This window comes from Motacilla alba, chromosome 11, assembly GCF_015832195.1.
Source record: "Motacilla alba alba isolate MOTALB_02 chromosome 11, Motacilla_alba_V1.0_pri, whole genome shotgun sequence".
NCBI lineage: Eukaryota > Metazoa > Chordata > Aves > Passeriformes > Motacillidae > Motacilla > Motacilla alba.
Genome location: NC_052026.1, coordinates 5,455,382 through 5,599,560, shown reverse-complemented (window position 1 = coordinate 5,599,560; position 144,179 = coordinate 5,455,382). Strand labels below are relative to the sequence as shown.

General features: G+C 38.2%; 1 protein-coding gene and 1 long non-coding RNA gene across 5 annotated transcripts in view; both read right to left on the bottom strand.

The window, feature by feature from the left end:
• LOC119705668 overlaps positions 1 to 26,602 on the bottom strand; it is a 137,234-nt gene extending 110,632 nt beyond the window's left edge. For 3 of the 4 annotated variants that reach the window (XR_005258287.1, XR_005258289.1, XR_005258291.1), the window contains exons 1-7: positions 26,452 to 26,602; positions 14,191 to 14,251; positions 12,358 to 12,446; positions 9,707 to 9,774; positions 5,024 to 5,086; positions 3,454 to 3,664; positions 2,998 to 3,077 (exon numbers count right to left, since the gene is read on the bottom strand). The gene's annotated coding sequence lies outside the window, so the exon portion shown is untranslated. The remainder of the gene's footprint in view (positions 1 to 2,997; positions 3,078 to 3,453; positions 3,665 to 5,023; positions 5,087 to 9,706; positions 9,775 to 12,357; positions 12,447 to 14,190; positions 14,252 to 26,451) is intronic. The other variant, XR_005258288.1, reaches the window with a different exon arrangement.
• An 18,478-nt stretch (positions 26,603 to 45,080) lies between these two features.
• On the bottom strand, positions 45,081 to 143,702 carry LOC119705669. Its single transcript, XR_005258293.1, has 5 exons — positions 143,548 to 143,702; positions 69,850 to 69,961; positions 66,431 to 66,604; positions 50,333 to 50,376; positions 45,081 to 45,198 (listed from the first exon to the last, which is right to left on the bottom strand). It is a non-coding gene; the product is annotated as an uncharacterized LOC119705669 (long non-coding RNA).
• Between the last annotated feature and the right edge of the window lie 477 nt (positions 143,703 to 144,179).

The following is a 144,179-nucleotide window of genomic DNA, read 5'->3' as shown; positions in this document are numbered from 1 at the left end:
GGAAACTCTATCCCCACTGAAAGAAAAGCCAAAACTCCCAGAGACTTCAGGAGGATCTGAATTTCACTGAAGTTCTTTCTATCAAGTGGTTGTGGCTAATTTAGAATTCAATCAATGGTTATGAATACTGCAAATAATTCTATAAAATTTACATTGCAGGAAATTTGTCAAAACTGAGTATATTTGGATTTCTGCTCCCTAATTGCCTAAATCAGTTACATCTCCAGAATTCCTCAGAGGCTGCTATGGACTTGACTAAGCAAAAATTGTTGTCATGTATATTTTTTGCCTTTTATTTTGCATTCCATACACACCTTCACTTGAGTCTTTACAATGCAAATAAATCCAATAAATATACTGACTACATCACTGTTAATCCTGGGTCTCTGGGAGCCCTGTTAACTTGTCCCTGTGCTGAACGCTGGCCAGTTCTCCATTCTCTGTTATCTTTCCAAGGGTCCACATGCATTTCATTAAGCTGGTTTTTTTTGTTCCCTCACTGCCCTTTTCTCAGCAAAATACAAGTATTTCTAGTAGCCTGAGAGGTATCATTTATGATGATTTCCTCATTCTTACTATATTTGCCCTCTTATAAGTATTTTTACACTGTTATTATTGTTGCTAGTGTTTTAAATCCAGATATCTTTTCTCCCCATTCCTGGTGAACCAAAATTCACAAGCTGATGAAGATTTTCTGTTCCAGAATGGAACAGAGAACAAAAGCTAAATTGACAGCTAGAAAAGTGGAAGTTGCAGTCCTCACTGCATCTCTACCATTTACAATGCTGCTCTATGGCTCAGGTATTTAAGCTAATTTGAAAATACCATGCATTTGCAGAAGCCTCTGCTATCTGCTGCTATCCAGTTTCAGAACCATCAGTTTCAGAATTTAGCAATGAAGGAGTAGAATACAATCTCTGTTCCAAACCCTTAAAAACAATTGCAAATTTGGGTTGGACCATGGTGAAGGTTTACACTGAGACAGCCCCATTGGTGTGGGCCTCCTTCAGGGCAGTAATTGGTTTTGGATGGTTCTGCACAGAATCACATCAAAGGTACCAACTTGGTAGCAAATAATCTGGGATTTTCCCATGCACTGCAGTACACTAGACAGGAAATCTGCATGTTGGTGTGCGCCTAAATAAACAGAGAGCTGTGAGCCCTTAGGGGAACTAGCTCAGATATTCAGTATGGATCTTCCTCAGTCCTATCATCCTATGGGGGCTCCTCATTTCTTGAGTCTTCAATTTAATAAATCCACTAAAATTAACAAATCAGCAATTAATAAGGAATTAATATGGTTCAGGCATGTTTAAAGTTAAATAAGCACTTAAGTGTTTTACTAAAGAGGAGTTTGACAACATGTACTACTTTATCTCCTCTAGGTCATGCTCTTGGCTTCAAATTGCTGAGGTGGCACTGGTACCCAAACTCAAACTCTGACCAGCCACAAATTCAGGATGAAACAGGTCTTTGGTGTTTAAAATATCCTTTGCTGTGACAGTAACTCAGCAAGACAGCTGGGTCCCTGGCAGTGAAAAGATCCTATCTAGTGAGGCAACAATAATATGGATATCGTGAAACATGATGCAAATTTTTTCTAAAAAACAAAAAACCAAATCAAATTAATAATAATAATAATAAATCCCTAATCAAGGGGAGGAAAAAAAACCACACACAGAGATAAATTTTTTTCTTCATGCACCTAATATACTGTGGCTGTGGTATCATAATTTTTTCTATAAAACACAAAATACAGATGCGGTGCTATTTCTTTCACTTCCTTTTCCAGAGAAGAAAGAAACGTGGATTTGAGAGCAGAGGGAAGTTGTGTCACTGTAAGAGGGAGAATGCAGAAACAGCTGTTGCCTTCTCTGCAGGGTGGTGAAGTTCTCCCACACCTCTGCTATCCCAGTGACATCTCCTTGCTTGAAGCCATGCATTCAGGAATGCACACAATACCTAGAAGCATGTATGTTCTATGATTTCAATGACAACAGGTTTGATCTTGTTTAAAATTTTTAATTGAAGCAAAAATGTTTTCATTTGGCATATGCTGGCAGCAAATAAAATGATCCTGACGAATGGCATAAAACTATTAATTATGCTTTGTTCTCTCTATTCTTACTACATTGCTTGTGTGGTTAAAAATTAACTCTATGATCTTATCTAAAACAATACACGTGTCATTTCAGACATTCCTAAAAAGGATGCTTAGTAATAATAAATAGGAGTGCTTGTCAAGAGAAATTTGCTAACAAAGTGAATTCAAGCATCTTAAAGTGATAAAAGAAAGCAACTACAAATTATGGCAGGATAATATTTTGTTTTATTTTTTTAAAGATTCTCCTGTTTTTATTCATTGATGAATTTTAGATATGCAGATAAAGACAATAAATGTTTCATGATTATTATGAGCATGCCAGAATCCCCAGGCAACCCTAAATATTTCAATGTCTGGGAGTAGTGTCAGATTCAATCATACCATCTCCATTGTAAATACTAATAATATTGATAAGAAACACTTAGATGATTTTAAAGTAAAACTGTCAAAGTTACTCTTAACAGTTAAGAACACATCTGCTTTTATTTTGAGGCTGAAAGAGCACTGGAACAGCTGCTCAGGGAGTTTGGGGAGTCCCCCTCTCTGGAGACATCCCAAACCCACCTGGACATGGTCCTGTGTCACCTACTCCAGGTCACTCTGCCTTGGCAGGGGGATGGACTCAATGATCTTCAGAGATCCCTTCCAGCCACAACCATCCTCTGATTCTCATCCGCAGGTGCAACAGAAACAAACAGGACTTGGAAAGTCAAATTTGAAGCACATCTGCATTTTCCATGCAGATGCATCTTTACAAAAAAAACCAGGCACTTAGGTAAGTGTACAATCACCCACTATAAGCGATGCAAATGCAAACTTCTATGGTTTCAAGTAAAAAATTCCTCTTCACGGCCTCAAAAAGCTGTTTTTAATATCTGGCCTTTTGAACTCACCTCTCTGCAGCAATGCCAATGAGGTTCTCCATGAGTGCACATATTTTCCAGGGGACAATGTATCTTATTAATCCCATGATCTAAAGAGATAATACATTTGTCAAAAAATATGTGTGCTTTATCAGGATTAATTTGCTCTAACTTAACATCTACTATCTTTTCCCAAGCCAAATGAAATAACCTGTACAAACCCACAAAAGTACTGCTTTCTTTATTATGGGGGCTTCTTGTGCGTTTGTGTTGTTTTCTGGCAGTTTAAGAAATTTATGTAGGTTTCATTTTCATCAAGTATCATTTTTCTGCCCCATGATTTTTATAATTTTCTTCTTATTTAGAAACAAATCTACATTCAAAAAATTCAGAACTGCTTTGTATTCCCCAAAAGCCACACGGGAGGAGCCAGAACAGAAGAATCCAAGCCCAATCCCCAAAAAACCAAAATGACACCCTACTTACAGCTGGTGACGAGGCCTGGAACTGGGAGGTGGCTGTGGCCAGTGGCTGCCTCAGAGGGGGCTCCCAACATCCAACATGCTCCAAGTCCGTGGCTGCTGCATGACCCAGGTCCCCTGCACGGTGCAGAACATCTGTCCCCCTGCACAAAGATTTGCCACAGCAGCCACGAGCAGCAAAGCTCTCCCAGGCACTATCTGGGCTGACACCGCATCTACAGGAAAATGTAAAATCTGCTCAGGCACTGCCAGGAAAGCTGTCATTGAATTGAGCAGTGGGGGTGTTTGGGAGAAACATTATGGGCAGAAAATTCATGATGCTTTTGTCAGGGAAGATACCATGTGGAAAGGCTTGGCTAGAAATGAATTGCCCTTTGGAAATTACAACCATTTATACGTTGCATGTGATCCTAAAATTCTTAACAACGTCCCTTTTAACTATTACAATTTTCAGCCTACATTTGCCTGCTGATTGCTTGCTACACTCTTTTAATACAGGCAAAAAAACTGCCTACCGAGAATTCACCACGAGCCTGCGCAGGGACAACAAAAAGGAAACAAAGCTTTGCACCCAGAGGGCAATCAATTCACTTTTCTAAGATTTTTGCACCAGCATAAAGCTCATTTCCCAAATTTCTGATGTGATGTGGCAAGTGGGCAAAAACCTTGGCAAAAGGGAGCAGGCAAACACTCCGTGAGACAGCCTGGCAATACTAGAAACATCTTTCCCAGGCCTCAGTGCACACAGGAGCATTTACAGGACAGTGCCTTTCATGTGAAGAAAATATAGATGCCTTCAGAAATCGCAGGGAAAGCCTGGAGTTTTCACTTTTTTCTTTTTAAACAGCACAACTACTTTCATCACCTTTTTGTAAATCCTTAATGGTGTGTTATCATACTGTTTATGTGGGAAGACAGTGTTGTGGCAAAACTTGTTACTGATCGTGGTTTAAATTGTCTGAGGAATTCTCCCTGAGACTTATGAAAGAACAATCTTTTGTGCGTAATATCCTTTTATTTTCCCACTTCATTTATTTTGGTGACTGAAATGTGTGTTTACATCTAACTACATAATGTTTTAGCACCTTTGAACTATTTCTAACAATCTTTTTCATCCATATATAGACATAGGAATGCTGAGAATGTTTTTTAGATATATATATATATATATATATAATTTTAGACAACAACCATCAGCCTAGTAAGTTAAATGTCTTGTATGCCCTAGAAAGTCAGATTTGAATGAGAAACTGTATTGAAGAACCTCTGATCTACCCAATGATTCCTTGAAGTATAAACATGTCATTTTACATATCCAAACTGAAGTACACACCAGCAAATATGAGTAGAAAGCTTGGGGAATGTGATGGTTTACCTCAGAAACTCCTAATTTTAAAAAACTAAACAAAAAAAAACCCCAAAAAGCCAGCCACAAAGAAAGAACAAGCTGTTTAAATTTAAAAAACAGATATTTTTACTGTGTTTTTTCTTTAGCATTCTTGATCCTAGTGAAATTATGTCACCCTTCAAAGATTCAAGAGCAGTTTTTGCTTTAGTTCTGAAGTCATACTTACAGCTGTGTTGGTATTCAGGCATAGGTCTGAAGAACTGGCTGAAAAACCACCTTCTGCTTCTCTCTGGTTTGAAAACACAACTGCATTATCTCATCTGGATATGGTGATGAGTTTGATCTACACTAACTACTACAAAGACATTGTGCACGTTGATAAAGAAATGTGATAATCCTCTAGCAAAAATTAATTTATTAATGAAATGGATAATTAAATCTGCTGAAAAACACGTTTGCAGGAAGTTAAGCAAAGGTGTTTTGAATAAGAATGGGGCTTTTTCTTAAATCTATAAGTACAATAGACTTGCTAAAGTAAATAACCCTGTGAGTTACTTACCTCATAATGTATTTAGTTATAATATTAAATGGATAAAGTACTTGATCATCTCCCAGGATAATAAAGCTGGTGGTATGGAGGAAAGCCTCCATGGGATTAAGAGAGAGTTAAAACATTTCAAATATGCAATTAAAGGCATTCTAGCATGCCTGTGATCTCTGCTCTGGTTTCTTATTTACAGAGAAGGAAAACTGGCTCAGACCTCCTAGACTAAGACAAGGAAGTATGCAAAATCGAGCAGTCTCTGTGCCAGCTCTTGCTAATCCTTTTCAGTATGGTTTGCTGCTAATTTGTCATGGCACATATTTGCCTTATGTCTAATTAGCATCAAATTGCAAACTGCTATTTGCTAACAATTTGTTGCATCAATCTGCTTGAAAATCTATAGTTTAGAACTGGATTGCAGCTTATTCTGTCTATCAAAATTCTATTTCATACACATCACAGTAAACTATTTGCCTCTAAAAAAACATTGCAGTGCTCTTCCCTACAAAGAAATGCACATTTTGAAAGAATGCCTCTGCAAAGTGGTAGTTTTTGTTCCTTTGTTTCGCCCTCCATTTATATTTTGCTATAACATGTTTATAACTGGAGTTAAATAAAGAACAGCTTGCTCTTTGTTTAGAGTTAAATCTAGCTACAACTGCCTCACCCCTAAAATAGAACAGATATGTACAAAATTATTATCTATACTTTGGAGAATATAGGCAAGACCTTTACAACAAGAATTTGTGCTAGAATTGGCTCTCAAAACGCAGGAAAAATTTCAGCCCAGGAATTTGCCAGGTTTAGGAACTGGCTAATCTCTTCTGTTTGACATCCACAGGTATTAAAATAAACAAATAGCTAAAAATCTTTGTCACAAACAAATAGTGTTGCAGAGATGTTCTTCAATGGAATCATAAGTGATGTGGGAGATGTTTATGCATAAGATTTCCTCCCCCGCTATGCCTCATTAGAAACAGATGGAATACTGCTGCCACATGCATTGCAGGGGATGGATGGAAATGTGTCAGAGCAGGGCCTGGCTGTGCAATTCACTCCAGAGTGGTACAAAATGTTCTAAGCAGTCTCCTCCACTGTATTCCAGGGATGGCACAGGGTCGTCAAACCAGCACAGCCACATGCTGCTTCTCTGGAAGCAGGACTTCAGCCCACGAAAGAGGAGGTTGCATATCTAGATGTGGTACAGATGGAAATGATGAGGGTTTTTTGTTTTTTTTTTCCTTCCAAGCCACAAAGAATTTGACATTCAAAAGTATTACACCTGGAGAAAGCATGATTCATAGGGCTGAGAGAGATGGTGGGAGTAAACAAGAAAACAAGATGAGAAATCCAAATAGGCAGCATCCACATAAATACTCTGGGTCTCAAACTGCAGTTGCTTCTGCATTTTCCTTTGTCATTTTGATCCAAAATTCCATACTGGGCACCAGACATGTTTTCTTCAAGTTTGAACAAAATCAGTATAATGTTTGCCTTTCTGTGAGTTGGTGTTTGCTATAGCAAACAAGTGTAGCCAAATTTTCTGCCCACTTCTATGTAAAGTTTGCATACTTTCTCCTTGTGAGAGAATGAGCCAAGCTCAGTATAAATGTTGTCAAACAAAACGAAAGCTTTCAGAGCTGAGTGAGAAGACAAGTCTGTCTTTGCTGTGTCTATACCCAATAAAAACTCCTCAAAAGGTTACAGGAAATTGAATGCAACCTTCACAGGCAGATTGGACAGACATTTAAGAAGTGCTAACTATTAAGATGAACCCAGCTCCCCACAGCTTCAGCGAATGTAGAGTTAGAAGCAGGTTCAGAATTTTAGAGTGCTGAAATAAGAACAGCCATAAACACTGACAGAGCAGCTTGAGCTGAACACTGACTGAGGTGACCTCCTGGGGTCCCTCTCCACTGAATTATCCTAAGAATTACCACCTTAATTGATCAATTTTTTACTAATTCAGGGGGTTTTTTTCTGCATTCTTCATTTCTCTCTAATTAAAGTCCAATGCAGATGGATACTGCTGGTCACTGCTGCCTGCAAAAGCACATTAAAGGGCTGGAGGAGAAAACTGCTACAAGTAGTTGAAACAGTTAAGAGAACTCCCTGTTTCCATTTAGTGCACGGGACACCCCCCTTATTTATACCACAAGCAATAATAACAAATTAATTACACTTAAGGGGAAGCTTTGCCTTTGCTTTAAAAGCTGGAAATGCATGAAGGGGCTCACATTTCCTGAAACCAGAAAAAAATCACCACAGAAACATAACAGTGATCAGGCCAATGTGAGAAGACACCACTCTAAGAAATGAACATAATCCATGTCACAAATGTGGACTTTCCCACTATGGAAAAGTGCTCCTGCTTTTTATGGATTGTACCAAAGTAGTGCCCATATGAGCTGGACATGAATGGCAAAGTGAGAATACTCACTGAAGGAACACAGCTTTTCCTGAATTTGTTTTATGATTATGAACATGTCATACTCATTTCCAAATGAGTTAATTTCACAAATTTTATAGAACTTCTCTTCAATTGTATCCCTGACAGACAATATTTAGAGACTGCATTAATTTCTCTCTGTTTCAAAGTTATATAAATATAGCAAGGGCCAATTTTGTGCATAGAAGTGGGGATGCAATCTGGGCAGCTAAGCACCTCTTAATCTTCCAATCTGGAGAAATGAATTCAGGCTCTTTCATCTTGGCTGAAGGGAAACCAGTCTGTGTGCCCTGAATTCTCTCCAGATTTTCTGGAATCAGCAGTATGCCCCATCAGTACAAAGAGCTCTGTATCATTCTGCAAATTGGTACAGCTTAGTGGGAAGTTTAGGAATAGTTTTTCACAGCTTCCTAAACTGAGAGTGATTTGAGGTCAGCAGAGCTCACATATTCTACGAACACACTGGAAAAAAAGGATTCATTCATTGTTTTCTGTATAATAGTGCTGGGTTTCTTGAAAAACTGAAGACCTGTTTTTGTATTTATACATGAGTTGTTCATAGTTTCTGTAAAATAAAAACCAATATTTTCCTATGTTGGAAGAGTAAGGATCAGACACCTTACAACCCTATAAAAACAAAGTGAAATGTGGCTAAATCCCATTTTCTGCTCTGATTAATTAAAAAGAAATAGAATAAATGTATTGGAAAAAGAAATTCATTTAGAAGTGTGCAGCCTTGACATAATTAGATCCACCACATCTAGGTCAGCTGAGGATGCAGGATTCACACACCAATTATTTATTCAAAACTTTAGAACAGTGCATGTCAAGTGACAGCTCCTAGCTGTGATTCCTCCAAGAACTAGTAGAGCCACCATGCTACATACACACCTTAGAGAGCTCTGGAAAACACATCCCCATCTCGTTTGAAAAACTCCAAAGGCACTGGATACAACGCAGGGAATGCCATAATCCCACTTATTAGTGGCAGGTCTCTGGTTGAAATCAGTCCTGGGATTTCATGGCCTGTGGCACCAGAGAAGAGAACTATCCATGAAGAGATTGAAAAAGTTAGGTCTGAATTCTCAAGGGAAGGAAGGAGTGGCACTCTGTGTGTAAAATCAAAAGCTCCTTTCTGCTAGTGGGGGTCTTAACGACAACCTCCAGGGACTGCACAAATGAAAGGCGCCTTCACCAGCCTCCCAAAACACCACCCCTGCCATAAACTGCTTGAGGGTGGTGTTTTGGGAGGCACCTAACCAACTGATAAGAGGTTTTAAACCCCCTAGAATTTAGAATGACATGAAAATGGAGCCCAAAGGTGAGGGACTGACATATTGTTAAGTGTATTCATATCAGTACTCTTGGAAATGTCTGGCACATACCATATGCATATTTCATCTTATGCTTTTGTATAATGCTTGTAAAATATGTTGTGCAGCACATGAAAGGGCTAATCCAAGTGCAGGGTAAAAGTCACTGCTGCCAGATAGCAGACTTCCTCCCTTGGCACAAACAAGCACTGAAGAGTTGTGTTTAGGCTCCCAAATTCAAACCATACTGATGCCTCAATGATAGACATTTTCTACACTTCCTATTTCCTTCTTGAAGTAAACACAATTGCACATCTAGCTGAGTAGCTTGAAAAACTATAGGAAATGCTAAGAAAATATTCAAAGTCAGAACTAAGATTTGGGAGCTAATAATGGAAATAAATTTGCTTAGATAAAGAAATCAAACCTACAGTTCTTGACACTGTACAATGCTCAAAATGTCCCTGTAAATACATTTTAATCCTGATCCAATGACATACTATATTCAGTACACAAGGGGACCTATGTGCTTCTTTGCTAGTCTTCTAGAATGCTTAACAACAATAAACTTAAACATAAAACATGTTGCTCTTGGTTACATACCATAAATTGCCATATATCCCCTTCTCTCTTCTCATTCAGATTCTAATGAATGCTGCTCCACAGGTCAACTATAACACAAGACAAAAAGTACTTTTCTCCTTGTCAAAAAGCACTCTGTAAAAAAATATCATTGTCCTCCAGATTTAGGATACATGGCTAGTAAGGAAAAAACCAGCAGAGTTTGGCAAATGAACTCTCGAGTGGGAATTTTCTCCTGTGACCACCAGAGAAGAGAAATGAAATTTTCAGGCACAGCCCTTTCAAACTCCACAATACAGCATGTGTGGGGTTCGGATACAATAAAAGGAGGAACCTGAGAGGAAAGTTGTTTTTGCAACCTCAATAATGAGAGCGAGCCTTGAAATGCTGGCAGTGGAGGAAGCATTTTCATTAGGTGTGCTTCACTTTCTTCCTCGGTGCAGCAATCCACTTACAGAAGCTGTGTGTTGTTACATGACACATTTCCACTTTCTTACAGAAGTGCCTGTGATTTTTTGAATGCTGTTTGTTGTTACTGCCTTTCTTCTCCGACACAATGCACCAATTTTTAACCTTTTCAGTAACCTAGTGACACCTCTGGGATATTACAGTATTCCTGTCAAAATGTCTGGTCTACAACAATAAACTTTACATTGATGTCTTGCTTTTTGGGAATAATTACACTGTTCCTTAAATGTTACCCTATTTACTATTTGTGCAAAAAGATGACAATAAAATCAATGCAACACAATTCCCAAATGTGCATCAAAGTCTTTTGCAATGTTAATGGATTAGTGCGTCTGTAGAGGTGTAAGATCATTTTGTCCTGATGCCTGGACTTGCACGTTATATGCACTTCCTCAAAGATAAACTTATTAATCCTTATCTGCTGAGCTCATCCCTTCAGAAAGTTAGTTTAATCTCCCTGCATTTGTCAGGATTCCTTTTTTCTTTCTCTTTCTCCTTTTTTTTTTTTTTTTTTTCCCATTTTTTTTTTCCCTCTCCCTTCCTTTTGAGCCAAGCCCGGGAATGCTGCCCATCGATCAATAGGTGTATGATGAAGGAACTCCGTCCTGCTCCCTCTGACCAGCGGCGATGTTTTTCCAATGATTCCGCAGGAGTCAAAAACTCAACAAAGCGAATCGCGGATGCTGTAAAGGGAGCATGCTGCTCATGTCTGTGACCACTGTATGCAAAGCTTGGCATTAGTCACCGCCAGGCCGCCTCTGACAGCCCTGAAGTGAGGGAGATTAATGTGAGGCAGGGGCACTTTATTATTGTCATTCTGTTCTTTCACACTCTGCCTCTGACTTTCAATTTTGCTCCAGAATTAATTGTCTGCTCCCTACAGTATGACTGATGTAGAAGGATACAAGTAACATAGGCACCTGGTTCTGGCCTTGACAATCTGACTCGTTGTTGCAGGATGTATTGTGTACAGTCAAATTCAGGGACAGACGGGCATCTTTCAAAGAAATCAGCCAATGTTTCTTTTGACTTCAATCAGATTTGACTGTAGATTATCCTTCTCTAAGAACAATTTTTTTCTTGTAGAGATGCTAACAAAATGCCAGTGCCATTATTAAGTACCACTACATGATACTATTGCTCTGCTTTATGCAGCCTCATATGAGGCCTTTCTCTCCAAGCTTCACTTTTTATGTTGCAAGGCAGTAAATTAGTCATGTAGCAGTGTTTAATCCCTACCCTCTCAGAGTTAAGCATTGTTGTGAGAACATTATATATGGTATCTTAGACAATAAAAATACAAGGCTGTGCAAGTCAGTATCATTTACTATTTATTGGGCTAAGAGTTCCAAAGCAAATTACACACAAAGTAAGACAAATAGTTAAAGATCTTGTATCTAATAGAATATCTGACTGTATATCAGACTTAAAATGAACTGCTGTACTAAGAGATCAAAGAACATCTTTACTAGAGCACAGAGGATGAAAAAAAAAAACACTTTTCGGATGGAAAAAAATCATACAGAATCAGTCTTTGCACATGCACCCCTATCTATCAGTCTGCTTTTTCTCAGTTTAACACCTGATGGTGACAAATGTAAAGGCACTTCTACACTGCAGTGGAACAAGTTTCACCTTTAAACAATAAGCATTTGCTGGTAGTCACAGACATTGCCACCGACATACAGGCAATAATATCAACATTCCCTGCTCTTGTAAGTATGGTGAACTGTGGTATACTTGCTCAAGGCTTAGTTTTTGGGCCAAATATTCTAAAGTGTCTGTTAATACCTTCAGCTGGATTTTATCACTTTTGATCAGACTTAGATCAAGTAAACTTTTCAGAGCTATACAGCTGAGAAATTATCAGATGTATATAACATGTATAGAAATAAGCAATATTAAATATTACACTATTTAATGTTTTCCCCTTCCTACATAGGTGGGATTCCTCAGGAGGATCTCAGGAATTTCTTCCCAAATATCCTCTCTGAATAGAACATGCAATAAATTATTTTGACTTTAATTTATCTGCTCCTTCAATGTGACCATGATATTATGTTAAAGGGTACAGAAATATATAATATGCTGAATTGTCTTTATCCTGGATACCAGAAGGAAAATTACCACGATTCAGTGAGGACGATCCCACCTCATTACATTGATAATTTACCACAATGGTTAAAACACAAAAAAATATCTACCTGCATTTATGAAGGAAGAAGCTTTTCCCACTTGCTCCAGTTTTCCCAGACCTCTGGGCAAAGTAAATTTCAGGATGCATTTCAACTTCCTTGAAAGACACAAAAAGCAATGAGAAACTCTTCCTCTTTAAAAAGGTGTGCCCGTAAATGTTGTAATATCCTTCAAACCTGACATTAAGTATTCAAATGTTACTTAAGCAAAGTGTGAGCAATTAAATTAATCAATCTTCCCAGCCATGTACTGAACAGATGTTCAATAAATCCTCTCTGCTTACAGTGAGGGAGGAAGAAAGTCCACTTTTAGCTGTCCTTCAGTGATGACATCCCTCAGCCCGTCCTTTCTCTGGGCCTCATGGGCCACTGCCAGGCAGTTCTGCTGTGTTGTTTCTTTATTATAAATAACAACAGACCACCTGGACTACCTGCAGTACCTGGAAGCTGAGGTTTAATGATCCTTCAGGCTACATCCTCAGCTCTCTCCTGATCCCAGATAATGGGACTGATGGGAATGGCAGAGGAGTGACGGATGGCAGTGACGAATGACTCCAGACAAACATGTGCTGACAACTAGTGAATATGGGGCAGCCTTGCAGAAAGGTCAAGATAAAAGTATTGGCTTGACTTTCAAAGTTTCTTTGTGAAAAAACACTTGGAATCCTCAGATTTCTCACCACCAGATAACTTTGCCTGGCAGATGTGTACAGCAAGCTACCAGAGTGCCACAAATCTGGCAAACAGCACTGCAGGTGGGAACAACTACAACCTTTTAGTGAAGGGAAAAAAACAAAAAAGTAAAACAAAAAAACCAACTAGAACAAAGCTAGAACAGCTAAATTCCAGAGACATGCAACAACCTGGATATTTGCAATTTGCAGTGTTAATGTTGCTAGCAGCTGCAGACATTGCCTCTTGTTTTTTAAGGTATCTGTTTTGACCAGGTTCCCACTCCAGCCACAATCCTGCTCTCTCACTGCCCCTCTGGCACCAGGAAAGGCCACTCAGCCACCCCATCTTTCTGCTCAATTAAGCAGTGATGTCTTTTCTTAGCAGGACTTGCAAAGTTTGCCTGGCAGTCCTGTGATGTGAAATTTGATTGCTACGAGATGCTCACATTGTCATCTCTATTTTAGAACCTCAGATTTCAAAAATTAAGGGACAAGTTTTACATACCACTCTCCAAACCTTAAACGACAAATCCCATTGGTTCTAAGATGCATATGATGCATCCCATAATCTCAACTTGTTACACATTAATATCAACTCTGATCAAATGAGTCGACTGACATTCAAATCTAATGGTTAGAACCTCTGCACCACAGATATACAACTTCAACCTTTTGAATGCTGCCATTCCATATATGGACTTTACCCACATTTTAATGAGGCTTTAAAATCCCTGAGATTAAGATAGTATTTTATATAGAACTGCCTGCTTTTTTATGATATCCTGACATGTTGTACAACATTTGTGACTATATTGATCCTTATAAATTCAGCATCTATATATATTCCTGAAAAGCATCCCCTGCTCAGTCGGCAGCACAAACAGCAGGGCAGGACACACAGAGGGGGCAGTTCTTGAGCCTTTTGCTCACCAGTAAATGTACAGGTAAGGAATATTTTAGTAGCACAAAAAATTTTAGTTGCATAATACAGCCATACTTTAAAAAAACATTGAAATACCATCCTCACAATGCACAATAAAGAAAAGCCAGGGCTCTTTCTCAATTTTACCCTATTTCATTCTCCTTCAGATAAACCTGATTCAAATCCTGAGGGGGTAAACTGTACTCTTCTCCCACCTGGGACAGTTATACATCTTCATGCCCTCACCTTTGCCTGTCTGCAGAGACAAGCCTTCTTGTGTTTCCCCATGCAGTTTCACACTTTTAATCTGAAACAAATGATTGCAGAAAAAAAAAAAAAGAGCATTATCACCTTGGCGAGGCATCAGGAGTATACAGGAAAAAAAAAAAAAAAGACAGGGTCTATGGGCAAATTCATCTTCCATTGCTACAATCAATCTCTCACCTAAAGAAATACACAATAACTAGGCAGGAAAGGGCCAAGATTTATGGCCTAGAAACATCTCCACTGACCAGCATACACCAAGCCTTCCTGGCTCCCTCCTTGCCAGAATGGCTCTTTCTAACAGTTACAATGATATACTGTCTCTCCCTACTGTTTTACAAGTACATTAGCTTTATTTAATGAGATCTCTGAGTAATTTAACAGATGTATATAGGACATAAGACTAGAAAAACTCTTGCTACTTGAACACTTTTGCCAAGGTATTCTAGGGCTAGCTAATCTCCACTACCATGTTATATTCCATGAAATACTGTTATTGGAATTTTGGGAAGGTTTTTAAAAATCATTTTAATAGTAATGTTATATTATAATCTAATAGAATAGTGCCATATTCAACACTTGCTTGTACCAGGCCCATTAAAATAAGGTTAAAAGTGGTTACTTTATTTCTTCGAAATTATTTATATATTAAAAGGCAGGGATGAATTTATCTGTTAAATCTCGCAACCTGTTCTTTCCTGTAACTTCTACTTCATGTCCCAAGGGAAAAAAACAGATTCTTCCCTTTTAAAAACATATATTCACATTTAAAGTTCACAATGACTGGATCACTCAGTAAGAAAGCGTTTCAAAGTACTGTATTCTGAGGGTTTTTTAATATATTAAGTATAACCAGTCATTAAACACAATAGCTCTACTTTCCATTATTTTACTATTTCTGTTTCTGAGCAACAGACAATGTTTTGGATGCTGCTGTTATCCAGCAAAGTAGTTTTAAATAATAGTGATATACAATAAAATATGAAAGAAGCCTCAATAATAACTTTTTAAGTAACTCTAATAAGATACTAATTAAAAATACAGAAGGTGGCAATAAGGAATTACCTGTTTAAAGTAACATTCAAATAATTTTTGAGTAAAAGAAAGATGGGCATAAACTTTGTGCATTTGTCTGTGCATCTTTTGCAGCAGTGAATCTACAAAATACCATACAATGTGTGGCTGTTTTCTCATACATTATACTTTAAAAATTGATTAAAAAAAAAATATTGTCCCACATTCAGTAATGACTTCAATGAACTACATTTAAAAAAATTCAACAACTTCAATTCTACCCAGTGGTGAGACCAGAACTAATTGAGTTTTGTGGCATTTTTCTGTAAATAATATATAGTCTCATTAAAGAAGGTTTATTTTAGTTTGAAAACATATTTCTTTTTAAAATTCTTTTAAGCTGAAGGGGCAAAAATAGGGGAAAAAAGGATGAGAGTAATATTTACTATTCTGGCAAAGTGTTCAACATCCCTCTGGCTTACAGGATATTGTGTTAACCTTGAATTAGAGCATAAAATACAGGTTGAACACATTTATATATAATTATTCATAGAAGTCTATGGAATTTACAGCAAACATGCTGCAACATGTCTAATATTTAGAGAAAATCCCCATAGGTATCTGACTAAAGTAAATATTCTGAATGTACCACACCTTGGCCAGAGGCAAGGATTCCATGTTTAGAAAGCAGGAAACACCAAGTTGTGAGCAGAAAAAACATGGATATTTCTTTAAATATCAGAAAACGCTGACAAATCTCAGGGTGCAAAATTATGGACAGTCACCATGTAAAATTATGCTTGAAATCAAGAAAAAATAAAATGACTCCTGGAGTAGAAAAGGATGGGGGAGAGAGAGGGAGAACATGAGCTGACACAGAGCAAATTCATGGCATGAAATTTCATTTCTTGAGAGCTATACATCAAGGTGCATTTGTTTAATGAGGTTGGCACCAGAAAGATGTATAGAACATGTCAGACACCCAGTACCAGGGCGTTCTGGGAAAAAGATAACATCTGAGCATCTGACCACTCACTTCGTCTTCGAGCCAGACTTCTCTATCTGCTGGTTCTTCAGGGGATTATAAATGAGAGGGCAGGAGGAACAAGGAGCAAAATAATGAAAAACAACACGAAAAAAGAAAAATTATAACATTGTTGAGCAAAGTAAAGCCAAATTTATTGACCTCACAACTACATAATCAAGAGAAAGTTATCACTGTGGAAACTTTTACTAAAGCAGAATGATCTTAAATAACAAGGGAGTGCTATGAAATTTACAGCACTTTTAAGATATGCAAATTGAATGCAAGGTATAGACATAAGGGTAATTAATTGTAAATCTAAGAATAATGTTTCTTTGTCAGGGCTGTCTCCATGTTGTGGAATACATTCTAATGTGCCTTAACTCTGAATATTTCTTAAAGGCTGGTCTAATTATGAGATGTTCAGAATTTCAAAATAGTAGTTATTCTTATCGTTTAATATAGCTGCTGTAAAGTTTCATAACAAAATTTACTGATTACATGAAAATATTTTATTTTAATTTTCAAGGATAAAGCACTTGTTTAAAAGTCTAGGCAATGAGTCTTTACCTTGGAAAAAATAATATGATGGAAACAGCTTTTGCCTAAAGCAGTGTTTTGTGGTGCTTTTTGTTTGGGTTTTTTTTTAAGGAGGAGAAAGGAAAGCAGCAAAGAATCAAAGTCTAAATGTAAATATCTTTATCTACTGCATTTTTTAAGTTATAGTGCTGGTTTTCTAAGGACTTCATAGAATAATATAGACTCCTGTAATTCCATTATTTACTTATTTTTTTCATTTAATTGAAGTCATTCATGTGACAAAATCTCAGGTCAACCTTTCCATTGCAACAGGACCATAAAAATGCACTTTCTCATTTTAAAGCCTGGCAAGGTTGGAAAGGAAATTTTCCAAGTTTGAAAGGAAATTTATATAAACATCTAGAACACATAAAACATTTTACGGCAATAACTCAAGCCCCTGTCAGCTTCAGTAGCAGGCCTATATATGCAGCTGTGCCTCCTGACAGAAAACCCAATAGTTGAGCTGCTTTCAGCATTTAATTTGGACAAATTAAAATTAAGCTTCTTTAGGGGGCAGCATAGTAAACAGTTTTGAACAATAATGTCGTAATTGCCAGGATGCCTTGGGTTTTTAGGGAAAAGACACTTATTAATCCTTGTGTCTTAGCAGAACTTGCTATAGACCCAAGGAAGACTCTTAAAACAGTAATTCTTAGACATGGAAGAGTCTTAAAGAGTGTTGGAGAGTAGGGCATGAGCAGCCAAAGCTCCCTGTGAGCCAGATGAGTGACCACCAAACACCAAAAGAAGCAGGTAAACCACCTTGGTTAAACCAATCCACAGGGTCTGGGGAAATTATTCCAGCTGGTAACTCTTAAGTTCCAACAAAAATTCTAATCACAGATATTATCTCTTCAGCAGTTGGAAGTAGATTTAGGAAGTGATTTAGATACACATGTAGTAGCACTGCAACAAAAATGTCCTTATTTTCACCAGTCACACTCCTACCTGTGCAGCATCATCTATAAGTCCCACTTTAAGGATTTGCCTTTCATACTCCAAAGGGAAAAGAGCAAAACACTTCAAAGCTCCCTATTTTAGAAAAGGGGCAAGTGGAGTAGCTGGCCATGGGCGAGTGGCCACCTGTGAGGATTACAGTCCTTTGGGAAAACCATCATCTGGCATGGACTGGTTTTGTGGGAGCAGAGGGGGAGAAAAAGGGGGAAGAGAGTCCCAGTTCCTCATGCAGTTGGCATTTAACAGCAAAAAAAAACAAATCAAAAGATAAAAATTGTAGCCAGCAGAATAAGTGTGTGTTATCTGCGTGAGATGAAATGCATTTCAGAATCACAGCAGACAAAGTGTTTGGGAGATAGGGAACAAAGAGAGAGGCTAATCATCAGTGTGGAATACAAAAGTAAATGCTAACACAACTTTGGAAAATGTGCATATCATCACTTTGTGTCAGCTCTAACTAAACAATTAAAATATTCTGTTAATATTTTTTACCTAAGCATAACATACCATAACTTTAGCTCCCCTTCAGTGACAGTTTGTGCTTGGAAGTTCTGTTAAAGTTTAAACAGAGAACTCAGGAAATTTTGAAATCATTGCCAGCTATAGGGGCAGATTTCATAACATGAGTTAAATGCATCATATGCTTACATGAGAGGGTCTCTCCTATATAACACTTGCAGAAATTATAAATTCTCCATATGCCAGCAGAGTTAATAGCTTCCTTAAAGGAACTTACAAAAAATTATGCTTGCACAGAAGTTTCCAAAACTTTCTATAAGGAAACAGAAAATCAAGGCACTTATGAATGCTGGGTTGTGACTGGAGCAAACTGAAATTTTCATCCTTCATTTCATGACAGCTTTCCTACACAAGGCTTAAACTTTGAGGTACCTGAAGAAAGTGTCAGTGGGAATTCTTACTGACACCTGCTTCTCTAACTTCTTGAGAAGGCAGAAAACTTAGTCTGAAGTAAAGAAGGCAATGAGAGAACAGTTTGGATAGAAGATGTGCCAAGGTCATGCAAAAATTTCAAAAGGCCGCTTAAGGAGGAATCCTAGCAGACAAACTCCATGGTTTTGATGGAGATAAATGATATGAAGACAGATTTTTCCTTTTCTGCACAGTGCAATGGAAATGGTATTAAAGCACTGATAAAAGATCTGATCTGGAAGCTCTTGTTTTCTCCAGCTACTTTTCTATGATGTGACAAATAAAGGCTATTCTCCTTTTGGAAATATTTTTGTACATTATAGTTTAAATTGGATTTCAAGTAGAGATTACAATTTCTTTCAATGAATTAGTGAAAGACTGTATATCTTAGGTGTGTTGCAGAGGTTAACCACAGCTATGTTTGACCCATGTAAATTTTTCTCATTAGTCTATGATATCTACCAGCAATTTTACATGCTGTTTTTGCAGGTTCAGTGAGCTTTTCAAATTGTTTTAATTTTGCCAAAATGTCTGATAATCAAACTTGTGACTGACTGCCCAGAAAACGTAAAATGGCAGAAAAGCCAAATTCCGCCTACACAGTAACCCTGACTGAAGGGTTAGAGCCAGCAAGTTATGCTAAGCCAGTTATTTCTGAAGCCATTAATCACAAAAAAAACCCATTTATTTTCTGTTTCTTGTCACTCCAAACCTGCTCCTCCAAGTCAATTACTGCCAAACTAAACTGTTGTGAAAACAAACTGTGGCTAGCACTGAACTGTGGCACAACTTCTACTCTTGAATCTCTTCTACCAATCTCTTCTACCCTTCAGTCATCCAGCAGCTTTCTTGTAGCTTAGCAATTGAACAGGGTGAGCATCCTCCTCACCTGGAAATAACAACAGGAGCATCTGTGAGCTAGACACCAATTACACAGTGCATTGGGTTTTTCCCCTTTCCATTGAAATTATTTGTATTTTGATTGAATTAATCAGCAGTGAGGTGAACCTCCAGCATTTGGAAGGACAGACAGCAGACTAATGAAAGAGAGCTCAGCAGGACCCATTCACAAAATCCACTCCCATATGATGAAGCACCAGGAGCTAAACCAGTTCCCTCCCTTTTCAGGGGGATTCACTGACCAGTGAATATGCACAAAGCATGGGGTGGGACAGCCAAACAGGCAAATGCAGCATGAGGCCTCACACCTTCCCTGTTAAACAGACTTAGTTCTAATTACTGGAAGATGGATGGCCTTACAAAATACTCTTTATTCTTAAGGTCGTTAAGAAAAGTGGAATTCTTCAGCTTGTCCTTAAACTCAGTGGAAACTGCTCAGTTCACCTCTTTCACTTGGTGTGTTTAATTACTTGCACAGCTTGAATTAATACTAGGTCTATGTCTGAATGCCTCCGCTTGTCTTACTTGCTGCCAATCACTTCATAATACCCAGAATTTGAGGTTTTCTTGCTGCAGGAGTCATCAGGGAGCAAAATCAGATGAAAACACTTAGGTGAGATGACTGATATTTCCAAAGAACCCTTACCTCAGTTTCCCTTTTTCCTAGCATAAGAAGTCATTCCTAGACCATTAGACAACAAGGAGAAATATCAGGCAAAATGATACACTGACTCTTCACTTGACAGCGGCTTGTTGGATCCTTGGTGATTCAAACCAAATTTAGAGAAGCCACATTTACACTGCCTGTCTCCCCAATGCCTGTAACTTCACATGCAGAATGGCTCCTAAATCAGAGCAACATGGACTGCAAAAGGTCACTGAGAAGAGACAATCCAAATGCACCAAGAACCAAACAAACAAAAAAGAACTGGCACACACCAATTTACGATTTACCAATTTAAAGAAGCAATACATTATTGTGCAATATTTTCAAGTGTGCAGTTTGAGATTCCGAATGTGATCCAATATAAACCAGAGTTTTGGTAAACAAGCTCTCTCATCTTTGTTTGTTTGTTTTAATAAGTTTTTCATGTTACATTTGAGATGCCAAGCAAGAGAGGGTGAAATGCTGCTCTCCACAAACCAGCAATACACAGGCACAAGGTTCCTCTGCAAGAGAATCGAACCCCACATAAACAAAAAGTAGAAATCAAAAAATAGAATGAAGCTAAATAAAAATAATAAAACAAAAGCTGCAGATTACATCCATTCCTTCCTTATATCCTTTAGAGGCAGAAAAAAGTCAGTGCATTTGCACAGGATGTAAGTCAGGGCACAAATTGGCCCTTCAGCTCTGAGATTCCTCCAAGCTTTCCCAACAGCTTGCTGAGTGTAATTTGGGCTGGGTTATTTAAAGCTACACAGGATAATACAGTACAAAGACTGGTGTGAACAATAACTCTTGCACAATTTATCACGCAAGGAAGAGCTACTAATCTTTTTAGAAAACAAGGTATTCAAAATTATTTAATGCTAATATTTATGCATCAGAAAGCATTCTAAGCACAAAACAGCCCTCCTCCCCCCTCCCCATCCCCAACGTGCATTTGCGAACATCTTCAGCTACAATACACCATATTTTCAGAGAGTCTTGAAATTATCGTACTGTATGTTGGCATTTATGAAACTCTGTTATTAATGCCACTCTCATACAAAGATAAGCTGTGTTTACAATACTAATACCTTCCACAAATAATTAGGTATGTATAGCTACACATATAGTCTTCTATACCAGTGATGGCTCAAAACTGTAAATTTAAAGTATATTATTGTAATAAACAGTAATAATAGCAGTGATTATAAAAATCAGTTTGGCATGCTTCTGCCTAGCAGAATTCTGTACCACACTGTCAGTTAAAAACAGAAAACCAAGACAAGAAATAACATCCTCTGAGCAGCTCTTATTTTCTTAGCTCTTCTTTACTGGTTTTTTTCCTATTATATACTATTATTTAAAAAAAAAAACCCTAGAATTATATCAAACTAAGGTAATGATGAAATTAGTCTAAAGTAGCAACTCTTCCTAACCAAGCAGATGAGTATCAATCCATCACTGCACTTACATGACTGGTGCTCCATTCTTTCAAAATTATAAGTTTATAAAAGTACTGCTGTCTTTGAATAATTTTCAAAGTATCTCATAAAACAAGGTATTCTTTACATGTCAACTCAACAGCCTAAAAGTAAAAATCATAAATTTTCATATATCAGGGTTTTTTTTAAGTATTGAACATAGTTTTTTTAAAAAATCATCATTTTATTTCTTCCTAGAACTGGATGCTTCCTCTGCCTCAGTTAGCATACATATAATAAATGATAAAAATCCCTTTCCTTTTTGTCTTGCATGCAATACAGGTTCCATATCCAACTCAATATAGTATTTACTAGGCCAGTGACCTCCCTATTTTAACTTTTTTGCAGCACTTCTGCTGCAAGACACTATAGCTTGTGGTTTTTTGGCAATACTATGGCACAACAGAGAATTAAGCACCTTTTTGTGATCTTCAGCTACAACACTGCAGAAGGATAAGAATGTTACATTTAATCAAGCAAAGTGATTTTTGCAAATGTTTCCAAATTTCATTTAAATCAAAACATCAAACCCCCACAATCTCCCAGGTCACACATAGTAGGGGGAAAGAGGGCGCCTGATTATCATTTACCTGGATCAAGGGGTGTAGGAAATTGCCCAATTATTTGCTAGATTTAGCAAGAAGGAAAAGAACTTGATTTCCCTATCACCGAGAACATTCAAACACTTTAAAAGTGCATTCAAAACTGATATAAATTAGATGAAGAACCTTAGCCATCAGAGCACTCTCCACTGTCAGCCTCTCCGGATTGCTTAAGACTGAGATCCATGAGGCTGAAGCCAGAGGCAGAGCTTTCCAGGGTGCTACTGCCCACACATTCCCTTTTTAACAAGTTTATGTTGAAGATAGTTTTCCTGAAGCAAGAGACTCCATTTGGTAAAAAGAAATAGCACTATTATCAACCAAGAGGCAAAAGCAAAAGAACAGTTATCTGAAATTCCTCCAACTCTCTTTTCACAATCCCTTTTAAGTTGTCTCAGACTTCATTCCTTATCTCTGCAAGCTGAACCTCAGTCTGAGTTTCTGCTTATTGGTCTGAGCTTCTCCAAGGAACCTCTGATGGTTCTCTAATGAAGCCATAAGATGAATATCTTCTGAGGAGCTGCATTTTCTGCTGTTTTCTCATAAAATATTATTCTTCCCCCCCCTTTCTCATCATCTTTTAGTTCGAAACCAATGCTAAACAGAACAGCTATAACAGCAACCTCATCTCACTCCTGTGGCTATGGAAATTCCTTCTGTTGGCTTCTTCTACAACTGTACCTGTTTACTATTACTTTAATCAAGACTTTTGGTGGCCCTAAGTTTCCAAAATGTGCCATTTCTGTGAGATGACTTGCTAAACCTATTTTCAAGGCAGCTGTTAGTAGATTCAGCTACACTGTAGCGGCACCAATTTCTGTCTTATAAAAAATACCACATAAAAGTATCTTTTGTGCCTTCCTTATACATTCTGCTAGTATTTATTCATCTTGTTTTCTGAAAGAGATCTAAATTCTTTTTACTTTCTCCTACTCATTCAGTCCTGGATGTTTTTTTAAGTCTTGTTCGGAACAAGTTGTATATTACTCAATATTCACTGTGCATTTGACAGATCCTGTGCTTTCACCTTTTTCTTTGCCATTTTTTTACTGATGTTTTTACTATGTCTCAGAATTCCAGCATGTATTTTCTCCTTGAGTTTTAGTAGAAATTTCCCAAAAATCTGTCTTGTGTTGTACCCCAAAATGCAGAGCACTTCCCCACGTTGTCTCCACCCCTTGTTCTCTGCTGGCTGTCCTCTGCCATTTGAGGGGCTTGGCTGTCACCACTGGCACACCCGGCTCAGTGTCCCCGCATCTCTCTTGTTTGGGACACAACCCTTGTGCCAGGTTTCTCTTTACACATCCCTCTCCTGCTTTTACATTGCTTGCTTCTCCCGTTGACTTTTTTGCCTCTGGTTACTCTCTTTTTGTGTCTTTGGTTATCCTGTTTTATTAAGCTCTTCGGCTGATGACTCTCTTGTTATTCTCCTTCAGTCTCCTATTTAACAGTCACATTTAAATTATTATTCAGCTCAGTGTAAGGTGACTACCAAGACACCCAAAAGTAGGTTCAGGCACTATCAATTGTCCAGATTCAGGCTTCCACTCAGAGCTGGTTAATGAGGAAAAACCCCAGGATCCTGCACCCAGAGATTTGGGGAAAAACAAGGACTTCAGGGTCCATCAGATCAAGTCTCTTCATTCTTTCCTAATCTGGCCATTAAAATAAGATCTAAAAGCTATGAATTAACCATAAATTAGACACAGTTTATTTTCCACTTGGGATAATTTCTTACGTGTGTTCTGAAAAACCTGGTCTGTCTTTTAAATCTACACCAGCCTGGCTGACTGTGAAAGGGAGCCAGTGATCTGCATGACAACACACTTGATCTTCTTCCAATAGTCAAAGTCATCCTGAGCTTTCTCAGCAGCAATATCAAATTCCCTTTTGTGAGTGTGTGTGTGTGATGGTTTTTGTTGGAATAGGTTCTTCATTATTAGAAGACAGTTGCTAAAGAATATGTTTAGCAAATTTCTTCTCATTTTCTTCATCAAATTAGTCAGTTGTTCCAGTCGAGGAATTCCAACTCAGTCTTGCTTTTCACATTTTAAAAATCTCTCTTCATCCATAAAACATTTCTTCTTTAAAGATATTGACATTTTCTAACCTAGCATCTCAAAAGAGTTTAGAAAATCCAGGTTGAGAGCAGCATATTGGAGTCTAGACACTAGATTACAAATTGCTATTTGATCAAAATATAAGCCAGATAATTTACATGTTTCTTATTTAAATATAAAAGCTTTTATATATTTAGAATAAAAAATGCCTTCTAAGTGAATGAACAAACCAGAAAAGCATAACTAACACTGTGAGTGAGGTTACTTCAATGGCTACAAGGTGGGGGGGGCTGATTTCTTTAGGGGGAAAGAAAAAAAAAGGATTATAGTGTGAAAATGCAATCTAAAAAGGTGCTACTTTATGTACTACACAAATCTGCACTGCAAGAGATATGAATGCAAAGGCTGTCAAAAAAGCCTAAAACTTATAAACACCTCAAGATCATAAAGCTTTCAGCTTTAAGATTTTAATAGGAAAAGCCAATACTCTCAGACCTCTCTACTCAGACCAAAGTTTCAAATGGAATCAGAAGATGTTGAACTTCATTACATTTGGTTAAAAGTGACAAAAGTGGCTGTAAAGGCTCAAAGCCCAGATTACAGGAGTCCCTTTCGTCTCTGCCGAGAAACAAGACAGATGTTCCTGCCAAGAGCTTGATGTCAGCCCGACAGGAGAGCATTCCAGGGGTCTCTGCCTCTCCCTCCCCCCCTGCAATGGCCAGGAAGCCGTGGCAGGATGACCGAGAAAAGAGTGTGGGTTAGCACCAGCCTTTACAGCAACACCAGGTACCAATAAAAAATGCTCCCATTTTTCTGTGCAGGATCGAGCTAACTGGCTCCTTTTGGGCCAGCTTCAGCAAAATAAGGAGCCTTTGTTTGAACATCCAAAGTATCAAGGTCAGGACAACAGCAAAGTACAACATCAAGCAACACATTTGAGGGGATGGCTCTGGAGCAGCTGGTTAGCTTCCATGATGAATGGGAATTACAGCAGTTTTCAAGAGACCAACAGAAGGCTGGCAGGGTCCTAATCAGCTATAACATCAGTAGTAAAGATCTAAGGAGACTAGAGCATTTCCAAAACTAGAAACTTCTCTGGGCTTTAGTTTCAATAATTATAGCTGTGACAGCTGGACGGTGTGGGTACATGACTGGAATGGGTTGGAGTTTTTGACATATGGTGCTATTGGAATCCTGTCTGTCAGGAAAGGAGCATAAAATTACCCCCCAACAACGGGGGCTGCAGTGCATGTCAGCTTGTCTCAAAGTAAAGGAGCAAAGATGGCATTTTTGCAGGTTAACATTCAGCAAATGACAAAATGTCATTCAAGTAATGTTACAGCAGAACATCAGTGCAAAGCGCTGCAGGGTCACAGGGGCAATTTAAGTTAACTGGAGGAAGCACATTGGCATGCCTGGTTTTCCTTCTGCTAACTAAATTTCTAGCTGCTCTTATCCTCCTGGAATAACCATTTGGTGCTGATGCTGCGGGAAGTGGCCTCACGTGGCTTGAAAGAGACTCCAGGTGTGCTGAACAATAATTTCAGATAGTTACTTCTTCCTACTCGTGCCTCTGATAAGGCCTTTTTCCATCCTTTTTCCATCCTGCGTGTTCGAGCCCGTTAGAAACTCACGCACACCCAGAGAGAGGGCAAGCTCCATCCTCACCACAAATTGATAGTTCCATCAAAAAGCGCCATGTAGTGGCCAGTAATTAATTTTTCTTTACATTCTACTTATTAAAAATGAATGTAAAAAAGTCTGAAGCAAATGATGTTCCATATAATGAAGTGACACAGACATGTTTGTCAGCCAGACCATCACTCTGCACAAGGCCTATTTCTGCTAGGAAGGATAGTTGAACTATAGGTTGTCAAGACAGAATTTTATCTCACTTTTCCTCAAGCTCTAAACTGTGCATGCTGAAATTAAACCCTTTCATTACCACTCCCCATTCCCTGTCATTCCTCTTTCTCTTGCCAAATTTGCCATTAAGGGCAGGTTTTTTTCCTAGCATGCTCACAGAAATATATTTGCTTACCTTTCAATTGCCAGGTCAGAACGAGAAACTATTTCTTTCTTCCCCTTCTTGGGATTCTTTTGTGGCACAAAACCACCTCAAAGCTGGAAGCAATCCATTCCAAAATGCAGGTATTTGAGTGGGTGTGTCCAAAGGCATGAACAAGGAACTTCGGCTGATATGGAAAGGACAAACACACACAAGGTGACAGTGGGAATGTGTCACCAAGCAGAGATGTTGCTCAAAATGCTGGGATGGATCACAGAAATCAAACTAAAACTGGTGAGGGATATGAGGAAGGAAAAGAAAGGTTCTCTTAAGTACAAGATCAACATAAGGAAGGTTAAAAATGTGTGGGCCCACAGATGAGAGGGCAGAGGAGATTCAGTGACAAAGAGGAAGTGAAGGTACTGAGATTTTTTCATTCTATTTTGTATGGAAAGTCAGGACACAGGTTTCCATGTCCCTGGAACAAAGGCTGTAACATGGGAAAATTTCATTAAATTGTTTGCTTAATTAACTAGAGGGTGGTCAAATGCTCACCCAAGGACCCAGTGAGGCTCCATCTTTGAAACAAAGCAAAACTGAGCAGGACATGGTCCTGGGCAGCCTCTGGCTGCTGGCCCTGCTTTAGGCTGACCTCCACACCTACATTCTGATAGGATTCTGTGCTGAAAAACACCAACTTTATAAAACACTATGGTAACACTTTTAATTAGTGCTAAAATATCTGCTTTGAGTCAGTAAAAATTCACAATTAAACCTGACGTGTAGGGCTTTTCTGGATGCATGTATATCGTGAAGGGCTTCCACAACATGAGAAATTTTAATATACAACATTGACTCTAGTTACTCATGCTTATTTGTCTACCTTGCATGCCACAATATGAAATTTTGGCAATTAATGATGACTCAGAGGAAAAAGATGCTATTTAAAGGATAAAAAGAAAAACAAATATATTTTGATCCCAAAGTATCTTCTCAGATATATTTTCACAAAAACATGGGCTCATTTCAAGAAGCATTTTTACAGGCAAGCTCTATCTTAAATTCTAACATTTATTTAGTTTGAAGTACTATGGACCTCTTTTCTCACCATCCCTGGTATTCTGGGATGTCCCCTCCTGGTCCTTTTTCATGTCTCAGAGAGCTTTCCTCATGTTCATTACGTTTAAGAGGGAGAGAAAGGATGAACCTCGTTATATGGTAACATGAAGGTCATTCCACACACACAAAAAAAAAAAAAAAAGCAGAGAAAGAGGAATAGGAAAGAGAATGAGACCCAGAACTGTAAAATTAATAAGCAGGATAAGACAGAAATATAAGGGTCTACTTTTTGCACATTCTCTTGAGTGCTGAAAAACAATGAAGTTGGGTTTCCTGTGCATTTAGAGCTCTGTCTCAAGCAGGGTTCTCAAATGTGTTAAAAAATACCATATGGGGCTTAGTGTTTTTGATTAGAAATGCATTAATGTGGGACAACTAGCTTTTCCAGAAGAAAAAAATTTCTAACAGGAGAGGGCTGCTATTATTTATATGAGCTGAGATCATCCCATTTTACTGATTCATTTAGACTTATGCCAACTAGAGCTGAAAACAAGCATTTCTTCTTAAAGAAATTATGAAATTACTGTAGACTTTCATCTAATATCACCCAAGTTTTCTTTTACAGGGACTCACAGCACAAACAGTCACTGGAAATATGTACCACATTGGATATGTTACAATACAGAAAAGAGGAGAGAAGCCTATTTGATCAAAATATTTGGAACCATAACCTGAAGTCAGGTTTGACAGAACTAACTTCTGTTTTTTTCTACTTCAGATACTTACATTAATTATTTTGTAACAGAAAGTGGATCACTCAGAAAGTAGCAAGACTCTAAACACTCATGTCCCTTTGGCTTCTTTCTCACCAGTGTAAAACATGTCTGTCCAAGGAGCTATTTTTCAAAAATGCACACACAACTGCATGCTCAAATAGAGTGTACATTTATTTATTTCTATTTGTAAATATTTGAACTGTGCTTTTTACTACCAGATTTGGCATACAGTGTTTGCAGCTTAAAAATCTCCCCTTAGGCCTGTAAGTCTATCCTGGATGAGGGAAAAAAAAAAAAAAAGGAAATCAAAGAACAAGTGCCCTCAAGCCACATCATGCAATGATTAAATATGAAATACATATAACACCAATAAAAGAAAAGCACAAAAAGTGGATTAACAAGATACTCAACTCCATCCAGTTTAACTGAAAGATGGTGAATCAGGATAGTGGCTAAGAGTCACTGCTACAAGTCACCAAAGAGTTATAATAATGGCCAAGACAAAAAGGTTATATTCTCAGAGCAGCTTGCTCTAAAAGAGAGCATGCTATCATAGTTTGATGAAGAAATGTGAAATATAAAGTGTCAAACAGAAGAAAATGCAATCAGTTCACTGATCCTACACTGAAGAATTAAAGAAGGCAATAGCCTTGAGGAATGAAGGCACCTCTGATCTTTCGCACAGCATGGGCTGCCTGTGTTCCCCTTGTCAAACAGTAAATAATCAAAATCAATGGGAGGTATAAGAAGGCTGAAAAACTCAAAGGAAAAATAATTTCCCAGATATATCAACAATAAAAGTCATTCCCGTGTTATATAATTCTAATTATTAGCAAAATAGAAAAGGCAGAGACCCGCAGTAAATTTTTTATTCTGTATTTCACTGATATCTGTGAGGGTTTGTGGTGTTATGGGGTTTTATTTTCAGCTCAGTGTACTCTCCTGACCAATCATTTGGGCAGAACTCACCTACAGCCCCGTGGGGAAACAAGTCCAACAACCCCCAGGAGAGCTCAGCTTGGGCAAAGGTACTGGGGGCACCAGCATCAATCCTAATACTTTGTGACCAACCACAGCCAGGTTAACTTGAAGGCCAAAACTCTGTCACACATCAAAAGGATGGATCAATTCTTGTGTATAAACCCGATGCAACAGGAGAATTTGCTAGTGTGAAAAGGGAAGCCCCTTTCAGTTCTCTGGATCCCCTTCCTCTCCTCACCTTCTGCCATCCAAATTTACAAGTTCAGGAAGAAGAGGCACAAGCTGTGACTACCACAGTGATGCCAAAGTCCCAGGCTTCTGGGTAAGACAGACACACAGGACATAGCAGAGAGCACCAGGAACACAGGCAGACATCTCAGTCCAAGTTAAAGGGACTACTTCTCCACCTTTACCTCCTCTCCACTATTACCTCCCTCCATATGGATTTGGGGTAGGAAAAACTGAAGCAAATTAATTCCTTGAATGAATTATGTCCTTAATATTCATTGTGACTGAGTAGCTGCTAATCATCAGCCTTCTTCTGCAATGGTACAGTGTCTCTGTGTGCCATTTTGGTGGGCTGGCTCAGACCACCACACACTGACATGAAAGTGAGGAGTAACTCTGGGCTCTCTGTTCCCTGAAGTCAGCAAAAGCTTAGAGTATTGCTGAGAGGGTAACAGCTGCCAGTCTCTCAAGGGAAAGGCTTTGCTCATGTTGCTCTTGAAATGAATGATGAATAACATTAGAAACAGACTCGCTGATACAGGCTGACATTATTTTCTAGAGCAAGGACTGCATCAGGCACAGGACATGGCACTGGAAACACCATGGCTTGAGGCTGCATTGTGAGCCCCTCGCCGTGTCAGGCAGCTTTACACAGTAATGGAATGACGGGAGAAAGTGGCTAATCCAAGAGGTGAAAAAAGGTCTCTTTCAAGACAGTTGTGTGGATCCTCAACTCAAAGATCACTTTCTCCTCTCCAGGACTTACTGGAGCAGGAGCCACTTGACTTGGACACACCTTTGCTGTGAGTACACCATTCACTGATGATCCTGGGATTCCTCCACTTGCCTCTAACTGCATCTGGGCATCCTGGTAACTGAATCACTTAGAAGGCAGAGCTCCTTAGTAAATCTGTTAAGATAACTGGGCCTAATCCAGATCACCTAAATTAGGAAGCCACTTCTGCAGGGTCTACCCAGAGCACATGGCTCCTGAAATGGCATCTAGGAGGAGTCTGAATACTCCTGGATATTCTCTAAGTGGGTGAATACAGCATTGGTGCTGGGGTCACACTGCCAGCTGGGACAATATAATGTCCTCGTGTTTGATACCATCTACATTTCTGACACATCAGCTGAGCCCCTGGGTGATTTCAAAGAGGCTAATTATAACTACTTCTTCCTCTTACTAATGGTGCCACAAAAGAGTAATGACCACACTTATTCAGCAGATCTGGCCTCTGGGGAACAGGACATTGAGTGACTCGGCAGCTTCCTGCAGTCCCATGCATGCCCAGAACCTCCAACAAGGCAGAATGAGATCTCTGCCCAGTGCACTGTGAGCCACTTCATGGGCCTCCAGTGCTTCCAGGGACAGGCAGACACAATAATCTGCCTTCCCAGAACATGGCAGCCCAGTCTAGATTATATCCACCTGCCCCCTGGGATTCACAGCATTTGTTGCAAAAAGGTGTTTTAGGTTCACGCAGGAATAAAAACAAACAAGCAAACAAATAAACCTCTGATGTTTCAAGCCACTAATAAAAGCCTGTAGACAATCTTTTCAAAAGACCAGCATCAATATGCAGTTTGTAATTGTCTTGTCACACACTGTATACTGACTTTCATGACTTTTCCCACAGTATTTCAGAGGTTGTTATAAATGCCAACACAGAAGGGAAGTGGGTGTTTCACCTCTGACTAATGGCAGCATTTACTAGCCTGAAGATCTCTTCTTATATCCATCTAATAAACTGGTTTGTCAGTAGATAATACAAAATTCCATCTGACACACTTGAAAACTAAGTGCCAGACTCAGAGTATATTTCCATTTCAGTACACAAGACTTAATCCATGGAGCTCCTATTAGCTTCAGTAACAGCATCCATGCTGTTCCCCTCACATATCAAAGGGTTGCAAGCCCCCAGGTGAACACAGCCAAGGCTTGGACAAGCCCCCAGGTAGAATAACTTTTAAGATAATCTTAGGATTTTTCTGCCTGATTTTTCTTGCAGACACAATAGGCCTGGAAACTACCGAAGGCCTGTTGGACATATCAGAGGTGGGTGGAATTTGATTTTGCTCATCCTTTAAAAATGCCTCTGAGGTTTGTAAATATTCAGTGTGGGGCTAAGGTTTTGAGAAAGCAGTTATACAGCAAATTTGAATGATTAATGATCCAAGACATTTTAACACATTATTTCTCTATTTTCAACATAAATAGTGTGTAAAGGGTGTTTAAAACCTTAATGAATCGAACTATATGAGTAAATAATGTTAATCATTTTAATTGCCCAGTAGTCTGAAATTAGATTTAACAGTCTGATAATGTATTACTTTAAAGGAATACAACCCTGCTCTATAAAAAATCCCTTCCAAGCCAATTCTAATAATTTCTATTTATCTTTTATGACATTAACTGTTCTACCAGTCTGCCGACAGACAGCCTTACGCTCACATTTAGTTTAAATGCAGCGCAGTATAGTTTTTCATTATCATTAACGTGCTCCTGGTGGGCAGAGTGCAATGCAGTGGCACTGGTCACACTTCATTGCTTTATCTCATATGACAAAGAGAGATGATGTGCTTCAGCCCAGGCCAGAAGATGAAAGGGAAAGGTGGCCATGGCAAACTCCCCCTGCTGCCGAGGAGCCGCGGCCGGGCTGCGTTGTGTGACTTGCTAACAGCACGAAGGGGCAGACAAATAGATTTTCCTCTATATTTATAACCAGCATCATTCTTCCTTTCAGGCCTTTCAGTGCAGGTAGCTGTTTTATATGAAATGAACAATCTTTATAGACGTACCAGAGCCATAACAAGGCTGATTTTCAGCGAGGCTGAGGTATATAACTCTTACAGAATTGTCAGGCTTCTTGCTCAACAAATCAAGCCTAACTTATGATGTTTGCAGTGTAATTTTTATTCCTGTTTGACTAGCCAACTACCCAGTGGTAATAGGATGTTAGAAAAGGGCAGTAGCAATGTTTGTACATGCCATGATTGATAGGCAAACTCTGCATTTTTCATTTATATCTCCTGATTCCAAATCAGTTAAGTTTAGGAAAAATGAAACAAAATGGCAAGAAAAATGCTTGCAGATTGCAGCCCAGCACTCTCGTAGATCTGAGTTCAGCCCACATCTGCTAGGATTGTCTGGAAACATTAAGATATCTAAATGAAAATCAATACTATATGTGCCAGCATTTACTACCAAGAACAAGTATCAAGAGACCTCAGCTAATCGGGCTTTCAAGCTTGTACTTGAGCCATAGTCTGAACCCCAGGGGTGTCCTAATTGGCCCAGACTAATCATAGAAGAGTTAAATTTATAACCAGCAAAGACATCTTGTTTTTCTTTCAAGTCATCATTTTGAAAGGGAAAGCCTCACCTGTGTGGTAGCGACGTGTGGTGAGAGCCACCGGTCATGCAAGAACTGCTGCTCACCTGTCAGAGGTAAGGGAAAGACTAATTTACTGTCCTCCATAAAACCAGTCAGGCACATTTAAGCTTTTGGTGGGTATATAGTGCTATCAAACCTTTCACATGAACTGCATATTTTCTCAACTTAAAAGCTCTGCACTTAACACTCCTGCACTGGGAGATAGAAGGTTTATATTTCAGAGGTAAAAGACCCTCCATGCACTGTGATCTCCTAACTTAATTTTTTCGAGCCAGCTAAATAAATATATTTCCAAATCAAACACTGTTGGTGGAACTTTTTCTTTTCCTTCTGCAGTGAATGCAGATGTGCACCAAAGCCAACACACAGCAGTTCAGTTCATAAGGTACAAAGACAAACATGTCAATTCTTTTTCTATACTAAAAAAAAAAAATCTTGATTGTAAAAGTGTGCACAATATCTTTTGGAAGACTGTTAAATTGTACTGGTAAAAATTATACTGCATCAGGGGATTGGGTTCCTAATATTTGTATTCGGGATGCCAAATGAGAGCAGATTTTATCCTATTTTCAACAAATTAAACACAAATATGTAAAATGTTTATAAAACTCAGTCCTCTATTTTGGGCTTATTTTGAGCAACTTAATAATTCTGCATAGATTTCTTTAAACAGAACAAAATAAAATGATGAATTAAGCCTGGAAATGCAAAAGCTAATGTTTTTCAGCTTTCTTCAAAAGCCTATGTAAACATCCCTGGAGATTCAGATCCACCAGAAGTTTAATAACATTATTTAGATTCTTTGTGTCCCAGACGTTAGATGTATTTTTAATGTCTACCTCTTAAAACAAAACAAAAAGTTGTCAGATATCGCATTCCTCCTCACCACGGTTAGCGGTTTCCGAGACAGCGCATTCATGGAGACACCCTGGCACAATGTGATCAATGAAAGCTTGTTTCTCTCGTGGCATGATGTGTCCCTTGGATTCTCATCTCCCACTAGTGCCTGCTGTGAAATTTTGTCAGTTCTTTTACCTCTAAGGAGCTCTCCTGTCCCCCATGTTGTAAGCTACTGCGTTATCTTCCCGAATCAGTCTTCCTGTCTCTGCTGCTTCACCTCCCACTTCTTGTGGGACAAGAAGGCTATCTTCATCTTCCCCTTCAGTCCTGTGCCTGATAACTCACTGCTCTCACTCTGTGCAGCACAGAACAAGGTAATGAACAAAATAAAGCAGATAGGGAATCTCAGCCCAACCCACACACAGAAAAGGCCAGCACAAGTCTCTCCTAAACAATTCTATTATCTCACTCTCTATTTCTAGCCTGGATGCTACATTTGCCAGGAAGGTACCAAAAAGCATTCCTAACACAAAATTAGGTTCAAATATACCACTTGCCTTTGATGTACTTCCCTCCTCAAAAATAATTTAACTATTAAACGAAAATACTTAGCACGTCTTTGAGTCTTCAGAATACTTTTGATACAAACTGTTGATTTTTCTTTACCCAAAACAAGACTTCAGTCTCCTCATGTTTCAACCACTCAAAAAAAAAAAAGCAACGACTCTCATTCCAACAGAATTTTCCTCTTATACAAACCCACAGCTCTTACAACTCCACTTTCTGGCTCTGACTGATGTTGTTTAATAAATCCTTTTGGAGTGGTTTAGGACACTATCATTTCCAATTCTCCCCTCTGCTTTTCTACCACCAGTTGTCACATATGTGACAAAACAAAAATTTGTTCTGCAGCTGCTCCGCTTCATTACCAAGGAGGATTTTTATTTTTAAATTTAATGTGTTTGATTGTGAACTAAGAATAATTCAAGTACAGTACACCATTTAGGAGCACCATCCACGCTGGCAGTGGCCAATGCTCCCAGTGAGATGTCAAAGGGAGAGGATGCAGGAAGAGCCTGGACCTTTGTCTGCAGAAGGTGAGCCCGGGCAAGGACCCTGCAGCAGGTGGTGAGAAGGCTGCACAACATCAGACAGGCTGAGGAGGAATTAGAGAGCTCTATCCAAGCTCAGCCAGTGGATGCCCAGCCCACAGCCAAAACCTCCTCCACCAGCCCACGCAGAAGGCGAGGGGGCCAATAATGCAGGAGAATGGAAGCTTCGAACAGCAAGGACCTGCAGAAGGAAGAGACTTCCCCCAGAACCAGAGGTGCCTTTGCAGAACTGCTTCACTGTCCTGCAGACTGAAGACCACCAGTCACATCAGGAACAGTACTGGAGAAGAGTAAGGCAGTCCTTTTATTTTATTTTTTATTTTAATTTGGATGGCTTTTGGTTTTGCCATCCATTGAATGCCGCTGCAAACTCCTGTACTATCAGTAATCTTATTCCAGGTATGAAGAAAGATATTTCAATACCAGGAACTCATTACCAAAAAGATCCTACTTACAGCTATCTTCAGCTAAAATCCTAGTCCAAACAAAACCAACACTGAATAATCAAACTGGTTTCAATGGAATCAGGATTTTATTCCATTTTTTTCTGGTATTACTCTGGATTGACTCCTCACATAAAAGGTAGGTGTAAAGAAAAAACCTTGTACACATTTAAGCTAAACTGAGCAGAAACTCTACACTATTGCCAGTGGGGTTCTGTTTCATCCATAGACAGACACAAAGAAAGGAAAATTTAGATATCTGGATGAAAAAAAAGAAGACAAATACTTCTAGATACTTACAAAATTACAATAAGGCAAAAATTCAATTAATAACTCTGCTGTTGAAGGGTGTTCCCCCCCCCCCCTCTCCAGTTTTGCAGCTTTGTTGAGCTGACTGTTAAAGCTGTCGAGAACAGTTTGATGCATGAGGAACAGACATGATTGCCCCAAGGCAAGGAGGACCACTCCCTTTGCAGCAGCCTCTGTAGCTCCAGAGAGGGCAAATCTCCCCCAGCAGATGGAGGGCTTGGTTGTAAAAGAGGAGCCCTGTTCCAATCCTGCAGGGAGGAAAGTCTTCTGCATGCAGTAGAGAAAGGCAGCAAGTGCTCTGCAGAGCTGAGAGCAGGGCCCAAGTCACCTCAAACTCTCATTGAAAAGATGATTGATTCTGCTCTATTTTGCTTCTTCCAGCAAAACATTGCAGGATGTTTTCTCTGCTGCTTGCCTCCAAGTTTGCTGCATTTGTTTGCCAAGTCCTGGGGTTGTCAAACAAACATGAACTCCCCCTGACGGTGCACACCTATTTTCCTTGTGTTGCAAATCCTCCTTTTCACTAGCAGTGCACAGTACAAACACACGTATAATTCTACTCATTTTCATGTGATACTGAATGAAATGACTTAAAGCTTATGCCAAATTAACAATCTTTTCTTGGCAATTTCACACCAGGATTCTATGCCAACTTCTGTTTAACAAGCAATGTTATTAACAGAGAAAATAAGGGTTTTTTTTGTTTCTGCTTTGATTTGCCTACTTGAATCTTCTGGTGTAGTGAATTTTCCTGCGCACGTGCATGTCTAAAAAACATAACAAGGGCAAACAGCTCTATTATTTCTATAAAAATTGCTACTGCACAGCAGTTCTAGAAAGTCTAGAGTTTGGGGGTTATTCTAAATAAATTAAAATCAGTATTCAAAGCACAGTTTCAAGGCACAAAGGCACAAGCTTCAGAGTCTCCTCTAGACTTCACTATCACACACTCCAAGAGCTGGGCTTTCTGTGAGGATCTCGCCTCTTAGTGCTGCTCAGGAAGTAGGGATGAATCAGAAATGAGATTTAACCAGCCAACAGATTACTCCCCTGGCACGGGGAACACAGTGCTGCTAACGTGCCAGCTCTCCTACTGCCACCCACCATCTCAGCATATGGGGTGTGTCAGGAGCAAAAAGGCAGCAGAACAGCTCCGTGCTGGATTTCTTCCCCCCTGCCCCCTCCAGCTCAGCCAAGCCGTCGGCGCTACTGGCAGCTTTAGAACTGCCTAACCAGCAGTGCAGAGAATACAAGGTCAGGCAGGAACACAGGAAGGGAATGACTCTGCCTCTTCTCCCTGGGCTCAGCATCAGTGCCTGATCCCAAAGATCCTCGTGAGCTCAAGAGAATGCTTTATCCCGTATGCAACCAAAAACAAAATTTTAAAAAATGTTTACGCTGCTCATGGAGGAATGTACACTTACATCTCGAGTGATCTGACACCTTCTGCTTGCCCATTTCTTTTTTCAGCTTTACTTCCAGGGCTGTTAAACTGAGTGAAACTTTTTTTACACATTCATCTCTTTTGTCACTGTTTTTACTAAAGCAGAATACTTAAATATTCTGTGTGCATTTAGGGTTTCCCTGAGTTGTACAGATGGGCTGCTCCTCTGAAATTAAATGATATGGGCATTAACACTTGTCATTTCTCTCGGTGTGTATCTAAGATGTCTTCTAGAGTCCCTCTCTACTTTTTGTACAATGCACCAAGTCTGACCATAGAGCACATTTTGTGGAGGCTCCGCAGCTGAGCTCAGTCACCTAAAGCTGCTTCACATCATCGACCAGACTCTTTCAACAGCCCGGATTTCAACTTGCATTTAGAGCAGGTAGAGTTCATGTCACCTCTCACCAAAGGCACTTCTACTGCTCCTTTGCTAGTAATCAGTGTCTTTTGGGCATAGAAAAGATTCTTTAAGGTCTACTAATATATTCAGTAATGAAGGCATAGTAAATCTGAAAGATTGCCAAACTTCATTAAACACATCCAAAAAGATAAAACAAGTATAAAATAGGAGGTATATTTTGCTATTGTTAGCTGAAATCTGCATTATTTTCAGCTTATATTGTCCTGAAAAGAAGGGTTATCTACTCAGGCAAAGTAAAAAGGGGGCTCCCAAAAAGTTCTCAATAAAAGGTTTAGTCTCGCTGAATTTCTGAAGACAAGACATTTGTCTTTCACAACTCCTGGAGGCTGAGATGCATTATTAAAGAACAGATACTAAAGAATCTGGCTGATTCTGCAAAAAGGACATGATATGACATAAAAAGGATTTCATCAATTTAATATCATCATTAGGTTCCAGAGTTAACAATTCCTTAATTAATTTTAAACGAGGTAAGACTATATCTTTTACCTTGATGACCTAAGAGTAATCTGAACCTGAAACATTTCCATACCATTTCCATACAGGCAAAAAAAAAAAAAAAACCCTTGATACTTTTAAAGCAAACTATGATTTTGCAGAAGTTGGTGGTATATAAAAACGTTAGTTCCTTAACTGCAGCCACGAGAGCTGATTTCTGGGGCAAATTAGTACTTGTACTTTTTCTTTCCTTTAAGGTTTTTAGTAAGGAGTGCAAATAGTGCTCTTTGTAATACTCTAGAAAATTAACAGTGGCTATCAGAATCTTGTCATATGTGACAGTAAACTAAAAATAACTGAGTGTCAAGCAGTGACTTCAGACTGACAAGTTTACTAAGATAACACAAATTTCCTACATGCTCATGTAACACTTGCACAAAAATACTACAACTATTTTAATAAAGTTAATGTTACTCTGGATATTAGCTGCCATGTGTTCTTAGTCTATTTCACAGAATTTGCCTGTGTCTAAATATTATTTTGAGATTTTGTCTCTACTTCTCATAATTTTTTATAAATTCTTTTTTCCTCCCTTTTTCTTTACCTTAAAAATCAGTTCTTTGTCATTGGCTAAGAAAGGCTCCACACCAAAGATGCATTTTTTTTCAAAGCAATCCTTAGGCAGTTGAACTTTGCAAGTATTTCTGAAAATCAAATTCTTTCTTCTCCAGGCAATGCTTATATGATGTTACATCAATTTAATTTGCACAGTCTAATCATACTGATTTAGCTACCTATATATCAAAGTGAAGTGCAGCCACACCACTCTGCAGAGCCAGCAGAAGGAACTTCTGCTGTCCACCACTGCACACAGTCCTGGGTTGGAAATACCCACTCAGGAACAGCCCATGGTGCAGCATTCCCCTCCCCAGCCCTGGCCTCTGCTCGAGCAGACTGCTCACAGATTGCCTGCTCTCTTGATCCTGTTCTCATCTCACTGACTGATGTCCTCCATGATTTCCAGGTTCTGCAGTGGCATCACTTGCAGAAATGTTTCTTTGCAGACAGCAGACAGAACAAGTCACATTGAGTGATTCTCCTTTCTTTTGCCTTGCTACCAACAAGACTACCTCCCCTGCTTCATTTGATCATTCCAGACCTCGAAGAATCAACCATAAAGTGTTGCAAAGAAGGAAAGGTCTTTCTATGGCTCATGCAAATCCATGAAGCCTACACAAACTTCTACTCACATATTAAAAAATAAAAAATAAAAAAATCTTCCTACCCCTGAGCATCTTCAGAAGATCTACAAAGAGAAAGGCAGGGGTGAAGCAAGGGTGCTAAACAGCAGTTTGAAAAGTGGGGAAAAGAAACCATAAGGAACGAGCCCCTGTGAATCAGAATAATGGAGTTACTCCAGTTCCAGGGAAGGTTATTCACAGCCACACAAGTCATCTTTTAAGAGAAACTCTAATGTTTTATCTCTTTGCAGAGAAGGTAGAATTTTCTGGGCTTAAATGCCTGCAGACAGTTAAATTCTGTGTTACAGGAGAGGAAAAAAAAAGAAAAACAATAAAGATGAATAGCTTTGACCCCTTCAAAATATTTTCTGCACTTCTCATATTACAATTGGCATCAAACATAAAATTACTAAGGCTTTTCATCGCTTTTTTTTCTTTTCATTAAAAATGTCCTTGGCTGCATTGAGTTTAAAATATCACAATGCTAAAACAAACCAAAAATTTCTTAGTAATAGCAGCCTGAATGACAGAGTATTAGCACCTTTATCAAACGGGAAATTAACACAACACTGGATTGCACATAGTTTTTAAAACAAATTTGACTAAGGAATCACTGTTCATTAAGCCAGTACCACAGGAGAAGTGTCTCCACAATTTTAAATGTAATTAAAAAGTTGACAGGACACACATTTGAAGTACCCACCACTGAAACTCACTTTGATTTCTGTATTTTTCAGATGATGTTTGAGGATTTTGTATGCTCTGGTAAAAAAAAAAAAAAAAAAAAAACCTCCAATGTCATTAGTCCCTGGATATTTTTGTATCACATTCACTAGGTTCATAATCTTCTTGTCCTGCCTTTACACATCATCACAAGCATTTTACAGTAGTTTGATGACAGTCATACAGTCAACCCTCTCAACCAGCACACTTTCTAAAAGGATGGCAGTCCTGATGTATTTATAACACGCAGCTGTGCCACAAAGATCCCGTGCAACACACGGGTATTTCCTTTCCTTGAAAAGGTCCCCCTCAGAAGTACTTCAGGAGGCCTTTAAAGTAACCTTCTTCATTTCCTTTTGCAAAGGGGGAGGGAACAGAAAATTTCCACATTGTGGCTTCAGTCAGGCAGAGGACATGACTTGTGCAATCCCAATAAATCAGAGCATTCCCGTGTGGCAGAAGCAACAGGGGAATAGTGGAAGAGCAGTGCTGCATGTTGACCTAAGCAAGAGCTTATCGAGAAATGATGTCCTCTTAAACAGACTCCTGTAGAGATGTTCTGCATTTCCTCTGACAAATTGTGAGCGCTCTGACTGTAACATTCCTAACAAAACAGGGCTGATTTAGCAATGCACAAACTGCCCATTATCCTACTGCATAAAAAGGCCATTTAAAGCAAAGCCTTAGGACACTGCCCCACTGAAAACAGTACGTCTGAAAAATTATCCCCATCTTGTGCCACCAAAGCTGTTAACTACCCTAGGGAATACACCTCATTTACAATACAGACAAATGTTAACTTTAATGAGTTTTAAAACTGCCATTTTTCTTGTTTGACTTTGATAACACTCGAAATCCTAAGAAAATACTTGGCTATTTTTTCACCTGGAATACCATCAAACTGATATTGCCACAGCATTTGTTTTCAGTTGCCCTTGTCTTTCCCCCACTCAAGTCATAATGCCATGCAAAAGTGCGATTAAAAAGTACATCCACTCCAAAACAATTCTGGAAAGAATAAACAATTTATTTCAACAAACTGTTCCTATCTGAAAACTTTGCATGCCAAGATTACTACTTGTCATTATCTTCCCAAGAGATGGAGTACCTTTTTTAAAAGTATCTCTAATGAGATCTACAAATCTATGTGTAAGACAGCTTACTTTATTGTGTTTATAATGATAAAAAATATTTTTAAAAGGTTATGGCTCTTGGGACTGATAAAAACACAATGGGGGTAAGGTCATTCGGAAATGCTAATAAAAGTTTTCATAAAATATGATGACTCTCAAGAAGTAATGTTGGCCATGAAAAATAACTATGAAAGTCTATTTCCTGTGATGGTAAACACTCCATTTTTCTAGAGCTGGGTGACTCTCCAAATCCTTTATTTGTTCTGTTGGAGCACAGCTGTAGCTGTTGGATTTCCCCACATACTCTCAGCCGAGGCAGTGTCTGTGCTGGAGCTGCCGCCTCTCATACCAGTTTCAAGGAAAGAGAAGAACACACACCTGCTGTGGCCATTAAAATAATCTTAATTCCCAATCCCTCTGCCAGTGACATCCAAAAAAGCCTTGTCCTAACCACACAAGAGGAAAATCCATACAAACACTTTCTATTCACATGGCATAATTTCCACAAGAAATTTTGAGAAATAGAGCAAGAGCAGGTGATGTCCTTATCTTCCATTCCTTTAACCTGCTGTTCCCTTGCTCCAGACCAACAGCCAGGAGCTGAAAGGGAGCTGCCTCTTTCCAAGGAGAATTTCTTATACAAGAAGTCAGATTACCTTAACAAAATAACATCAAATAATGGATTTTCATGTTCAGGCAAAGTACTTGGGAGAAAGCCAGTGCTCTCTCTATCAAGTTTTTCCCACCTGTGACCAGCCATTAAAAACAACAATTTAACAGCAATTTTGTATACAGTTAATGCAGACTATCACCACCTATGAAACTATTCAATACAGACACATGTATTCTTGATTGTAGACAAAATTTTGCCTAAAAAAATTATGATTTTAAACTAATTATATGTCAGGTAATACTTTAGCACAGTGAAATATTTAAATAAATGAAGAAATAAAAGTCATTTAGAGCATTAGCAATTGACAAGATGAGAGATTCTAAAAGTTGACTCTGAAAATACTCTGTGCTGAAATACATTATTTTAAAATAAATACATGAATTGAAAACTCACAAAACTGATATTTAAAAACAAACTAAAGTTAAATAAATAATTATACTCTTTTCAGTTATGAAATTTTTTATATATTTTGTATATTTATCCTATTCCATGAAAAATAACATAACCCTATTTTGAAGAGAACAGACCTAAGATTAGCTAGGCAAACACCACTTATTTATTTCCTTCTAAAGAATCAGCAGAAATTAATCCCGAAAAAAAATATATTAAGGTTAGTCAACCACAGAAGTGAAGAAATGCAGTTTATGGTGTATATGCAGCTTTCAGTTTTTGACACTTCTTCTCAGAAATAAAGAACAAAAAGTAAGCAGCCTAAAATATTAACACTTTGCATTAATCTCAAATTTATTTCTAGTCATCAGATAGTAATTGCTTGACTTATTCCAGTTACAAAACCATTTACTTGGTCTGCACTCTTTCCCACAAATCTGGGTTTGATTCCCAGACTCGGGTGCTCAGCCTATGTCCCTGCACAGAGACCAGGTGACTACTGAAAGATATATTTCATGGAAAAAGTCTGTAGAAATCGCACTGGTTTTTCCTGTATTATATTATTTCATTTTTCAGAAGGCAGAAGAGGCAATGTGAGGATTCTTATTTACTGCGTGTCAGCTTTGCCTCAAGCTACCTTGGGGTTTGCTAAAGAAATTGTGGTGGTGAATGACACCAAAGCAAAAGGGGAAGGGCAGTAGAAGCGAGGGATTGGGAGAGTAAAAGCAGACAAAATGGACAAAATGGATAAAGGCTCATTGCAACAAAGATCTCTGTAAGCAATCTAGATGCCAGATTTGGCAAGCAGAAATACTACAATCAATACAAAGATATCTAGAGTTGAGTTACACCTGTTCCGGGTTCCTCCTGGCTTACCAGTGAGGAAGAAATCCTCAAATACAAGGTTTTGTTGCCCTTCCCAAGCCATCACACTATGCAGCATCTCAGATACCTCAATTATTTGACAATAAAAGCTGAAGCACTGTACTGGCAAACTTTTAGAGCACCAAACCATTACCAAACTCCAATACAAGGGCAGCATCTGTGTTTTACACCATGATCTAAACATCCAATCAGGTTCTGACAGTCAGGGCATGACATGAGGGAGCAGCCTGGGAGTGCCAGGTCCTGCTTTACTGTCTCCTCACCTGTAAGAGAGGCAGCCCTGAGTGATCCCTGGATCCCTGTCAATCCCATTTTTGCAGGCCTGTCTCTCTCAGCCAGCATGAAGAAAGAGCTGTTGTGAACCATATTTCTGACTGTCCCACCTTTGTAAACCATTCACACACATCCCAGAGCCACTTTCAAGTAGCCTTTCTCTTGGAGATTGCAAAAACAAAAAAGACAACCCAAAAGCAATTCAAAGCAAACACTGGAAAGGCGACTCCCAGTTGTTCCTACAGGCTCTGCAGTAGCTGGCTAAACCTTTATCTTTTCTAAGTTCAAGGCTTTGCACAGCATTTCTTCATCTTTTCAAAATGACAAGACAGTACCTAAAGCAGCAGCACAGCAAATCCACAGCCACTGCTCCACCCATGTGTTTTGGAAGCACATCTGCATTAGTCTGTGATCAGGTGCAATTGAAGTCACATCAGCTCAAAGCTGCACCAGCTGCCAACAATCAGATGGTGATGGTGCCACTCCCAGACATGTGTCACCTCCTCTAATCACAGGACAGGAATCAGAGAACCAGAGACACAGAGAGACAAAACAGACACAGCTTCTGTAACAGACCCAGAGTGGAGCCCCTGAAACCCTCACAGGGCACATCACACAGTGTCCAACTCATGAGATGCTCAATGCTCCTCTAAATTTCCTCATCTCCAAATTCTCATCAGGCCTACGTGTGTATTTATCTCAGGATAATCTGCAAACACTCAGTGTCACCTGGCTTCCTCAGCCTCTGACAAAACCCCCCAGGAGATAAATAAGAGAGAGATCCTCGGGATAGGTGTTCATGCCATGGCAAACATGGGATGAGTGGACAGCCATAGCAGGCAGTGCAAGGGTAGCTTTTGTTCTGGAACCATGTTAGAGCTTTGAAAATGCCCTCAGAGCACAACATTGTTTTGCATATTTTGTTTTTCAAAAAGAAACATGTAATATTATGTTATTAGAAAGGAGTTTTATGCTCTGTAACATAACACTGAGACATAGAAAGGAACTGGATATTACTGACTCTTAGCCTGAAGATTTATAAAATTCAGAAATAAAAACTTCAGGAAATAGAGTTACTTTTATATGCTTTGAGTCATTAATAAATTACCAGGATTTACTGGTTGAAATAGATCTCTGTAAGTGTCTGCTATCTTATTTCATCCAATACTCACTAGTAAAAGCTGACTAAAAACATTACATACTAGTTTTGCTGGGATGAGAGAACAGCTGTTTGATGTTCTGGTTTATAAAAGAGGCCAAGAGAGAGTGTATTTGTTGTGGAATTAATTGGTCCAAATTAAGCACATACTGTTTTTTCCAACTTATGGTAGGAATCTATGAGATTTAATAAATATGATAAATGGCTTGTGAGAATAACAAAGGATGATTCTGGGCCACCCCGGTAGTGCACAGACTGTCAACAGAGTTTGGGTAACTATCATTTCAGCCAAGAAAGAAAGGGGAGAATCTGGCAGAGAGAAAATTTGAAATTTTATCTCAGCTTAACAGAAAATCAGCCAAAACCAGTCTGCAAAATTCTTTCCTCTAAAACAGCAACCTGAACCAAAGGCAGCATCTTTACCACTTGAATAAAAAAACAAAACAATCAGCTGTCCAATAACAACACATTTTAACTTGTAATATTTAAATTGGTAATGAGGAAGGTGTTTTGTCTGAATTTCCATTTCTTTCAGGGCCTAATTATGAAAGACAGAAAAAAAAATGTGCTACGCACTCTCTTTCACATCTCATTACATTTATTCAGCTTTATTACTAATTCTTTGTTAATATAATTTTCACCCTGGGAACTACATTTTTTGTCTAGTTACCCTGATACATGAAACCCTTAAAGCAGGAAGTCCTTGATCACCACATCATATTTCTCATGGTATTTTAAAATGACACTCACCATATTGTTAGAAGTAGGTTCTATCAGCAGGCTGCTCTCTGGAGGTGTTCTTTCTCTCTCTCTCTCAGGTGCCTTAAAGAAGTTTTATCTAGCGTGGTGGCCTAGAGAGACAGGCACCAGGAGGAGAATTGAAATGCTCACAATGGTGTGCCATGCTCCCTCCCCACCCCAGGTTCTGCTGGAGGACAGTGTGCGTGGTGTGGCAAATTAGAGGATGTGGCAGCAAACTTTAACCCCCAGCCTGTTAATCCTGCCGCTGGTTAGGGGTGAGAGCAGCGCTCACAGCCTCACTCTCAGGGAGTTTATACAAGTGCAGTAAGCAGCTCCCTGAAGGAGCTGAGGAGGAAAACTGCAGCAAACAGTGCGTGTGCACTCACAATGAAATCCCAGCCCAGAGGACAGGCGCTGTAATCCCACCAATGATGTTCCAAACCCATGATGGCTACCAGCCGACAATACCCACAGACCTCAATCCATTTTTATTGTATTCAGGCTGCAGTGTTATATTTCCTGCCTCCCCTTAGCACCACACATACAGTGTACTTGAAAACAAAAATCTATAATATTGATCCCACAATGTCACCACAATTATTCTTTTGAAACAGCCATTGAAAACAAATTACATCTGCACTGCCTTTTCATCCGATTGCTCTGGGTGAGCAATGCTCACTGTAGCCGCCAGCATTTTCAGTGTTAGCACTGTGTCACTAAAGACAGCACAGGAAAAGAAAAAAAAAAATCAGGGGAAAAAAAAAAGGCATCAGTAACATACTTAAAGGGGGGTTGGAGGAGGGGGAAGCCATCAAATTAACCAGACCACAAAATGCCCCTCTAACCTGATGCAACATTTAAGTCTCTTAGCTTTCTGTACGCACACCAGGATGATACTGGAACTGTACAGAAGCCAGTTTTCTCTCCCAGAGCCCATAAGGTTGGCTTTTTCCTGCCCAGTAAGCCAAATATAGTTGTTACACTAATTAAATTGACAAAGATTCAAAGAGGGTATCATTTTCAGGTAGTCCATTTAATACCTTGTGATGACAAAAAGTATTATTTGAAGCAACATGATTTTAACCTCATGTAACATAATTCTATTGACAAACTGTAAGACTTTCTGACAAGGGAGAAGTGATTAACACAAAAGTGATGACTGCAGAACAAACCGACCCATTCAGATTAAAACAGCGACAAGACCAAGCCTGAAGGAGTCTGTCCAGAGGAAGCAGTGGCCTTTCCACACAAATAGCAGGAATATCCAGCCAAGAGAGAGAGGGGGGAGGAAGAAAAGCCCACCTTCTTTTTCTAATTTCAGTTTTCCAGTACTTATGAATTTTTATCCCAGTAATGGTTTTGCTCAAAACATGAATCGTCCGATCAGTGAAACTGTAGTGACCCCCATAGCATACACAAGCCAGCATAATTTTATAGAGCAAATCCCATCAGCAAGTGCTAACTTCCATGTGCTTGTTAATGGCATGGCTTAGAAAAATATAGACATCATCAACAATTAATTTTTTTGCCATTTGCCATCTTGCCAATTGGTGGTTGGCCAAGGGAAAGTGCTTTTGTTAAGCTGTGACCACACAAGTCACAGTGGAAGGTTCCTGCAGCGGGGAAACGATAACTTTGGAGTATTAAGAAAACCAATAGCCTTGTTGACATGAACATGGGAGTCTAACCCCTGAAGCCTCCTGATATGAAGCATTGATTTTTCTGTCTGGGTACAGTTCTAAAGCCATTCATTCTCTATGGTCAGGACTCACAGGACCAGAGGAGTAGGGAAAAAAAAAAATCTGTTCTTTTCACTTTTACCTCCAGGCAAAGTTGGGGAATAAATTCTACATTTTGAGAGATGATTTGTTCGGGCCATGTTTAGCAGAAGCTTATTGCATAAAAAAACATTTTGTTTCCTTGACCCTTGCAACCTGTGACCACTTATTCTTTTGTGCACCTCCTTCACAAGATAACAGCGGGGGAAAGTGCCTAGAGAAAGCACCCCTGGTTTCTTGTTATTCTCCAAATAATATCACCAAGCTCACTTATTATTCCTCAAATAATACTGTCATGTTCACTTGTCATTCCTCAAATACCACTGCCAGCTGACTTGTTATTTCTCAAATGCTTCCGTGCCTACTCGTTATTCCACCTCGTGTAATTACTACATCCCTTACTTGTTATTCCCTCTCATATACTACCCCTGGCTGTACTTGGTTAGTGCTCATGTACTACTGATCCGCCTCTCTGCTGTTTCATTTTCACCACTCCTTCGACATGCTGTACCTCCCTGAGAAAGGAAATTATATTATCATTCTGTATATTTTTGCAATCCATACGCTGACTCCCTGTTTCCTCTGCACCCCTGTTGTGTTCATTTAGTAGCTATTGTAAATATACACTGAAAAACACTGAACCTCTTGTGGAAGAAACAATAGTTCCACAGTTTGGAGTGTGAGTGCAATGTGTTCTCATTGTCTTTGAAAATAATAATTTAAAAAATAAACAAATGAAAGAAAAATGGAAAAAATAAAATTAAATCTATTCTAGAGAAAATAAGCTCACGTTTTCCCCTCCCCACCAGGACACGGTACTCAACCACACAATGGGATGTTTCCTGCCCTGGTGACAGAATGCTGAGCCAGTTTTTGCTGTTTGTCTCTTGTTTTCAAAGAAACAAAGCGACAGCAATAAACAGGAGATGCCAGTGTTACAGACGGCTAATGTTTGGACACCAAACTTGCTCTGCCTTTCAGGTGGCAACTATTTAATTGATTTTTTTTTAGATGTAAATAAATATTCAAATGCAATAACACACAATCATCTCTAAGGGAGGCATAAAATATCAATGTCTACAGACAGATTGGCATCTTTACATAGGTGTACACACAGACACTCCAAACCCATGAAAATAAACACCTCTGAATATCAATCTTTATAAATCTCTGATAGTGTACACACACTCTACATGAGCATAATTTTAGCAAACATATATCTATACACACACACAAATTAATCCTAGGAAATATTCTGTGTTACTATTGCAGAAGTATGCCTATATTATGTTACAGTATGAATATGCTTGTATATTTATTATTAAAATACTTACTGTTCCGCCTTTTGAAGTAGATGGACAAATGATTTAGGAGTAGGAACAGACTAGAAACAAAATTAATGCAAATAATGTGTTGATTTTTTTTTTTTAGCTTGATTAGCCAAGCCAATAGAAAATTCTGGAAAACGTATACAATTATTTTAACTGTCATAGACTGGCAATTGTAATTGACATGATTTGTACGAGATGCGGTGTAATAACTGAATATATTAAAAAAAAATCTCATGGCTTGATTACCAGGAGAACATTACTAGTGCCACAATATTATTAACAACACAATTATCATGGCATCCCTAGGACACGCTCTTAGCACTTCAATGCATTAGCGAACCTTTGCTAACGAAGAAAAAATTAAAGTACAGCAAATTTCAAAGCACCAGTTGTACGCAACATCATTAAAAATTTATAAAACTTCCCCTGAACATGACAAGTGTTTGGTTTAAATGAAGATCAGCCATAAGAAGGAGCAGAAATCTTGTTATTCTTTGTCTCTTTCCCTCCCTCTCTTTCTCTTTCTCTCAGACCTCCCCCAACCACCACCACCTCAATCCAGCTGAAATATGTAACCATTACAGAGTGACAGTTTGACACACAATGACCTGTCAGAACATTCATCTCTCAATGTTTTATTTTAGTGAGGAGCCAAACTGCAGAAAAAATAAGCAAGTTGTTTCAAGGCTTGGAATGAGATCAAACATTTCTGGCATCCCCACTTACCAGACCTTTGATTTACAATGGATCTGTCAGAGGCTGATTAGACAGTGTGTGTTTAAAAACCTATAGATGTTCCACAATTGCACAAGCTCTCCCCTTCCCTTCACACAGCGCATTTCTGCTCTTTGTTTGAATTGAGAGAATGAGCCAGGTTACACTGCAGAACCTTACACCTTGCAAGTGGAAAACACCACATGCAAAACTGCAGGCAGCTGCAATTAAACCTCTTAGGCAGGAGCATTCCCATTCTCCACTAAAAGAAAGCCGTAGCTCTCCGTGCTCTGTAATATTCCTTGTGCCAATTTCTATTACCTTTTCCTTCCAGGCCTGAAGTTATAATAGTCTGCAGAGAAAATATACCCAGGAACTGCTGCAATCTCTGCATATTTTCAATAATGTTCAAAAGCAACACCCGCTAAAAATTAGTCAGACAACAAAGTGCAGGTGGCTTAAATATTCCCACACTGTAACATTTTTTGCTCATAATTGCAAGTAGGGAAAAAAAAAGGCTAGAAATATATTGTTTCTATTTGTACCTAGAACAGTAGCAGAAAGAGCAGCAGGATTTGTGCCTGGCATTAGAATGTGTAATTCCTTAATACTATATTGTGGCATATGGTTCATTGTAGCAAATTATGAATACATGTGTTTGGAGAGCTTTGGTAGTAAATTTGGGCTTTGTACATCTACAACAATGCCCAAATCTGACAAACATAATTTATATAATATTAAGTTAATACAGTATTATGAAATTAGCTCACTGTAGTAAAGCTGTAATTTTTAAATGAAAGACAATGCAATGAAATGAAAGCAAAATAAACATTAGCATTTTGTGAAAGGTAGAACAAATCTTCCAAAAGTCTGCTTTGTAATTTATTATAATGCTGTGTTTATGACTTCCAGTATATTTAAGACATGGCATCCTTTAACAGTATAGCACAACTACACTGCTGTTCAGAATGATCCCAATCTTTCAACCCCTCTCAGGCAACGCTCTCAATTAATTTAAGAGAGACTTTTGAATGAATACTGCCTGTGATTAAGCAAGGAGCAGGTTGGAACTCTGGGATCTAGTCCCCATGATGCTCCTAAGGGGTTCAGCACTGCATTTGCTCCATGTGGAAAATTCCAATCAAGTGGATGAGGCTGTAGGAACATAGGCTATTACTCTGCGTGTTAGACAATTCAAGATATGGAATTATATTTCACATATCCATAAGAGGGAAAGTGAGAAAAGAATTACAATGGGAGCCCCTTAGCTTGTAGGAAATGGAACGTGTTAAAACACACCATTTTATTATTTCAAGGGAAAGAGGAGAACAATTAGCTAGAGCAGGAGTCAAAAAGGAAAGGGGGAGGAAGGAAGAGGAAGTAAATAAATAAATAAACAAATAAATGTTTTGAGGTCATACCTCACAAGACCCTGAAGTGATGCACAATTTCTATTATCAACTTCCTGAGGAAAAAAGGGAACACAAAGAAAAACATCTATTAGTATTTTAAGGCTGCAGAGAATTTGTGTTCTATTTCCTCTTTTAAAAGATATCATGCCATGTAAGCATTTCTAGCTCACCTCTGGTTGGACAAAATAACAGAAATTTTCATCCAAAACCAAAAGTCCTTTGTCTCAGTCAAGGCCTAATTTCTAATATTTCATTTGTGATGTGTGGTTTTGGTTTTGCTCTCAAACAGAGAATATGATTTGCAGGATTTCTGAGATTTCACACGTCCTAAACAGCAAAGCACCCTATCAAAAGGGGGATTTCCAGTAGGAGATGCCAAACATTTGTCCTCAATATCAGGAGCATGGGGCTGCATCAAGTTACAGTAACTGAAACCCGGATGTTATGGCCCAGAAGAAAGCAACTGTAGAATATAGTGGCTTCACATATTTGTGAAGTTCATGTCTCAGGCAACGCTGAGACGTCACAGATGAAAATGTATGACCTTTCTTTGTGTAAGTGAAAGCCATGTTATACGCTACTGAATATTGCTACCAACCCAGAGACCCGCTATTGGTATTTATCATTCTGCCACCTGGCTTCATACTCTCTGAAACACAGAGAAAACACTTTTATCTGAGCAATCAGAGAAAGGTTAGAGTTGCATTAACGGGTTAAATGTATGAATGAATCATGAAATACAAATTAGCACAAAAATGCTAAAATAAAATCCTATGCAAAATGCCTCTATGAAATGTAGATAACATGCACGCCCAAGCTGCAGCTGCCTTGATCTCCTTCAGTATCACAGACCCACAAACGATTTCATTCCAAATTTTGCATGGGGACCTCTAATGCTGCATAGCATGTGTGCTATTGTCAAGTGCCGTATCCACCTGCAATTTGCATATCATGAACTCCACAACTCCAGCACAAAAGTTGGCACACCTTATTGCTGCAAAACCGACAGATCTGAACTCTGTGAACGGCCTTAATTTTAGATGCAAACAACCACGGCTTTGCCACTATCATTAGGAAAGTGAAACATGCCAAATAATTAAACTGAGACAGGGCAGATTTCAGAGGTGAGCTCTCTGCTCTGGAGGCCCAGAACCAGCTCACAGCTGCTGTGTTAAAGGGGCAGAGTCTGTGAGACTTCGAGCCCGGAGCTTGAGTGACATTGGGACACTTCCTGGGAAGAGTGAAAAAGTAGAAAGTGATTCAATATTTTTCTACTCCTTAAGCTGAAAATCGGAGAACAAAGACCAGAATTTGACTCTCACACAGTGCTGTCTAAACAGAAATTCACAGTAAAGATTAACCCATTCATCTCTTTCCAGCCACACCCAAAACAAGAGCTCTGTCAACCTGGATTTTGTCAGCTTGATCAAGTTCATGTAGGGTTCAAGTTCAAGTAGGATTGATTTCCTGAAGAAAGAATGAGATCCAGTACCAGAAAACAAGATCTTTGGCAGGAAAGCCTAGATCCTTCTTAGGATTCAGTAAGAAAACTATTAAATTTGAAGAGAGTGGCAGGGGACTTAGGGTGACAAGGGAGCAGCACAAACACCTTCACTGAAGCAATTCTGTGTGATCACACCCCGCCTGTGCATCTCCACCCTATAACTTCTGTATCTACAGGCTCATTTCAGCCAAGTTGACAGAAGGGTGAAAAGTTCAAAGATAATCAAGTTCCTACACATTTTTTGAGCGTGTCATATCCAAAAAGAAAAGAAAAACCCTTTTACTGACCTTGGGAACACTTTCAGAATGACCTCATACCTTATCAGATATCAAAGAATCTGTTGTGGTATGATTGGAAACACCCCAAATATAGAAAAAAGCTAGAGGACAAACAGCTTCTGGACATCAACATCAAGTAATATTAATATATAAATGCATGGCAAACCAGACTTCAACAGCTTCACTGAAACTACACATTTTGACATTTGTAAAAACTACTTAAGAGTAATTTACCTCAAAGCATAGTGGAAAGGAGATGAGAACAGTCAATAGCCCTGATTCAGTTATGCAGGGCATTTGATCATCTACAGTTTATATACTTAATAAAGGTTGCAAAACTTTATTATGTTCCCAGCATTACTCAGCTCCACCGGCATGAATCTGTATTATATTCCTCAGCTATCCACGTTAGGCATTCCAGATGGATTTTCCTTTTTTTCAGACTGCCTGCACTCACAATGCAAAATTCTGTGTTAACTTGAAGTATCCTCTCACCCACACATAAATGTATGCATATTTATACCCACATAAAATCTAACTCTGCCACTTCAATCTGTGACAGACTGTACAATAATTAGCATTGTCAATTACTAATTATAGCATGGCCACAGATACAGTTATGAAAACGCAGCAAAGTAACAGCTTTGATAATTTCAAAGAATTACACCTTTATTCTGTCACATTTGAATATTTCCACTTTTATATGTTCTTATAAATGCAGAAAAGCAAGAACAATAGATAACATTTTCAAAGCCAAATTTAAGGACACACTGTTCAGACCCCTTACTGCTCAAAGAACATGGCCCCCTCACTCTGCCTTTTCTTAAAAATCAGTTAAATATAAACAAATTAACTTCCTATGCATGTTGCTTCTGAGAGAATTACTTTTCATTTTTAGAGTGGTTTTCCATCACTACAAACCTTTTCCTTTCCCTTATGCACCAGCAAACATACTGATACAATTTAAAGGTCATGTTCTTTTCAAACTGACAGGGCCCTCCAAAATTTTGACGAGAGTCCCTCCAAGAATCACACCACACAAACGGAAAGGAATTAAGTAAAGCATCACTTGATGTAGGCTCAATCATGTGAACTGATTAGAAAATGTAACCATGGAGAGAGGTGATTCAAAGTGTGACGGACAACCTTTCAAAGAAAGGAGATGTCATGTTGATAATAATAAGCAAGTACCTGACATTGAAGGAGGGGGTGAACACAGAGGGTCAATAAAGATATAATTGCCTTCAGCACTAAAAAAAAAAAAAAAACACAAAACAAAACAAACAAGAAAAAAAAAAAAAAACACAACAAAGCACCAACCAAAATCCCAAATCTCTTTTCTAACTTTGGTTTCTTCACACACCAAGATAAATATTTTAAATGATCAGAGCACTTTATCTGTGTAGTTCAAGTTAAGTTTTAGCCACAAAAAACTGCAAAATGTATTAATAACATTCCAGTTGCTTAGCTTGTTCTTTCACCCAGTAAAAAGGATACCTTGAAGTTCAAAGCCAAATACACAGAGCTTGTCTTATAAGGTTATATTGATACATATTGATCTGCATTACTAGTTAGATCATATTGAAGAAAATAGGACCGGCTTTGGACTGTAATACCCACATCATTCAAAGAAATGCTACAAGGAAAAAGAAAATGTGCTTTTGAAAGATACGGCTCATCAGGAAGATGATATACATTTTAAAGAGAGCATGTCTAAATCTTTGAGGGAAACACAGAACCAGATGGGTTAGGACAAAAAGATCTCTCCACAAAATAAAAGCAACAGTTACCATGTGTTCTCAACTTTAGATGAATCTGCAGCCCAAAAGAATACCCCACCCTCCACCACATTTAATCAATATAAAACTCAGTTAAACTCAAGAAACACGTAAAAAGTAATTGAAAAGTATCATATTCCTGTCCTCTTTTTGACAGTAAACAATATTTAACCTATTTTTAAAATTATTTATTTCTTTCATAGTTCTCTAACTGCTGCTCTTTCCTTTCCCATCAGTTGCTATGATTTATGGCACTCAAAACAGATCCAGCATGTCATGAACTATTATGGCAACAATTTGAAAACATTACATCCAAGATCATTTTAATGATAAGACCTGTCTTCTCTTGTCGATATTAAAATGCATATAATGTATATGAATAAATGGAATCTTAACTGATTTAGATACTAAATTCTTATTGATGTCAAAGAGGTCAGTGAACACATCTAATGTTTTAGCCAACCATGGATTGAAGATTACACTTACATAAAAGGTAGATGTGGAGCCCTTCCTGTAGCACAAATTCAGCCCAAATTTGCACCAGGTAGGGTAACTTAAATAGTTCAGGCAAAATAATTCAGAGGTACCAGTCAAGTTCTCACTGGACAAATGCCCATTTCATCAAGAAAGTAATAAACCATGGCACCCATGACAAACTCTGATGCTATTTGCTTGACACAGTGCCTGTTCAAGGCTTGTCCATGTGTTGCAGATTGAAAGCTGCAGGACACAACCAAGGTGACACCCCAGTCATACAATCTACTGCCTGTCTTGGAGAGAAACAAGGTTTTACTGCAATCTAGGTCTTTTGCAATTGCTCCCTGGACTGCTGGCTAATGAGGTCAGACAGTACTGTCCATTCTAGACATATTCTTTCCAGGGTATCATCTCTCCAAGAGACATTCCATGAGGACATACCCTTAAATATGCCATCAAAGCAAATTATAATGATAGAATTTATTAACATTTTTTATGAGGCAAAAAGCATACTTCTAAGGAAACATGAAATAAAAATGAGACCAAATAGCAAATGAATTTCTGAAACTATGTAGTAGATGTTGTTATGCCACTGGAAAGCTTTTGCTACACGCAAGGACAAAAGCTGATGTTAAGATTTGCAGACACCCCTGACCAGAGATCTTGACCAGACCTCTTTTTTTCAGCAACCAACAGCCTCCCCACACAAAGTGAGTGATCATGTCTCTGCAGACACTGTATGGGGGGACTGACTTTCCTTCTTTTTCTTTTAGTTCCATATCTCTGAACACTTTCTTTCTAAAAAGAAAAGCTGAGACTGAGATCATTTAAATCACTAGATGAATACCACAATTCCTCAAACTGCGTGATGGGTGGAGGCCCAGAGGGGCTCAGTAGTCTTTAATGCAACATACACTCTGAAAAACAGAGACCATTGGGTTGGTGGCCAACACTGGCCAACTCCATGCTTGAAAGAAAATACAGAGACACAATCTGCAGCAGCCTCCACTGGGGGAGGTCGAGGTGAAGTCAGAAAGAAAAATAAAAAGGAGCAAGACAGTGGAGAAAGGACATGGGATTTATAATACAAACAAATGAACAATCAGAAAGAAATGACACAGGAATATTTGGCTGTAGTGTCAGAGAGGCGTAACAGGCAAAAGATGTAAGAAAGAATTGCTCACCCTCTGTTCAGGCACATGGTCATGGCACTGGTCATAGGCTGTACCTACACCAGCATCTCTGTCCAGAACAGTGGTACAGCTTTGGGTGAATTTATTCCCTCGTATTGTAGTTGGCTTTGTTAATAAAACTGTTTTGATGACCTGATTCCAGATTCCTTTTGTAGGCCAAAAAAAAAAAACCACAAAAAAACCAGAAGCTCTACCAGATGTGTACCAGATGTGCTCCATTAGTCAATGTAAGTAAAAGGTGCAAATCGACAACTGTTTCTCAGTCATCTCCAAATGTAGACAGGATGGGCACATTTGGTTCCAGTGGCCACACTAACCATAGTCTAAAGTAAAAAAATCTCAAAACATTCTTACTGTAGATATGAGGCCTCAGCACAAATCAATTGAAATTGATGCATTTATAAGGAGCCTAATTCCTTGCCAATGCAGAGTGTGTCTTAGAAAACTTAGGTGAAATAGAGATTTCAACCTCTGTCAGAGAAAGGTGACATGCTTTTGGATATTCTTCCTTGAGCATGTGCTGGATGACAAAACCACTTGGAACATGAGACCTTATTTTCAAATTACATGTTTAATCATCTTCCTCACAGAAGATTAAATTCTGATGCAAATGGAAGGGGATGGAGCCATCCCATCACTGCCTGATGTTCCCTGCTAAAAGAGAATGGGAAGGGCATAATGCAAAAAAAGAAGCCAAGCATTTAAGGGAGAAGACATAAAAGCAAAACCCAGGGGTTGCAAAATCTACATGAACTAAACCCATGACTCAAATTAGTATAATTGAAAACCATTAAGCTCAGCTCTGTTCAAGTAAAAATTAACTTTATAGTGACTATCATTATAAACTATTGCTTCATCAGGAAAATACATCATGGTTATATTTTATAATTTTTATCCTCTCTTCCATGTAGCTGCTAGAAGGCAGTTACAATGAGAACTGGGTCTTTCCAAAGTTGTTAACAACACACATTCCTTTTGGTTCATGGCTAGTATTATGAGAGTTTCTGTCTTATGTCACTATTTCTGACACATGCTGGAGACAGAACATCTTGGCTCAAAAAATACTGGACCATCATTTTATGGGAAGAGACTTTCTAGACCACAGAAGCAGATAGATTTACAACTGACAACATAGAGGTAATGATAACCTACCCTTACACAGCCCAGAGTCTTACATACTGTAAACTCAATTAGCAATTCTTTTATCTTCACCCAGAACAGATATATTGAAAATTGCAGATTGAGGGCTTTTCTCATATAGCTCTGACCACAAGGATAAATACTGCCTTGCTTCAGCAACATAATTTTTAGCCCTCTCATTTTTCATCCAGTCCAAGTTGTTTGATTCTGGGAGTCCATATTCCAGGCAGGCAGAGCACTCATTTATGAACACAACGCAGGCAAACGTGCATTTGTTGAAGATGAAAGGCATGAGAGTTGCCCATAATTTTGCCACAAATAAACTCCTCCTTTGGTTTATGCTACATCATACCCTTCCACGTGAATAGTTTTGATAAAGACCTGTTACTCCCTTTTCTTTCACTATACACAGTGTGGATACATTAGATAAACACTTTTATATGTTCCCGTCAAGGAGAAATATCCCACACAACGAAGCAGACCTTGTGAAATAACATTTCACTTATCTGTTATGTCTTTCTGAGCCTTCCCTAAGAACTATAATTCTCTAATCCCAGTGTACAGCTGCATATAGGCTTGCTCCAAGAAATTTTTGTTCTTAAAGACCAGCAAACAAATGCAGACATATAGGTGAGGAAGGTTTGAACAGCAATATGTACATTATTTTAAAACTTCTTTTTCTTTCTTTTTCATTACAGCTAAAAGAGTTATTTTAATAACAGGCAATTTACAAGCACACACAGAATTTGAAGAGGTCTTCAAAATACTTTGGAGAAATAGATCATATACTCTAAGCCAAAAGTATATATCATTTTTATCTATTAGGGTTTTTTACATTTTTACTGGGTCTCAGTGATTTACTAGTATAAAATAAAACACAGAGCTATACTCTAGTTACAAAAACATGGCCAATATGAGAACAGAGAGAGCAGTAAAGTTTGAAACTACAGTGAATGCAGGGGATTTGAGGTAACATAGTACAACAACGAAGTTATTTTTCCAAACTTACCTCTATGCTTGCAATAAATATGATAATCAAGTAAATTAAAAACCTGTTGCATTTACACACTTCTGTCTACACTTGTCAATCATTTTTCAACAGCAAATATTTCAAGACAGTAGTTATAACTTTTGCTAAGAGAAAAGAATAGCCTGTTTTGGTGAAATAAAGTTGACATTTAATTTACTCTCGTAATTTAAGTTGTTCATTTATTGCTCTTGTATGTTGACAGATAAGATTCCTTTAATGTTCTCGAGCAAAACAATAAATACAGTGTAGTTAAATTTTAGATGTGAAAACATTATGCTTTGTCTTGACAGCAACACAGTTAGGCATAAAGTTATAATGTTCAAATAGTCTCTTCTGAGACACTCTGTGTCATAAAACATGTAGTCTTTCAAAGTGTATATGTATCTGTCATTTGACTTTTCCTGAAATCAGAAATAGATGGATGCATATCCTGATTCTTCACCTACAGATTTGAATTTATTTCTCCTTCAGCCCCAGCTCCATGCTATGAATAGACACAGGTCTATCTGATCAAGCAGGAAACTCCCCAACACAACTTCTGTGATTAGGAGCCAGGCCCAAGCAATAATTCTGCCTGCCCATCCAGGAGCCACTCTGTCAGCCACAGCCCCACCAGCCCAGACTGTCACTGCTGGGACTGAGGGCCCCTCACGGGGTGGCTCCAGTGACCCAGCAGGTCCCACTGGGCTCCACACACCCACTCACAGCCAGAAAAGGCTTCCTCTTCGCCAGCTCAACCCCAAGTTTCCCACAGCAGTCTCAGACCTCTGGATCCTTTAAACAATGGAATGACAGAGCAGTAACAAGAAACAGCCTGAGCTGCTCCTGAGGAGGGACCCCAAAAAAGGAACTGCTGGGCTTTTATCTCCTTGCAGCCTAAGGCTCTGTAGTCTGGGATCTCCCTGCTCAGCTCCTGTGCTGGCTCTGGTGTCCCTTCCCCAGCTGTGCCACGGTCCCTGGGGCCTTTGTCACTCAGAGGGGTGGCAGGTCACCGGCTCTTGCCTGGGCTCACACCCAGACTCCACCTGCAGCTGCCCCCAGCCACCTGCTCAGCATGGATTCCTCAACAGCTGGTGGGTTGGGACTTTTTGGGGGGTTGTGTTGTTTGGTTTAGTTTTTTGGGGTTTTTTGTTTTGGTTTGGTTTTGTTTCTTTGTGTTTTTTGTTTGTTTGCTTTGTTTTTTGTTCAATAAAAGCATCAGTCCAGCGAACTCATTTCAAGAAACCTAAATTCACTGCTCACAGGTCAACTTCTCCTTTTGGCCCTACTAACTCTCATGATATCTCACCCAGTGATCTAGGAGTTATGTCTCTGATAACAAAGAAACTGATACATCCATCACACTTTGGGTACATGAAGTGGATCAAGTTCAGCTCCAAAGCTTCATCTACAAATACATCTATTTTTTGGTGCATTAAAGACCTAATGTATCCATTGTTTCATATTTAGCCCAAGAGATTCGGATCTTCACATTCCATAATCATTGCAGGTAAGCTTTCCCATTTCCTACATTCTTGAGCTGTAATTGTCTAATATCTACATTTGGCACATTTGTCTTGAAATAAAATAGCATATTTAAAAATTGACTTGTATGATGAGAATACATTCAGTGATGTGGAAGCTACAAAGAAAACCCCAGATGGCTCAGATAATAATAAGATATAATATTAAATTTAGATCTTTCATCAAATGTCCTCGAATTCATACTAAGGTCTCTTTTCAGCTTTGTACTTTGCTCTTATTTTAAATGTTAATGGATTATCAAAATCATCAAATTCTGCCATAGAATCCAGAATGTCTGCTTTTTTAACCACAGAAAATGAACTGCACAATTTCTGTACAGACAGAACGCTGTATCAAATTGATCTGCAAAGAAGCAGACACCCTCAGCAACTACTGCACAGGTACATATTAATTTCATGGTGCATTATTAGGACAGATACCTCAGCACGTTCATGATGGCCTTATTACTACGTCCTCATTCTCTAAAAGCCATTGTGCTCATATAATCTGTTTTTCAAACCTCTGCAGACTTCTGAGCAAAGGAGCAAGGGATGCTCTCAATCACCACAGCAGACACCGAGGTGCTCAAACCACCATCAACACCCAAAGATGAAATCACCGATGCAAGAGCTCACAGAACACTGCTGCATGCTGCAGAATAGACTGAATTTCTTAGTCTAGGTAGACTGCCTTTTCCCTCTATAAACACTAGTCCAAAAAAGGTGCCATTGCAAAAGGAAAGTGTTCATAAACAGCAGTGCCTTTCTGCTTTAAACACCATGGCTGAAAGAGGGCTTCAGGCTCAGTGAAAGCAGAATTGCACTTGGAGAAAATCACGGGAAGCAAGCACAGAGGAGGAAAGTGTGATATGCCAAAGAAGCTTGTTCCATCCAAATTTAAGGGGAAAGCAGACTAAGTATCCTAAAATTTCACAGAAAGGGAAAAAAGAAAAAAGTATCATTCTCTATGGCTCAGATGTTTTGTGTTTTTATGAGACCCCTGGGTTGCAGAATCCGTGGTGGTCGTCAGGCAGGTACAGCACTTTCTATGCATTTCCACAGATTAGCACATGGATCACGCATGTAAAAGGGAAACTTGGCTGGTGCTGTGTGATAACATGCACTGTTGAACCAGTATTTCAGAGCTATGAACAGACACAAGCAAACTGAGCACGACTGGGTATTCTGCCAGCATTCCTTGCCCTTGAGTTCTTCCTACCAAAACTCATATCCCACACCCAGCAAACAAAAGCAATCAGATGGCCTGCAGCAAAGTACTGCCTTCAGAAAGCATGTTTGTGTCTGAAGTCTAAACCAAACTCCGAATGATCCAGAGAGTCTGCAAGAAGAAGAGGAAGAGCTCAAAAACGCATGAACTTTTTTTTGTGTAGAAGTCAATGAGTTGGTTAGCTAAAAAAGAAAGCAGCCAACTAAGTTATCCTCAGAGCTGCTATAATTCACCTTCAACATCCAGAGAACACTACAAGGCAATTTCCTCCCTCTGTTTAACCAAGACTCCCCAAAAAGATAATATTATTGCTAGTTCTAGATTCCTTAAATATACTTTGTTGCCACTAAAATATTACATAGTAAGAATTACTGCAAAAAATGCTATGTTTTAAATTAGAGCCATAGGATCTCAGGTTCTGAACAGTAATTACTTATAGTTTAGTATAACTCAAAAGAAATAGAAAACAAAGTAATTTTGAGCAATAGAAGAAATCCTCTCTATTTCATCATAAACATTCAGCTTTCTCTGTGAGAGGCAGTATGGCTCTCCCACTCTGCTGGAAGAATATTAGGGGACCAAGAAGACTTTACCAAATCCTGCTAGTTTCAACAGCAAAAATAAACAAATAAATGGATAGATAAAAACCCCAAAGGGAATCTTCCTTGCTCAGCATCTAAAGACCAGACCAAGAGGAAAGCATTAAGACAAAACTTGAAGAGAAATATGGGAGCTCTGTATCTCTGCATCTGTTTTCTACTAATGAATGCCTCATGAAAAGGCAAGGTTTAAACTGCAAATAGACACACAAACTCTGTTCAATAACATTTGCATTTTCATGATCAACATTTCCAGCACAGAACACAGACTCAAAATACAAACTTTCTCGTTGGGCCAGCCCAGTGTAAAGCATACCTGGTAACCCTTTTAATGCAAACCATGACTGCCAGGAGTGCAGAGATGCGGTTATGAAATTCAGACATACTATCTGGGAAATATCTTTTCCTTCTTTTATCTGCTAAATCTCAATCTGAAAATGCAGCAGTTTCAATTAAAGTAGAAAATAAAGCATATAAAACACAGGCTAATGCCTGAATTTGAAATGCAGCATGTGCCCTAAGGCACTGTGTCATAATTCAGTCTTGCTTTCGTTCTGTCTAAATGTGTACTCACCAACCATAAAGGCAGGCTTTGTCACACAGGTGGAACCCTTGTCTCTCCACTCTCTTTGATTTGATCTCTCCTACTTCAAAGCTGGCATATTGCAAAACTTTTTTGCAAAGTTTACGCAGAGTTGAACTTCATTGCAGCGTGACCTTATAACTACAACAGCTCTGAGCTCCTTGAGACATTGATCATGTCTACATCGATGTTTGTACAATACCCACTGTAACAGGGCATTGTCTGAGGCTGGGGACTCTGGGCAATATTGTAACATAAATATTAAATAATAATAAAGTTCTGTCAAGTCAGTGATCTGTGAACTACAGCAGGTTCACGTGATCATGTATTACGGCTCAAAGGCAGCCCTCAGCAGCCATCATATAAAATCTCTATGGTCTAAAAAGTACTTAAACAATGATTTACCCCAAAGTCATAAAATTAATAGGAATTAGATATATTCCAAACTTGTACATACACCAAAATTTATATTTGTGCTGCAGTTAAGAAACTTCAAGGGCTCATTTTTTCTTTGTTCTTCAAAGACTATTTCTGTTTCAAACTCTGAAAATGTTCTGAGATTCATACATATGCTAATAAAATACAAATAAACAACAGAGTATCAAAACATTGAAATAGATTTTGATAAAATTTGGAAATGCACTCTGCATTAACAGACAGGTATAATTAGAAATTAGTTCAAAGTAGTAAGAGAGTTCCACATGAAGATTCTCAAAATAGGGCTAAAATTGATTTTCCAGTTCATCCATTGCTAGTCAATAATTTTCACCCATGCCACAAGAGCTGCGTGGTGTGTTCTAATATTCCTTTCTGGGAAAAATGCAAGTTGAGCTGCCTTACTTGGAAAATTGCATCTTGCAACAAACAACAAGTGAAGAAAAAAGAAAATTACAAAGTTGAATTCACAAAAACACTTATTTGGGTATCTCATGAATGAACGGGGGGAAAAAAGACAAGAAAAAATATGAGAAAAAAACCCAGAAGCACACTGCAAAGTGTAAAACAAACTATGTAACAAAAGCTCAACACATATCTGTCTTTCACTCGGCTACGATGAGTCTTGTATATTTAAATGGAAACAAGACCTACTACAAAGCAAGTGAAAAACCATTCACTAAAACAGCCAAATGTGCCATTAGCCCTTTATAAGACTAAGCCAATTATGGTTAAACCTGCTGTGTTTTTATTTTCATGCTACTTCAGTTAAGCATGGACAATTTAAATGGCTTTGGAATTGGGGGAGTTACATGCTTCACAGTCAACTAAGGGATATCCCACTTTTTCCCCAGTGTAAATTCCAGGGGTAGGTATTATGTAGGGATAATACTCCTTATATGCAAAAGGACTCATATAGATATTAATAATTTTTTAAGTCACTTTCAAAAGACTACATAGTTACCAAAGTGATACATATGACCTACTTAAAGGTATACCTGGTTAGCAGTAAAAGAAAAAAAAAAAATGGACCTGTTTCTAACAGATACCTAACACAGATACATGAGAAATACATGGAACTAGACAGTTAAAAACTCTCTTGTAACTAATTAAAAGAATAAATTAAGCTCTAATTAGCTTAAAATCTGAGCAACTCACCTGAGAAATTTAAAGGCTAAAGGCAAATCTAGATTTTTTAATAGAAGTATGCTAAAAACCACGTATTGAAAGAGAAAAAAAAAAGTCAAATGTTTTAGATGTTTTATCTGGTGAGGAAAAGAAATAGCCTCTCTAAAACATGCTCTGAAGAAAACTCTGAAAAAGCAGTAGATGCTAAATGTATTTAGGGTGAAACAGCTTCTCTATTTCATGTGTTTCTTTCCATCATCATTAGGTATTTTTTATTTTTTTCCTTATTGCTGAGAATAAAAAGTTACTTCTGCTGACATTAAAACCTTGATTTTACAAACTATTTAATGCACTCTAAGGATACTGTTAAAAGACAGTGGCATGCTGATGTGAGTTGTACAAAGGTCAGTGATTTGGAGGCTCTTTCAGACAATTTGCCAGGATTTTGGCATTTTGTAAGCACACATAGGACAGCTCTCCAGCAAGCTGACCTTGACAGTGAATTGGATAAATAAACCTTCAATTTACCCCCTCCAGCTCAATGCTAGCCCAGCTGATCCCTCTGGAGCCTTCACCTGTCCATATCGTTCAACTGCCTGCAACTTCCAACTGACGAACATCCACAGCTTTACAGGTTCTGTGACAAACACCATCTAAAAGATAAGGCTTCTGAAAAGTCAAAGTCAATAGTGTTTCCATTGAAAATTTAATGCTGCTTCCATCTTTACCCATCATTCTTCCTACTGTTGCATGTATCCCAGGAGGCGCTTCAAGCAAAAGCACTACTCCATAACAGGTAATGACGTGGCATTTAATGATACTGTCCAAAGTGATCCGAGCCCATGGAAAGTAATGTGCACTCATGTACCAGATAAGCACAGCTGAATGTACTAGAACAGCAGTATCTCTCACTGCTCTGTCACTAGATACAATGTGACATATGCTCTGCCATTGTACCTGGCTTTTCCTTTTACTTCACCATCAGAGGAAAAGAGCATTTTCAGATACAGAGCACCAAAGTGTTAAGGGAATTCAGTAAAAGGTAGGATGGCAACATATCCGTAATTAAGTATTCACAGCCTCTTTAATACTTCAGTGCTCTTGGATTCGCTACTAAAATCTGTGAATTATACCTCATTGAAGAATGTCCTTAATCGACTCTGACATGTTTTATTGGAGGCAGAAAAAATGTTTCAGTATGATAGATAAGGTTAAAAATGTTACTACTCTGATCATTTACTCTAGTGCCTTGCAAAAAACTCCAAAGCCAAAAACCATTTACATCATTCATCTGATGCAATGGAGAAAAAAAAGCATTATCTGACAGCCCATTTTAGCTGATGGGACAAAGTGCACATTTTCAATTTTCTGACAAAGTTATGTTGTTTATGTAGATAAGAAAAAGAAGAGAGAAAAAAACCACGACTGTAACATTTCTACCGCATGCCATAAGGATTTGAAATTCGAGTTAAACAGCAAAGTACCTTGAGACCATGCAGAGCAGAGCATGACAAACAAAAATCATTTTTATGGTTTCAAACCAAATAACACATTACATGTTTTCTACTCTAATAGCAGCACAGGGTTCTGAGGCAGCCCCAGAACGTTGCAGCAAAGCTCAGCATGACATCTCTATGCGTGTGTGAGAGCACTGCTCTCGCTGCAGCGGGACCACGAGGTAGCTCAATAAAAAGCTACTGAAATATTTTTAAGTAAACATTTTAACTGAGCTTTCCTCATATTAATTTTGATACTCTCCGGATATCAATGGCTTCTGCTTATACTACTCACTGCAGAAGGGACGAACAGGAATCTCATACATATTCAATTTCTATTATTAGTTTTAGGAGAGTGATCCATGACTACGTGGGAGAGTTAGCAAAGAAAAGAAATTGTTTAAACTCACCGCCAGAGACTTCTCCATGGAGCAACATGACACTGGCAGAAAGAGAAGGCTATGAACTTATGTTCCTCAGGACAGGGCACCTTAAGTTTTCAAACAAATAACCCTTGCATTTAAAACTTACAGGGATAGACTGTATAAGAGATGGCATGGTTTAACAGTCCCTGTTTTGCTTTTTCACCACCAAAAAATTGCATTTTCTTTTTGTTCATGCCAATAAAGCAAAATTACTAGAAGTATTTTTACTTGCTATGCAACTGACAAGATTATTATTTCAGCACAAATTAGGGAGAAAGAGTGTTTACCACAAAAGTAAAGTAATCCCATTCCAGTTCATTTTACTACTCATACACCTAAAGGTAAGCACACGTTTACAGAACTGGCTCAATTACCTCAGGCTTTGTGGAACACACCTAAATTACTAAGACATCTATGAGCTGCACCATTACCCATTAGAAACCAAAATGAAAACTTTCAAATAATTGGCTAAGACTCTAATTCTACAGCATGGACAAGGCTTTAAATTAGTACCAGATGCTGGATTTTGTTCTTTAAACAACAGTTCTAAGGACAGAGAAAGATTCATCTTCCAAGACTACTCCTGCCTGCAGACAATATGACCCATCTTAATGAGGCTGCTGAATGCTTTATGAGCAATTTCATCCACTAGTTACTATATTCTGGCACCAAAATTGAAATATTCATTTTAAATCTTGCCATTAGGACAGTATTGCTTTCTGCCAAATTTCCAGTGCCAATTCTTACATTCAATTGTGATTGAGTGTTTCTCCAGAACCAAACAGATAACAGCAAGGTCTGCCCACGCATCCTGTGTCACAACCAGCTCATTAAGCTCCCTGTTCCCATAGACACAGTTTGGAAAAGAGACACTGGGAAAACAGTTTTCCATGGCCCAGTTATATCCATGCTACCCTTATCAGCTACCTGTATCTCTGCTTTTGTGTTTAATCATAAAAATCTTCCTGAATAGAACAGTCCCATCTCTGAGACACAGAGAAGGGGGTGAGAGAAAAGGAGAATGGAGAACTCAGGGTTTATTCAAAATTTTGAGGAAAAGTATGGCTGCACACTCAGGAAAATGTAAAGCGTCTATGGTATAAGTACATTTGCATGTCACACTGGGGTCTGTCAGTCACAAACTTGTTTTACTATAATACTATACACAGACCTGTGACCTGCCAAAAGCATCAAAAAGGCCATTTTTTGAAACCTATTATTTTAAAAGAACACATAAAAAAGGACATTTTTAGAAAACTAAGACTTGAGAAGCACACATGACTTTGAGAAATATGAAAAAAGCTTTCCTACTTGAAGTTTTTTTCTTGAAGTGCTTTAGAAGACCAGTTGCCGCCCATCAGAATGCTGCATAGATATTTTCAGTGCTGAGACTGTGGCCATGGGAGATACCAGGGACCACAGCCAACCAAAGTTCGCCAAATTAACTGTGGAGAGCAAAGCAAGAGGGTCTTTATCTCCTCTTCTCTGGGGGAAAAAAAAACAAACAAACAAAAAAAAAACAAAACAAAAAAAAAAAAGACTCATAAGTAAGGTCAAATTTAATTAAACACAAACAAACAAACAAAAGTAAACAAACAAAAAACCCAAAAAAACCTTCCCCATAGTAAAAAAAATAAGTTGAAGAACATGGAGTCAGAGTCAGAATTCATGATCTGGAGCTACCTAGCAAATCATATGAAAACATAGCACAAAGTTACAATTAACCCCAGAATATTTGACTTGAAATTTTTATATTCTTGATTAATGAATCTTTACATATGAAATTTTTTATCACAGAAAATAATATATCATCTCTGTCCATGCATCGAGAAGTTCACTCTTCTGTGCTTCAGTTTTTTGAATCCTTTCTTTGCCTTTGAAATATTTTTTTTTTTTGCTTTATAATAATGGCTTCACTTTTATACATTGTAGGGCTCAGGAGGAAGAAAGGAGGAGGGGAAAAAAGAAAGAAAATGTACTTTCCTTGCTATTAATTTTCAGACTGCTTTTTTTTTCATTTCAAGTAAGATGTTTTGTTTCCCAGGCAGTATGTATGCCTCGCTCTATGAAGTGCGAGGTGCAATTGCTGCCCTAGCTCTGTGTGTGGCTGTGGCCTTAGAAGTCAAGGATAAAAGAAACAAAACATTTTTTTTTTAATTCTGAAGTGAAAAATCCATTTGATTTCTTTTTGTTTATTGCTGCATTACTTAGGTAATTGCTTGAGTTGAGTCAGACTGACGGCAGGGCTCTGGACCCTCTGACTCCAATCCTTTTGCTTTATTTATTAGTCCCACTTATTAAAAGAATGTCTTGGCTTATATGATGGGTACTATTCAAGCAGAAGTTAAATCACTTATATTTGCAATCTAAGTCACTGACTCACAAAGGCTGAGTATACCATGCTAAGTATTCACAAAAATGCTCTAAACCACAAAAATCATAAGCTCAGCCCTAAAAAATGAGATTGTTCACAAAGGTCTGTGAAGATTTGTAAAACATTTAAATGACCCAAGCCATAGCAACTTGTACACAAAAGTCATTCCACACAAAAAACCATAGCATAGACAGATATAAAACCTGGCTATGCTTGAGCAGCTCACATGCAATATAGCCTAATTTATACACTGAAACCTGGGCAAAATTTAGTTTATCCTCTGCCTCTCAGAGTGATCCCAAGATCTGCTATTATAAACAGCACTGTTTTTTCAGTATTTCCTAACATTCCTAATAGATATCAAGCTTCTGAGGTCTTCTATTATGTGGTGATTCTGTGGTACAAAAGCAGAGCTATTTCACTATCTGTTCCCTCAAATGCTGCTGATGTCCTCTTCTAAAACTCAGAATGGCTAACAATGGAATCTTCCATGATAACACTAGATTACAAGATAAGTTACAAAAGGAAAGGACTTCAGCCATTTTTTAAATTTTCATTGATATTTTAACCTGATGGCCCAGGAAAAAACTACACACACAGAGTATTTAAGCAATTCATATGTCCAAATCTTTAACCTTGTAACGAGATTTTCCATTGTTTTCATCATTAATATTCAATGTAGTTTTTAAATAAACTATTCACATCCCCAACAAATTCAAAGACAAAGGAGTTGGGGTTAGAGGCATGTAGTGAAAAACAAGACTTTCAGTTGATGTTCCTGAGTTCACGTGTCCTTTCTGTCTGCCAGATTTCTAGGAATAACCTCCTCACTCCAATTTTTCCCACTTTTAGTGTTAATTTCTCTTTCAGTCCTGTCCTGTAGCTGAGTTACACGTGGCCCTGGCACAAAGTGAGGTGCATTCCTGTAAGCCATTAGGGATATTCTTAGTGCTGGTTTTTTCCAGCCTATTAGTTTTTGTGCTAGTGCTGTGCTGGTTGCCTTTAGCAATGCACTGTTTGGGTGTATGACTCCTGTATTTGCTTCAGGCCACAGCAGTATCAGTGTTCTGTGTCGTTTCCATTTTGTCTCAGGCAGCCCTTGCACTCATTTGAAGTAAGTGTGGCCTTTTGCCACTGACAATTGAGAATGCTGGTCCCTATTATGTGAAAAACATGATCCTCCTAGATGTTTAAAGCCAGTAAACGAAATGTTTATTGGGAAAACATGAAAGGAAGTGAGAGCCTGAGTGAGTTTCATGAGCTCTACTATTAAACAGTGGGGTAGTTTATCAAGGTGAGTTAATCCAAGACCTTCTCTTTTATTTCTAGATTATTTTTACCAGGCTGCCAGGAGAACATCCTAGGAATTTTTCTACAGCCCTTCGACTTCATTATGGAAGTGTTCAGTATTATCACATTCTTGATTTGACTTCCATGCTTTGCTAATGACCACCAAACACCTCCCATACGGCAAGTCTCTCAACTTACACTTGCAAACTTCACAGCACCAATATTCTCCACTCTCAATGGAGAATTAAATTAACAACAATTAAATTCTCCTGAAATGCTCATTTCCACTTGCACTGAGTGGTACAGCACTTTCTAGTCTGCTCACAGGCCCCACCCCGGATTATTTCCTCAGTACCACTAACTCTTCATCAGTTGCCTCTTTCTCTTCTGGCTTCTCCTGCTGTCATTTCACACTTGATTGCCTTCTCTCTGGCATCTCATATAATGGATATTCTTCTGCTATATTTCATTTTACTTCTTCTACATTTTAGGATAATCAGAAGGGAACATCAGCTGCTCACTGTCCAGTAAGCCTGTCCTGTACCCTGAAATTATATCTACACTGTCCATAATCCTGGCAGAGGCCTCCAGCCCTGACACTGACCCACAACACATGGTCACCTGCCCACCTGAAATCAATGATATATAAGATAAGGACAAAACTGGTTCAATTACAGCAGCAAAGAATTCCTCTGCTTTTCTCAAAATATCTTCATTGTGCAGCTCACTGGCCTTACAAGTACATTGAAAATTTCTAAATGTGCTACCTTCAAACTCCAATTACCATAATTACATCTCATAATTAATAAAGTAAAAGTAGAAGCAGTACTGCTTCTGATTTACATAATTAGTATAAAATCCATGCATGGTTCAAACAAAATGCTGCAACCAAATTTTGAAACTTGATAGCACAAACCTAAGACCATTATTTTTATTATTAAATTTAAAATAGCTTGATTTTTAAGGACATGGAATATTTTCATAAGAGGTGTAAAATTTATGTGGACAAAAAAAAATCTATTAAAATACTGAGATACTACTGGAATAGACACAAAATGTTCCTTACCCAAGTGTGACCATTTCCATTGGAAAAGCATCTACAGAGCATTAATTAAATCCTGCTTTAGCATGACAATTCCAAAAAAGAAAGCTTTGAAGAGGGGCTTCACAGGCTTTTCCTGAAAAAGAAAACAGGGAAAATAAGTAAGTATATAAATAAATAAATAAAATCTAAGCACACGCTTGCGAAACTGTAAAAGCTGTTTTGACCACCTGGTCTCTAGAATGGATCCCAGGAAAACCAGGTGTGGGCAAATGTTCAACTTATGAAGAACTCTCCAAAAAAGCTTTTCAAAGGACACAGCTAGAGCTTTGTGGCCCTAGTGACACAGGATGAAAACTGATCTGAAATCCCTCTTCTTGTCTATTTAAGGCTATCTACAGTTATACTGCTTTTGAGAGGTGACTATGGCCTTACTGCTGAAGAGCTTGGGGGTATTTCTTGCACAATGCAGGATTTTCACTGGGGGGCCATATCACAGTTTTACAAACCTAAAAAGGCAATGGTTCATTCAGTAGCAAAAAAGCGCATTGCAATCCTAAAAAAGCATTATTTGAAACAACTAGTCATTATCACATCCAAAATATTTTGTTTCTATTATAAAGAAATTTTAAAATTGAGTCATTCACTGCTAACTTTCTTCACAGTGACAGCACCCAAATTTCTCTTCAAAATTACAGATGCCGAGTTACCACAGAATTCTTATCATTTTAATGTTACAATAACAGAGATGATAGTTTTCTTAGCAGAAAGATAAAGAGATTACTGCATTCTAAACCTGAGATGGAAACAAATTTCTTCCTCTAAATTGTGTCACCCTCTCTCCACAGAAAGAGTGATTATAATCTGCAAGGGGGGGCAGTAAAGCCCTCCAGAAGCAAGCCTTTCATAACTTCACCATTTTTCACAGGCAAGTATAATTACAGTTTTGCATAACCATCTAATGAGAGGAAGTCCTTTCTTGCAGTGTTAATAAAGGACCTTGCATAACATGTTAACAAAGCAATGGCACTCTATGTAGGTAATGTCATTGTGTAATTAGCATGCTCATAAGATGACTTAAGATTACAGTTTATCTGAATCTAATAACTGCCTATCAGCTGCTTTACCATTCTGTCTTTTTCAATATATCTTTCCTCATGAATGGTTTGAGTATCCACCCGCTCAGTGCAGAAGCACAGAGGGAATAAAACAAGCCAGTAACAAAACAGAAACCAAAAAAAAATTAGTTTAGGAGCAAAGAAATGAATAAACATGGAAAAGAACCCAGCTTTTTCACATACCTAGACATGTATTTTAGGACATGGTGTCACAAATATCAGACTTTGCTATTCATTTCTAGATGGTACAACATTTGAAATGATATGAGAAATGACACTGGGAATGATACTGGCCTCTTCATACATGGTATAGAAGTAGAGAGTGGGAAGCACTGGACAGTTCTGTAAGCCACTTAACAGGCTGCTTTCACAGGACACTGCCCTTGGTGGAGCACTCAAATTCAGTATTTACCAGCAGCCAGCATCAAGTCCTGGTTGCTTCTCCTCTCCTGCAGCCAGAGGCTCACAGGCAGAGCAAAGCAGAATTCATCAGTCTGGTAGCAAAGGTGGACTAGAATCACCCTCCAGCTTCCAGTTCTGCAACTTGGACTTCAGAAAGTGGCAATAAAGAAATAACCAGAACTGCAAGAACTCAGCTTGGAACAATGTAATGCTGATTCATGAACCCCCATAGAGAAATCTTTTTCTATCCCCTTTTCTCTGTCAGACTCAAGAAAGAAAGCCAAGTGAAGGAAAAAGTAGAGGATGACAGAGGATAAGTTTGAGTTTGGCATGTTCTTTGTAATGTGTAGGTTTCAGAGCTGGAAGGGAGAAAAGTCACAGTTTTGGAGACCACAAATATTCAAGCTCCTGAGAACAGTGAGGACCTCAATAAAGACAGAAATTAGGCAAAGAGCATTCCATACCTCCCAACTAAGAAACCTACAAAATTACAAAAAAATACAAAAAAAAATTTAAAAAATACACATAAAATTTTCCTTTAAAAGAAAAACAAAAAATGCATCTCCCTGAAGTAGTAACTGTAAAACAAATTAAGACATTTCCAAGTATTTGCTAACCTACTTACAGGCATCATTGCTCCCTTGGGCCTTTGTAGCCTTACACCTTCCTTAACGGACTAGCTGAATAGGTAAATGGGTTATATCAGGCCAGGAAATCAATGTGTATACTGTGTTCTCAGCCCCAGATGAGCTTGTCGAAGCCATTTTATTATAGCTGGAGGAGCTGTATTGATCCCAGCGTTAACTACTCGGAGGTGGCGAGCAATCCGATGAAGATGCGTCCTGCCGTCCATCCAAATGCTCTCTCCCCTCAATAGTCCTAACAGAGTTAAGTGTGTGCAGATTGAATTAATTTAATGTTTGCTTAATCAAAACTGACTACGCTGGAGCCCAAATTCTATTAATTACTAAAGGAATCACGCTAATGCTGTAACATGACGTTAGGCTGGAAAGGGCTTTATTTTACTATGACAAGAGGGGAGAAGGGTCAGAGGGAGAATGGTGGGGGGAGAATTCAGGAGTTATTTCATAAAAATATTTTTTATTTCACATTCCCCAAACAGAGAGAGTTCAAACTTGTTTACTTTTTTTCTGAAATGGTGCTATTGTCAGCCAGCAAAATTTCCCTTCAGTGAATTGACAGGCACAGCAAGTTAACTTCATACTTGATGATGAGGAAGAAAGAAGTTGCAACATCATCCAGATTTATTTATGCAACAAAAGTCTTCTCTTGAATGAAACCAGATGCAACTGCTCTAAGTACTTATTTCTATTTAGTCCTAGGGTTAATATAATGGTTTTCTTAAAGACAGTCAGAAGAAATTCCTTCTTCACTGTCTAATAAGAAAAATAATTTTCCCAGATTTTTCACGCATGACAGCAATGGGCTACAAGTAAACAGAGAAAGTAAATTCAAATAAGAACTGTTTGACACTAACTTAACTAAAAGATTTTCAACAATACTATCTAGGCATCAGCCAGTGCACATGATGGGTTCAAATGTTCATGGAATATTTAGCAGAGAAGCAGAGGTAAGATTTCCAGCAGAGGTAACTTTTCCCTAGGAAAAGCTTAAAAACCAAGGATAAGTGCATAGTGTTTTGCTCTAACAGGTGTTCCTGATCATTTAAAAATCCATCACATCAAGTATTTCACAGAGGGAAGGTTTTTTTTTCTTTCTTTCCCAAAAGTAGTTATTTCTTACAGAACTTCATGGTGCTGCATTTTCTTAAGCTAATTTTGGTGTTAAATTATCTGTCTTCATTTGCAACACCAGGTGAGTTTGTTTCCTTTTCCTCTTCCTAAGTAGTCTATAGATGAAAAGAGTGAGTTTTGCAAGGGAACAAAATAATGTTGATTTGATTAATACAGCTGTATGCTTACAAAGCACACAGTGAGTGCTAAATAACCAACAGTAGCCAACTGCACAGATTAGCTACATAGGAAACATACATCCTGGAACAATGATTTTATTTCAAAGAGAAGAACAGTCTGTGCTCTTTTCTTACACCCCAATTTACCTTTTCAGTTATGCTATAAAATATGTTCCCGATTACTAACTTTGTTATGAAAAAAAGTTGACTTTTTTTTCTTGCAGGCATAGAGAGACATCACAGCAAAATAAGTAGAAGAAAAAAATATCTCTGCTTCTCATGGTCTTCATCACTATTATTTGAACTTAATGTCAGTCTTGACTTCAAGAGTTTCTCAGATACATTTTAATCTGAACAGAGAAGTTTTGTGCAATCATTAAACCAGAGAACAAATTCCATCAAAGTATAGAAACATTACTCCAAGAAACATTGTTCAGTAAGTAAGAAGACCAATGCCTCAGTACCTGTATTGCAAAACTAAAGCAGATCCCAGAAAGGCAGGAACTTTCTAGAATTAATCAGAAGGTAAAGAGAAAAAAATTTGAGGAATTTAGGAATTGTTTTTCCCCCTTCTGTTAAAAGTCTTTGTGATGGCATCAGGAAGAATTCTGCTGAAAAGATGTTGGTGCAGTCATTACCACTGTGTTCCACAGGAACTGAACCACAAATTCAAAATTACCTGGGTGCTAAACACTGGCCAAAACAATCTGAAAGCCAAACTTATTCCCACAGAAAGGGATTCAGCTTTGAGTCACATTTGAAAAGGATGCCTTTGGAGTTGCTCAACTTTCTCCCGCAGCAAATCTTCATTGCACGTTGCGAAGCAGTGAAATTTTTAACAGAGCCACAAAATATCTAAAACAAATAACAAAAAAAGCCCAACAGCAAACAACTTGCAAAATAAGATTGTCTCATCTGAGAGCAAATGAGAGAATTAATTTTCTGAATCATGTACATATGAATCATAATTTCTTCCCTCCATACTTTGACTGTTACCAGGATTATTGATGTAGACATTCCTTCAAGAAAAGGATCTTTTTCAACTTAAAAACTATTACCCTATCAAGTATCATAAATGAGCTTGAGGAGAAGAAATCAAACCCTGTTGTTGATACAAGAATGATAACTGATGAGTAAAGGTGCTAAAAATGCTAAGAAACATTTTGAGGCTACTGTAAGCATTTACACTGTACTTAAATTTTAGCTCATATATTTATTTATTTAATGCAAACCAAAATTCTCATCTTGCTTCTGAGATAAGAATATTCCTTTTGCCAAGTGATCATTTTCCATTGAAGTGCAATGTTTGAAATCTGCATTTCATGTCAGAGGTGGCTGATGTACAGAGGGAGCAGTGAAACCCAGTGTAATGAAATACTGTTTTTTACAAGCCATACTTTTGCACAGCATCAAGATCCTTCTGGGTTAAAACACCAGTAAAATGAAAAATTCTCATTACAATTGATTCAAACACGTCAAAATGCATTTTACCTTAATCAAACTACCCTGCCCTTCACTTTTCAAACATTTCTAAAACATAAATTATATCTCACATTACAGAAAGAAACAAAACTGGCTGCTTGAAACCATAATAATTGCAAATTGCAGCATTGACACCTCTGAATTAAAATTACAGGAGAATTCACATCTAGGTTGTTTGAACCACTATCTACAGTCATTTGATATATTATAGGATCAGAATAATTTTAAGACGAATATAATATTCTTCCCCATGTATTTCATTAGTGAGGATCATTTGGATAAAAACAGAGCTCTGTTTTTGAAGTCCACTGACTTGGCAGAGATAACTGTTAAGAGTTCAGTGTTTGTGGAATAACAAGCTCTGAATGACAGTGTTCTCTCCTATTTCTCAAGAGTACAGCTTTGTCATCTACCACTGTGATCCCAACAAAGAAAAATCCAGATGTCTGCAAATTAAAGGAGAGCTGGATGACATTCTGCTGTTAATGCTCAGCATACATAAATCATTGTAATAAGAGAAGATTGTTATATTAACCTTTGTCACGCAATTTTCTTTTTCTCTGTAAGAAATAGGAAAAACAACAAATTAGGTGGCACAATAATTCTATTTTGAAGCAGAATGGTGCAGAGAACTTTCATCCCCTTGCCAGTCACATGATTCCCACTTACCTGGGATGTTTTATGTGCCCTGTAAGAAGTCAATAGTATGCGTACATACTTCAACTGGTATATTGCTAGAAAGATGGAAAACATCTTACAGATAAATCATCATTTTAAAGGAATAGATACTGGTAGGCAGGAAGCCATGAAATTTAACCTTTGCCCTACCAAAAATCCATCTTATGGCCACTGAAATGCTTTAGTTCCCTCCGTCACTTATCATATATGGGAAATGGGACATTAAAAATTCCATGTATTAGAAATGAATAACCAAAATCTGTGTCAATGCACCAGCCCAGCTGCTGCAATGTACAAATGTAAGAATATTTTCACACATGGGTAGGATTTGAACACCCACCTCAGTGGAATCCCAGGGAAGAGTTAACATGTCCCATGAAGAGACCCAGTAATATTTTAGGTCTCTGGTGTATAGAACACATATTCATAGTGTGTAAATTAATGCTGGAAACTCATCCTCATGCCAGAGACCTACCATTCTCCCAAAATCGTTTGTTTTGAAAAGTTCCAATTATAAATAAATAACTAGTTCTCTAACCAAATAAACAGCTAAATAAATAGGTGTCCAAGTGAGCTGCTTAACGTAGGGACATGGTGTCATGTGAAGCATCCTGGCATCCACCATGGCTCCTGGGTGTTTTGCTGCAAGTTTCATCACTATGTCACAAACTCTCTTTTTCAAGAGCACAAAACTGGGTGAATAGAAAGGTTGAAGATGGAGCTTTCCAAGCTTAAAAAGTAAGTTCACAATCAAATGACTTCAAAGAAAGATTCAAACTGGTTTTTGACCATTTCTGCAGTGGGCAAGAGGATAATTAGAATACTTATGTGAAATAAAACAAGAAAATATAATAATTTGGAATAATTTTTTGCATCATTTCAGTACATCCATATTTCACAAAGTACCTTAAAGTAAAATAAATATTTTAAAAGACATATAAACCTAATCCTCACAATGGAGTACAGATAGATAAAGCCAATGTATTATCAACAATCTAAAAAAACCCAGGGTATTGCTCTTCCCTAGTTCATATGACCTAGTTTTATTCATCTTAATTCAATTTTTTTTATTATTTCAACTGTATATCAAACTTGCCTTCTTATTCTTCCTACAGTCACCTAGTCGCTTCAAAAGTGTCCCAATACATACCAAGATTAAGACACAAGTAAATTTTTAAAAAATATAAGGGGGAAAGGCACTCTGGAAAACTCTTCACATTTTTTTGCGACAGAAGCATCTAGGAATGTGAGTACAATTTCAGAAAATTTGACACACAGTTGATGATTTCAGTATGTTTGGAAATAACCTGCACATTCCCAAGGAAACACAGGCTTTAATTGAGGACAATATTCTATGCTACTGGGCTATCACACTAATTCCTCTATGGAAAGGATGACAAAAGTATTATGAACACATTGCCATGCTGCAAAGGTTGAAGAATGGCAATCTACTACTGCAGCAATATTTCTGTTGCCTTTTCCATACCAAAGACCCCAACTCCTAGGGAATTTGACCTCCAAAATCAAAAAGATTACCTAAAGCCAGAGTTCACACTCTTAAAGCACTGCCTGAGCTGCTGCTGCACCCAAAGCCAACAAAACTACAGTAATTAAAACATACAATAATTGTAGATCACTTTGATCCACAGTTTTATATTTTTTCCTAGATTCTTTTCCTCTGCAAATAGAAACAAAGGCTGTTATTTCAAGAAAATGAGGGAATATGCTTGAGATCCCACTCGACACCTTTAACTATGGATTAAAAATAAAAAACAATCACAGCACCAACAGCAGTACAAACAAGGAGTTGAGATAATATTTCTAAATTTACCTTGATGGGTACTTTCCATATGGATTGTAAGCTGACAGGCAGCTGCAGTACAACAGGAGCCAGTGATAGTGTGCAAGCTCCCAGTTCTGGCCTTATCTTTCCATAAAGATAAATGTAAACAGGTGGGATACATCTGCTAAACTACACTGGAATTATCCTTTGTTTTTATTGCATCCATGTTACAAAATAGTACAGTTTTGCATGAATCTTTAAACTTCCTGACACATTTTCTCCTGAAATGTATTTTTTTAAAGTATGAGTTTCAGAATTTTTTCCACTTTTTCCCCAGTCTCTTTGTTGCAGGAAGCATAATGTACTTTATTTTTGTGATTAGGGAAATGTAGAGGGGAAAAAATGAAAGGAAATAAAAAAAAAAAAAAATCACATCATACTCCAGCACTGCAACTTCTTACTGCAGTCAGAAATTGCATCAGCAAGCTAGTCTTGCCTCTGAACGGTCTCTCTGGAACCAAGGAGAACCAGCTGGAAAGGAAAGGAAACAGCAGAAGAAGGAAAGAGCTGTGCAGCAATTCCACATGAGCAGGACTGCTCAACTCAAGGTGAGTCTGCCTCCACCATTAAATCATTCTCACTGAGTTTGGCTTCCCAGGCTAGAGTGGTGCTAAGTAGTAAGATTTGATTTAATGAAAATTCTCGATTTTTTTATCCTTTTCTTTCCATTCCCCAGTTCACACTTCCTCATGCTTTCACACAAAAAATCTAAGCCTTTCGATTCACCCAACTGTAGAATCCTTCAGGAGCATCAGGGATGCATTCACCATAAGGCTGGCCTTGCACACTGTTAAATTTCAGAATGTAAGAGATTTTTTGCTGCTCACTGATGTTTTCCAACCAGAACAAAAGGCAGAGCTTCAATTCTAAGCCTGCCACAGTGTCACTGAGTTGGAGGTTCCCAACATTCCAGCCCATGTTTTCATCTGCATTCCTGCAACTCCAGAGGTAAAAGAGGCACCAATGAAGGAATAACAATGAATCTCAAATAAAGAGCTTTTTGACTAAGAATTAGCTTGCTCTTTTATCGTTTCTTTGTTGTTCTCTTTAGAAATAATTGACAAAAATCAGTTTGCAATTTGCAGAATTTGCAGCTGCATGATTTCAGTTACAACTGTTAACTCAGAGAAGTTTCTCAGCTCTATGCTGAGCCCCATAGACAAATTCATTTAATGTTCTGAACTCAGTTTGCAAAAGACTGGTCCTCTAAAACCACAGACAAAAACCAGTCATGTTAATGACAGAAAGACAGCCCATGCAATCTCTCCCATGATTTTGGTTTTGGTAACATTTATAGAATTTTCATCACCACAATCTCTTTAAAAGGGAAACATTTCAGTTCTGAAGGCATCTAGTACTAACTGGAAATGTTTTTCCTGGAAAATTCAAGACAAGGATTGAAGTACAGAAGTACAATTAATTATTTTTAATTATGTTTTTCTCAATCTCCATCTCTTCTTTGTGATAAAGTCACAAATAATGAAGATGAGCAAGAATGAAACTTATACTATTTAAGAATTGACAAAAAAAAACCCCAAACAAAATAGAGTTTGGGAACACAACCAAAACACCAAACTCCATTGCACTTGATTGTAACCACACTCCTTAGTTTACTACAAGAAAAAGGCCAGAGGAAGCCAATAGAACTGCAGGAGTTTCAGTTAATTAAAAAAAAATTATAACTTGTATATCTGATCCCACCATTTTAGTCCAGCTATTCAAAACTGCACATTCTGTCAGTTTGTAGCATACACATTTCTGCACAGTTCCCTACAGGATCAGTAAAGGAGAAACACCCTTGCATCATCTACCATGACCTTCCCTTTAAACATAAAAATTCTCCTTTTTTTCTGTGCTGCATATTAATTTATTATAGTGAGACAACAGTATCAGCTGTCCATTTAAGTTATTTTAGGTTCGTTTACAGCCTGGTCCTTGAAACTCTATCTTTAAATATCTCAAACATGTATATACTGTGTTCTGAAGAGCTTTCATGGAGAATGTTTATTAGTCACTTTGATCTAATTCATCACAAAAGAAACCATCTTAAAGTACATAATGTTCTCCTAAAGTGACACATGCTGAAGCTGTTATCCTACTTTTAACCCGTGCTTTCAAGGATCTGAACCCGGCCTTACGTCGTCTAAAACTTAATTAAAAGAATGCTGTCAATATCAATGTCAAAGTAACTTGTCACCCTATGAATGAGAGCCTCAGTCGATTTTTCAAACTGTGCCAAACTTTCGAAGGGCTCTTTCACTTTATAAATCAACTAGCAGCTTAGAATATCCTGGCAGCACCTTCAAGGAAGGAATCAAAATGACAGGAAAAGAGGGGATAACAATCAAAGCTTGACTGAATACAGGTGTTTGAGTTTACAGACGAACCACAAATGCCTGGATCTTTGACAGCTGTTGATGTTATCAGTTATGTGCAGCTATTATTGGCTCCGGTCTTAGGGGCTGTAAGGCCTTTCCCTTAGCAACATCTCTGTGGCTGATAACATTTGGCTGAACTTTCAGATCTTAACCTCCCTTCTGACTCTTTGCAGTCAAACCCGCCTAAACTGATCAGAGGAAGAGACACGCAGTGGGAAGACAAGTAAAATATTATTGACTGGACTGTTTCATGTCTATTAGGAAGAAAGAGCAAGGGAGGGGAGAGCTTTCCAACTTGACAGGCTTCAAGATAATCAGGGAAGGAATCAAGGCAACAGAGTAACCCTTAGAAAAGTAAGAAAGCAATGGCTTATGAGAGGTCATTGTTCTACACAAGGAACAAACACGGGGTGATATTTTATTAGGCTCCAATTTGAGTTCCCCCATTTTAGTACTTGCATTTTTTAGTGCCGCCACTTAATAGGCCTGGAGCAATTTTATGGCACACAATACACTATTAGAGCTACTTAAGTTTTCAGCCTTACTTAAAGCATACACAGATGAGTAAATTGTTGAGATTCTCATCAGATCAAACTGTGCTCCTGAGCATTTTCAGAAGAGTCACGTTTTTAAGTAGTTTTTAAATTCAGATTTGGCACTTGCTATCAGTGTTTTCTGGGCAAACTTTCCCCTGTTCCTCTAGCAGAAATCAGGGAAAAGCAAACTTCATTAAACAGCATGAACATATTTGTGAAGTTGCTTCACTGGAAATGGCAATTTCTCTGCATAGCTAGACAGACTACTCAAAATTCTGTGTTCCTCCCAAGTAAAGCCAGGAAGTTCTCTACACATCTATACACATGCAAATCATCAATCTGATGACCAGATCGAGCTCATCATTTTAAGATCAATAAATTACTAGCCAAACGAATAAGCAATGTAACACATGGGGCTCTCTGATCTCTTCCAGGGATGTAAAAGCAGCCCCAGAAACTTGCACAGCATCCCACAAGATCATGGTTTGGACCCAATACCCCAAAAGCTCCTGTTCCTCAGTGGAGCAGCACTGGGGTGTTAGCACTGCTTGTGAGCAGGAGCTCCTCATTTGTGCTCCTTACAAAGCCCTTCTCCTTCAGAAATCCCAGCTGGGTGTCACTCATGACACACTGGCTTGGGGTTTTTTCAGCATTTTCACATTAAGTCTGGTTCAATAAGTAATCCACCTTTTTAACATTAGAAGTTTTGATCTTTCCTTGTGTAATATGCCTACTTTTTACCAAACACACTGTAAATCCCACAGGAAAACCCTGCTGAACACAGTATGTGTTATTGCCACGCCATATCACACAGCACAGATCATTAAGTGACATCCATATGACAGTAACAATAATAATTGAACAATGGGAGGAAAAGACATAACTGAAGACTGTGTTGCAAAAACAAAAAAGGATTTGAGAATTATGCTGCATGATATTTACACGAATAGAATCCTTTGGATTATTATCTTTTGAAACAAAACAGTGCTGTTATACATGAGTTGCATCCCCAAATACAAACTCAGAGGTGTAGACTGCATCTATAGATAAGGCCCAGCTGCACAGAAATTATCAGAGGTACCATGACCTACATTAGCAGACTGACATTATACTTTTTTTATTAATAGAAATCAAGAAATAATAAGTCCAGTTTACCTTTTTAAAGATTTAAGAATCTAAATACTATTACAGTTTAAGTTTATAATTCTATTTTTAAAAATCGTGTTCAGCCATAAAGATGTCACCATTTCAACCATCAAGTAAAGGTCACATCGGCATTCAGGATACAACTTAACTATTCTTTTTCATGCTTCGACTTTGAATCCTTGCATCTGCACTTACATGGAGGTAACTGCTAGAATCATAATCATATATTTAAATTAGTCACTAGGAGAAAATTAGAATGTTTTGGAAGAAAATTAGACGTGAATGTTTCAAGAATTCATAATATTCTTTAGGCATCTTTTTTGTTTTTTTTTTTTTAATATATCCATCTTCCTTATAATGCCCACACTGAGAAAGGACCAACCCCAGGAAGACATTCAGGGGTACACATGTTAATAAATGCTATAACATTCAGTCAGAAAGCAAACTGGGAAGAGTGACAAATCACACAAATTAGTTACTGAATTGTGAATACCAAAAAAATTCACAAAAAAGCCACACATAAATACTAGCCATAGAACCTAGAACAATGCTTATTAATGCAAATAGCCCACACAGTTATGATTTCACTGAAAACTCAAAGGGAAAAAAAAAGATTGCTTTAACATCTCTCTGTATATGTATTCAGAATATATTCTCTATATTAGCCACAATATATTATAACATTATTAGAAAAAAAAAATAGAAGGTCAGTAAAGCCAAGGAACTTATGACAAACATCATCATACACTGGCCCTAATTCCATATAACACAGCAATTGAGACAGAACCCTTAACCCACTTTTACATTCTCCCCAGCTCTTGAAATCAGCTGGCACCTGGATTTTCCAATTTACACACCAGGGGCAGCAGCCCTTTATAGGTCATGCACCAGCAGGACCATGTGCTGCTCAGAGCTCTGCCTGCCCCCAAAGCTGATCTGCATGAGGATCCCACAGCAGCACCTCTTCCAACCCTCACCAGACCCAACCAGGGCTGGAGCAGCCAACTCTGATAGGGGATGTTTTTGTCAAAAAGTCAAAGGCATACGGTACACAGTCAAATCTATTGCATTTTTTCATCACTTTTGGTACCTTCATTCATTTGGTACCTATATTCATTTCAGATTGCAGTTAAACAGCTGATTTGGCCATAAAAAGAATTTGGGAAAAGGGGTTCTATCTCAGAAAACTAATTATAACACTTATCTATGGTTCAGGAGAAATTAGAGAACTATCCCTACTATCATTATGTGACCATTCTGATAAAATTACATGAAAATGTGAGCTCTTGCCAAAGAAACTGATATCAATATATTTTACAGTGTGTCTTTTTTATCAAGAAGCCCTTAAAGAACAACAGCCAATGACAAAATTTAAGTTCTTTTTAGGCTGGAATAGTGATATTATGAAGCACATACTTTTCTTGTTACTTGCAAAAAAATAATCCATATTTATGTGAGGAGAGTGAAATTTATGATGTTCAGGTTCCCAATATACTTTTGTACTACTAATCTTTTGAATGCTGAATTTCTCCTTCATGTCTTAAGAAAGGATTTATTACCCATCAGAATGTCTAAAATGTCTGAAGAAAACAAGGTCTTCAAGGTAAAGATGCACATACTTCTCCCTAGCTTCAATTATACTGTTTGGTTTTTTTCCCCACATTCTCTAAAAACAGTTCTGTACTTTTTTGGATGCCTTCAGTCCAAAAACTGCAGCATTTCTGCCCACATCACTACTTATATTTTGGTACCTCAAAATTTATTTGGCCATTTTAAAAATTTCCTTTCTTAAACTTCAGTCCAAACACATCATATTTCACATACAGACAATTACCCCAGCCTTTAATAGATCAGTTAAATTTGAATTTCAGAAGAGGATTCTGGTTACAACTTGAACTGCAGAGAGGCCATCCTCCCTTCTTAGTACTTTTATCCTTAAGTCAGCAGCATTTAGGACAGCACTTGTGGTGAGAGCTCATTTGTACACTGCAGCATCGTTATGAAAGCCTTTTATCCTCAATCATTCAACCAATCCAAAAATGGAGAACCATCTTCAAGAAACAAGCCCTAATAAATCTCTTTCATTTCCTTTTAATTTTAGGCAGATAAATGTTACACATCCTGATTTGAAGGCTCTCTGGACGTGAAATCACTCCGTAAAAACTCAAATAGAATTTAACCCTATTGTAGCTAACTCAGGCTTCCTTCTGTTTCAGATGTTGATTTCAAAAGATCATGACCAAAAAATTAAAACACACAGTATAATTAATGACAAAAGGAGCTTGTAATATTTAACAGAATTCATTTCATCCTCTTCTACCACACATTGGAACAGTCTGACCTCTGACACAAGATCATCTTCCCAGCCATAATTTGCAAAAATCAATGACAAGGTCTGTGGATGTTACATTATTTTGGGAAGAATCTTGACTAGTGAAGGAAGAGATGAGATTACCTCCAGAAAAACTAAGATTATAGTGCAATGTCAACAGTAATATCCTTAAGCAATTGAGTCTTTGACCAAAACAACTTCAGGAGACAGAGTAACCAAAGTAAATGTAACTACTCAAGATGTAATGTACAGTTCAGAGAAAAACATTTAGTCCTGTCCCATAAAATACAATCATGCAACAGCAAGGTGACAGTGGTCCTAGAGAGAAACAATTTCCAATTTCATTCACTTTTCATTGAAAAAAGAATAAAAGACTGTATTTTTTAAAATTTCAATGAAGGAACCAGGGAAACAATTCTATTTTTATGTTTCATTTTTGCTTTAGAATGTGCTGAAAAAGGTTAAACAATGGAGGACAGCACTATTGAAACCTTACTTTGTTATTCTTCTATGCAATTTACTTTTTCTAATAAAAAGCAGGTGAAAATTGTGATTGAATCTACAACATTCTCACACCATTCAAACTTCAGCATTTCACACAGATAGCAGACATACCTTTTTTTCCTTACAGAAGTAAGGTGAGGAGCTATTGGTGCTGCCTCTGATGGTGTCTGTGATAGTAGACTAATCTCTACCATCAGTTAAAGTGATTGCCATTAAAATCTTTATTAGCAATTAGCATTACTGCTTGACTTCCAGATTTGCCTCTACTTACTGAAGAAAGCAGGGAAAGGCAGCAGTCCAGTGAATGCCAGTGGATTTAAATGGAATATCAATTAAAGAAAAAGGTAAACATTGCAATGACCCAACACTGTATATATGAGCAGCAGCAAGTTAATGGATAGGAAATCTGTAACTGAGAAAAAACTGGCCTATTGTGTTTTAGGAGGGGATTTTTCTGCTACAGCACCATTACTCATTTCACTTCCACAACAGACTTTCTCTCTATTCATTTTTCCCATCTCATGAAAGCTAATGTTGAATTCCCAAAGCTGTGATCATCAGGTATAAGCAAAACCCAGCCAAATAAAGTCACCTTACTACACAAACCTAGCAAGTCTTATGGTTTAGAACCTTTCCAAAGTAAAAATGGAGTTCTTGTGCGCACAGCTATGCAAACGTCATGGATGTTTCTTGTAATAAATACAGAAAAAGTTACATCAGATATAAAGTGACTGTCCTTTATTTCTGTGGATTAAAAAACTTCATTGCAAGCTATTAGCATGTTGTTTAAAGTTAACTTGGGTTAGTTTTCAATTGTGCTTCATTGTCAAAAATATACATTTCTTGCAAGTTGACCTGCTTTAAATGAAGAGTTTCTTCTTTTTTCTATATCCAACCACCCTCAGGATAGGATATAGAAACACATATACACCCTCACCAGAATGCACCATGTAGTTACTCCTAGCTTCAGAGTTCCAGTTAGTGTTACAACATTGCATACTGCAAATGAAGTCTACAACTCCCAGCTGATTTTATACAGAAATTGAAGCTACAGAATGTAGTGCTGGAAAGAGGGATAGAAAATAGGGCTCTTAGGATCGATTGCTTTATTCCTACACACACGTCGACATTCCCATGCAAACTGTGACCTCAGAAGTGCCCTGAAGGTCTGCACTCCCTGGTCTCTAGGTGTGCCAAAGCTCAGGTCACACAGCTGCAATTGTACTTCAAAAGAAAATTTTGTATACTGCTTTTTAAATGTAATCAATAACAAGTAAAGAATTTGGATTTACAAAGGATTGGTTTTTATTCAGAAAAGCATGTTACTTATTACTTAAAGCTGCAGTAAAAATCTATTCTGAAATAATAACGAATTCTACACTTTTCTGTCACCCAAACTTCATGCTTACGTAGATCTTAACACAGTTATGCAATCAGCTGGCCAACATCAGCCTCTGGATAAGAACGAGGTCCTCTCCAACCCTTTGGCTGCTATCAAGTATGCAGAAGTTAAATGCACAGATGAAAAAAATTTGTCTCAATTTCATATTTCTGCAAAATGGTAATTTTGTACTTAAAATGTGCAAGATGGATGTTCAGAAATATAGGCTGAAAGCCTAAATTATACTTGGTCATAATTTATGTAGTACAGTCCCAAAGAGATACAAAAAAGGCAGAGCATAATTTATCTGCTGGAATCAGAGATAGCTTTGCTAAAACTCCCATTTATTCTATCCCCCATAGTCTTAACCAGCCTTTGTCCTTAGGGCGCATTCTATTTAAGCTTTCCATATTGCTGTTTGATCACACATCGTAGCCTATAATTTCTCTATCATCTGGAGCAAATTCAGCTCACAAAAATTAGGATCTCCATCATAGCAAACACTGCATTTCTAAGATACAAAGTATTTATAGCAATACAAAACTGTTTGCATGTAAAACATCTGTCAGGGGAACACGCACTTTAATTTTGAGCACAATATTAGATCAGAGGTACCCAATACTTTGAGAGTGGCTTCACTGTAAAGAACCTAAATAGAGAAACAGGATGTGATGAATATATCAGGCACAGCTCTCTCCATGGAAATCTCATATAATCTCACCAAAATCAATGGGACTAACCATGGCTCATGCCAAAACTGAATTTATGTTCATTTTTTAAAATATAGTATTTTATTTATGACAATAAAGAAGTTTAAAAGGAAAAATGAAATGGAAGTCTGATGTGGCACACATAGGAAAAGCCTGGAATTATTCTGTCTAGCAACAGTTTTCCCAAATACACTTTGATGTAGCAAATTAGCTCAAAATTCAAATCAGAGACATCCAGGTCAATTAAGGAAAAACTCTTGAGCTCTAAAACTTCAGTCTTGGTTTTCTTACTCTGTCAGAACTGGGCAGGATCTCTTTGCACGGAGGCAATGTAAAACATCTTTTTGCACCAACACTATTTTTTCAGAATCCAGAGATTGTTCTTACCTTGTTTGCATTGAACCAACACCTCAGAATGTTAACAAGCAATGCTGTTGCTGCAGCTGACAGTGCCAACCTTGCAGTGAGACAAACTGTGGTTGCACTGACTTGGGCTCATTAAATATTTCCATGGTTCTTTTAATCATTAGTATTGCTATCATAAATATTCAGATGTTGACAATGTACTTTTCACAATAAACACTATTCAGCTGCAGATTGGCTGAATTCCAATTAGAGTGCTTCTATTTTGCCTCCCAAATTTCCCCTGAAGAATATGATACTCCTCTCTTTTTTCCTTTGCTTGAGAGTAATTTTATCCACCATTTTATACCAGGTTTATGGTTTACTACAGACAGGTTTGCATTTACAAGGTCTTATTTGTCACAGATTAATTTAAAACACAAAACCTCTGAACTCTGGAAAACTTCTGCAAAGTCACAATGCACATGAAACATGAACCAGCAGCTTACAGGCACCCCTGGGTTCAGTTCAGTCCCTAAAAAAGACATCTCCACTTAATATTTACAAGCCACATTCTTTGCCACATTAGATGGAAAGCATTAGGAATAATGGACAGGTAATTTACAAATTTTTTTGCTTTGCCTAGGGGTGAAGGGGGTTGTCTTTTGATCAAAAAAGAAATGCAGCTTAATTTAAACTGAAATCGTGAAATTGCTTCCATTTGGGATGTTTAAGCAAAAGAATGAAAGCAAACTAAGCAATTTCACATTTGTGGTTAAAAATCATTGTAAAACACTCTAAATATGTTTCTAGGTCTTTATTCAGCCAAGAACGGGAAGTCAATTATATGTACTGCTCTATTCCTAAGTACCTAGCACTCTACTGGAGTAAAAAGTTGATATACCTCAATTTTTCCATCATTCCTGGTTAGCTGGGAGTTCCACCCATATAAATAAAGATGAGCTGACTTCAGTTTTTCCCATCTTCTCTATTTCTAAACAGAAAAATAGAAGTGTGCCTTGTGTGAAATGAACTCTTCAGTAGTATTGAGGTATTTGAGGAAAAGATAAAATGGACAAAGGCACACAGTGATCCTTGGCTTCCCTGCCCAGGCTCCAGCTGGCAGGGAAGCTTTGCCTTCATAGGGATGTCAAGACTCTAATTTCACAGAATCCATCTAAAACTTAACCTTATTTGGACCAACTAAAACCTGCCATTCCCTACACACAAGAAGCTCCAGCCTCATCTAATCCAACCATGTTTCATTAAAATTTCTTGCTATTTCAGCCATACAGCAAATGGGGACAATACGCACTGAGCAGCCACTACACTTGAAGATTTTCAATTCTGAATCTCACTAAAAGCAAAATAAAATTTAAAATCCCAATGACCTGCTGGTATTTTGCAGCCAATAGTTGTCTGACATTTACTCTTGGTGAACTTGCTGCTTTCAGCAGTCCAGGGCATTTAGAAAAGGAAAGGAAGCTGAAGCTCTCCTTGTAGAGTCGGGCATTTAGGAGCACTGGAAAAAATATGACTGCAGCTTTCCTTGCATGTTTAAAAATTACAGGATTGTTTACAGATGGTTTCTGAGCATAAAATCCTACACTTATGGAAAATTCCAATAAAGCAACAAATGTGCAATAAAATTCATAGGAACAAGACAGGGATTTCAACAATTGTCACACGTGCAGGTGTATGAAGAACAGCAGTATCACTAAGTGATCTGTACAGTAGTTTCATCTCAGGGCTAAGTATTTTAAATGAAAAAAAATCACAACAAAATAATTCAGCTGTAACCAGAATTACAAATTCGAGGACTGTAACTCATAAAATCAGATTGTGAATCATCTCACTTCCCTTACAACCTGCCTAACACACAAAGGCCATCACTTTCTATACATGAATATACAGGAAATAGGAGAGGTAAAGGCTGCATTGGTCTGGTAGTTTTGCATTCATGTCTGCCAGTGAAATATTGAAGTCCCCTCTGTGTGTGTGTTACAGGTATTTCTGACACCACTAAAAATGAAGAGACACAGAATATAAACGATACTGGAGATACTGTTTTCCTGTTGAAGAAACATGGTTTAGGTTTTAGTCATTTTCTCTTTTCATGGCAACAATTAGGGGATATAAAAAGAAGCCCAGGTTGTGAGGGCTGTTCTTAGAGTGATCACTTATAAAGGAGTTTGGCCAAACAAAAGTGTATCTGGAAAATTATGGATTTTCAAAGAGCTTCAATGTCATCAACCTGCTTTAAGGGAAAAAAACCTTAAGTTTCAAAAAATTTTTCCTTGGTAATGGAGAAGTGTTACACACCTTAATTGTCTATTTTAGCAATCAACAGGAAAAAGAAGTCTGGACTTAGGAATTAAGCTCTGAAACCTGAATTCCAGGTTTTATGACAGAATCAGTAAAAGATAAATGAAAAAATATCTAGACAGCCTATAATATGCGAATTTGGGCATGTGGGGTCCTCTAGATCTTCAGAAATAAATTTTAAAAAATGCAGAAGAAACATCCACACAGAATCATATAACATTTCAGATTATGAAATCGTCCCATTTTGAACCAGTTCATGAATGTAAGCAGTTTGGGCTACACAAAAGTTCTACCTGCTATATGTAGACAGTGGTACAACCTTCTCAAACTGAATGCAAGAATTTACTCCAGCCAGCTCAGTTTCTCACTCAGCTTCCTCCCTTTATGAATGGGCATTTCACACATCTCAGTGGAATAACATTTCTTTGCCTCTCCCAAACTCAGTGAGCCTGATCAGGGAATGGTACAATATTCACCATGGTGGGAGAGCAGCCTTCAGTGGAAGAAGCTCTTTCTACTACAAAAATAAAAAACCAGAAAACCAACATAAGGAAGTCATTTCCCAACTCCAAGGCTGAACTTGTCTTTGAAGTGTAAAATCCTAGACTCATCATCATCCTTCCTGTAAGAATTTCAACAGCTCATTTGTATATTTTTGGTATTAGATATCAGGTACGGTTTTGAGGGGACATTTTAAAAATAATTTTATTTGTTTAGCATCAACTTCTCTTCATTTTAAGCTATCTTTATTTGGCATTAAATATACTAAATGGAAATGGGAAGGGCTCATCTGGGCAGTGTTATAACTTTGGCTCCTTCACAAACAGTAGAATTCTCAAATTTCCCCAAATAACTCTGGCAAACAACTACATCCATTAGGATTCTTAGAGCTGCTTATTTCATGGGGTTGAGGAGGGGGTCTGGGAGAGCTGAATCTACAAAAAAATGTTCCAGGTCCATTAAGCACCTGCATTCTCCATGTCCTTTATTTTTAGAATACAACAAGAGACTAAGAAGAAATACTATCCATATCAGAAATAAATATCCGCTGATAAACATTCAAATGCTTCCAATTGTTTCCTTATCCTGTTCCTTTAGAAAAAAAATAGCCATTTCATAAAGGTGTTACAAACTAGCTAACCGTTCTTTTTTTAATTCAAAAATGATTATGGTAGGTAAATGACCTAGGAATCTTTCATTTGACTAAGATATGGACTGGATTTTCACTAGTACCAGCAATATGGGTCCTCTACCTCAGATTTTCACTTTAAATGAATTTTCATTTAAAATTCTCTTGCAAAAACTGCACTTTGGCATTAAGATAGCAGGCAAAGCATTTCCGATTTCCAGCTTTGATATACCAAGGAAAGAAAACGTTGACAAGAAAGTTTTTGAAACATGCAAAAGGCATCTATATCAACCCATCAAGGAGACTCAAAAGTATAAAAGTTGCTATGGGGACTGTTCACAACACTGAGACAAAAGGGAAAGCCAAGCCTCAAAATGCAAAACGAGGGGGGGGGTCTTGCAGAATATGCAATTATCCACATGCAATCCATGCCCTAGTGAGTAAAATGATGCTAAACATTTTAAATATCCAACTGAGCCCAAATCATAACAGGTACAGGGAAAACTCTTTGGAGAAAATTTCTCATAGAGAACATGTGCCTGCTCAGCATTATGCCCTCTTTACAAAGTAGGACTAGGATTTAGAGGCAGAAGTAGGGAAGTCTCCAGATTACATTGTCTAAAACCTAATTTTATTGACCTAGACACCTTTTTATTTTCATACTTAAAAGCTATTTTCTAAACATCCCATGGAATTAGCTTCTTTTGCCTCAAGAAACAATACAAATAAATCAACGAGTAAGCTATGTCCACCCTTAAGACCTTCTACTGCTCATTCATTTTAATCAAATTTCCCATATTCTTTGACTTTCTATCCCTGATTGCCTTGAGCTATGTATTGCAGCTACTGATGACATACAAATGTTAATTTTGTTCAAATTCAAACACAATAGAGAAGAGCCCATTTTAAAGACTACTTTGCAAACATCACACTTAAAAGAACTGAATTAAACAGACTAGAGAAAGGAAAAAAATAAATTCATTTGAGTGGATCCCTATGTTAGCTCTGTCAAATGGTTTTCAGGCTCTTCAAGTCTAAGACACTGATTTCTTTCCTTGAAACTTTAACAGCTGCATATTCTATTAAAACATACATAGAAAGAACTCCTTTAAAAATAAACCAATTGTGAGGCATCCAAAGAACCAATGATAGCAAACTTCATCCATAGTAATTAAGGGTAATCCCCGTGACAGCAGACACACAGCAGCTGTGCAGCAGTTAATGATGCTTTTTGTTCTTCTTTTGTCATTTTTAATATTTATTTTATTCAATTTCCCTTCCATGCTTTTAAAAGGAAAAAAGTTAAGAATGTAAATTAGAAGTGTAAACAGCTATTTTGTTGGAGAAAAGAAGTAGCAAGAAGTACTGCACTTATGGTCTGCATCAGTGCTAAGATAAACTGTGTTCCACACTGAGTTTGCAATAAAAAGCTCAGGTTTTACTTTCTCTTAGATATGTGACCAACAATACTTTGCAGTCACTAATCCAAATACAGCATCATTGTGGTCATCATTTAACCAGAGATCTCCTGCTGGGTCTTGCTGCTTATGTCAGATTTGCAGCTACATAAAAACTCCTGGAAATTACATGGCAAGAACTTAAAAGAACATAAACAATTTGGTAACTGCAGCAAGGTTTAGCTTCCAAACAAGGTCTCCTCTACCTCACGCCTCAGGATCATTACATTAATTCATAAAGCAAACAAGGTGCAATGAGACCACTTCCATCTGAGATGAAACAAAGTTCCCCCACACCTCATCTCAAAAACTGCTATTGCTTAATCTGATCAAATAAAATCCTGATCAAATAAAATTAAGAAAAGTTAAATTCAAATTCCTTGGATCATTCAACATCACCTCTATGGAAGGCTTCTAACACTCACCACAGGCAAGTCTGTTATTCTGAGAAGCCTCTCATCACCTCATATTTTCTACACTGCTAATTTCACTTGTTTACTTTATAACTGATTTAATAAACTTCCTGTGTTTCTTTTTCTTCTGTACTCTTCTTTAATTTTTCCAGAAAGATTTGGTTTTTTTGACAATGTGATTCCCAGAAAACATACCTATTCTTCCAGAATACACATGCAGGCCCCCAAGCATGTTTCTAACTATTAAGAGGTTTCTGACAGAGAATAAATTCTGTCCAAGTGTGCACTACTTTAATATTTGTGCATTCTTGATGCCTCAAGGTGCAAAATCTTCAGCCTTTTTTTTCAAATAGCAAAGCAACAGCAACTTCCACCAGTGACCACTAAAATGAATCTATTGTGGTTTACTGCCAATCCTCCTTTTCCAAGCAGGTAAAACAAACATTAAGTCCCCATATTAATTCATTTCAAACCCACTCTCTAACATTGTCACGGGGCATCGAGACATTATCAAGAGGAAAAAGCCTTCTTGCAAGTCACAAAGGTACTGTACATTTATTATGACTAAGAATGTGATCATCATAAATTAAGTATCAGTAATCAGGACTTTCTTTTTAATTGCTTTTGACTAATGCCAGTTTCCAAGGCATCCTCCATGCACTTCCAATGGTTGACTGCATTGTTGGATACGCAACAAGAAAAATCAGAACTACGGTTACAAGGGGGAAGAATAACATGAATATTTAGACCTGATCTTGAAACACTGGACCTGTTTCATATGGCTTACACAGCCTATCTTTTAACCCTGAACATGTTAAGTATCAGTTCTTCCTCTGGAGACTTGAAGATCTAGGGTTAACAGCCTTCTGCTTTAAAAATTCATTGAGGTACAAACAAATGGTATTGCTTCCAATGCATATGCATTGCACCAAGCCAAGGGAAAAAAAACCACGTTACCCCCTACAGGATACTTGGCAATTAACTCCAGCTATGTCAGCAATTTTTTGAAAAATTTCCTAAACATGAGGAAATCTCATCTTCACCGTATGAAAGACAAAGCTACTGCAGTGACTCTTCCATGCATTACAATGTGTGTGTCTTACTTCTTAACCAAGCCGCTAATCACGCAAATTATTGCAACTAATTACATCTGAAGGTCTAATTAATTCTTTCAGTACCACATCATTTAGTACGCATTCACAACACAGCACCTGTTTTGAAAATCCTTGCAGTTAATTTGTTTATAAACAAACACTATTTGCATAAAATGTTTAATGAATGGTTTAACAGTTAGTACAATACTCCAGCTTTGTCTTAGTAGATTTGAGGTCATCGAAGGCCACAATAAATTAATTTTAAACTATACAAATTAATTTAAATAGTATGTGTGAATTTCTCATTAATAAAGAAAACATTTCTAACATGTTAATTAATATCTCTGTAACAGGCCAATTACTGTCTGTACAAGTGCATCCTACAGTCAAACCCAAAAGATTTTATAGGGTTCTACTCTAGTGGACTGAAATATTCCAACTCACACATACATGGGACACATGGACAAGTCACAGTCATATTCAGAACTTACTTTCAGAAGTCAGATAAGTTTCTTTTATGCAATTCATTAGCCTCTTTCAATATTTTTATCGAGTATTTTAAAAACCACTTGGTCACAGTTGTATTCAAAACTTACTTTCAAAAGTCAGATAACTTTTTTTATGCAGGAAATTAGCATGTTTCCATATTTCTAATAAGTATTTTAAAAAACATAGAAGACTGATAGTATGTATGTCATTTCTGTATGGAAGATTTAACTGATTTAACTACACTTTCTCTTTATTATCCCTTTATGCTTGATAATGCTCTTTTCTTGCTTAATAAATAAATAATATTTTTTTTGCTATAACATGTTCCTTAGTAATAAGCATTCTGGTTAAAGGATTAAAGCTTGTGTGCAGTGCTCTCACTCAGATGTGTTATAATTCTCCATATACAATAATGTGTCAACCTGCTTCATGTAGAAACTAAAAGAGAACATTATTTCTTACTATCAAACATTCTTTGCATGAACTATCATTGAAATATGTTTATAGTCCCAAAGTTTGTTTCTGATTTGCAAGCATTTTCACATTTGATAAGCACCTACTGTAAATTTACATTCACTCGTGAACTATTCTTATGCTAGGAAGCTAAGAATTGTAAAATATATTTATATCCTTACCCTTGTGTAGTGTTGCCCCTTAATGCATGTTTTGATGAATTCACATCATTGTACTACACAGCACTAGGTACAGGAGTATCTGTTTCAATAGGGCAAATAAGGAACAAGGGAACTAAAACCAGTGCTCATTTGCTTTTGAATGTGAAATTTACTGTGACTGTAATCACATACCCACCTCAGCCAGACAGTCAACAACAAAATCACTCAGGGAGACCAGCAGCCTGTATTTGCTTCCAAAAACACTCTTTAAGTGTGTATAATCTAATCTTTTTTCAGCACTGTTTGCTGTTTCAGAAGTAGGGATTTGCCAACAAGTTTCAAATGAAAAACCTGGAAGCGTGATCAAGGACATCACACTGTGAGAAACATCCACAGATATATGATAATCTGAAAACACAAAGACTTATACTGGGTTACTGACCTAACATTGGTTACTTAAGAATAATTCATTTCAACAGTAGGGGTTTCTTTATTTGTTTTTCAATGGATACTTTCACTTGTTTTACTCTTTAAAAAGTTTCCTAACCTGCAGCTATCACTTGTCGAGTTCTAAAAACATGACTAAGAGACAGGATTTATTCCAATTTCTAAGAAATACAGAACACTCAGCATGTTGACACCAACATCAACAATTATTCACAGACCAAACCACCTTAGCCAGATCAGAATTTTAAGTGATGCAGACTAGTGATGTCAAAGGAACAAGAATTAGTTATACCAAAAAAATGTGGCCTATCTGATTAATGTTCTGCTAAGTGCTCCTCAATCCTATCCATTCTCTCCTCGTGTCTCTGATGGTACAACATATAGCTTGATTCAATTTAGCATGAGTTATTTTTAAGACTTATCAAACATGCCAAGTGAAAGAGCAGTTTTGATATGTACTGTAGTTTGCTGTTACACGTTTCTTTCCCTTTACAGTACATAAGGTCTGGTTCACAGAAGCATTTAAAGTCTTTTCATGAAAACTGCTTACAAATAATTTTTCTAAGGAAACTCTTAAAGTTTTTAACATCCCTTCCCCCAAATGCAAAATTTCTTGTATTTCAGATCTCACTCCCCCTAATACATGGCCTGTTTTGATAACACCTGTATAGCAATTAATTACATCTACATTCTCTATATCCCACTCCCATAACTCTGCATCAGCATAGGACAGAAAAAACCAGCAATACACACACAAGCATTTTCAAAATACTGAAGGGAGATAATCTTGCTGGTTTAAATGCAGAGCTGAAGGGAGTTACTGTTTGCTGATGAAGACAAACATTTTTGTCTACAGGGCTTGGTTATGTTCTGTTCTACTATTGTAAGAGTTAAAGAACCTTGAAGATTTGATATAAACAAGACAGAATTTTAAAGGCAAAGATAAGTTACTCAGGCAGCTGCTGAAGAAAACAAGGCCACAGCTAAACTACAGTGTTAGTTCTGTGTCTAACTTAATAAGTTATTTGAAATATCCCATGCACTGATGTCCAAACTATTCCAAACAAACTTCCCTTCCTTTGCTCTTCTCCCTAAGCAATGGTTACACTGTACTCCTGAGATGGCTCTCCTAACATCAAGAATCACTGGTATTTCACAAATAAAGGAGATCACCATGTGAAAAATTATCTTTTAAAATGGAGTTTAATTTGCATATAAGGAACAGGAGATTTATGGTGAGCAACACAGCGCAGCACTGCATCTGCCTAGTATCAGTCGTAATTTAGATTGTTTGTGACCGATCTTAAATTCTAAAGCATGGAGAAGATGAAGTGCTCTGTTGCTGTGTTATTGTCAGGAGTCTAAGACTTACCAGAGATTTATTAGTAATCTTATCACAAACATGTCTCAAGTTTTTGCTTTTAATATGTGCCAAGCTCCTCTGAGGAATTTTCCTCACTGCAATTATATTTCTCAATGCATGCATTCTGAAGCTTAGTTGATTTCCTTCCCAAAATAAAGCGACCTATCATTACACTACAGTAGCTCTGCTACATTTTTCCTCTGCTACTTAATAATCAATGTATTCATCATTAAAATCTGAGCCCTGAAGCAATGGTTTTTAGCATATTCTAATGACTAGCAACTTGCAAATTACATTGACCTTTCATGTACATTCTGTAAGCACCTTGTTCTAATGTGTACTGTATTTATAGTTTGCCAATACAAACTAGCCAAAGATTGGATAATTACTGTAATCTATTAGCTCGATTGCTTTCCCTGCTCATTTGTAGCAGGTGCCATGTAGACCATTTTCAAAAGCCGGCCTATCTTTCATCTCCTGCAAGCCAGAAAGTAACAAATGCTTCATCTTCACAAGAGATACACTTACGAATACATGAAGAACACCCCAACTCAACTCAAGGATATTTCAGGAATAAGGAATCTTCTTTACTATTAGTGTCATAATGCTATTTATGACTGACAAAAAACACAGCTCACTGAGTGTAAACTTTGCTTGAAAAATGTCAGGCCAAGTTCCATTTTCTGCCCCTTACTCTGACTTCCAAATAGCATTTAATAGGAACTGCTTACTTCTTTTCTTAGAAGGATAAAATGACACTTTCCTTAAAGTACAGAACTTTTTTTTTTTTTTTAAGCTATAAGTAAACGTTTCAAAGTAAGCTTTAAATGTTTTTTTTAAAGGCACACAGTTGCAACTTAAGAAACACTACATGGAAGTATTAACTCAACTCTCTGTTCTTTCTGTTGACAGACTATTTCAAGACAGTTATGGATAGATAACATTACAGACACTGGTAATTAAAACAACACTAATTTTGTCTCAGTGGCTGCGCTTTGTTGTTTGAAATCATCTATCATGGCCTTCATGCTTCACACAATGAGAAGACATTTGTCTCGTCACATTCTGCATGGTCAACACTTTCGCTAATATCCCAGCATACCTGGGTGCTGCCGCGCTGTTAAAGAGGGAGAGAGGCTTTTTCCCTTCCAAAAAGAACCTATTCAACAAACTGCTTTGAATGTGTACTTTGAGAAATGCATTATTTTGGCTTACATTTTTTCAGAAATTATATTAATGCCTTTTCTTTAAAATGTTTTAAAGTATTACCTCTCTTCATCGCCTCTTAACTGAGACTGCATCAGTTTACCACAGAAACCTCTATGCAGCACAGGAAAAAAGAGGTATACTGAATTATAAACATATATTCAGAAAAAAAATAAATGCTTGAAATGCCTGGCCCCATATACTACTGATTATTTTGTATGCATTAGTTTAATTGATTTATAGACTCTAAATTTTTCTTATTTCTTAATATTCTTAAACATCATTTATTTAAGTATTAAGAGAATTATAGCACACAGATGCTTTATATTTTGACCATTAAAAAAAAAGGCAAAGAAGACTCATAACTCATTAGGGAGGATGAAGGACTCAGACATTATTTTCAGATTAAACTTGAACACGGTAACAAAGTAAACCAAAGCAGTTAAGAGAGATTTCAAAGGGTTGTTACTGAATGACACAAGACAAACAGGCAAGATCATTTAAAATGAAACTGAATTCAGCAAGGCCACCAAATAAAGAACTGTTGTGCTGCAGAAGAGGCCTGATGTTGCAGAACTGGAGATGCAAAGAGGAGCCACATCCTTCAAACCCTTGCATGGATTAACCAGTTCCCAGCTCTGGGTGCTTCCTTCTCAGCTCTCCATGCAGCCTACAGTAAAGCTGCCATCACTGCCTAACTGCAGAAAAACACTGCAGAAATTGAATATTCGAAAAGTTTATAATCTCTAAACTCAATGGGTTTTACCTTTTAAAGCCTTTCCTTTAATTAAGAGGAATTTCACAGTGGCCCAGACAGCTTAAAAGTCAAGGTGAAATCACAGGAGCCTGGCTGCTCTCTCCAGAAGGGTGTGAAAAATAGAGACACAGACAGGCAGCCCTCAACTTTACACAGAAAGGAACCCTACTCCAATACTGGAAAGGTGGCAACACAAATTAATAAAAATTTAAATTTTATCAGAGTTTTATATACATAAAAGTTTCGTTTAAAAAAAATAATTTACAATTTATAGCCTTTACAATGAAGCCTAAAACAGAAAAAGTTTGGCAACTCTTCCATCTGCAACAAAATTTAAATGCTCACAGCCTAAAACTTTTTTAAATTCCTGTCAAAAAGTTACATGAGCACTGCATGAAGACAGAAACTACATAAGCACTTGGAAAAAAAATAGCAAATAAGACAGAAAGCATTAGCAAAATAAAGATTTATTTTCACAGCACTCAGATTTAACAGAGCTCAAACTACCTACCCACAGACAAAGAGCAAGAACCCCTCAGGATTTAAGTTTCTACAGCTTTACAAAAATATTTTGCTGGCAACAAGTGGTTTTTCCAGGTGCCAGAAACAGAGCTGTCAGTCTGCAGGTTGGTGTGGTGCAGGTTGTTCCCTTGCATGCCTGAAGGCAGCAAAAGCCCTGGGCTCTCGGCTCCACAAGGTACAGTGGGTCAGCTTGGTGTAACTTTACTGTTCTTTACACTGGGAATTCTTCAAAAGAATCAGCATTACACTTTTATTGAATGTGACTGGATTTTTACTGCAGTGTTTTATACAGCAAGGCTGCAGAGAGCCAAGGCATATGAAGTACTATAAACTAGGAAGTGTCCCACTAACTCAATCATATGAAGTTTCTCATTTATTCTAATTTTCAGATACCAGCAAAGCAACAGGAACAAGCTGGATCAACGATATTTCAAAGACATAAGTGAAAAAAAATGAAATTACCTAAAGCAAGCCATATAGAGCATGCTTTCTTTCTGTTTTTTATAAACCCTCTAAAGATTGGTATTCAAAAGATAACTTATCAATGGACACTTGCATGAGACACAGCAAGCACAGAGTCCACAGAAGGAAAATGCCTGTTCCCAATAACTATCCCCGCAATGAATGAAGCAGCACAATTGTTTTCCCTTTCCATAACTCATTTGCATGAATTTACTTTTTTGCCTTAAGAGGTTGTTGTAATGTGTGTTAAAACACACAGTGCAATTTTAACTCCATAATATCACAAAAGAAATACAGTGTTAGTATAAAGTGTAAAAATATGAGTGCCGTTAAATTCTTTGAACAGAAACAACTGCACAGCACTGCTCAAAAGCACCACCCAAAGGTAGAAGGGATGTAAAGACATTTACAGAATTGTCTTTTCTTTTAGTTTCAGCAAAACCTGAATGTAAAAAATGACAGTGCAGTGAAACTTAACAGAGGCTTTTGATTGAAGTCACTGATTTCCGTGGCTGCACCTGTAGGAAATTGATGATAATGCTGTCTAAACCATTCATTATGATTTGGAACTTTACTCACATGAGCACTGGATTTATAAATTTGCTAGACATGTGTCGTAGAAAATATGACAAAGTACTGTTTTCAATTGAAAATTCCTTTGACCTAATTTTATAAAAATCATGCAAAACTGGGGAAGGGAATTTATTTCGAAAGTATTCTGAAACAGCTGAAGCTTTATTTTTGCAACAACCTGCATGGAAGTGAAATATATTCATAGGAGAAATTCAGCTATCAATTGTACACCTTCATTAGAATTATGAAGAAATAGGATAAGACTTTTTAATATTGCCAAAAATCAGTTGCTTCTTAGAAAAAAAAAATTATCTGTCTGCTAATCATACTTGCAGTATTTCCAAGGCTGAAATAAGCAACAACACAGCATTTAAAAATATATATGGGCACGAAATCGGAGAATAGAACATGGGATGCTAATCACTAACTGTTAACTGGGCATACATATATAGATACTTTAAATGTGAGGAACTTGATACACTCTTGTACAAAACATTGCATTACACTAATATAAAACAAAGTAACATATTATGTCTTCTAACTTTTGCAAAAATACTCCAGACATAAGGAATCATAATGCTGCCACAGACTGGATTTAAGCAGGGAAATTTGCTGGGGGATGGTTTTGCCCCTTTTTACTGCCATTCATTGCTCACAAAGAAAAGTTGAGCAACAGTGAAGCGAGATATGCACTGAAACACCAACTCACTGGAGCTCAGCTCAAGCACCAGCAGTGCTGGGACAAGAGAGCACTTGGCACAGAATACAGATCTCTACCTGCACTCACAGCAACACAAACACCTTCCACAGGAACATTTTTCCTACTAAAGTTGCTTTTGTCTGCATAAGTGATTAGAGGCAAAAACATGCAGAATGATTATTTATTAATGCAGGAAGGATGCAGGGTAGAGCTCTCTGCATGCGTCTGTTGCAAGAATACAAAAATGAGCTAATTTACAAAACTCCCTCATCAAAGAAACAAGACTTGTAGTAATTCTGCTCTTGTAAGTATGCCTACACTGTGATTTTACCACCAACTGGATAATTTCTTCCTGGTTTTTATTTCTCTTTGTTGAGGAAGCCAGTGAAATAACTAGTTATTAGGATAAACACAACGCTGAATAGCAGAATTGGGTTTTCACAAATGTATTGTAACATAAAATCACATTTCAGCCTGAGAAATATAGTGAGGTTTTTTAAATCTACAAAGAACTCTTCCGTATGTTCCCTTTTTCTTTAAGCCTTGATACATTTCTGCAAAGCAAACTTAAAGGTTTTTTAAGAATATTTGTATAGTGTGATATAAGGTCCTGGTACTTCAGATTTTACAGACTCTTCCAAATAGGAAGACGCTTCCTTATGTCAAAGGAATTGAGTGTTTTGAAGTGAAAATCCCCTGTAAGGCAGGACATCTCCTGCAGGAGGAAAGCTCAGGGCCCAGGACTGCACCTGTAAGGATGCTAAAGGCTCAGGCAGGACTTGCAGGAAGTCAGAGGCCCCTGAGCCTTTCCCATCAATAGGAGCCAATGTCACATGCCAAAAACATCTTTAACTGTGTGAAGGGGGAAGAAAATGAGCACACCCCAAGCTCTTTCTGTCAGAAAAATCCCAGACAACAGAAGAGATCTTCAAGTACTGTGATATTACCCCTCTCCCATCCATGCACCTGCTGCAGGAGGCAGATCCTTGGTTCTCACTTTGTAGAGAAAGCAGCAACACTTCACTTTCAAATGCCATAGTCCTGCCCCACCTCCCTGAAAATTCAGCATATTCCACAATAGCATGTCACAGTTTTAGATCAAACAAGCTTTACAGACTGTATGAACATCACTCACAGGAAAGGGTGCAGAAGGAAGTACATAGCTCCCCACATCCTCACTAGAATCAAGAGATTTGGCAGTAGGTATTTGGAGACTTGTTCAAAAGAATTAGTAACTCTTTAAAAAGCAGTAAACTACCGTTTGAAACAAACACATATATACACACATGGTCTAGATGCCACAAGTTCTCCCTCCACATGAGACTGACCTCAATAGTTTATTGAAAGAGCAGGGATCCTCCTCAGGCAGCCAGCAGACACCTCTCACTGCAAAGCAAATGCTCACTTTTCCTCAATTGTCACCAAAATTGTGCACCAAAACCCCTTTTATATGGTATCATTGAGGAAATTCACAGGACAGTGACCCTCTAAGAGTATGTACCAATTTCAGCCATTAGAAAAACAAATCAGTAAATTAAATTACCTGAAATTTTCAGCTTTCTCACCCTTTGTAGTTACAAAATGAAACAGTTCATACAGAGATTTCTGCCAAACCTCAAGCCTGCTTGGAGTTGTTACAAAGTGGTCAGTCTTTTGTAATAGAGTTCAAATTCCCTGTTTGAATTACCCAAGAAGTCACATTCCCATAGGATTTCAAGCAGATATTCACCTCAGCTCACTCATTTACAAAGTGTCATTCAGAAAAGCCTGTTTTGCAACTATTAATAGAATTGTTCAATATCACATTACCTAAGAATCTGAGGTGCCTCACAAAATATTTATTAAAAGTTAGCTTAAAATTCCCTGGATTTGAATACTTTCAGTGTTCCTGAGCCTGGTTCCTCTTACCTGCCCTTTCCCTTTCTGGCTGACTCTTTTTAATTCATAAGCTTTTCATTAGAAGTCGGCCCAAATAGGAGCCATGCATCCAACTTGCTGATGCTGATTCAAACCTACTTTGATTCCAGACTTCCATGAGGAATGCTTTCAGTACTCCTACAGGATTTGACTAACAACTTCTGACAAACTCAAAGATTCAGCATCTGGGAGTTCATTATCTCCACCAACACACGAGCAGGAGCTCAGTGTAACACCCTTGTCTTTAGCTCTGAAAGAACACTCAGGCATGTCTAGCAGAAATAATTGAGACAGGAGATCATAATAACAGCACATAGAAGCAGGTGAGTTAAAAAGATCATCAGGGCTCCCTCATGACTCCCTCTGTGATGGACCTTAGACAGTGGGGAGAACATCCTGTTCCTCAGTACAGGACAAGTGTCTCAGATGGCATCTCAGTCTTTGCCTTTTCAAATACATCAGTGTTGGCACTTGACACTGGTACAGGTCCTGTGGTGTTCAACTTGGGGATCAGTGACTATGGCTCAGATCTCCTGTAAGTCACTCATTTGTTCTTAACAAGTTTGTGAATTGAGGATAACCAAGGCAGAACCATCCACACTAATTACAGGTATGCATGAAAAATTATGAGATGCCTGGTGAGAATTACTACAGGTAATACAGGCAGCAGATACATTTTAAGTAAGAAAATGACAGGAACAAAACATTTTAAACTCCTGAAATAACAGAGGATTTAAATCTTTACTCTCTAGCTGGGACATCGTGCTCTTATTAAATAAAATTAGATGAGGCTGGGTAGCAGTCTTCAGCCAAAGCATATTTTCATCATCAATGGTCAGCAGCTAAACCTCACGGAACATAATGCTGGGAGAAAATTGTATCAGCAGCCCTCCAACAGGAGAGGAAGTGGGATGAACACCTGTGGCTGTGCATTCATTCATTCCTTTCATACACCTGCAAGAAAGCAGGTACAAAGGAAAACCTCTAAAGGGGCTTTTAATGTTGAAACTCCACCAAGGGCCCCCCCAAGACTCTACTCCAGTGGCTCCACCAGCCTTATTAACCTTAGAATTAATAGACTTACACTGAGGATTAATCAATAAAAGAAATACAAATAAAATGCAAAAGGTAAAGAGACAGAAAAGACAAGAGGAGGGCTTAAAAAAAGAAAAATGCTATTTCAGAAGAAGAGATGTGCAACCTATGAAGAACCAAGTACCCAAGGGTAGGCAAGAATTAAAAAAATTCCACCTGAGCCCAAAAGAATTCATGGGCCTGAGTTCAGACAGTGAAAAGCAATAAAGCAATACCTACAAATTGATCAAAATTTCTCTCACTTTTCATTCAAGCATTTTATTTATCACTGGTTCAAAACTATTTTTTGTGAATTGCTTTTGAAAACTGGTGATATTCCAGCTCAAAAAGTAAATTTTACAAAATAAGATAATTATGTATTTTAATTTTTTTTATTCTTAACTCATTTGCACTATTTTTTTTCAAAATACAAATAAAGGATGTGTTTGACCAAATGGACATAATGTTTTTTCTTCTTGCGTTCTGTAAACATGACAAAAAATAAATATGAGGCTAAGAATGTCTTCTCTGTTAGTAATTAAGTAGTAAACTCCTTTTGCATAAATTAAAAATGGTAAAATCTAAAATCTCATTAAACAGATAAAAATTGCAGCGGCTTTATAAGCCAATAAATAAGATCAGAATGGGGTGATTTTTTTATTATATGCATCTTCTGTTCCCAGCATTTCACATGTTCACAATATTTCCCCCAATGTATTGACATGCAATCACTCTGGCAGGGGGAGTGGAAGAGGTGTGAAGATTATTGCTACCATGTTTATGTGAGGGGGTAGCAACACACAAACAGTTTCCAGTCATCCAAGAGGACCAACACTTAGCACCATTTCTAAAATTACTATAAATAAATAAATATCCTGCAATGGATCACACACCACATACCCACAGCTCCTGTTTTACTGGGAAAACACAGCACACACTATGGCACGAGAAAAACAACCCAGTTCTTTGATATCCACCACTCCTGCAGTGTAGAGAAAGGACTTGCGATTTCTGCTTTCATTTAAACCTGTAACTTTCAAAATCTATTGGCTCTCCTTGTACTAAAAGCTATGGATCTGCCCTTTTCTCCTCTGTACTTTTAACGTAATAGGTATTATTACCCATAACTTTTTATTTTAAAAGAATTGTGCAGCCAGGAAAATGAATGAATTTAATTATCAATGCAGTGTGAAAAAAATCATTAGAGCAAGAGCCTGGAACACTACGCATTAAAAATAAACAAAGGCTATTAAAAACAGTTTTTAAAAGTGTCATTCTTTCTTCAATTCTTAAAATGTAAGTAATACAAACACAGAAACAACAGAATCATATGTAAACAACTCTAGTTAGTGGGAAAAGATGGCCTGGGAAGATGCTAAATGACTGACTGGATCATTTAACTTTAAATCTATACTTTATGTGGCAATATGGAGAGGTCATTTGATTGCTATGCATAAAAAATTTAGAATTCTAATACGATCTAAAAGTTTCACCTTCATAAGACAAAATTTTCATTATAAAATTGTATTTAGTGGCATTCATACATATCTGTCACCTCAGTTTTATGTTATTATATTTCTATGGGCTGTCAACTGAGCATTATAGAAATGACTATTTAAAAACAGTCAAACTTTCTTCCCTTATACTTTAGAAATTCTCTGGTTTTCTTTAGAGCTGTAAAATAAAAATATGCAGGCTCAAACGTGAACTGCAGGTTGTTGCACAGAATTCTTTCACCATCTAGAAATCAGCATTTTCACCTGTATTTTTCCATCCAAAAGTTGTTCTCAGCAACAAGCTTTAGGTTCCATTCACTGCACATGGACATTTACACTGAGTCATTATTCAGCTTTAGAGGATTTGGAAAGAGATTTTTGTATTTTCATTTAAGATTTCACATCATGAATAATCAAATGGTTTCCTCTCCAGCAGCATGAAAAGCCTCCTCTATACTCAAGAGAAAAATTTAATACAAAATTTGTGGCCTCTGAAAATTTGTCATTAGAAGAAAGAGGCACACTGCCTGTGTACTGCTGCTGAGAAAAAGCAGGTCAAACTCTTAACTCCAGATATATGGGAGCAGTTTCTACCAAAATTTACAAATGTGCTTCCAGACATAATTTGGCCTTGCTGATTAGGCTGTAATCTACTGAAGTCCTGACTCAGAGCTGCTTTTGAAAATAGTCCTATTTACTTCAATATTTGGTTAAAACAGTATACTTGTCAAATACTTCTTTTCTACATTTTTTTTTTTAATCCAGAAGAATGCTAGTGGATATCACAGCTACACACTCACCAGAACAGCTGGTTGTCAACAGGGTTGGGAGGAAATGAAGTAAAACCAAAGGATAGGAAGTGGCCATGGAAGTTTATAAGTGAGGACAGAGAACATTGCATAGAATATGTCAAAGATCAGACTTGATTTTCTCATGTGCTCTTGAAACAAGCACTATTTCAAAGTTGAAATATTAAAGCTGAGATTTTAAAAAAGCCCCTGTTGACACTTCATTTAAAGACAACTAGAAAATCAAATAGTTTCCAAAATTATTTACTGTCTCACTCTATGATCATAATTTCATTAGTGGTTACTTAAGATGGGGTTTCTTTTTTTTTTCTCGTGGTGATGTGCTTTGTAATGAAGTCATACAACATTCTGCAGTGTTTCCCAGCCTTAGGCTTTATTGTGTAAGACATTTCAGACTCTTTAACTTTTACTACTGGGAATGTTCCCTATTGATTTCAAAGGGATTACTTGCAGAAGTAACTACAAGCAGAAGGATTTGCAGAAGTGGAATCCCAGACATGCTTTCCCACCCTTTTCCACTGGAGACATTGGAAAGGAATCTAGAGTTGGAGAAACATCTTTCAAGAGGGCTAAGATGTTACAGAGAAGATGAATTTTAAGACAAGCATGCTGCAGGCCAAGGAGTGTTCTCAAGTGCTGGGCTAGGAATTACAGAGTTTACCAGGGAATAATGAGACAGCAAACAGGTAAGAAAGACACAGCTTAGTGGAAACTAAATGTGAACCAGATTTACCCATAATGTTTAGCAGTCAAACTACTGAAGGGTTCCATTTAACAGCATTACTGATATTCCTGACAATCAAAACTCACACATCTCATCTGACAGATTGCACAGGTTTCCTCTGCAGTTAAAGGGGAAAATCTTCCTCCTGAGAGCACAATTACGAGTCTAGAGCTTGGTAAAGGGGTTACTCCAGACAGATGTCAGCAGAGCCTTCCCATCCCCAGTCTCTCAAAGAAACCCAGGAAACTCCCATGTTTTAGCCTAGAGAAGTCAGAAATATCTTGCAGGACCATCTGTGCCCTGTCTACTCCCCCCTGCAATTCCATAAATATTAAACTTGCCTGTGGCTCCTCTCTGGAGAACCTGCTGGAGCCCCCATTGTGACAGTCCATGGCCAGTTCTGTGACCAATGCACAGAGGAACCTGTTCAGTTTACCAGGAATAAAATGGAGATCAGGCCAAACCACATCCACCACAACATCTCCTACCTGTGTTATTTTCCCCACTTATGGACACAACATTTTTTATTTGTTTCAGACTGTCAAGTGTTCAGGATTTATTTTACATAAATTTTTCTTGAAATAAATTTCAGTTCTCTAAAGTGGGTGGGGCCAGGGGTCAGGTTTTGTAGGTTCTGTTTGCATTCCTGCGCAGGCTCACTGGCAGTCCTCAGCATGGGGCATATTTCCAGATGTGTCCTCCTCCCTCTCCTAATCAACAATGCTACACCAAGCCATCTTGCACAGTGTTTCAGATCCTTGGATGAAGAGCATTTATCAGTTTTTTTCTCATATTAACTGTGAGAAAATTGGTAGAATAAAGATGGTCCTTTCTCTTGCCCACTTGCAGCAGCGGTTACAGAAAAGATGCACTTCACGTGCCACAGCTTGAATCCATAGTGGGGCAGTGACAGAGAAACAACACCAAAGAAAATACTGTGGAGGAACATCAGTTTTCATGATTTTATACATAATGCCACCAAATCATAGTTCAATCTTCTTATTTGCAAGTGAATAACCTCTATATAAAAGTACAATTCATATGTGAGCTGAGAAGAAAATGTCTTTCTTCAGCATTCCCACTATTAGGCAAGCAGATGGCTCAATCTAAATGACCATGTGAAAAAAAAGAAAAAAAAAAGACCAGCACAGATCAATATCCTCACCATGATTCCTGCATTCCGATAAATACCAAACCATCAAGAGCAACAGCAGAGAGAAGAGAATCAAAATATCATTTTAGGAAAAACAGTAAATAACTGAAACCAATCTGAAAACAAACAGCCAATAGATTTAATAAGAAGAATGTAAACAAAAAACAAACGAGCTTCACTCTTAACATCAGTGCCTGAAGTTATCCTGAATGTAAGCAACAAAACAAACCACCCCAAACCTCAGTGTATCACATACACACTCCACAGGGAGAAATATATCAAAAAGAAAGAAAAAATATTACTTCTGTATAAATGAGTCACTGTATTTCTGTGCTCAAGTAGTTGTTTAGATTTTTTGTGGGATTTTGGTTTTGTTTGGTTGGTCTTGTTGGTTTGGTGTTTTTAATTACAGACAAGAAATAAGAATTTCTGATTTTTCCAAGGGGCAAAACATACCTTTTAGGAACACCACGATGACATCAAACAATGAAATGGCAGATACTAAACAGATTCAAGCTATCTCAGAAATGAGAAAAACACACCAGGCCAAGAGCTTGCAAAAATTCAGGAGCAAAGTTTCTTGCTGCACAGAGCCCCCTCTCATGGCCCTGCACCATACAGCTCCCTGCATGGATGGCACCAGGGAGCAGATCCAGAGATTTATTAGGATTTCTTGCTCTGAGGCACAGCCATTACCTCTGTGTGTGTGTGTGTGTGTGTGTTCAGTGCATTAAACATCACGAAACCTCCTTCTGTCCTCACCTAGGTCTGAACTCACTTGAAGGAAAGAGCCAATTATCCCAAGCCAGGCCACAGGTGAGTCACACCTACAGATTGCACCTTCAGGACAGCCACAGGCACACCTGCAGTCTGCACCTTCTGCAGAGCCACAGGCACACCTGCAGGCTGCACCTTCTGCAGAGCCACAGGCACACCTGCAGGCTGCACCTTCTGCAGAGCCACAGGCACACCTGCAGGCTGCACCTTCTGCAGAGCCACAGGCACACCTGCAGGCTGCACCTTCTGCAGAGGTACAGGCACACCTGCACATTGCACCTTCTGCAGAGCCACAGGCACACCTGCAGGCTGCACCTTCTGCAGAGCCACAGGCACACCTGCAGGCTGCACCCTCTGCAGAGCCACAGGCACACCTGCAGGCTGCACCTTCTGCAGAGCCACAGGCACACCTGCAGGCTGCACCTTCTGCAGAGTTACAGGCACACCTGCACATTGCACCTTCTGCAGAGACACAGGCACCCATGCAGGCTGCACCTTCTGCAGAGTTACAGGCACACCTGCAAGGCTGCACCTTCTGCAGAGCCACAGGCACACCTGCAGGCTGCACCTTCTGCAGAGCCACAGGCACACCTGCAGGCTGCACCTTCTGCAGGAAGCCAGTTCCTCTCCTGCAGCAGGTTCTGCCAGGTTCAGCTGATCTCTCCATGTCTACTCCCTGCTCCCCTTCCCACTGCAGCTAGTTAAAACAGAAAACAAAACCAGGCAAGTATCCAGCTCAAGTAAACAGCAGGAACTTGAGAGAGATGCAAAACTATTTATCCCCACGCAATACGTACAAGTACTAGTACCTGCACTGAGAAAATAAGTACTCTGTAACTTAAGTATTTGTCTTACAATGAAAACCAAGATCATCTCACCTTCCTTAGCCTTTCCTCCTGCAAGCTAAAGCCATGGAGTTGAACAACCAAATTCTCTTTGGAACTACTGATGAGGACCAGAAATTCAGGACATGCATCTGCTACACAGATTGAGTGTAGTCTAAGACACAATCCAGAGCCTTAATTAAGCACATAAGTCATCCTCTAGTGGAATTTACTGGTAAACTTCACCTGACAAAGCATGCAGTTATGGAGGAAAAGGGAAGATGAAAAGATTAATTTTAAAAGATATTCCAAAGTATTTTACATAGGTATTTTGGGTCTGGGCACATCCATTTGTCACTGTCCAGCACTCAGTAAGGAAATTTCAGTGGTCATGTCTTCTACTAAAAGCATTTTTCTTCCCACAACACTTAAGAGAAATTCTGCCAAAGGAGGCTGAATTTCAGATTCCTTAAAAGGTTCCGAAGACATTTCCTTACTGATCAAGATATTAAAGGTTGAATAATCATCTGGGCAAACAAGCCAGTAGAAAGCATCTAAACTACTGGCTATGCAAATTCTCCAAATTGTAGAGCAGAATGTCAGCTACTTGGCTTGAGAGGCAACAGCCCAAGAGCCACATCCATTTTGTGTGGTCACACAAAAGCTCTGTGTAAGCCTGACAGAGGCTGTCCTAGGCTGTGCAGCATTTAAACTAGAGCTTGCATACAAGATAACCACTAGAATGAGGCTGTCTGTACTTTAAAACAGAACTCCAGGGAAACTGTTGCTTAAAATCAATGGGTTTTGGAATAGATCCTTGATTAACTTTTTTAACTTGATTAATTTGATTAACCATTTTCTATTTACTTTAATAAAAGTGAAAAAAAACCCATAACATTCTTTAAGAAATTTAAATTCTTACATTGCAACTTTCATCCTTGTTTATTTGACACCACTTTCTACTAGGTACTCATAGCTCTTCTAACTAGACTGCATTGTCATTCAGAGATCTGAGTGAACCAGGAATTCACAGAGCTCAATCTAATCCCAGAATGATCAGCATACCAAGATGACACTTCTCTACAGAGATGCCTATGGATAGGAGTGTGAGCTGGCTGATGAACATTCTTGATTTTTCAATCTTCAAAAACAGGACGCATTAGCTGCATGAATTACATTCTATTATAGAGAAATATGAGTAATTTTAAAAGCAGGTCAAGTATATACTATTCATAATTTCAGTCATTTAAACAAAGTTATCCTTTAAGACATATTTCGTTTCCTACTTAAAAAACAAGCCTTCCAGCACACATTTCCATATCTCAAACTCTATTATTCTTTTCAAAAATCCCAAAAACCTCCATTAATAAAGCTAAGAAACAGAATTCCATCATGAAGCCCAAATGTAAAAAGATCAGCCTGCTGACTGTTCCATCACAGCTGAATATTTTAGTACTTTCTAGGACGCATTTGGCCATTAAAATTTTGGGATCATATCTTGCTATTTAAAACAAGGACAGTTTGTTAAACATGAAAAAACCACAACAGACAGTATTACTAAACAAACACTTTGAAAAGCTCTTAGCATAAAACATCCTGCAAATCCCACACACCCCAATACAAACATCTGAAAATAGCCCTGGCTCAAGATCCTCTAAATCTTTTCTAACCCATGGTTTTATAACCTTGTAAATTTTGAATTTTATTTTAGGACATCAGACAAATGCATTGTATTTCTACTGTTATTCACATTAAAAAAAATTGTTAAAAGAGCAAGAAGTATAAATTATGCCAGAAGTATAGAATTTACCAAATGTAAATTTTAACACTGCTAAAAAAGCAACAGTAAATTCCATTTTATAAACACAAAAATGGAACATAGAGTAAATTAGGGTGGATTAACCAGGTTTTTAAGAATTGAAACATCACAGAGTTTTAGAGTTCACCAAACCACTCTTATGTGCAGTCTCTTCGGCGACATTTAATCTGAAATACCTTTAAAAGGCCTCAAAAACTGACTTAAGTAAACTGACTACTTTAAGTCTGAGAAGAACTTAAAGCTGAACTATATTTGCTAGACGAAAAAAAGTCTCACGTTTCTAATTTTGTGCCAGCAGTTCATACACTATGCATAATATTTAAACATGCTCTAATTCTTATGTGTCAAAACAATCATGTTCATTAATATTTCCATTGCTCCTGCACTACTTTCGATGTATAATTTTATCAGAACCATTCCCCAGCTGCTTAGTTCTTGTCAAGCAACTCAAAAGAAATGGGAATCAAAATTTGCAACCACTGTAACTGAATTACATATTGATATAAGCAGTGATTAACTAAACCTGTTCAGAGACTTGAGGTAGACAAAAAAAAAGGAGTAGATAGAAAGGGAAATTCCCCAATTTATCTAGATAGTGGATATTAACATATATTATTAATATATTAATATATATAATACTTCACATACTTCTTATATATTTAAGAAGTGCATGAAATATTGCTAATATTTTTTCCAGCATGGAGAGAACCCTAAGTTCTTTTTCCCTCTCAGACATAAAAACCCCACCCCAGTGGGGTGTGGCCTGTCCCATGGCCCTCCCTGTCCCATGGCGTGATGCACTTCTATTTCAAGAAAGGCAAAAAGAAGTTTACAAGCTTTCCATTGACTTTTATGAAATCTTGCTCACTCTCTGTTTTTGCCAGTTATGTTAAATTAGGGATATCCAGGCTGAAAAGCCAATACAGTAACTCTAAAAAATAAAAATAAATGTTTTTAAAAAACATTTTTAAAAAGAGCTCCTAAACATTGGCAAAGTACTAAATAGCTGTTTTCTAAGGAATTCCCCAGGCTTACTAACAACTTTTTAAGTTAGTCAATGCTACATATCTCCAAACTCACTGCATTATACCTGAGAGGTGTTTACTATCATTCACCTTTACATCTTCATCAAAATGAACACTAAGATTAGGGGAATTATGGCAAATTCGAATAAAATTTTTACCTTTTCAGCTAGATTTTTGAACAGACATTAGAGAAAACTCATCAATACAGGAAGCAAGTGAAAAGATTTACATAAACCACAGGCAGTTTAAACCTGAGCTGTACATTTTGCATGTCCCAAGGAAGAGAAACTCAGATAGTATGCAAAGTACTTTGGCACTCACAGAGCAAAATCTCAGGAGCTCTCTGGTTTTTCACTGAGGAAATACACGGATTTACACACTCAACCAGCAACGAAAAACCAGGGCCATATGACAGACAATGAAAGGTACAGAGCTACAGAACCGGTTTGGGGATTTTTAGGGGAACGCTGGAAATTATTCTGGAACTCTACTGGAAACATCTCTACAGACTAGAAGAAAAAGACACGATCTAGGAAATGTATGTAGTTTCTATAAACTCCCCTGAAATACTGAATGATTTTAGGATTTGGATTTCCCCACACACACACTCCCCAGATCTTCCCGCTGGTTGTCAATACCTTTGGAGGGAAGCAGCAAATAATCTCTCTTTCCTGCCCCTGATGTTTGAACAGAAAAGCCAGAAATGGGCTGGTTTGGGCTGGGACTAAGTTAATTCTCTGGATAGCTACTCAGGCTGTGGTTTGGATTTGTGCTGAAAACAGTGTTGAAAACGCAGAGATGATTTCATTATTGCTGGGCAGGGCTCACACGGTGGCAAGGCCACTAGTGCTCCTGCCAGCAGCCCGCAGCAAGCAGACTGGGGTGCAGCAGGTGGGAGGGCACCCACCGCTGGGCACGGTTCCAGCGGCTCTGCTCTCCCCACAAGCCAGGAATCGCCCCTGCCTCAGAGCCAGCCAGAGACCCAACCAAGTGGGACCAGAGGCACACCCTTCCCATCTCTCTGGGGCCTGGCTGCCAAACAGCCACTGCGTCTGCCTGCGCCTGTGTTTGGGGTGTGCTGAGCCCAGAGCCGGCCAGCTTGTGCTCTGCTGTCCCAGGAGCGTTGCGGGCGGGCAGAAGTGCTGGGGGCACAGTGGGGAAGGGGCTGACGAGAGCCTCCTGCAGAACAGGGCCCCGCTCCCTGGCTGGGAACAGCCTGGTTTGGCTGCCCTGAGCGCGGGCAGGAGCTCAGCACGGGAAGGGGCAGCGGGCGGCTCTTGCTTATGGGGGCCCGGGGCTGCGCGCCAGAAGGGACACATGGAAACAGACTTTGGGGAATGAAGATGAGCTCGAGCTGGAGTGCCTGTGCTGCAAGGAGCAGAAGTAATTCAGCCTTGCCATGGTTTCTGAAGAGTGTCTTGGTGTTCCCTGGAAAATGTACGCATTTGGGGAAATGCCTTTGGAAGAGAGGGGCTTGCTTCTCAAGCAAAGTGCTTCCCCAGGAGCCCCCAGTGAGGTAGTGAGCTGTCTCCCTTTGGCTCCTTTCCGTCCTTGAGGCCCCTTGCCCTTGGCAGAGGGGCATGGGAAGGGAGAAGGCTGTGAAGAGCAGCTTTGGCATCTGCCTGGGCCTGCGGAGACCAGGCCAAGCACCAGCGGCAGGGTGTGTTCCCTGCTTTGAGCACAGCACAGAGCCGGATCATCTCTGTCCAGCCGAGAGCCCCAAATGCCCACAGAGCCCCCTGCAAGAGTCAGGATCATCGGTGAGCCGAGAGCCCGGCGTCCCTCCCTGCCTCACGGCCCGGCTGCTGCCCCGGCAGCGGGAGCGCCGCCCGCCACCACCAACTCCAAGGTCCAAGGTGTATTTCCCACCATATGAAATAATTTCGTTTGGGAAAGAACTCTTAGATCATTGAGTCCCTCTTCCATGCTGTAAATGTTGGGGGGAGGATGTGATAAAGAGAGGGGCCAGCATGGGAGGGATTGTCTTTGCCTTCCCACAGCCCTGCTGTGCAGGATGGAGCCCAGATTTCCTGGAGAAGGGTGAACACCTACCAGAGCATGAAATCATGGCTTTGCTTATGTGTATGGCTTTTACTTTACCCTTTACACTGTCTTTACCTCAACCCAGGAGCTCTCTCAATTTTCCTTTTCTGCTCCTCTCCCTGTCCCACAGCTCTGCAGGGAGTGAGCAGTGGGTGGTGCTGAGCTGGGGTTAAACACTGACAGAACTGCTGATAAATGGTTTACACTACAAAGTGAAACACACTGGAACTTCTCAGTCCTAACCTGTCAGATTCAAAAAAAAAAAGAAAGAGAAGACAAGAAAACCAAAATTGCGACAAGTGGAGATGGCACATGGAGATTTGGTTCCCCACCTCTGTCCCACGGTGGGCAGTACTCCCAGGCACTCAGAAACAGACTTCTGAGACAGCTTAAGAACGAAGATTACCAGAGCTTTTGCTGTTTTTAGGAAGTTTTACACTTATTCTCTTGCTCTCTGGAGGTTTTCAGTTGTTCATTCTTTAATCTAAAGATGAAAATCATCCAGATTGAGGGCATATTTTTTTCTGTGGATAGGAAAACACAACAGAGGCACGACCTTTGCTTTGGGAGCTCACTACACACATTCCAGGCAGCTCTGATCATATTTCACAACCCTGGAAGTGATTGTGATGTCCAGAACACTGAATTATGTCATTAATTAAGGAATCGGGCAGGAGGTAGCTGATTATAAGGGAGAGGGAATCTGTACTTACACAAAACTATTTTCATAATCAGTGATGATAGAAAGGGAAATAAAGAAAAATTACCTTGTGCTTAATGCAAGTGTCCTGGTATATTGTTTTAGAAGATTGTTCTGTGTGTAGAGGTTGCTGTTCAGCTTAGTGGTTAGCCAAAAGCAAAGATTTTACTAATCTTGCCTTAGCACAGAAAAAAACTAAAAAGATAGAACAACATTTTTGCTTTGGATAGCAAACTTCCTCATTTCTCTCAAAGGACATATGAGAAAATGGTAGGATAAAGGCCCATGATGCATTTTTTTTTAATGTTGATTTTACCTGAAACAAAATGTGCAGTATCCAAATGCAAGAATACCATTTACTAGAGCATCAGAGATTAGTTCATTAATGGGTTCAAGGAACTGGCCATGCATCAGCATAACATTAGAGGCTAACTGATTTTCTTCTGTAAGCCACTTACACAACTGAGCATTTGCAAATCATCTCAAGATGCATGTCAGAGAGAGAGATGACAGTGTTAAAGAAATACATTTTTCATTTTATTCTATTAGTAATACACACTACTGAATGTTACAGTGCAGACAACGAGAGGTTTTTTTAAGCAGCTTGGCAAGCCTGGACACACATTACCTACAAGGTGTCTTTTTGCTGTAAGACATGACTCAAACAAGAGCTGAGCAATACTCACTGAACAATAACAGGATTTGGTGAAACTATGGTTTTGCCAAATTCCCTACAGACTTATATTTAGATTTTTAGAGGCATATGACTTCCTAGCTGTGTAAAAAAAAAAACAAAAAACCAAAAACAAAACAAACAAACAAAACTCATTGATGTCAAGCAAAACAGCCATAAGCGAGCATGTGCCTAAATACTTGGCTAAGTCAGAGCCTTAAAATAAGGAAATTATGGATATTGCACAAAACAATCACTGCTGTGCCTCTCCACACAAATGTCAGAGCAGTCACTGTGTAATGTACACAGACACCCAGTAGGATTTGTAAGTTCTCTCAGGTAAAACTCACAAGGTTGCCGAACATTGATGATTTCTAAAAACAGAGAAGTAAATAGGCTACAGACAAACAGAGTTTTCTGTCTCTCCCAGTATTTTTACTTCCATCAGCACAGGAGAAATACACATGAGATTGCTGCAGCAACTTTTCATTCCCATATGAATGAAAATATCCCTTACCAGCCACCTTTCAGAAAGCTGAATTCCAAAGTGACCCTAAAGACAGCACTGACTGGCACTTTATCACTTAGTCATAGAAAAAGAAGCTTGTGAGAGACTTTTCACAAGGTGAAGATGGGTGACAGCGAGACCCACCAGGAACAAGTGTCTGCAACTGCAGGTACTCAATTCTTCCTCTGCAAGAGCCAAACTAACAAAAGTGGAGCACATTAACTCTCAGACAAGACCAGAGACTACACCACATCCCCTAGTTTATAATGGGAGTGTGTAAAGGTTCCGAATGTCATATAAATAAAAAAAAATTAATATCAATTTCAGTCCTTATTACAGCAAAAATTAAGTGGTCAGTTAGTGTAAGTCTTAACTAAGGGGTAGTTCTCACCATTTTTAAGGATAAGACACAAATGTACACCTTCCTACAGGGTGCCCAAACAATCAGTGAAATAGAGGGGGGACAAAGGGGTAGGAGCAGTCCTCTGAAGAAGGAGGTGTGTGTCCTTCACAATTCCTCCTCTTCTAGAAATGAAAGGAATGAAAAATTTTACATTTCATAATGTGGCAACTGAAAAGGTCTTCCATTAATAGGAAGCATGACTTAACATTTCTAGGAAAGTTTACACATGAAAAAAACCAATAAATCTGCATTTTAAAAATCAGAGTCCAAATTCTCTTTTACAGGCACTTCAGATGCCAACTTGATGCTGAGGAGAGAACATCTCACATACCCAGGTTATCAATATTGAACAACTTCTCTGCTGGATTTCTACATTTATCATTTGGGGTCTTTTGCTTTAGTCCACCTCAAAAACCTCTTTCACTTTTTTCCTGTTGTTGTTTTACTTGAAAGCCATGGTGCTCTGGGGAGGGAGACTGACTGAAAAGTCTTTGATATCTTTGTACTATCACCTGCAGTATGCATCGGCAGGGAGCGAGAGCACATGGCAGTGTGAGAGCCAGCCTGCAGCTCTGAGGATCCCCTGCCAAAACCCCGCTGCACGCCCGCCACGGGCTTGGCTGCCAGCGCGGTTGTTGGAGCTCTGCTGTGGCAAAGATACTGATGCTCCTCAGGTGGAGCAGATCCCAGCTCCAGACCCTCCTCTCCCTCACTCTGCACTGACTCCTGTCACTTTCCTGGTGTCTGTTTTTATATTTAAACTCCCACTGTTATTCTTCAGCTATATTGCTCTTGCATGAGACAAACCCATTTAGAATCATTAAACATTTTCATAGCTTTGTTTTCAGTTAAATTTGTTTTCTCTTTTCATTCCAAGACCATTTTGCCTCAGGAATTTTTCCTTCCATCTATGTTCTCAAGCAACTAAGCCTATTTCTGTAAGGCTAAAAAGTAATATTTATCCATTTTTAAATACTGACTTATTGACTATGGATTTAGGGTGCTTTCATTCCTTCCATCCCTCCACTGCTGCAACTATAACCTAAGCAGCTGCAGATGAATTAAAAAATAATAAAATTGTTTTTATAGGAAGACGAGAGTAGGATAGTAAAGAGAACTTTCTATTCCTCCCTTCAGCATCACTAGTTGTCAATATGCAGCTGCTCCCTCATGAAAAGAAATGAAAAGTTAAACTTAAAAAGTAACGGATGGCAGTTAAAAGTACACCCTGAAGAAATTTAATACACAACATATTTAAAGCATTTGTCCATGTATATCCACAATAAAGCATTGGATTGTGTTTACTAATTTAAGAACAATTGTGCACATTGACAGAAAGAGCTATGATTGCTAAATTGCTAAATCCCACATAGCAGAACATGCAAGCATACTTGCAGCAGAGAAATACACCATTTTTCCTCATATTACAGCAAGCTCTTCAAGGACTTCTCTGGCAATCATGACACACTTCTTGTAGTATTTATTCTTAATAAGATTACACTAATCAAGCTTAAATTAACATTTGTTCTGCATATACATGCAGGATTAGTGTGCATGTACACATATGCAGGCTGGGGAAAGTCTTCCTGATCCAAGGAATAATGTGCATGTAGTGAAAAGCTATTACCATTAAGAAAACTGGTATCAAGAATTCTGCAAATATGCCAGGAGATAAAAGTCACCATATTACTGCAGTCTGTTTCAGGGATAAATAAACTATGCTATTATCTCATATACTGTGGAATACACAGAAGCACAAACAGAAGTGTTTCAACTCAATGCAGTATGAAAAATTCAAAATAAAATTAAAAGTGTCTGAAAACAAACCAACAAAATCACATAGCCGAGTTGTTAATGATGATTATTTATGATCATTCAGAACTGGCATCACTGTTACAGTTTCCTTTCCAAATTTCTCTATGACACATCAGTCTATAATCACTCAAGGATCTAGATGGATGACTTACCAGCAGTTTAGGGCTCTAAAAGGTGTCTGGCCCAAGCCTGATGTTGCTACTCCTATAAACAGGAGTGCAATATGTAATCAAAAATTTAAAGCAGGCGATTTGTGCTGGGCATCTCTTGTGGAGAGCCTTCAGGACAGCAAAGAGCCCTCACAACCCCGGGACACCTCTCCACTGCAAGCAATCCCCAAACTCATGAGCGCAACCCATTCAGCCCAGTGCTACCTGCTACGCTGAATATTTCATCAGGAATGACAAGATTTTTTTCCTTCTCCCTCCCTCCCAACCCCGCTTTCATATTTGCTCGCTTGACAACTTGTCACTGCCACATCACTGCCACGCTGGCTGTCCTTGAAACCTGACCTCTGCAGCTTTTTGCGCCCAGTGGTCGTGCCGTCCCTGTCTCACTCCAGCCATTTCTGACAGGAGACATGCTGATCTCAACAGCAAGTCCTGGCACCTGAGACACACTGGGATTACACAGGTAAATCAGGGTATTCCGTGTTGTCTCCCAGCTAACAACAGAGGGAAAAACATGACATCTTGAACAACAGATCTTACATTCGCATATTCAAAAGATTCATCATGCTTTTACAAGCAGATGGGCAAGATTGTTTCCCCTTGCTCCGAGAGGGCAAATCACACATAAAAAAAATAAAATAAAATAAAGCAGGGGGCGGGGGGGAGAAGATGTTATCTTGGTTTTCATTTAAACAGAATTAAAGGGTAGGTTACTGAGGATGATGCTAGATAAAACAAATAAAAATCAAGAAGTTGATTGGAAATTCTTGTTCACCAATCTAAAACTGTTTCAATTACAACTTTTATTAGAAGCATCTCAGTTTATTTACCTTCCATGTGAATCCTCTGTGCCTAATAAGGTCTGTGATTTCATTCCACAATGGCGAATCTACTGAAAATTAGGTATATCTGCAAAGAAAGGTAAGGCTTCCCTTTAAAATGGCATGTTTTTAACTTTTCTTGAAATGTCTGTGTAGAGAAGAATGTGAAGTATTTTGACTGAAATAAATGCTTTCATGGAAAACACTGAGCCCTGGAGATTATGCCGATTCTTGAAGAACTTCATACTGTTTTAAGCAGGTGACAGTAATGTCATCGCCTGAGCTTTTTGCCTTCCACACTTGCACAACAACAAAAAAAAAAAAAAAAAAACTCAACCAAAAAAAAAAAAAAAAGCAAGCTACCCATGCAGATAGCACCTTAGAAGCTACAATTAACTTACACCAAGGCCAGGTGCACTACAGTTACCTCCTGCCCAACACTGCCTTTTACTGAAAAAAACCAGTGAACACCATGCCTAAAATGAGAAACTGTCTGCATTTGACACATTTCCCTTGCAAGGACTATAAGCATCTTGCACAGCCTACATCACAGCCACGCTGGACCAGGTAATTTGGTTATCCCCTGCACATCAGCTGTTAATTATCCCACAGGATATCATGCATTGCCTATGATACTGTAAGACCAAATTTAGGAGAAAGAAGATGTCCATGAGGATTGTATTTGAACACATTTTCTGCACATTTACAGTTTTCCATCTCTCAGTTATCTTTTGTCATCAGTAAATAGCAATGGAAAGCCCCTGGATTCCTTCATAAAACTATTCCTGCCCTATGTAATATAACATTATGCTTGGCAATATTTCAAAGGTTAGTAGTAATTATCTGACCACACTTTAGTTTCAAAATTCTTTTAAAAAACAATTCCAAAGCATACTAATAAATGCTCTTTATTTTTCCAGATCTCTACTATGTGACAGATCACTGTCATAATCATACACTTTACATTTGAAAATGACTTTAAAGGAGCACAGGCTACATAGCATTTCTTCCCCATGTCTCATACTAACATTGGTATTCAATCAAAAATTTGAAAGCTTAGTCAAATTCAAGTATCCCATATTATCTCCTTTGGAAGTTGTACACATTCAAGAGAGAATTGTGTCTTTAGGCACTGTTCACTGAAGAAACAAAGGGGGAATGATCACAAGAAGCATCTAACCTGGCTGTTTACCCTGTGCATGCTGCAGATAAAGGAAAGTGAAATAATTCCCATTTTCACTTGTTGCAGCTCAGTTGCCTGGATTCATAACATCCCCTGGGTGTCACTTGGTTCAGGTGGGCTAATCTACATTCCCATCAAACCAACTCTAGAAGCACAGTAAACACTCCTCGTCAGATGGAGAAAATAGTTCTCATTTTGAAAAGTTAACACACTCCTCAGTCTGAACAGGAAGATCCATCACATCACCACAAGTCTACAGGCTCGGGGGTGAACAAATACCCAGGCAGTTCCAGATGGGAAGCCTACCTCAAACACAACCAGAGTGAGTACACACACGTGCAGCTGCAGAATTCCAAGCCTTCACTCAGGAGTGGTAGCCAGCAGAAGCTTTGGGCAAGTTCAGCCAGCCTGAGTAACTTTCTACCTGAGCCTTCCTGAAGGAAAATCCATCTTAGGACAGCTCCATTGTTTGCTCCCCTCTCACACTGCAGGAGGCAGCACTTGGTCAGGTGGTTTATAAGTTCAACAGAAATTCAGTTGTTAACATTTGAGGTTTTGGAATGGGAGAAGATAACACAAGGGAGGTGTTTCCTGGTGTTTTATTCTTTTTGAACAAGGTCTCCTCTAATAAAGGAGAGCATCCTAACAAAGGAAACCCAGAGCAAATACAATTGAGTAGGCAAGATTCTTTTAGCATATTTTAGGATGCTCTCTGGGGACAGTCAGGAGAGAAGTGATTAACTTCCTGAGCTAGGAGAAGTTCATAGCAAGTGAGAACAGGGCCTGTTTATACTTGTGCTCAGAAAAACCTTTTCAAAATAGACAACACTCATAGCAATCTGCTCCAAGTGAAAACTAAAAAAGGCCAAACAGACCAAACAAATCATGACAACCTGTATTCTTTCAGAGTGTAATTATCTGTCGAGTGTAGGGCCACTTGAACAATCTTGCTTTGTCTGCATCCACTGAGTGCAAATCAGTAGAAAAACTCAGAGTAACAGAAATCTTGTAGAATTTAACCCTTGCTTGAAAGCCCCAAGGTGCAACTGAATTATCAGTGCAATGTAACTTAGCAACACTTAAGACAGTCATGCTTCAAAACATATGTAAGCAAGTAGCAGAAATGATAGCACTTTTCTTTAAGAGAAATTTATGACATTTGTCACTTCTGTTCTCAAAGCCCATCTGTCTATCAGTGTGCTCTCTGAGCAAATGCAGCTGAATGCTGTCTTCACAGCGTGTCGTGTTGTGCAGATTTAGGAAAACATACGTGCACTTTTAAAGTTCCTGTGCTTTTTTCTACTCAAGCAGAATTTGCAGCCACTCATTTCATGTGCCACACTGTGTTATATGAATGAGGGTGCAAATTTTAAGCTTCTTTTTCCAGCAAAAAGAGAACCTGTATTACCATTTGAATCTGCAAATTTCATTCGTATTTTGTGCAAATAAAAGCTAAGGAGGCTAAAGGGTCTGCATAAAAAACTTTAAAAAAAAATCACTCGTTCAGACCCAAGAACATATTGTTTAAAATGTTAAACTTCCCAAAGTCACAGACAAAAAAGCCCAAGTATATCTTATGCCTCAAAATATGATAACAAAAAGGATGTGGCTAAAATCGAAGTCCTTAAAATAGCACAGCCTCTGCCAAAGCAGCTGTAGTGAATTTTATTTGGCAGTAACAAGAACACAAGTCAAAAAAAAAAACCAACAAAAACCAAAAAAAGACCACCACACACAACAAAAAACCAAACCCAAAAGCCAACCAACAAAAAAAAAAAAAAAAACAAACAAAAAAAAAAAAAAACAAAAAAAAAAAAAAAACAAACACAAAACAGACAAACAAAAAAAAAAACCCCAAAAAAAAACCAAAACAGGAGGGCTGGAGGGAAACAACTAACACTCACATCTTTAAGAAAAAAAACCAGAACAAGAAGTATCAGGCTATATCTTCAGCCATTAAAGAAGTCTTATTCATTAAAGCTAAGAATCCAAAGCAGTACTATATGGTTTCATAGTTTCAAATCTTTCCTGTGCTTCAGGAATATGTGTCAACATTAAATTTAAAGGTAAATGGAGTCGAGATTTTCCAAACAGATAGAATTTAAAATAAAGAAAAAATGCCAGAGAACTTTTAGCCAATGTATTTTGGAAGGTGATTATAAGATTCTCAAAGCAGGGTTCCTGATAATCTCAGGAACTTTGGTTCCAGCAGACTTTGTTGTGTGTTTCTCTCTGTTTCCACAACAAACTTGCATTTCTTCAGCTTTAAGTCATGTTTGACATATCGAGTGCTGATCCCAGATCCTGCCTTTTCCATACCTTTACAATGTTCCTGCCTTTTGCAGCAGATCATAAAGTTCAAGGGCATGAGTAGATGTTCTGTAATTCAGCCATATGATTCATATGAATTCTGCTTTGCCTAACATACTCAGGAGGCCTTCCCTCCCCCAAGAGAAAAAGAGTTCAATTCATAAAATACTAATAGGTTCATTATGCTCAGAGGCTGAGCTACACTGAGGAGTTGAGAATGGCAGAACTGCATCTGGCTAAAAATAGTCACATGTTTGAAAGTCCAGCTTCAGAAATACTGTAACATCAGAGTCACCACTTCCATTTGAAAAATACCGATACCTGTATGGTTCTCTCATTTCTCAATGAATATATAACATAGGTGCACTGTCACATGAGCCTACATGCATAAAGTCTTAAAAACAATAATTTTAATAGCTTTGAACTTAGTTTTGAAGCCTTCTGCCCAGAGGTCCCATGGTAGCAACTGCACAGGCAAGTCTTAATAACCACATTAAGCAGAAATAATTGCAGAAAGCCTGAGCTCCTCACCTCAGTTTTGTGGTATCAAGTCAAGCCACAGAACGCAGATACCTTTGCAGCAAAGAGACAAGCTAATCAATTTAGTGCTGGTTAGCCAGACTCACACTTCTACAACCACCTTTGTACAGCTCTCTGTGCAGAAATTGCCCCACACTTAGGAGCTGGGTATTAACATTTTAGGAAGGAAAAAGTATTTTCCACAGTACTGCTGGCTTAAACTAGAACCAGACTTCTCATTGAAAAAAAGAATATATTCTTGGACACAATCCAAAGCACACCTAAGTCAATGGAAAAGGTGCACATAAACAGAAACCAATCATATTTCAGGAAAGTCTATTTGCCAAAAGATGGAAAATATTTCTGCAAAGCAAAATTTACACTTACAGACCAACTTCTTTCATCAGTTTCAAGCACGTTGATGAGAGGACATTGTTTACCACCAGGAATTACAGAAACACTCACATTTAAGGTCACATCCCACTAACACTACAAAAGTGTACTTTAGCTGATTTATGCTCCTTGAGTCAAAGTTCATTCCATATGTTTAGAAACTGAAAATAAACAAATTTAACTGTGGATTATTGCACATAAAATTTTTACAATGCATAAAATACAAAGAAATTAACAAAAATGTATGCAGCAATTTATTTCTTGCACTCCTTGCCCATAAATGAATTATTTTTAATAGATGAACAATCATGCCAGGTTTTTAAGAATACTAAATTTGTCTATTTGATGTCAACCTATTAGAAAAATCCATGCCAAAGTCTGCACATAAATGCCTGCATTAAAATTATATGTACATGATGCAGCCTCAAATATTCAAATTCTAAACTAAGATGTGTACATATGCCTGAATATTCATTTTCACCACTCCACACCAAATGTAAAATGAACTGGAAGATACATCTGCACTGACTTCCATCTATTTCACATTGATCAGTAGCTAAGAATGTTTCACTACAGAGATTTATCACATTAATTAGCTCTGAAATTACTCATAGTAATTAAGTATATTGTTCATAAACTCTTTAGAGATTTTTGAAATACTTTTGCTGCTACTTAAAGAAAACAAGTATCAAGGGAAAGCATTTTCCAGGAAAAAAAAACCAGTCTATTAATGATCTTTTAATTCATTTAAGCTCTCCCACCCTTCCATTTGCCCTACCCTGGATTCACTTTCTTCTAACTAGATTTTTTTCTGAAGCCTAACGTGGCTAAAATAATTTTAAAGCCCTTGACAGATTTTGAGCTGTGACTTACAGCATGTCACGTTATCACCGTGATCTTTGAACAGTCCTTGTTTATGCATGCAGCAATCCCAAATGCAGAGCAAAGCACTTCTGGAACTCAAACCCCCATGTCACAACACTCCAAGCCTACAGAATTTCTGCAAAAGATTGCCAGGGATTCTGGAGGAATTCAAGACTGTGTGGTGCCACAGGATAAAATATACAAAAGCAGAAACTTAAATTTGCATGGTTTATTATCAAACACAAGGGAAGCCTGACTGAACCAAGAAAACCTTTTACAAAGTATAAAATCCAGCAGTACTGGATATCAGCATGGAGTGTGCCCCCCTCGATGCCCTGTGGTTTTTTTAAGCAACAGCATGGCTTAAATTTCTCAGGCTTGACATCCCATTGGGCTGGTGCGTCGTGTCCCTTTTTGTCAGCCTGTCACGTCACACGGTGTAATGTGGCATTTCTGTGTAACGGACTGAGACACGTCATGCCAATGACATGTCAGCCTTGTGAATTTCAAAGAGACACAGTTCAATGAAAAACATGGTTTTCTAACTGCCCTGGAGGTTTTAAACCTTAAGAAAAATAAAAAAAGGCTTTTCTTCTCCAGTGATTTTGCCACTGAAAAGCACATGTTTTTTGGTGTTACCCATGTGTAGAAGCAGGTAGCAGATATCTGAATATTTGGACATCTTTATTCTTGAATCTTAAATTGCTGGTTCCGTTTGATAATTAGGAAAGGTCCAGAGCCCAAATGCATTCACTGAGTAGCTACTGTTGTTTATTCCCACTGGACTACACATGCAGTGATAAAACTTTTGTATTTAAGATAAATCTAAGCGTGCAATTTCCATGACTCACAGCTCCATGATTAATTCCCAGAATCTTTAATGGGTACACATGCTCCCATGACTGTAATGGCATATTTTGGGTCTGCTAAAACTCCACACAGTAGGTGGGACAGGTGACTTAAGCCTTGCCTATCCTTTATGCTGCTTTTCGATTTGCAACACAAAAGTAGAATTGGTCTGCAACCCGAAGCACCTTAAGAAGTTTTTCAAAGCATGCTTTGTAAACATGAATTTCATGTTTTCTAAACTAGGACACCAACCGACTGAGGATAACACCTTCCTCCAATCACTAGTGCTAGTCATTACTCTCTAAACTTCCCAAATGCTCAAGGAAAACAGGGACTTCATGCTACACCCTAAAATGCTTTTGTTATTGTCAACAATTTTTCTTTGGTTCTGGGAAGAAGCAAATTAAGATCTTAATATGGAAATTGTTATGCCAATACCTCACTAAATCAAACAATTGGATGGCAGCATTTTTAAACAGTGTTATTTGCTGATTCCAAAGCATTCTCAGATAGACTGTACTCAAATCACACCAACATCACACAGGAGCAGCGCTGAAAAGGGGATGAGGACTGGGAAGCCACTAATGCTGCTTGCAGAAAACCAGTGAAATGTTCTCCTTGGCAGGTACCTATCCTCAGCAAATAGGTTTGGTGGGCACTGAAGTCAGATCATGATGAAGTCAATACCATTTTTCGGTAAAGGAGCACAGGAGAGAATTGATCAAACCTAAATATACGAGAAGAGAAGGAAGCATCATCTATAATCACCCCCAGTACTGCAGGTCACCTGCCCAGCCAGCACAATTCCTGCTGCTTGAACGCATGCAAATAGCTGGAAATAAGAACACACAAATAAAGACACCTTTTTTTCCTCAATACAGCCTTCTCCACAGTCTTTAAATGGAAAATGTACCTGATTACATGATGTAATTAATTACATTGCCTACAACAAAAAACAAATCCTAAGGAAATACACATGTCCTTAAAGGAAACCAAAACCTAAAAAAATTTGCAACTTCTATGGTATCATTCTGTCCTGATCTTCCACTCTAGTTTTAGCCGGATGGCAAAACATGAATCAGTGACAAAGATTCAAATATGCCAAATATTTAAATATATCACTCTCACAAGGTGGTATGTGCCTCAGTGTCACAGTATTATCCTTGTTTGGGGGGTATTTCCACAACCTACCAGGTGTTTCATCAACAAATAGAGCCTTTGTGAAATCCCTAAATATAATAATGAAGGGAGAGCTCAGATAGTGGGCAGCAGTCAGAAGCTTTGCTGCCATCAGCACTGAACCCCTTCTTACCCAGCAGGTGTTCAGAGATCCACACTTATGTCCAAAGAAGCAAAAATCTGCTAAAGATATCAGTGGGCAGATCTTTACTTGCACTCGCAGAGGACTGGAGGTGACAGATATCTCCATACATCCATATATTTGTCACTTGTATTACTTGTGTACTAGGGCTGGCTTAAAAATAATAAATAAATGAACCATCTGTTTTCCCAGAAAAAAAAATGACATTATTACCCTTGTGATAAAAACAATCATCAGGTGGCATCTTTGGGTGGCTGGTTAGTTACAAACTAATACTAAACTGTTTGGCAAAACTAGTTTGATTCCATAATGCAGAACTTATCCAAAAATTACTTTTGTTGTACTACTTCCATAACTTCACAAGTTTTTCAGATATGACCACAACTGTCCTAAAATAAAGGTAAGATAAAAGGATTTCAGCCTTTGGAATGGATGTGTCACTAAATATCTTTTCTTAAAACAATGGGGCTAGTTGAAAACACAGTGACAGATAGTAAAAATAAAATAATATTCTTCATTATCAAGCAGCTTTATATGATACAATATTTTACCAATAAAAAAAAATAATTGAAAGTTTATAATTTTATTCTCCATAAAAATTCCATGCCAGTATTGCCAGTTGGAACTCTGTGCCTAATTAAGAGCTGTGTTTGATTTTAGCCTTCATAATTCCATCTAAGAGAAGGAGATGCCATTCTGCAGCTTAAATTTAGTTCCAGTGGGTATGACACGAGATTACCTTCACTGGAGTGTTAATCCCATTCTGGCAAACACAAAACACTTCCAATGGAATTTTTCAGTGCAAGAAATATAGTAATTTTAAATAAAATTTTTTTTTAAATGCACAGTAAAACTCATATTGTAAATGTACAATACACTGCTTCAGCACACACCTGCTCACAAAGCTGTAACCAAAACCAGCAGAAAGTGTTCCATTAAATTTCATGGTTTATAAATAGCTGAAATTTAAAGAAAATAAAGGTAAACCTAAATTTACATTAGCATCTATCATTACACAATTACACCTGCTTTCAACCACTAGTCCTGAACTGTTCTCTCACATATTATCCCTTTTCTCCAGTCCAAGCATCCCTCAAATCTGCAGGCAGCCCAGCATGAGCAGCCAAGGAGGCAGGGTTGGCCATGGATGAGGAATAGGAGAATGTTTTATTCTTCTCCTTTCCCTAACGTAAGGCTCATACACAGGTCTGCATCATACATGATATAGCACCAAGCAGATCTCCTGAAACATCCAGTTTCTACACATCTGCACAGAAATGTCTCCTCTCTGCAGCACAGTACATTGAAATGGATGATGAATTGCCAGAAGCTGCCAGGAGAAACAAAGAATTTCTCTAAAGTCTCTTAGAGATGAGAATGAGATTAAAATAGGTTTTTTTCTTGTGTATTGATACCTTTGGATATAGGAGGCTTTTTTTTTTCACTATCAAAAAACTATTTTTGACATTTATGTGACCACCTTGAAGATTTTTCATTTTGTGATTATGGGAAAAGAGTAAAAATTATTGTTACTAAAGATCAACAGGATCAACTGTCCCCAAGGATAATTGTGGGTATTTAAATAGCTCGGTCTGTTCGGAAGACATTGTTTTAGACAACCCACTACATTGTCTCTATAAAACACAAAACTGGTCTGAAATTTTACATCTTCAAAAATCTATCATGCTTCTTTTTCTCTTTGGAGAGAGATGCACATCTAACCACTGCCAATTCTCATATTTCCATCTATAATTGAGAGCAACATCTCTGACAGCTAATGTGGACTAGAAGCAAAATCAAGGACCATTGATCATAAATAATTCCAATAGATACGGGATAAATAATTCTGTTGGAGAAGAACTGAAATCAACTATTTGATTTTTTTAAACTTGGTTCTTTTGTTTCTTACATGGTAAGAAAAAACATGTGCAACTGTAGTGAGCCTACACCATAAATTCCACTACACTCCAGAATCCAATGCAAATCTTGCACGAAAATACAAGACCTTCATATTTCCAAGCTCTGCTTCCATCTGCTAATGTCTCATGCTTATGAGGTAATATCTAAAGACTCACAGAATGATATTTGACCATCAGGTATGCCAAAGTAAATGCATGATAACTCCAGCATTTCTTTGGTATTATTTTAAATTTATTCTTAGCTTTAATAATGTAATTCCAGTGAGGCATCACTGCCGTTTCCAGCAGACAGCTTTAAAGCAAATGAATCCTGTTTCTTCTCAGATCAGAAGTGTGGTTCCAGAGACAAATTGGAAGGAGCTGAGGGACACTTGGCCTGGTATCCTCTCAATGTGAAGATCCCCCTTTTCCAAGGAGTCCTGAGCAATTCCGGACCCATTCTTCCCTCCTCTCAGCAGCCAACACTCACATGCCAAGTCACAGAGGTTTCCTTGCTGGAGCTCCCATTTCCACCAGGACAGTCCTCATTTTGCTCCAGCTAGGAACCAACTCATTTCCCTTCCCTTCCCTCCCATGAGCTTTTAGCAAGCCACTGCTACATTTACTTTTCTATTCTCAATTCCAGAGATGCTATTTCAGGCCTGGTAAGTACCTTACACTCCTTAGAAAATTGCCTTTATAATATTAGTACCAGTTTTGTTGCAGCTTCTTGATAGCAACAAGGCAAAGCAGCCCATCTGAGGAGAAGGGGGAGGCCTTGATTCATGACTACCCCAATCTCCTAAATAACTACTCTCAAAGAGATTTCGACCTCTGATCAAATGTCATGGGATTTTCAAAGCCATGGACCTGCTTTTACAAGCCTCAGCCCAATTCAATTCTTACACTGTGCTTAATAAGATCTGCAGCCCTTCTTTGGTCATAAAGTACTTGATAGTGGCCTTTTTTCTTAGTGCTGAGATGGATGAAGTGTTTTTTAGTATGATAGAAGCACAAATACAAATCTAAAAGAGAAAACCCTCAATCTTATTCTTATAGTTGAGTAACCATTAACCTTTCTTCCTCTTCTCCCCAAAATACCAATTTGTATATAAAAACAAGCTCCAGGACTTAGACCTTGGGTGGCAGTTTTAAGTCTAAAATCAATTTTTGAATTATAAACCCTCTGAAAGTAGGGGTTTATAATGGAACCACTGACAGACCCTTAACTACAGCGGCGCTAGCGGGCACCACTATAATATAAGAATAAAACTAAATTACATCACTTGTCATCATTAAGAAAAATTTTCATCTCAGTTCTTCATTTGAAAAGCACTATAGTTAATGAATGATTACTGAGCCATGACACCTAAATGACTAAAATATAGGAATTATACTGAGGTCAACTCAAGTATTTTTTAAACCATGAAATTAAAGGATCTATTCGCTGTGCTATAGGATACCAGTCCTGGCTGTTATGCTCCCTTGCAACACTGACTTTGAGCATAAGGGAATGGTATGTATTTCTACACTGGAGATAAGGGCCCCATGCAAATTTAAGAGGTCAACACATGATTGCCCAAGAGTGACCAAGTATGAGGTTCTTCTCTGTGTTCATATGTGTTTCCTTCAACACCTCTTTTCTTTATGCTCTTGTACAGGTAAAAAACTTGGAAATGAAGACTATTTTATGGCAACAGAAGGCAGAAACTTCTTCTTTGAAAAATGATATTTAATTATTCAACAGAAAGTCCAGTAAGTTAAATTTAGTACACATTTAAGTACACCAGATCCTTTTACTAAGACACTTAAAAAGAAAGGCATTTTAAGGAGAGCTGACAGTACTGTACTATCTTGCAATGTTCTGACAGTGCTTAACCACATCCCTTATATTTTGTGATCTGGAATTAAGAACAAAAAAAGGTTTATTACTCATGTGCTTGGACATTTTAAAGGTAAATAGAACCAACCACCAAAAAAAAAATGACAGAAATGTAAACATGGCTTGCACATGCATGGTTCTCTAATTTGAAGGTATTTTATTCATCATTCAAACTAGGGAAAATGGAGATGCTCGGGAGAGCCAGAATTATTTCAATTGCTCACACAACACAAAGAAATGAACGGGACCAGGTAAAGATATGAAACAATAGAAAAGGAGGCAATTTTCATCACTGCCATGCAAAGATTCTACCTCTGTGATACCTCCCCAGTGCACCTACTTTGCTCATGTTCTCACAGCACTGAGCCTGGGCCCTGCTGATCATGAAGATTTGTCTAACAGTTGAAAAAATGCCAAAACTGTGAAAAAAGTATGCAGTGCCTGTGAGATTATAGCTCTAGGGATATGCTGTCAGTCCTGCTCCTTAATCCCAGAAGCCACATTCACCTAATGTTTCACTGAGCTTCAGGTAAATGAGGATGACTGAGTAACCTCAGGTTCCCAAATGCTTCAAAGCACAAGCAGTAGTAGCAGTGTTTATTATTTTAACCTCAATTCTTTCACCTTTTTTGGGGGACAAGGGCAGGGGGACACACACAGGACTGGTGGATGTGGAGGGAGGGCAGCACACAAGCAGAAAAAAGCTATCCAGGGAATAGGGACTGAACAACTGCATTTATTCATTTTTTCCATATCAAATTTTAAATACACACATTTCCCAACGAAGGGTTTCAAAATGCTACTTTAAGAATATTTTGTTTCCCAATGAGGAAAACTCTTACTAGGTCTCGGAGCCGATGAAAGCGTAAGCAGAAGTGAAGGTTACCAAATTGAAAACGATGAATGTAGACTGCATGTTAATTGTCACCAAGCTAGTTTGCTCATGTTGGTCACATGGCTAGTGACAGTCAGATGTTGATGGAGTCTGACCTGTTCTAAAAAGCTGGCATTTTCAAAAAAATTAGATAGCTTCTATCTCTGCAGTCTGTGGAAAAAGAAAAGGGGAGAAAGGGGCTCCTGACAGCTCAAGCAGAGGAGGAAAATTAGAAAGGAAAGCCAGTACCACTACCATATGGGCTCATAGCTCATCAGGACAGCTGGCAAGAAACATTGCTCTTCTCTTCTTTACTTCCAGGGCTGTGATACATTTCTTTATATGGCTATCAATAATGCTGAATGATTAATGCTAATGATTTATGTTAATTTCATTATAAGCTTTATTTGTTGCCCAGTGTTGAATTAAGCCTGTCAAATCATCCTTTTCCACGTTGCTAAAGATTCTTAAAATGCAGAGCTAAATATAACATCTAATCATTAATATGTTAATACACCTGTTTCATATAAAGACCAGGAAAACAAGAAAGTGGCTATTTTAAGATTATTCTGAGAGCAGTGGTTCAGGAATCTTACATCTACTTAGTGCCAATTACTTACAGGAGATACTGACATTTAACATTTTCTTCCTGCAACTCTTAAAAAAAACCAGCACAAATATTATCCCTCTGATAGCAGACTGCAAAGCACCATGTCACCATTCTTAAACAGCAAATAATGCACGTGCACCTTCTAGTGAGCAACCCAGCCCCTGCTGAGACACCCATTTTCTACCATTCTATTGAAAGTTAGCCCTGGTTGTCCAAAATAAGTAGGAAGAGAGTAATATTCACAGGATAGTATTTAAATATGTTAAATCTATCCCTGGATCTACCCAGAAATACCTCTTCCAGCTCAGACTGTCTTTCCCTTTGTGTTTTTCTACATTTTATGCAGGAAAACTGTCAGCCCCTAACTCTTCCTTTATTGTTCTCAGGCCAACATTCCAGAAATTCTAATCCTACTCCCTCTCTTCCTTGAAGTCTATTTTGGTTAAAACCAGCTCATTTTACTCTCGCAGAGATCCAGACAGACACAGGCCCCACACCAGAGTATCCACAAGGTGCTAAACCTCCCCTGGGCAATTTCCCCTTCACTCTCCTGCAGGGACCAGTCCTGGTATGGATAGAGGGAATCTTCCTAACCCCAGCAGGTTAGGACAGCAGCACTCCAAAGAGCCCAAGGAACTCCTGGCACAGGAGGACCTGTCACACATGGCAGGAGTGGGGGATCAAGGTTTAGATACCCTTCACCACGTGCTCAGCAATAATGCCTGCACTGCACCCCCATAAACCTCCAGAGACCAGGGGCATTTAAGCCAACACCATCCTTGTCCCCATGGCATGAAGTCAACAGAGTCACAAAATGGGGGAAGAGGGAGAGAAACATTTTTTTCCCTGTTCTAAGGCCCTAAAATATTTTTCAAAGTTGAAGCATGTCAGGTATGATTTTTCACTGTATTTTTCCTGCCATATCTATTACAGCACTACCTTTCACCTGTACAAGGTCTCCCTGTACAAGGACTGAAAATCACTTCTAAAGTAACATTTTCTAATCCTTAAATTTGGCTGGGTTTTTCACTTAAAAGTTTACCTACAATTTTTAAATTATTGCTTTACTTATTTATTTATTTATAAATATTTATTTATTAATAAATTTCTCTCATAAACAGCTTGAAATAAAGACACTAACTATAAAAAATCTTTTCATTCAGTCTACAGAACACACTGCTGTATAATTTTTGCATTTGGACTTGTTTGTTCCTCTGAGGCTGTACAAAAGAGAAGAGCTGGATGACTACAACTACTTAAGTGGAAAATATCCTTTCTTTAAGTGGATATCAAGTGCAGGACTTTGCACTTGAGCAAATGTTATATGGAATTTGAGGGGAAAAAGAAAAAAGATTTTGCAAAAACTAACACAGAATTTTGACCTAAATACTAGGAATTGAAATCTGAGCTCTTGTGAAGTTCTGGATGTTTGCCTGAAGGTTCATTGACTTTTGAGCCTGCTCTTGATGTTCTTGTCTCTACATATCTTTCATTAAAGTTCCCAGATTTTTAAATGAGGGCAGGTTTGGGGGAAGCACAGAAGGGATTGCTCTCCTAGGAACCTGTTTGATCCACTGTACAAAGACACTGATATAAAACAGCTAGACTACAGTTTTCTGAGGTCTGAATCCCATCAACCCCAAAGACATAAAGTGCAAGTTATATATACTGTATTCACAGACCTTATTTACAAAACTTAAGAAAAATACATGTGAATTCTTAACCGCTTGAGCTTTTTTAATTTTTTCTCTCTTGAAATCTTCTACTTGCAGCTTTAAAACTACAGTCTATCAGTTTTGTACAAAAAGAGAAATATTGTATTTGTGGCTCCTCCTTTTTATGATGAAACTACAGTTCTACCAGTTGGTCTGGGCTGTACAGCTAACAAATGTCAAAACATATGGACCAAACCATTTATCAAATAATCTACTCTGAATAGATAGGCACTATCAGCAATCTGGTATTGATCTTTACAGGCTACTCTATTGTTCATCTGAGCATCCACAATGCCAGCAAGAATTAATGAAAGAAGCAAAACAATGCATACCAAGCACACAACTTCTTTTTCTGCTTTTTTTTTTTTCTTTAAGTTTGGTAAAATTTAGGTAGCTATCACAAATACATTACTATAAACAAGTGTGCAGGCAGGATAGGCTATATGATGGAAATATCACCTCCCAAGCATTAACTTCTGCACAAATCCAGTATATTTACTCCTAGATTAGTGTAGCCTACTTAGAGCTAAGATCTAGCCTGATAAATTCCTTGCAGCATTACACTGGCATTCACTAGAGCTGAGACTGAGATGGCACTTTCATTAAAAGCTCTATTTCAGGGCATGTTTAATGTCTTGGACATTTCAAATTGCATCTGGCTGAATCTTGGCATACAGCTTGTCAGTCCAGATGCACAGTTTTTGTTTGTTTTTCTCACAGAAAATCGTATAAATTGGTTGTGGCAACCATGAGTTCCATTGTGACTAAAAATATTAAACATTAGTATTTGGGGAACAGGTTTTTTAAAAGGAAAACACAAGCACTTACTCCTTTCTCAAATTTGCCTACATGCTTGCTCCCACACTGCCTTCAGTAAGCTCTGCAAAAACCCACAGGTCAAGCACATAATTCTCCTTCAAATTCTTCTTTGAAATGCTCTGCTAAGGAGATGCTATTTCACATACTATGTTTTGATTTAGATTGCCAAGATTGGAGATTATCAACCCACAATACAAAATTTTAGATATTGACATTACTGTTTTCTATTCACTGGCTGCTCTATGAGTAGCACAATAGGGGAGATGGGATAGAGAGCAAAAAAGCTGTGACCAGACCTACAGCCAACAGTTACACCCAGTGAATCTCCTTCCAAACTAGTACAGCAAAACACAGCCACCAGCCACACAGCACAAAGCAACCATAACATGCAAGAAATCCAGGGTTTTTTGCAGGGCTCAGAAATTTTGATCTTTCCCAACCTCTGCCCTATGTAGTCAAAACTCATCTTCCCTTTCCTGATTCTTCCATTCCCCCCCATTATAATAAATAATAAATACCCCTAGGTATTTATTAGATGGTCATGGCAGTGATTTCTCCGTAACATGGAGAAATGTGGAGTAGAAATATGAAGAAGCAAGAGGAAGTAACGCAGCAAACATGCCTGGAACTCAAAATCGCTGGTCTGGACATTGTCAATACAATTTGTAGACTGGAAGATGCTCTTTCCTGAGGTGCTGTGTAACAGCACTAATCTTGTTGACACTTTGATATTAAAGAATCCATCGTGTTGTGATTATGTATGAATGTTCCTCACCACAAACTTCCAAGTTTGACAGGCTCAATTCCACAAAGCACATATATGTTTGGGAAATAGCCAGCTGCTCTGAAGTACTCTCCTATGAACTGGAGGATAATGGCAAGTCTGGCAAGTCTGAGGAATAAAACAAAATGTGGCATTACTATTGACAGGGCCACTGCTAACACAGTGTTTTCTGAGGATCATGCATTTCTGAAATACTTCCTGTTAATTAACTACAGGATACTTATGAGTTGCAGGTTTTGCCCAAGTTCTGTTTAAGATCTTACTAATTTTCAGTGATTAGCATTAAGTTTAAGTATGTCAGCATTTCCATTATAAACCACATTCTCAGGGGTTTATTAAATTATTGGAAAAAAATTATTCTGAGGTAGAACTCAATACTTAGGGGTAAATTTTCAAAGTGCAGCATGCAGTTTTAGCTCCTGATCTCTGAACAAAGTCAGTAAGAAGCTGCAGAGCTGCACCCCTAGTCAATGCTTTGAAATTTTACTTCAAAGTCTCACCCCAGGAACAAATTCTGTCACACACACACAAAAATCAATTTGACCTCTTTAAATCTGAAGAATGCCAACTATTCATGTACTGTAGCTGCTAATCATAAAAATTGCCACCGTTTCCTAAATCTGCCCAGCCAATCATAAACAACAGCTTTTGAGAAAGGGAAGAAGGCTCAGAAATGGTATAAATACTATAAGGGCAAAAAAATTATTGCTTCTTTAACCAGAAGCATAACCAGGGTAATTACAGATTGCCATGTTCCCAGCCAGCTCTACACACAAAAAAGAGAAAAAAGTAGCAGTGCATTTGTTTAGACATCAACATGACTATACTCAACTGAGCTTATTAAATGCAACATCAATAACCATGAAAGATGATCCTTTTCTACTGCCAAGAAAATGACCAGGAAAACGACTCTAACCCAGTGAAATGGTAGACATCTTACACTGAAAGATTTGAAGGGGAATGCGTTGAATATAAAGATGACTAGTGCTGTGGCATTGAAGAAAAAACATAATTTTTCATTGATGTAAGGCAGCAGAGCTGGAAAGAACACAAATACAACAGTAGATCCATTAACCACACGACAAGAAATAGTGTTCACATCGACTTACTAAACTGTTTTTGATTTTTTAGTACCAACACGCAGAACAATCCTTACATTATGTTGCCAAGGAAAACCTAGAATGCATTTATTTCATAATGCAGCTTTCTTCCATTATCATAATAGAGCCATCATAGTTGTTGCAAACACTGTATGGCCTCAAACACCTAAATACAGCCGTTAAATTGGACATTTTTTAAGAGGAGGACATTTTAAGCCTCCCTGGAGAATTGTGTTGCCTGGCAAACTCTCAGCAGGAACCATCTATTACTGCAAGCCTTGCTTACATGTGAGGGAGGAGGAAATGATCTCAGCTAACAAAGGGGACACATTTGGAACCACGACCAGAGAAGGCAGGTTACTCCAAGGCCATTTAAGTTAACACCATGCACTGGCACAGGACCTCAGGTGGGTTTTAAGCTGAGCTGTTGAGTTTAGGAAGCTTGTATCCATCCTTGGCAAGAGATTTCTGTCTTCTATGGTGGCAAATTACAGCTTAACCTCTATTTTTATCTCGAAGCCCCATCTCACCTGCTCTCAGCACCTCAACTTTGTGCCTGGTGAGGACAAGGTTGCACTGCAGAAGGAAAATACAGGACAGTAGAGCACCTAAGACCCTCAAAGCTTTTCAAAGTATTCCCCTCTCTACATACAAAGGGTGCAAAACCAGACTTTTTTAATCACTGCTGTGCAAATTGATCACAGTAGCAAGTCAGAGACGGACACTTTATGATTTTTGGCTGAAAATCAGGAATAACTCCTTTATGTTCTTTGTTGTATTGTCCATGCTTACTAAGTTTTTAGTCTGAGGTTTCATTAATAGTATCAATTCAGTGGCTACACAGCTGAAATATCACATGGTGCTACCCTGCCAATTACTTGCTAATCTATTAGAAAGAGCTCAGAAGGACTAACCTGGAGTTAAAGCTATTTCGTATCCATTTAATTTAAAGTATTATTCATTTCATGATAGTTTGTTTACATGTGTAATAAAACTGAGAAGCACAGAGACACCTTTCTTTTGCCCAGCTCTTTATATAAAAAAAGCCTTGAGACAATTAAATAAAATTATTAGTGGTGGATTAAAAATATGGCACTTGCATTGATAAGTGTTCCAGCTTTTCAGTAAGTGTTTTTTGTTCTCATCTTGGCTACATTTTAGGATTCATAAAACCTGACAATCAATTCTCCTCTGAATGAGTAATAAAAATCCTTTTAATTTCACCTAAACAGTAATTGCACCAGTATGCTGCTTGCACTGAATCTGCATAACCAATATTACAGTATCTTTCAGTGCAATTTGCACAAATAATTCGGTGTGAAAAGTGTGCCATGGCAAATCACATTATCACATGCAGCTCACAATTAACTCTATTAATGCTGACCCATCAGCAGTCCAGCATCTCACTGTTTGCTAGAAGTGGTTAATTAGTTACCAGAACCATTAATTATGGTCTCTTGAAAAAAACAGAATTATCTAACAATGAGAAATATGGGTTTTTTTCATTAATTCATGTAATATTTTTCAGAGTTTCTTAAAAGTCCTTTTCCTTACTGTCAACATTATCTTCATCCCAATGGACAGCAGTTTGCTGCACACTTTTACAATGTCAGAGCCTAATTGAATAAAAACACTTTTTCATTTGGGACTGAATGGGGTTTATGCCACCTCCCACCAGTCACTCCCAGCTAACTCAGCTGTATATTCTGGATCAACATCTTCTCCACCAGCTCAGTACTAACAGAGACACCCTCACAGACCTCTGAGCTGCCAAACTCAGATTGAGATTGAGCAGAATCTGTTCCAGATTGAGAGCATTATTTATTTACCCTTAACATAAATATGCCCAAAAGCAATGCATAAAAATTATAACGCACATTCCCTCAGTGCCCATACAGAGCACCTTTGTGGGAAAACACCAACACCATCACTTCAAAAATAGTACCAATATCATAGGACACACATGGAAAACTTAGCATATATTTATATTTTAGATTAATAAGACTTGTTATGACAACACCTGAAGCACAACTTCCATTTGTACAACTACCTAGCAGCACTATAAATATATACATATGTAGGCACAATATTAATTTGACAGCATGTGGTAAGGACAGGGATGGTGTGGCTAAGTGCCTACTAAAGCAGGCTTGGCAGTTTGTTGTAGAAAATATTACACATTCAGTCCTTAGGAAGAGAATTCAAGCATCAATCCTGAAGTACAGCTGAAAGAGGGAGCAGGTGCTCTCGACAGCCCTTAGCTGGGAAAAGCACACACTCCTAGCTCAGATTGCTTATCCACGTGCTTGTATTGTACCAACAGCAGCAGCATGGGATCAGGCATAGTGTGCTGGGTAATTTATATTTTAAAAAGTATAGGGGACAGAACTGTGACCAAAAAAATGAAAAAAACAAGCAACAGAAGACAGGATTTTATGGTTTAATATTCAGCAATAGAGGCAAAGCAAAAAACTCTTATAGAAGCTCTGAATTTAGCAAGTACATTGGATGAAGCTTGTGTGCAAGTTTATCCAGTCCACTGAGAGCTCCACCAGCAATTGTCTTGTCCAAGCTGCTGGAAAATACCAGAGCTGCTGCACATCTTTCCATTATACTCTGCCATCCTTGGGAAAACTTAGTTTTCCTCATAATCCCCTCCAACCCACAGTAATCCTCAGTGTTCTGATACACTGACCAGCTCTGTTTTCTGGAGCCAGTCACTACTTTTCTGTGGCTTTCTGCTGGAAATCAGATCATCACCCTGAACAAAGAAAGGCTTGGGAGACACTACACCCTCTACTTGTGCAGTTTCAAGAAACAAGGTACACATGTAATGCATTAAGCAAAATTATTCCTTGACTGGTGTTTTAGGTAGTGTACTGTAGTCTTTCATACAGGACAAAAAGAATGCAGTCACCTCCAAATGGAAATTTCTACTCCTTGACAACTTCTTAATCTGCTGAAATGGAAGAGACAACCCCATACAGAGCAGGGGGCAGAGAAAGTGGGGGAAAAAAGACTACATAAATAATAGGGCCAGTGACTCTCAAAGCAATATCAGAGAGATCCTGCTGAAGGCAAAGAAAGCTTCACTGAGGTTTTCCAAATAATTGACAAGAACGCTTTCATTTCCTCATCACCTAACTTCTCAGACTGGGTGGGAAAAATAGCAGGGTTTATACTCAGTCTTTTTCAGCTATGGCCCCAGAACAGGTTGGGAGATAATATCAGACAAAAACAGTACTTCTTTCTGTAACTGGATATCACAAAATGCAACCTGGCTTCAAAATATGTGGAAGGAATTAATATTTAAAAAAACTATGAGGTCTGTTTGGCTGCCAACTCACTTCCAACCAAACGTCTACCATACAATATTTACATACATACAATTAATCCAATCCCATGCTTAAAAACTTCCTGTGGGCTTCTTTGTACTTTCAGCTATCACTGATCATTGTGTCCCTCCATAAAATTAACCTGTTTATGGACAAGACCAGGGCTAATTTCATTATCACTTTGGCAGCAGTTTCAGTCATTATTTTACATATCTTCAACAATCTGGGTAGTGAACCAATTCTGAAATTCAGTGAATTGACAACAGGCAATATGGGAAATATTTTTAAATGTTGTAAAGATATGAGTTGATGATCAAAGTATGCATATCAAAAAATAATATTCTCATTAATTTTCTCATGATGAAAGACAAAAAACACACTTGTGCAGTGGAAGAGCATTTTTGAAGTTATATAACCAAAAGGCTGAAGGATCAAGCACCAAATTTTCCTGTAAGAAAAACTCACCAAGTATTTTACTTGCAGGCTCTGGGGTTGACCCAGCTGTCAGGAGAGGGCAGTATATTCTGAGTTTTTACTCAGCATTATTCATCTCCCCTTCACACAGGTCTCCCACAAAGCCAAATGTGTGTGATGGAAATACAGAACAAACAGTTTACAAGTGTAAAAAAATACATGGACACGTGTTGGAAAGGTTGGGGACTCTCTTCTCGGGACCTCGTACAACCACAAATGGAATCCCTTTCCTTGCACTCTTCCTGTCACCATCCACCCTTTATTTTCATTGGTCATTTGATGTTGTCTTGCATATACAATTTTGTTAAGTCTGGCCTCTGTTCTAATATAAGTACCACACTATTTACAGCTCCTTATGGTTTGATTGAACACATCCTGTTCCACTGATTAGAAGCTGTCTGTATTACATAGGTTCATCATAGATTTGTTTCACTAAGTCCAGGTTATAACAGCTTCCCTCACTCTGTTTCAATTCACAGTGCTTGATACTGCCTCATCAGCCTCTTAAAGGTTCTCCTCCTTCTAATCAAACCCCTAGAGGCACTTCAGCAGCTAACCTGGGTGATTACAGGCATTGCTGTTGTAATTTTCTAAATTGTAAATGCTTTTTCTTAGTCATCAGTTTCAATTGTGTAAAGTTGCCCAACTGTAATGGAAGTTGCATGCAGAAATAGTGTTGAAAATTTAATTTGCATGCAAATCTGCCCACTTGCCATCCTTTATTGTGAAGTGTTAATGTAGTCACACAGTGCTGCACTCATGGATTACCAGGATTTTCAACCAGGCTCTGTGACTATGACCACTGTACCATCCTGCCTTGCCCCACAAACATTCCCATTTAGGTTCACCACCCACAGGCTCTGCTTGCTCACATGTATTTTCAGAAGTACACTGTTGATTATATGCTCCTACATTTAGTCATGCTCACAGTAGCTACAAAACCATTTTGAACCATTGCAGTTGTGCCAAAACTAAAATACATATTTTAAATATTAACGTTTTTACTTCATTGGCCTCCTTCCCTTTATGTCTCTCAGCCAAAAACAAACATAAAAAGACCAACCCCACAATCTCTGGCACTTTCCAGTGAGATTCATCCTGAGCCTTGATACCTGTGTGTTGTCAGAGGTCCTTCCTCTGCCTCCCCTTACTCCTGCTTCATTCACGCAGACACAGAAAGGCAGCTGCACGTGCTGCACCCTTATTGCTGCAGGCTCCATCAGCAGGTGCCTGTCATTATCACCTACCAGCTTTCCACTGTGATTTATTGTATTAAGCAGTTGTAGCTGTAGGTAATTAAGGAGTACCACTCTGATGCGACTAATAATCACTATACAACTCCTGTTACACTAGAAAAAAGTCTCTTTCCTCCTCACTTCTTAAGATTTGCTAACACAGGCAGCTGACTTGCTGCTTCTTTTGATTCCATATTCTACACTTGCAACACTCTGGATCCAAACTAGTTTCAGTCATTTTTAATGTAGCACCTGTAGACAGTGCAGCTACATTCTAAGAAAACAATAAAAAATGTGCACATACTTATTCACAAGTAAAAAAAAATTCTCAACTTCGAGACAACTTCATTTTTGTTTCTGAAAGTATTGGTCTGCCATTTTTACAAATACCCAGAAGTGCATTCTAAACTTTGGCATCTTTATACCATAGCAAGTACAAACTCATCTCCTGTACATGGACATTCACTGCAGTAACTTCTTCCAAAACCTGACTGAAAAAAGCACAAACCGGAAATAATCACCTTTAGCATTTGTCTCTGTGGGTTTTCAATCTAATGAGGGAGTGCTCCAACCTACTCTAACCTCCCTCTGCAGAATCCTGTTTTCTTTTTGGAGAAGATATCCCCACCCCAGTGAACAAGAACTGCATGGCAAAATGAAAGATGATCCAGACACCCATTTCAGGAAAAAAAATCTTAGACTTACGATCTGTTAACATCAGGGAAAGGAATACACTTGTTCTAATGAACCAATAACCATATTGTAAACATCTCATATCTGTTTTGAAAGCTGAAACAGAAGGGTCATTGTCAACAAAATACATTCACCCATTCTTCAACTGTACACTAGAAAAGGGTTTATATGTTTCGTTAGCTATTGGTATGAAAAAAAACCACTTCTAATAGTTCAGTAACATATAAGTGAAAGACCTTTCCAGAAACCATTCATACATTCCAGATTTTCTTGGAATTACAGAGGTGTAACAACGCACTCAATTGTGTTTTGGGTTGTTGGGATTTTTTTATGTTTACCAAGAAAATTTACAGGCTCGTTCATTAAATCACAGGATACAAGACACTGGAAATGGAATAGGTCACTAAGGGTCAAGTATTATTTTTATACATAACTCAAGCATTGTCCCTGGAGTAGGTCTGAATGATATGTGAAACAGTCCAGTAATGAGTGTTATCACTTAATTTGGCATTCTTATTTGAAATTCCCTTCAAAGCCTCTCTTCTCTATGTTGAAATAGCCCAAAATGTCTTTGAAACCTTCTATTACCACTATAATAAGCAATTTCATAACAGAAGAAAATTGTACTTTTCTTTCTGATAAGTTTGCACTAATTGAAATACTGAAAGAAATTTTGGAGCACCAGAAAAGAGAAAAATCAGTAAATATTTTAGTTTCCACAGAGAGATGCAAGTCAAGGCAGTTCAATTTTATAACCTGGACCTACACCTAACAGGATTTTCAAGTTTAAAGAAACACACTGCAATTCTGGCTTTTTAAAGTGCTCATTTAATTGAATACACAGAAAGAAAATTATTTAAAAGCCAATAAAGATTAAAAATTTCACTGGACTTCTGCTTCTCATTTCATGGCCAAATTCCACTGCTAGAAGGAAAACAATATTTACTGTTCTGACATACCTGGCCTTCAACCATATTTAGAACTGAGCTGGGGCTGCAGAAATAGAGCCGACCAAAGACTAACAGATTAGTGTCTCAGAGTCTTGCAATATTCTTAATTTCATTTTCAAGTCCTTATTCAAAACAACAACACATGTCCTCAGTGCATCATTATGTCACGCATTAACTTCAATTACTCAGAGGAGTTATTCCACCTCTTCCCTGCTCTCAGGCAGAGGTCACTCCTATCAAAGAAGGCAAGAGAGTTCAGTTTACAAATCTTTGTGCATTAAGACACAAAGAAAACGTGTAGATTTACTTTAACTCCTTTGAACACAGCAAGAAGTATATCTATAAGGCAGTAAGCTTAAAGCAATTGATAAATTATTAGGAGAGAGATGAAAAATTGTCTTTCACAGCAGTTTTCCAGTGACCCTAATTTTCAGATTCTTTGCACTTCTGGTCACAGAGTGTCCAGTCTGGCTCCAAGCCCACAGCTACCCTAGCTCAGCAAAGCAAATTTTACAAACTGGCTACCTGGAGCCATTCCTACTTCCCATCAGGTCAGCTGGTCATAGATGATCTTAATTATTTACAGGTCAAACTTACCCAGCCAGTCCCAGTTCAGGTACAGTTGTTAAGTGCAGGCTGTGCTGTGTTCTGGGTGTGGCTTGAACCTGATTTTTGTTAACATGTGCTTTAAAAGATTTTAACAACTTTTCTTCAGTGAATTACAATTAAAGATTTATCGTACTTAAACACTTTTGCATGTCCCACTAATCCATAGACAAGACCCCCACATAAAATAGAATACACATTAAGGTACAGTTCCAGCATACCTTACAATTTGGTGTTAGAAGGAACTCTACATAAAATAAAGAGAGCTCCTCAGTCCTTTCCTCCACTAGGATAAAATCCCCATTCTGTCTTTCCAGAGCAGAGTTCTCAGGATCTATCTGCTGTTCTAACACAGCAGTAATTGCCAAGCACCTCCAATCTAGGGTTCAAGCAAAATGACTCTTAGCAGCTCCACATCCCTTCTCAGGATGTCAGCACTGGCCAGCCTCTTCCATTGCCTTCCTGTGCCTTTTATCAGTGCCTTTATCTTTTCCTCCCTTTATTTTACTTTATCTGTTTTCGACAATAGTGACTAGCCCAGTATAACAGCATTATATAAGCTTTTTACAGTGCCATGTTTTGCTTTACAGAGTGAGCATAAATGAGGAAACACTAAGTTAAACCCTGACAGCCAATGCTGGATGTATCAGCTTGGCCTATAAATAAGCACTGATCACCTCCATTTTATTGAACTCATTTTCCAGGCAAGCAAAGACCACGAGATTCCTCTGCAAATTTTCCCTTTACACTCTCCAGCAGTGCTGCTGGTGTCAGCTCCGACAGATTTATGGCCTATTCATTCATGGGAACAAAAACCCTGCCAGGGCTGGTCATGGAACACGCAGTAGCAGTT